Source organism: Channa argus, chromosome 14, assembly GCF_033026475.1.
Source record: "Channa argus isolate prfri chromosome 14, Channa argus male v1.0, whole genome shotgun sequence".
NCBI lineage: Eukaryota > Metazoa > Chordata > Actinopteri > Anabantiformes > Channidae > Channa > Channa argus.
The window spans coordinates 10273695-10417873 of record NC_090210.1 but is presented as its reverse complement, the minus strand read 5'-3'; the positions used below and the strand labels follow the sequence as shown (position 1 = coordinate 10417873).

Genomic DNA, 144179 nt, shown 5'->3' with positions numbered 1-144179 from the left:
GACATAACACTCCAACACTGTGCTGCCCTTTTTAAAAAACTATTAGAAATTGTATAAAATCTTCTGCTGGTGTCATTGCAATTTGCCATACAAGAATTGTGGCTTAGCACAGTCATTTAAAGAAGGTTGTGTTTTATTGCTTTGAATTCAGCTTTTGATTTGGAAGAGTGAGCGATTTCTTCTTTCAAAAGTTAAACGCTCTAGATATAAAACTAGGCACGTTTGTGTGTGCAAGTGATAATATTACAAAACTGACTAACTTTTTTCATGAACACTGTATGTCATGAGAAAAATAAATATCAATGAGCTGTGTAATATGCGGTCCAATCAGCAGCTGCCCTCCCTCTTTACAGTAAATGGATTAAAGGTTGATTGAAGGCCCACAGCCAGTTGTAATGGTTCTATTTGGTTTGGCTGTGGCGTTCAGTATGATTTAAGAGCTGCTAGAAATGAACAGATGTCTAACACAAAAGATTTAAAGTTTTAAGGTTTAATCAATAGATGGTTTGATTTAGGAGTCAATCAAAAGTCCTGTTGTTTTGACTGTGCTTCACGGCTCTTGAGCAGCTGTGCTTTGCCTTTCTACTTTGTCTTCATTCAACTTCTTTTGCCCTCCATCTTTAACTTTGATCAAATATTGACTGAACTCTTTACCCCTTCCTCCTCTTCTGAGTGTGAAAAATTTAAAAAATTCAGGTAAAAATTCAGGTAAAATACATTTCAAAAAACAATTGGCACTTGGTCAGAGTAAAGCGAGCCAGCAGGCTGTGCAGGCTGTATTGATGACACACTGCCCTCGACTATGAGAATCAATAGTGCTACTTGCAAACACGTTGCCTGAGTGGTGATTTGTACTCTGGCAAGGTGGAACCAAGACCTAAGAGTGTAAAGACAGAAAATGGTTAAATAATTATCTGTCAGATTTGCTGTTTTGTGAATCTGTGCTTTCTGATCATCGGACAAAAACACTGTTAAATGCTGATGCATTGTGATGTGTCTGTGAAGTCTTCTCACCGGTAACCTTATTCTGACAAGTATGGATTAGCATCCTGTGGGGATGCCAAATAACAGGCTTGCACAACATTAGTTTCCTAAAGCCAATTTGATTGCAAGGACCACTTAACGGGACAACAAATCACAATGCTGACCTGCTTCTGAAGCAGTCCCTGACCTTTGACCTGTCAGATTCAGTGTGAGCATGCAAAATGAAAGTTAATAAATGGGAGAAAGGCTTTAGGATACTTTTTAAAACTAAGAAAGAAAGAAAATGCACTGTGAATGCTTCAGCACTGAAAGGATTTTCCAAGCAAAGCTGAAAAAAGCTAAACTGTTTTTGTTGAAATAGCTGAAACAAAATTTCACTTCCTTACATACTGGCTCTTTGCAATACAGTGAGACAATTCGAAACCATTGTGTCAGTCGGTTAGGCACAAACACACACATTTGAATCAAATGTGATTTCAGGGAAAAAAAGGAGCAATTTAAGATGGAACGAGCCACATTTTTGTAATGATACAGTGATAATCAACTGAAGTTTGTACTCTTAATGACGGCTGAATGCTCAACTAAATTAAGTATTGATCTTCAGTGAGTTCAGAGCCTTGCAAAACAAATGTGCATGTGTGAATGGTGGTGATAAGGAAGAGGAATGGGTGCTTAGTTTTTTATTTATTTCAACAGTTCCCTAATGCCTCTGATTTTGTTTTCATATCACGTGATAAAGACAAACAATAAATAAGGAGCTTAACGTAAATTTTGTTGTTGTAGTTGTTCTTCTACGTCCGCTGGTTTTCCTCACGTAAAAGCAGTCTGGTTGCACAGGTGCAGGATTTACCCACCGAAGTTCCAAAAAACATACAAACCACAATGAGTTACAAATTGGCTAAGTAACCGGATTTGGACAAAATTGAAAAAGACGATTGTTTTTTTACATTTGTACATTTTTACACCTGAGGAGAAATACAGCTCATCTCCTGAACATCATGTTGCTGAAAAAAGAAAAAGGCCAACACTCAGAGAAATGAATTACTGTGTCTACGTTTCTACCTTTCTAATATGTCTCTACAGGTCCTCATTATAACTAATCCTGTTGCTGGCTCACTGTGGAAGACAATCCAATTTGTGTTTGACTTAAAGGGGCATTTCACTGCTGGTAAAGGGGCCATTTCTTCAAAGTAGGTCACTGTGTGCAGTTATTTATAAAATTGGTGCCTTTTGGCTAGAGAAAATGGAGGAAACGCTTGTATATTTCCCCATTACTTCGAAGCATGTAAAATCCTACAATAAGCAGCAGGTACAGCGCACAGTGCCTGCCAGGCCAGTCCTTCTGCAGGGGGTCTACACAGGGCATCCACCCACACACTAAGCTGATGGTGCTGTGTTTATGGATGTGATCACCAAGAGCTGCATACAAATCAGAAAATGTTGATAGTTCCTCAGTAGAAAGTGAAAAAGCGTGTGAGGCTGCAGATTCCATCTAAGCTTTGTTTGGGAGTTTATCAGGGTGTGAGAAACTAAAAACCTTCACTCTATATGTATGACAAAGAAACTGGACCTTCTTGTGGAGAACCTCAAAGCTGAATGCTGCACACAGATGAGATGTTGTCGTACTGCAATGGGCAAGTCACTCACCTCAGTCCCGTCCAGTCGAGCTGTGTTTCACTGGCTAAAGACAAAACAACCCACAACAAAAAGGAACATTTGAGTTCCAGACTTTGCTGACTGCAAAATACCTGTACTGTACTACTGTATTACTTAGTCCAAACACTTCTCAGCAACTAAACATTTGCATAAAATGCTTCAGAAAACAATCAAAGAAGAAACAGTACTAGTTTGGCTTTACGTACTGCTTGGAGCATATAACAGAGTTGTAACACCTATAATTTAGCAGTTTTGGCTTGTCAGAAAACAAGCAGACTGTCCACACTGCAAAGGCAAAGCAGTGTAGATTGACTCCATGGGCCGATTTGAAAAATCTGCAACTTAGAGAAAGAAAACCAATGTTTGATTCTGCCAAAATTCAGAAAGATGTCTTACAGATTTACCAGACTTAGACAAGGTCTAAAGGTTTGGAAACAGGGAACACATGGCAAACATGGCATGTATTTTGGCCTTGGGAATTATTGAAAAGATAAGGTTTTATTGTATGAATTAAGGTGAATTTCACCAGAGACTTTTCAGCCACCCAGTGCATGTCCCAGATTTCAGCCTGAACTGTCCCACATTTGAAAAAGCACACGATCTAGGACAATCTGGCTCACTGGATATTTATTATGATGTGGTATTTAGCCTCCAAGTGAGAGTTTTATTTTATTGATGTGACTAGAAAACACCTTGCTGCTGCAGTTATAATGTTAATTTCAGACTTTATGTCCATAGAGGCTGATTGCTGAAACCTATAGATTTTATACGTTTTTTTGTTTCCTGCACTTGGAGGGAATTTTGCTGCTGCCTGCTGTGTGGAAATGGTGAATATGATGAAACTGAATTATACAGTACATAAGCAAGCCAGGAAACTAAAACAATGGCCTAAAAGACGCTAACAAGGAGTGTCAGGTCATTACCTTTATCATAACTGGATGGGTTTGTTTTATTCTACAGTCTATGTGAGGCTTCCTTGGATATGATCACCAAGAGCTGCACACAAGCCAGAAAACGATGATCGTTCCTCAGTGCAGTTTCCATCTTCAGGCTTGGACGGGACAAAAAGCTAAAAACCTTCTCTTAAACGGCTGTGTAGAGCTGAGAGAAACGCCTGAGTCAGATAATAATCTGGTGTTGACATATTACTATGAGCACTACTTTATATACAGTAATTTGATATATTGGTGATTATTGATTAGAGCAGCTTTAATAGGTGTTATTCTATGAGTCCCAGCTGGCATCATTTTGTATGTTGAATTGTTCAATTGAACTGCAATTGACCCAGTTCATCATCGGATGAAATATAATCTGTAAAAAATAATGGACCCTAAAGCATTATCTATGTGATGACAAGTCAGTTTTTGTCTATGCCAGGTCCACTGGTTCATTTGACACCAGTCAAGCAAGACTAATGTATAGGAATCTGCAGGATGATCATGAAAATCAGTTTTGCAGACTATTAGTTGGTAATAAGTTATTTAGTTGTGTTAATCTTGTGTTTAACCTTTCACAAGGTTTGACAGTGCATCATGTCTTCTGCATAAACGATATAACACTATAAACAGGTTTATTGAACAGTGTTATTTTCAAATTTTCAATGTATTAATGAAAAGACTGTAACCTTGAAATGTTTTAGGTTTACAAGTTGACATGGAGAATTTAAAAACATTATTAGTTATTATGCTGGAGCCAGTGCAGCTTTGGCGTAGCTGAAAGTTCCACAGCCAGAAACAAGTAATAGAAAATAGTATCAGAAGTTGGAGGTGGAAAGATTTATCTTTGATTTTATTACTGAAGAAACCTGTTTGTGTACTCTGTACAGTGTGAAAAAAGGTAAATGTAGCACAGTTACGGATGAGAAAACACATGACAAAACAGGCCCCAGGGCAGAGGCCAGGCCTCCTTTCTTTTTGGTCATTTTGAGTTTGTAGTAATTATACATTTGTCTTTGTAGCTTGTGCAGGTTTTTTGTCAATGTATGTGTTCATGGTCATTTGATTTCTAATTTTTGTTTTCTAATTTCTCTTGGTGGTTTTTCATTTTGTCATTTTGACGGATAATGTTCAACCTCTTTTGTTCTATATGAAGGCCTTGTTGATCATTTTTTGAACGGTGACACTATTATGAATGTCTTTGTGCTCATTTATGTCTTGCAAATAAGCTCTGAAACAACAAATATGAACAGTAACTTCAGGGGCCTTGGCCCATGTGCTGGCTGACCTCTTGGACCAGCAGGCCAGTACAGTCCCCATTGCACATTCCTTTCACATTAGTTACATTAGTGACAGAACAATAATTGGTGTCATTCATATAAATAAGAAAAAAATATATATATCAAGCTAGTAGTGGACTTAAATAGACAGCAACTGCAGACACACAAAGTCAAAGCACTTTCTTGTCAATGTAAAATTATTCTCAGCTCAAGCTAAATTGAATACATTTGAACATAGGATAATACTATAATTACAATGATACTATACTATAATATTATAATAATAATTTTAAATTTCCCAAAGCAGCTACATCTCTTCACAGTCTGTCAACCAGTTTATTAAGGTCAACTTGAAGATGTTGCCACACATGCTGAGCACTTATTGGCCGATTTTCCTTCCGTCTTTAGTTCGACTTATTTAAACCCATCTTATTTGGCTCAGGTGAGCCGATTGTGGAGGCCAGGTCAACTGTTTTTTTTTTTTTCAGTTTTACATGCTAAAAAATGTGTTCATTGGTTGGTTCTCTTCAGTATCAACCTACAATGCAGTAAATTAGAGAAAAAACTGAATAAGAAGCCATGTCCAACGTTTTTGATTGGTGAATCATTCAAAAATGTATTATCACTGATAAATCAGTAGGTAGGTGTTATTCTAAGATCTAGTGTTGATTGAACTTAGTGGAAAACAGTGCATCAAAGATAAGTCCTGCATGTATTGCCTGTGGATGACTTAATGAATTACACACACTGAGCTGCAAACGTGGAAATTTAAACGAACTCACTTACATGTTTGCTTGGTGCCACCTATACCTATACTGTACTAAGAAAGGTAGCATGAAATAATGTCAGCAAATCAGTATCAGGTTCAGTGTCCTTATCGTAACTGATTGGGTTTGGTTTAATCAGTGCAGTTACACTTGACAGACCTCACCAATCCTCCTGCACATAACCAGTTAATAAATTAAGGCACAACGAGAATAAAATAACCGGAATGGATAACATGCAATAAAGAGAGTGCAGCGGGTGTTCCAGCCCCACTCCCCTTTGGACACAGGCACCTCATTTAATGGTTGCTTTAATTACACACTACCACCTTTGATTCCCACTTTTTTTCGATGGAATATTAATGCATTATCTCAAATAACTACAGCTAATACATACATACATACATTCTTTCTGCGTGTACGGCTTTTGTCATGTCAACAACAGCAACAAAGAAAAGCTTACTGTATACAAGGCCTCATTTGCTTTGGCTGCCTGAATATGATACAAGCCAAATTCTAAACTACCTTTTGAAAAATTATGCTGCATATTTATTTGCACATGAATGCATGGCTTGCTCCAATAATCAATTGTTTTTCCTGGCAGGATGCAGTCAAGTGATTTCGATGCCGGTGTGTAAACAATATTCTTTATTTTGATGAGGACTCATGAACTACCTTAATGGACCTGAGTGGAAATAGACGAGGAACATTACACCTGCCCCTTTGTGCCTTAGTTGGCTCATTGCGTACCCTCCAGTGTTCCAGTTGCACTACTATAATGTGCTGCTTGTGTTGTTCAGAGTATTAGTGTAGAAGGTGAATGGATCCTAACTAATGTTTTGTGGCCTAGAACCTGGCAGTGATGAATGGTGCTATAGGCTCATACTTTGGTTTTAGGGATATCATAGTTGTAGCTGGAGAAATGAGGGGCTGAGCAGAGCTGAGCTATACTTAAGAATATGCTTAGCCTTTAAACCCTGTGTAGTCCTTAAGGCCTTTTCTCATCTCAGTGTGATGTGCAGGTCAGCAGCAAGCCAAGTTATCCTCACATGACTTCCTGGTAGCAAGGCTGCTGCTCAGTGTCTGCTGAAGGCATCAAGGCTCAGAGTGTCTTATGATGTGAGATGTGACTGAACTAGGCGATGCCTCACGTAACTTTAATTGTCTCTGAATTGGTGAGGCAAGAAGAGCGCTTTACAGTTGAAAGTAAAACAGAGTGAAGGTCAAAAGGTGAGGGTGAATCTCTGCCAAGATGCTTCCCTGCCAATGACAAGGGGCCTTTTGTCCACTGCCAAGGAGTCACGATGTGACTAACTTTGCTTTGGCCCCTCTTTTTATTTGGGCTCATTAGCCTGACCCGTCCATCACAGGATTTGTAACCTTAAGAAGTCTAATTAGAGAAGAGCCTTTTGTTGCATTTCTTATCAACTTTAATTCCCCACAATGTCTTACACTTTTTCTCAGAGGGGAAAAAAAGTGCAGATCATAAATACCAAGGATACTAATGTCAAGCACAGGGATTGCTTAGAGCCATAAGTTAAATATAATTAACTATTTAACTATAATGAAATATTATAAGCCTGTGCTTAGACTTACTCTTTGCTGTCATGTTTTGTATATAAGGACCCAAGTAAGGAGACGGCTCCTATAAAGGGAGACAGAAAGGGAACACAATAACGCAGCAACTGACTAAACAAAAACAGTGATAATGGACCTAAATACTAAAGCTCAAACTAAAAAAAGCAATACAGACCTAGGGAACCTGGAAATATAAATAAACCTAAATACAGGAATGAGCAAAACCTATGGAAGCTAAACCAGAGCAAGAAACTACACAAGCTGCATGAACTAAATGCAGGGGAAACTAATCACAACAGTGCCAGGGGGGGGGGGAACAAAGATACAAAATACTACAGGACCAATCTGGGTTCATTAATGACAGACATCTAAAAGTACACTTGTAGAGAGACTAGTCAAAACCAGAGGTAATAAATCAAACAGTGAGTATATACAGGGGAAATAAACAGGGATAAATTAATGCTCTAACACTGAACAACCAAATACCTGAATAATGAACAGGGACCGACAGACAGGAAAGAAACAAAGCGCTAAACCTCAGACCAAAATAAGGGATCTGGCAGATCAGGTAAGTCGGTAGTCCACACAGGACAGGAGAATATCCAGGTGCATAGGGAATGTAAAGAGGGAGAGTGCAGGTCTAAGAATTATAAGGAGTGTTTGGGTAGGGACATTGGTGCAGGGAAGGCCAAAAAGTGAAGGTGAGCAGAGTCCGGTGTCATATCCACGACATTTTCCAGCCCTGGGAATTTTTCCAGGAAACCAGGGACCTTTTTAAACACCCAGGTTCTGGATTTTTCTGCATTAACCAGGTCGTATTTTATGTTTCTGGGCCATCGAGCCTTCAACAACAGGTTTTTGCTCTCAAGGTACTGCTTCCCAGTGACCCAGAAACACATTTGTAAGGCTACTACTGTCTGTGTACATAAAAAGCAAGTATCAGTATTATTTTTGGACAGTAGTTGTTATTGAATGTTATTGATACACTGCATGACAAATTTTGTTGATAATATTTTTGGATTTAGTGTTCTAATTTTATTTATTATCATTTTAGGTTTAGTATTAGTCATTTTACATAAAATATGTTAAATAAACATATAAATAAACATAGTCTACTGACCAAGACTAAGCTGTACGCCATTTCTTTGCAACTGAGTTGTGCTTTGCATTTTCAGGGCAGAGAACTGACGTGTGCAGCCTCCAGAATTTCGAATTATGGATCATGTCTGCAGCATTAAATTCTTTTAAAACGTGAGCGTCACTAAAGTATTGTTGTTGAATAGAGCAGTAACTGCATTTTATGACGTTAGTAATGGTGCTCTCACTATTTTCTCTGTATCTTTTTTCATAATACGTGTTCCCTTTACCAGTCCTTCAATCTTAATGTGCATACAGGTCATTTGTCCCTACATAAACCACAAAACTGTTTTTTGAAATGGTGCTGCCACATAAGGAGGCAGGCAACAAAATGGAGGATACTGTTGCTTACAATGGTGCCAAAAATAGCAAACGGTTTCACACAATATTATTGGTTTTAATGTTCAAATTCTCTTAGGGTTAGGCACTAATACATTCGGTTTAGATGTGGGCACTAAACCAGGTCAAGGCAAGCTAAGAAATTGTGGTTTGCCTTAAACATCACTAGGTCCCACTGAACTCAAACTCATGGTTTCTGGTCCTGTGTATTACAGTACTACGTATCTACGTGTTACGTGAAGTTTTTAGCAATGCTGCCAGGCTGGTCATGGAGTCCGAGTGTAATCTCACTCTTTCTGCATTTCCGGGCCCATAGAGCATGTCCACTGTTGACCTTCTTCACTAGTGGCCTTTGGCTCCATGCACACATAAATGGGGATATCATAAAAAATATAACCACAGCTCTTCTAGACTTTAGAAATGATATTGGACTAATTCAATCAAGTCAAGTCATAGGATTTGTGATGCTCAGAAAAATGTATTTACTGTTTTTACCTACTCATCTTCCAATGATTCTTTGGGCAAAGTAATCCCCCCTTTTAATAACCTCATATCACGTTTAATTTGTAGATAGAAAAAGCTGATATACTGCATAGTTTTGCTCTTATTTGATTTGTGGTATTGCTCTTGAATTCATTTGTGGAAGATTGAGTATTTTTTTCATGTACAGTAGCAGTAGATGTTTCCAGTAATTTATGCTGCTGCATACAGGTCAAAGAATGATTTATAACCAGATAAACAGTGAGATTAATTCATGTACGTTGCCTCACTTTTGTGACATTTATCTGGACATTGGTGCACATCTCCAGGTAGGACATAACTGTATAAACATAGTCTTATCTATGAAAAAAGAACAGACAAGGAATAATGCAGCCCACCACTTTTTATTCACCTGCGAAAAATTTATCATTATGCTGGTGATGTAAAACAATAAAATAGAAAACCTGATGATAGATGTGTCAGGGGGAGCGTGGACAACGAGCCCAATGCAGATTCCATAACTCTGATACGAAGATAAAGACGACCATCTTGGAAATGTGTGATGCTCTCCAGGATCCCAAACTAGCCAACAGTGTTACCAAAAAAGACGACTTTTTTTAATCTCTCTGGCTTGTTGTCCATCTGTCTGATGTGGTTATCCGGTTCAGTGTCCTGAATTAAAGCGAGACAGGCGGTGTGTTGAGAACCCAAGGGTTCCTCTGACATATTGTGTAAGTAGCTAAGGCCTTTGATGGATGACTCTTATTTTCTTGTCAACCTCAGAGTACTTTTATGTTTATCTTGATTTCTTCTTGATGGACTTTCATTTATCCAGTACAGAATGGAAAGGCCAGGGAGGGAGGGAGACAGTGAGAGAGAGAGAGAGAGAGAGAGAGAGAGAGTCCATCAAAGAGATGAGAAAAAAAGTGGTAGCATTGTGGACTGAGGCAGGTGGACAATGAGGAAGTGATCAGAGAGGAAATCCTGTAGTAATTAAACTGAACAAAAACAGTTTCATCTCAGAAAAAAGCTCTGAGTGCCATATGTATGGAGAAACATGTGAAGTAAATGCCATTTTCTCAAAAATATCTGCACTTGCTCGACCTTCAGTTGACTCAAACAGCATCTCATTCACCTTCAGAATTGGAGACCCTGCAGGCCAGAGGTTTGACAGCAGTTCACACTCACACTATCAGGGTCATATTTGGCAGGGTGAACAACTGGAAAAGCTTTCATTTTCACTGTGTAATTTAGTGGTATTCATGTGGGCCCTGTAGTTGTTAGTTACTCAATAGGCAGCACTCCCTGCACCACTCGTGGGAAATTTAACCACATTGATTTTCAAGGCCTTCCATCAGCTGATCTTAAAAATAACTTGAGCATCCTCATGAGAGCTCCCTACTCACTGAGAGTGTTTTTTTTATGTCTTTGTGTCTGTTTAATCAGAACAAATACTCTCAGTTATGATAATTGAGCCAGTTTAGCCCCTGATTTGTAGGGTCAAATTAATAAATAAAGAAAGAAATTAAGCTCAACATGACTTGGACATACATACACATTTCTTTTTTCAAACCTCTCTCAGATGTTGTGAATGTTTTATCATCTAGACTTGGAGCATCATCCAGTGGTGGAACAAACCTTTGTTTTCATTGCAACATTCATTGGAACTTCATGTCTACACATTGACATAAAGTGAGCTGCAAATTAGCAGAGCAGTTGATCTTTAGGTTTCTGTCTGCGCCTACACAGGCTGTGTTCAAGTAATGTCATAAATTGTGATTTGACAACACTCAGAGCCCCATCAACTATCCTTGTGGTTAATGGCAAACAAGTAGTCGTTCAGGTTGGGTTGGGAAGTCTAGCACAGACAAAAGATAAGCAGTTACAGTATGGGGCCTGTGTAGGAGCATATCTGTTTCATGACGTGTGAAGGAGGGCTCAGAAAAGTGGATGAAATGCTTTCTGTGGAAACCCACGTTTTATAAATATTACAAAAATTTGACATTTCATCAAATCATTGCATTCTGTTTTTATTTTTGGTTTACACATTCTCCCAACTTTTTTGCATTTGATTTTTTATAAAATTGGGGAACTGACAAGAGAAATGCTATTTACGTAAAGGGTCAAAATCAAAGCAGCAGAGGATATTCTGTGCTCAGGTCTTTAGAATCAAGCTCCTGAAAAGTTGGATTATATCATTTAGATGTTTTAGTTTTTAGTATGAGGCGTAGTACTTTTTTTTTTAGGGTCTAATGTTTAGACACTACTGTACCAATCCATTAAATGCCAACTTTTAACTTTTAAATCTCACACCTTATGTTTGTTGATATCATGGGGGTTGTTTTATTGTCTTTGGAAACCTCCCTGGCGAGCCAGAGAAGAACTGAACTTTGTGTAAAGTCTCTTAAATCCACTGTTATTGGTTTTGTTTAATGATCTATCGATGCTTCTGTTGCTAGTGTTTGATGCCTCTACAAGTACCATTAAGACATTAATTCCTATTAAACCAGACCAAAACTTTTAACTCATAACACCTCCCCAGAGTATGAGACATAATAAAAAGATCTGTATTAAGAAGCCTCAGAAAAAGGAACTAAATTGAGGAGTCATCTGTGAGTAGCATAGTGCACCTCTTTTCTTTGTTATTGATAAAGTAAAACTGATTGAGTTGCAAGGAAGAATACAATAGTGCACAACCTAAGGCTACTTTGTTCTCAGGCCAATGATCTGTATTGTGAATAAAGAGAGCGACCTATGTAACTGCCCTTCTGCCAACCTAAAAAACTGGCAAATGAAAACTCATTAAATATTCAAGCATGTATATGTCAAGCTGGTATTAATACCTAAACAAGTTTCATGCTTAATAGGATTAACAGTTTCCCACTGTGCTCGGCTTCTGGCGTTTAAATCAACATGTGATGTCAATCTGGCATCATATCTGAATCATCCAGTGAGCTCTTACGTCCTCCATCCAGGCAGAAGAACAATTAATGCATAATCTATGGCAGCACTGTGGTGGAGTGGTTAGTTCTGCCACCTCACAGCTAGAAAGCCCTCTGTTCAATGCTGCTTGCCAGACTTTCTGTTTGGAGTTTGTATGTTGTTGTTGTGCTTGGCTGGGATTTCTCCAGCTAGTCTCATTTTGTCCCACAGTGCAAAGACATCCAGTTAAGTTAATTACTGCCTCTAACTTGTGGTTGTCTGTGTTTATGTGTGGCACTGTCATAGGTTGCCTGCCCCTCCACCTTACAAGCTTTAAAAGGAGAAAGAGCTCAAATAGTGGATCAGTCTTACTGTGTCACAGCAAAGTATGTGTATATGATTTACAGTTGGGTGCAAAAGTTTGCATCCCCTTATTTTGACATAGCAAAAAGAGTAAAACAAAGATCTTTTAATGCACATTCTGCTCGTATTATTTCGCATTATTTCACTAGAAATTCTTTATACCCCTCTTGATCATTTTTGTTCCATTTAAAAGCACAGTGGTGGAATGGTTAGTGCTTCCACATAATTGGTAGAGGCAGCCTTTCTGTGCGGGGTTCGTATGTTCACCCCGAGCTTACAAGAGATCTGGTTTCCTCCCATAGTCCAAAGACATGTTAGGTTAATTGTGACTCTAAATTGCCTGTAGGTGTGAATGTGAGTGTGGATGATCGTTTGTCTGTGTATGTTCCTCTGTGTTGACCCTGAGATATACTGGCCACCTGTCAAGAGTGTATCCTGCCTCTCACCCAGTGGCGGCTTGGAAAGGTTCAAGGCCCCGACAACCCTGAACAGGATAAGCAGTTAAAGATAAAGGATGGAAGAAACCTGTGACAGAACCAGGCTCAGAGTGGGAGGCCATCTGCTTTGCCTGGTTGGGGTGAGTGGAAAGCAGAGAGAGAAAAGAAGAGCAACAAGAAGCAACAAACAACACACTGCGCTGGTTAGTAGGGCAAGTTGAAAACACAGCTCCAAAGGCAGGAATATCTGCAGAAAGTTACAGGGAGAAAGAGACAGAGAGGGCGAAGCACAACTACAGAAGGGAGAAGACACAAAGTTCATGCCATGCACTGGTCAGATGAAATTATGGGGAAATACTAAGTTAAGGTAGAAAGGCAGTAAGGACACTGTAGAGAAGCATGTAAGGATCTCTTATGGATCTCTGCATCCCATGCTCAACTCAGGGTTGCCATGCTTTAGGTTGTCTACTAAACTCTGCCATGTTTTTAAATAAGAGAGTCACACGGATGCTTTCTCTCCTAATCAGCTCTGTTTTCTCAAAAAAGATTTCCAAATGTTTAAATAGTCTACTTTGTTTGTTGTACACTATCTACACAGCCAGCGGTAGAAATATAATAATAAAAAAAAACCCAATACTTTCCTACGACAAAATAGCGAGCAGACAAGGTTAGGAAGTAGCAGGGGAATGTAGTTGAGCATTTAGGAGGTAACATGACAGATACTGAATTTCCTTCAGCTGTTGGTGAAGACCATAACGGAACTAAATGGACAGTAAATATTAGGTTTATATTTATCAGGTGACCAGAAATATGACTGATGTTATGTCTGCTAGATGTGTAAATAAGCAATTGTTTGATAAAACACTTTTCTCTAAGCTTGTCACAATGTGTGAATCCTCTCACGTAGCAAACAGAGTATTGAATCATTCTTAATATAAAAACTATTTCTCACACAGACTCTTGTCTTTGTTCTAAAAACCTAAGCCTTCAAATTTTAAAATGACCAGAAATAAAAGCCAGACAGCTTTGTGTTCTTTTATTTATCAAAGATTGAATGACTGTTTACATAGACCAGCCATTTTTGTGAGCAAATAAAATGTCATTAGATGTACTGTGTGACATAGATCAAGAATGAAGGTATTTTGTATAACAGTTCATTTAGACGAATTCTGATCATACACACTAATGACTGTGTGTCATTGTGTAATGGGTTTACAGTATAACACATAATGTGTTTCAGGTACAGTCAGGTCCTGTCTAGAAAGACCAGCGACAGAAAGCAACTGTGGAACAATCCTGTCACCCCCACACTGTGTGTCAGCTAGCTGTAGAAATTCTAGAAAACTGCCACCTCCTGATATCCCTGTGCTCATCAGCTGCAGGATCTATGAGTTTCACACATCCGGAGGAGACTTGATTAACAGCCATTTCCCTGGCATGAGCTGTGTTTCAAAGGCTGCGGGGAATCAGACGTCAGACTGCCTTTCAGCTCGTTTCAGCTCAGCTGGGCTTTGAAGGGCAAAGAGCATGTGTCTCCTCGAACAGCAGTGTGGAGTCTCATTGTGACGTACAGGGGCTATGCATGGGATTCTTCACTCCAACTCTGAACTGAGGCTGGTTTCTGGCAGCACTACATGTATCTTTCTACTGTAACGAGTTGCAACACAGCTTAAAGTTCTCTCAGGGTAGCTTATATTACTAACAATATGTAATTATTTTAATTAGTCTTGTCATGTGTTTGAGTGTGTGTGTGTGTGTGTGTGTGTGTGTGTGTGTGTGTGTGTGTTTAGAGACAGACAGTATAATAAAAGAGAGAGAACAACAGCCAGAGATACAATTCAACAATTCTAAATGAACAGCACTGGCTTTCAGAATTCAATTTTCAAGGCGGAGAAAATGGGTACAAACAGCAGAGCTTAATAACTTTTGATATTTTGGTGCTGCCCATCAGCAAATACCTACCTCAGACAAGGACGCTTCGGACTTTGACAAATTACTGTCCACACTGCCACAGTGTTTCATCCAGGCATTTTCTGTCATTTTCCCTTGATTTCACACAAGTTGCACATACAAAGCGCTGGGTATTAGTGACTTTTTTAAGGATATATGTACGTCTGACAATGTATTTATCTAATAAGAAGATCTGTCTATCCAGCCATCTATTTTGCTTGTCACTCTCTCTTCTTGTTGTGTTAACCCTTGTCTAAGGCTGAAAGTCTGCAAACGTACCTTGTAAACCACAATAAAACGTGGTTTCTTGAGAACATATAGATATCAAACTCTAAAATGAAAACTAACCTTTGATCCCTTTGTTGTCAACTTATTTCTCTTGAACAACAAGATATATAAGCACAGAGGAGGCAGGAAGCACAGAAAATTCCCCGAACAAGTCATGTGTCCATCTCATGTCTAATCCAGGTAGACAGACAATCACTCACACTCAGATTAATACCTATGGGCAATTTCAAAGCTGTCTATTCATCTTAAAAGCAAAAGGAAGCAAAGCACACAGAGGAATTTCTGAGCAGTAGGAAAAACATGGAAACTCCACTTAGTGGGGCACATGGTTACACTGCTCCCCCCTTTGTGTCTGTATCAATGTCAATTACTTTTGTACTGTCAGGTAAAAATAAACAACATGATGATATGATGGATTCTTTGTACTGTTTATAGGTGCTGACAGTAACTTTCTTGACCTCTAATGCATTTTCTGATATCTGCTGTAATGCCCATTTACAGTAGCTTACAGTTGGTCACAGTACACAGTTCAAAGTTGATTTACAATAGATTTATATTCCAGGCTTTATCTCACCTTTGACATTTACAGTAAAAGCTCTCCATCACCTTGATCTGGCTACCAATCCCCGTGGCCTTCAGTGACTTTGTTTGAGCATAAAAAGACACCATTAGTCTTATGTTTCACCTGTCAACGTCACAGGGGGTGTTTGTGATGCCTGCAACACGTGCTCTCGGTCCCCAAGGACACATATTGTCACTGCTGCAGCTCTGACTTGTCCCCTTGTATTAGTGAGTTTCCTAAATCCTGTGAGTTCCCTAAATTCCCCGTAGCAAGAACAGGTTTCAGAATCACAAAGGGTTTTAAGAGCAGTATTAACTTTGAAATGTTACTTTGGGGGCCAGGCTTGTTCCTCCAGAGTTAGATGTCGGAGGAAATAAAAGAATAGCTTGATTACACTGGGGTTCAGGCCCACCCGTCCTAAGGCATTAAACAAGGACTGAAGAGCTAACGTGATTATTTAGTTGAAGATTTTATCTATCCTTAGATGAACTAAGAACCTAGACTGAAATGTCAAGCAGACAAAGTCCCAGGGGCCTGTGATGGCCCCAGGTGCATTGTGTGACAAATGGACTATGAACATTCACTGCTGCACCTTTTCAGGTTACAGCTGAAATCACATTTATATCATTGTTATATGAGTGGGAGTGAGAGTTGGCCTCCACTAAGGGTTGTGCATTGTCACCGGTTGTATTTATAATTTGGTAGAAAAAAGCATTAGTCATATTTGAAACTAAGGCTCAGCATCGCAATTGTGCTTGTAGATAAAATGATTTCACTGTTCTTTTCAGACCACGCCCTCTACGGTGTCATGGGACCAGTTTGTTGTTCTATAGCACAAATCTCACCTGTGGTTGATTGCTTGGACAGTGACAGATGAATGAAACTGCAAATTCTGGTGAATGAAAGGAGTTTTAGTCGCAGGGAGTCTGTGCACAGGCATTCAAAAGGAGCTGTCATGAGGACACATGTACTCTTCCTGACCTTCATTCATACATAACCAACTTACTATGTAGTCCCGGGTCATTTTCACCTGTTCTTTGTGTCATACACCATCCATCAGGTCATGGAAAGCCAGACTGGAAGAGGCAGTGGAAAAAGTTTCATATTCCAAATAAATGCACTTAATCAACTTAGTATCAACTAATTAACTCACAGTAAACTTGGGGGCAGGTAGTCTGCAAGCTCAGGAGTAGTGGTCTGTGTCTTGAGGCAAAATATAATTAAGCTGCCATGTCTAGTCTGCTGTGTGAACCACATCTGATGGGTACTTGACATTGCACAGAGAGTAGGATAAATGTGGGGTCAACATGGGCTCACAACTCCTTTTTGCCCCAGGGCACCTCGGTGGGTTTCTTCTGCTCTTCGTGTTCAGAGTATGAGGGCAAGGCTCCAGACATGAACAGAGATATGTGTTTCTGGGCTTTGTAGTATTCCTGCAGACATTTGAACAGGTTCACCAAACAATGATATCCCTGTACACCTGTGATTACTGACTTCTGTGCTTACCTTTGTCTAAGCTACTGCTCAGCTTCTGCCTTTCAAACCCAGCACACAGGAATCCTTCGAGTTACTACTGCACACTTCTCTTTGAGCTTGAGGTCAAATCAATAGTATGCTGCATATAAAAGACATGGAGACAGATTAATCTAAAATTTATGTTGCATCTCTAAAATGTTTCACTCCTCGTGAAAGAAGCAGACATCCTCCACTCCCTGTTTCTAACAGAGGGTAAACTAAGGCCAAGGAAGGATTATTGTGGAACCTGCACATCCTGTTAACCACCTGTTCCAAACAGAAGATACAGGACCGAACCAGCTTGTTACCAAGAGCCATCATTCTACTTAAACACCTGCCCTGCAGCCCTCATGTATTTTCTGGTTCCCAAAAAAACCACAGCATCACTCTGATTCACAGCTGGCTGAAAAAAATCTCATTATTAATCTATGCATGTAAATACTGTATGTATGCTGTACTATACATTTGTATTTGCATTCTGGAGGCAGCAGTTGGTAGAAATCAGCATGCAGAACACATGATCACACTGTAGCAACCTCAAAGTTCTGGGATAAGCGAAAGAGAAAAAGATTATGTATGTATTCTGTGATTCTGTGTTACAGGTGATTGGTGCCTGTTTTGTGACTTAACCCCTCACCTCAGCTTCTACTAACAGCTTAACAGACTGCAAATTCATGAGTGATCAAACGTCTGTGAAGAAAGCAAGAGACAAATTCATTTTCTGTTTTGCCTAAACACACATAGAATTAGAGCTAGACACAATTGGAGGAGGAGCTGGGGCTGATGAAGCGCTTTGATACCGAGCAGCAGGTGTGTTTGAATACCAAACAGCTAAATAAAAGCAGAGCTAAACAGTGAGCAGTGGAACAGCAGCTTAAACAGGCCCTGTTTTTGGAACGAAGTGTAACAGCACAGCATGACTAACTGAACAGGACTGCAAACCTATCAACCCAGTAAAAAGAGAAACAGTTCCAGAGAAATTGAGTTTTGTATCATTTTATATACCTTTATTATTGACAGGAGACGGAAAACAACAAATGAACGACACGACATTCTCAACAGATTCTCAAACAGACTTGAAACACAGATGTTGTGCTTTATGGTTGATATCCTTGGGCCCATGAGGGCAAATCAGGGAGAGCTAAACTGAGAGAAAAGAAGGGCCACACACACATACACACACACCCAATAGCAAACACATATAAAAGCTCCAAATGGTCTTTAACCACAGCTTGCAGTGGGGGGGCCTCAAGGGCCAGAAGCCTCTCTAAGCAAATCACTTATCTAAACAGATGAGGAGAAGAGACAAATCACACAGATTAACACAAATGAAAACCATGAGCTGATGGGTTCAGAGTATTGAGTAGAAAGAAATCCAACCGGTCTCAACAGGCAACCAAGAAGAATAAAGAATACCAATGAAAGAACAAAAGTCTACAGTAAAAGAGCCAAAACTGAGAAGTCGGATAAACAGAAATAAAAGGAAGCAGGCAAAAGAAGAAACTGCAGGAGAGGGAGAGGAAACAGTAACACTATTCAGCACTACCAATCACAGTAACGCTCACTGAGCAATGTTGTTTAGCATCCTGCATTAGATTAGTGATAGAGACTAACATGTCAGCCCATTCATTAAACAATGAAGTTTTGTAATAACAGACATGACCTATAGTAAGTAAAGTACCAATTTTACCATCAGGATTCCATATAAAAGGCCACCGGATGAGGCAGAAGGAAGGAGACCAACACACTGACTGAGGGAGAAAGTAAAGGGAAAAATGTTCCCTGCAATACGTGAAATCACATTTTACAGTAATGAAAAGCAGTTTCCACAGAGATCTGAAAATTGCTGGAGCTACATCATTCCTCCCAATAGGATCCTTAATTTAGTCAACGTGAATGAAGACATACAATCAATCAAAACATTTCACTCCCCTGTGTTTTATTATTTAATGGCTTGAGACTTGAGTGGTTGTTAGATGTGATTAAGAGTCAGGACAGAAAATAAAAATGAAGGGAGCAGCTAACATTTTTGAAACTTCTCAGCTGAGGATAAATGAACAATTTTATTTCTTTGGGTTTTCAAAGAAGATGGCACATCTCAGCGCTGCACGGCGCTCGCTTTGGCTTTTAGGCAGCAATGCTTTTGTTGTTACCTATTTTGCTACACCTGGAAATAGGAGGAAATGCATGACACCCAAAAACTCCATTAATTACCTGTTTTTGCCTTTCACAACTTTAGGGAGTGGAAGGTCTGAATAAATGGAGCTCTAGTGTATAATGCGCGTTTCTTTCGGTTGGACACCTCATATTATGGTAAGCATTAGATTTTCATTACATGCTGCGTATTATAATTACAGTATTTCTCATTCTTTTCTATTCAGAGATACATGACCGAAAGAATCAAACAGTGGCTTTCAGATACTTGACAGAAAATTAAAAAAAAAAAAAAAAGAAAAGAAAAAAAACAGTTTGACCGAACAATTCTCATTATTCTTTTATTACTGTCTAAAGTTACTAAGTATGAGTAGTTGCAATTTATATTTCATTCTCTACTCTACTTTTACCTTGCCACTGTAGTTACTACTTTTTTTTAATATTCTGGTTTATTATACAAAATATAGTCAACATTTGAACAGTGACAGTTTAAGGTCAGATAAAAGTTTGGATGCCCAGAGGAAAATTACAAACTACTCATGAGAATATTAAGTCATTTAAACTAGCTCCACCTATAGCTGCAACACTTTTGTTACTTTTAAGCACGTTTTGCTAATAATACTTTTGTACTTTTACTTAGGTAACAGTTTGAATGCAATATTACTCTGAAGTTTCTTCTATGTGCTTTCTTCATTGTATACAATACAACTAAGCAAGCAACTGCTGCTGATTAATTGTATAATATCCATACAATTGTGTCAGTGGGCCTTGAGCTGGGATCATTTTGTCAAATTTGTTATGATTGTATGAATTCTGATAGCTACTGTGTATGTGGTAAATCATACACATAACACACATTATGCGCTTCACTGCTCGGCATGTTTTTATAGCTTTCCAGCGTACAATGTACTTTTCATTTAGATGATTGAGTTTGAACTGAACCACCATGACTTCAGTAATTAAAAGTGTGTCTCAAACACATTTGGCAGATCCCAATATATCCTCAGCACTTTTGATGGATGATTTAAGGGTATGACAAGCACAGAGATAATCATATATCTGCTATAATCATCTCTGTGCTTTACAGTTTTTCTTACAGCTTTCTATTCAGCCCTTTGGGTTTAGGGCGATCCAATAAACACATTTGTTTTGGACATCTGTGCAGATTTAGTTGCTAAAAAGTGAGCGAGGAACAGAGAAATTAAAAGGGAAGCAGCTTAAGGGAATTGTAGTCTATTGAGCTGATAAACGTGTTCCTTGGTTGTAGCCCACATCTGGGGAAAGGGTTTTTAGGGGAGATATGTAAAAAATAAAGAAAGGAAAGCCTGTGGGAGCTCTGGAGACTGGTGAAAAAGTGAATGAGCAAAGTCAGTAAGAGTTTGTGTCTCTTTTGCTAAACATTGCTGACATTGTTTGCACGGATGCGGGGCAGCGAGGCAAAACAAATGACATACTGGTTGGATAACTTCTTGAAAAAAAAGCCACACTGACAGGGGGGTTCGGGGGGAGCCATAGTTTGCTGACGCCTGGTAATTTTGCTGCTGAACCAGAGCCTCTGAGCCCACAGATAAGGATAAACCAACAAGGACCAATATGTCTTTCCAGTCATCACAGATGGAAGACACAATATAGCTCCCAGTTGATTCCTTGGCATAATAACAACAACACAGAACACACAGAGACTCCTGCTATAATCATCTCTGTGCTTTACAGTTTTTCTTACAGCTTTCTATTCAGCCCTTTCCTTCTTTTAGTGCAAGCATAATGCTGGGTGAGGGACCTCAAAATGGCCTATGGCAGACTGTCGTGTTATCAGAGTTTGCTCGTAAGTGCGTGTGTATGTCTTTAGTACATGTGGGTAAGTGACGCTCTTCCTCTCAAGGAAACATCATAAAGCTGTCACTGGCAGATGGATGGCATGGTGACTTATGTTGATCTAGCAGAAACCCATGTCACCTTACTGGCCTGCATTTAGGATGGGAAATTGAGGAGCTGAAGCAGGAGTGGGAAGAGGAGGTCCAATTAATAATATGACATAGGTCAAAAATTATCTATGAATACATTAGCTCAGGAGGTAGACAGTTTGCCTACCAATCCTGAAGTTGGCAGTTGGATCCCTGTCACCTTCTGCCCATATGTTGACAAGACAATGAACTCAGGGTGATTCCCAGTGGGTCATGGCAGCTGCTGCCATTGGTAGGAAATGGATGAACGAGAAGCAACTGCAAAGTGCTGTAATTACCACACACACAAAAAAAGATCATTTATATAAGTAAAGATCATTTACACCTTTAAGCTTATGTGGACTGTACTGTGACTGAGTAACCCTGTACTTAAAGTTGAGACTTGCTGACATTAATTTGTGGGTTACTTCTGGGTATTAAATTCAGGTGAGAAATATACATTAGAAAAACATTGAGTTTTTCAAATTCATGGCTGCAAAGTGAAGTAGCAGCCCTTTACCTAAAAAGCTTCTTATGTGAAGTGACGCACAACATGACTAATTTGCACTCATTCGAAGATGTTTGTTCTCATAACTTGCTTTTTTTCTTACATACCAGACACATTATCTTGGTGAAATCTAGTAAACTAAATTATAATATACTTCTGATTGACTATGGATACGTCAGATCACAGCCCTCTTGGCAGTTTATCTCATGTTCTGGGCCTTTGCCCTGCAGGATTGGGATCGTTTTCAAAGCAGTAGTGACTCCCAAGTGTTTCCACCTTAGTGAAAGAGCGCCCCTCTAGTTACCATGGTTGGTGAATGTCAGTCAGAGTGGTGGCCAAACAGGGTATTGCACCAAGCTATCGGGGCTGTCACGCTAACGAGACCCCGCTGAAATGATCCTCTGATTAACCAAATATTTCAGGTGTTGTGCAGGTGCTGCGTCCACTTCATTCTGCAGTCCAGTCGTCAAGTCAGGACTCTTCTGAAAGTAACGCTTTAGCCTCATTTAGTTAACAAGACTAAAGAGTTTGCAAACTCAGAGTGAAATCCCCAGAAGAGTTTGGTTCACTGAACCAGAGCACGCAGCACACAGGATCAGTATCTGTAGTTTTAAAGTCACCATGGACGACTAACATTACCTGGGCATTAACATTAACCGGATTTGGAAATTGAGTAAGAAGAGCAGAAACATTAATCCGAACCAGAACCAGTGAACAGGAGCTTAAGCGTGAGTGTATTTGACGTGGAAGTTGGAGAGTTTGGTCTACATCCGAGGGTCGTTGTCGTCTCCAGAAACCGGTAAGCGGCGACCCAATGACATTCTTGCTGTTCTTCTTCCTGTTTGCTCTGTGGCTTTGCTGGTTAAGTTACCAACATGGCGCCGTGGTTCCAGCTGTTGCGCTGTGTTGCTCAAATGTGCCGTATTTCATTGTAAAGGCCTGATTAGTGTATTTATTATGTATTTCTTCAAACATCCTAAGAATCCACTGGAGCCGGAGGAACGTTGAATCCTCCTAAATGTAAAGTTTTAGTAGCCTAATAATTTACTTGTTCTACCATGTGTTTGTTTTTAGCATTTGCTAAAGATATTGTTCCTTATCTTGTTTCTAAGATGCTCAATATTTTCAGAGCTTTGTAACCAAACCAGGTTACAAAATAATGGAAATAAGATATTGTCTTACAGACTGATTTGTGTGAGTGATGTAGTTGATACATGCAGTATTTGAGTTTGATGTAAATTGAGGACATTCCACCTGGAATTACTTTTGTATGGTTTAATATTACAGTTCTGTATAACAGCAGGGAGGATTCTGTTCCTGGATCCAACAGGTGCAGCATAACACACAGGCACACATTCTTGAGGTGCTCTAATCATCCAAAATGAACTAGTTAACGGCAAGGTTTTAGGAAGAGAATTTCAACAATGACTGACCAAATATCGAAAGCAAAACAGGTACCATGACTTGTTTTAGCGTTTGATATTTGCCAAGCAGTCGTTCCCTTTTCTTGCTATATTTTTCCTTGTTTTGTTTAGGAATAGTTTATGAATTCAGCTTCATGTGCCACCAGGCACAGAACACACTGGGAGGACATTGCTGACTGCCGTCCTAATGCACTGCATAGCACCATCTTTCTGTACAGCAATACATCTGCTGGTGTCCATCTTTTTACGCAGTGAAATGAGCAATGCGAACATAGGTGGTTTCGTTACCCAACAGGACAGCGTTCACATACCCATACAAAACAAAAAAAAAAGCGGCTAACATTGCAGGGCACTGGGATTGCGTTGATAAGTGCTCTGTTCAAGTGCTCTATGCAATGCTGGCTGGCAATACATAAATATAAAACTTTATTTTAAAAAAAGTATAATACACCAAAGAGCAGGGAAAAGCAGAATTTCATGACCAGAATTGAGGCTTTTGATAGGAAAAAGTAATTTCCCCTAAACAATTATTGCTGTCCCTGGTGGTTAATGTTAGGTGACAGGGTAAGGTTAGGTTAGAAAATCTGTTTTGCCAGTCCAGTTTTGGACTTGTTTGTGAACTGGCTAATATTGTGGTATCTGACACGCTAAAATCCAACCAAGAGGGAGAGATACCAGCTAAAGTTCTTTTTCTGGTCTTTTTTTGCCACTTCTGACAGCCCACACAGCCAAATAACAAAAACAAAAAAAAACAAGGTTAGGAGAAGTGCAGAAAATGGCAACAAGGATCTGTGAGGAAAGACTTCTGTTGGTTGACTGGTATGGTTTTTCAAAGTCGAGAGACTGAAGTTGAGAGGCATGAAGATATATGTGGAGCCAAGACTAAAGAGTAATCAACAGAGAGCAGTTAACTTGCTCATTTGCAAATTTAGGCTGTTGTTGGGACATTAGCTCAATCATATTGTAGGTTGTTGTTAGACAGTATTAGAGTCTACAGATGATGTGTCAATATATTTCTTGTGTAATGTTATTCCGTATTAGTGACTGTATTGAGACAATAGCAGAGTCTGGAGCACATATTACACATACATATAAAAAAGCAAAACAACCATAGTCCAGAGCGAAGCCATTATGCATAAAAGAACAGTTCGTTTGTAAGCAATCATTCCTGTTGGCTGTGATGTATGTCTTACTTTGCGTTATGACAAGAACAATAACAGAACATCATTTACAGTGGTCTGTGGTTGCAGAACCGGGCTTTCATAACTCTGATACTTTTCAATTCTTTAACTAGAAATGAGGAAGTTAAACGTGAAGTTACTATGGTGTTTGGAGTCGGGTCCATTTTGCTGTGCTTTACTAATGTAATAGCATCGTTGTGTAAGATAAAAAAAAAAAAAAAACTTTTTTGGCTGTCCTAAAATAAAATATCTGAGTTTGCTTCAGTAGTGTTTGAGTAGAGCATAGGGGGGCAGGAACAGTGCTTTGCTTTATTTGAAGGTAGAGGATGAAAATGAATGGAAAATATCAGGGCTTCCCTTCCTCACTCAGAAGTCTGACAAGAACCTTTCTCAGTTTATTCATTACTGCTGTGCCAGCCAGTGCCATCCTCACATGTTTATCAATAACCTCCATTCCTACAACACCCAGTTGTCAGTTCTGCTACAGGAAGGCATTCTGGTTTTTGCGTATTCAGCGAGTGCGCCTTGTTAATGAATAAATATAAATAAGATGCTGCATTTTAGCTACTTTTTCATGCATTCGCTGAGGAGACATTTCACTGAGAGCTCATCATAAGCTTCTCCTCGACTCCGCTTTCCACACCTCTGTTTATCCCGTTATCTTCAGTCCAGTCCCTCCACATACTGGATGAAAAATGGGAGAGAGTACATGAGGTGCAGATGAGGCGAAGCGTGTCCTCCCTCAGTCCGTCACTAATGCTTCATTAGATAGTTTGGCGAGGCCATTTATCGCTACTATCGCCTGATGACAATGTGTCCCTCCACCACTTGCTCCTCACACACTTACACATGCATGGACTTTTACATATTAATGCAGCGTACACAGTCATGTTCACCTCCACGCATGCATGAATGTCATGAATGAACAAAGTCACAATTACGCTTTTATTTCTTTAGTAGCAATTCAGCACTGCTGATACAGTACCACAACCTGCTCCACAAGTATTTTTCTAATTTCCATTTCTGAATTGGTGTCCTCTGTATTCCCTCCTAAGCGTAATTATTTAGTAATGAATCACTCATGGACTTGTAGAAGCACAGAAGTGGATGTTCACTCTTTTTTTTTCTAAGATTCACTACATAAATACACAATCACACATGCTAGTGATATCATTGTCATTTATTACTGACTCATGGGACCTTAGTGTTGATTAATCCCTATGCTAGCTGGACGGGAGAGGACTGTTCCATTACCTGATTTCAGTGGTCCAATACATTGATTTAGCCATTACTCAGAGTAGAAGATGAATTAAGTATAATTACAGTGCTTCTCTCTGCATCCATTAAATTCCTTCCAGGGCACTATATTGCTATAAATGATCAGCTCGCTGCATGGTAAACTTAAAGTTTAGTGGTAAACCAACTGATTGGTTAGCTGATTAATCAGGCTGATCTTTCACATTTTTAATCCGTCTGCGTTGGCCGATGTTAAAGCCTTCGCTAGTCAATCAATTAAAAATGTCTGCATTAATACTGTGAGCATTTCACTCACATACTGTATGTGACTGGAATTTGAAGTGTGCAGTGGTTTAAAATTATTTGAGCACAGCCGTGCTAGTGACCTAACAGGGTGCCTTTCATTGGCACTTGTAAAGAGAAGTAAGTAAGATTAGCAGACCTGTAGTTATGATGTTCATGTTTTCCCTCACTGTTCACTCTCTGTGGCCAAGGCAGTGGTGGATGAAGTACTCAAAAACTGTACTTAAGTACACAAACACAAATTTACGCTAGTAAAAGTACCCACTGACATTTCTACTTAAGTAAAAGTAAATACACGATTTATATTTTGCTCAATGTAGCTATAGTTAAATCTACTGAAGGAAAGAATGGATACGTGACAAATCTACTTAAGTAGATTTAGTTATGACTACTTTGACTGTTACTCCACTACATGTAACAGCAAATATCTGTACTTTCTATTCTGCTACATCGAAGTTGCATTATACATTACAGTCACGTTATTTTACACATTTTATAATTAACCACTTTTTCCGTTTTTTTTTTTTTTTTATATTAAAGTATGAGTCACAACTGACAAGAATCGATTTATTAAACCAGGCACAGGTAGGCTGTTAGTCCCTACATCCATAGACTTAATTTAAAGAAAAATGTACTTATGTACAGTACTTGTATTTCGTTACTTTCCACCAGAGGACCAAGGGCAGAGCTGAACTGCTCCCCATGGACAGAGCAGAGAGAGGATAGGAGGGAACCAATATATACATTTTTATTCAATTGTGAGTTTATTACCTTTTGTAGAGGTTGTCTTACTCGAATCTGATGCTTCAGCAAAAACTTAACTCCAGAGATCGTTGTTAGACGAACATTGAACATTTATTGTACTTGCTTCTCCACTTAGTCGATGACGGGTCAGTTGTAGGTACAGGTTTGAGTACAGCAATCTCACTAGCACGTTGGCAAACAGCTTCATCAAACAAGTTTCTCAAAGTATGGCTGAACTCACTGAACTCGATAAGAAACAGTGTGCCTCCACAGCTAGACACTGAACCTTTTTCTTCTACCTTGGTGCGGTCCACACCACCTAGTATCCAATTCCTCTGCTCCAGCCACCGTGTCACGTCAGCACCCCTCAGTAGCTGAGCTGAACTGCCTCTCTTGCCACAAACCCTTTGTGTTGCATTGTACCCTTGACAACCGCACAACAAACTTAAAAGGTAAACTACAAATGCAAACTATCAATACTATATGATGTCACTAATGACATCATCAGCACACATCAGACACACACACACACCTCTAAAAATCGGCATTGGCCATCAAAAGATGATATATAGTCACAGGGAATAAATTAACTGGATCAACTTGCAGTTTATTTTCTATAGGTGTATAGGTCATAAAGAAGTCCCTATTTGTAGGGACTACAGTGTTTTGGCACTGCACTTCCCAGAGTTCACTTTTAGATTAAAAAGTACTGAGACATCCTTTCTTGAGAGTTTCTGTAGTGGCAATCCCATCTTTCTTTGTTGAGCCATGGTGGCTGTTTATTCCAAGTTATGATTAAGGAACTGTTTTATGCAGACTGGGATAACAGCTTAGGCACATTAGACATAAGGCCATCTGTACCAATCTAGTCATTTCTCCACCACGCTCCCTGACTGGGTCACAGTGTCCTCTCTTGCTGCTATGTGCCTCTCTCTGACAGCTCCATATTTCAGCTCCACAGGCATCCACCCTCCACTCTGCGGGGTTACAGAGAAGAGCAAAGGCATACACACAGCTTTTATTTGCATCCAATTTCTTATTCCATTCATAACACTCATAATGCCAGCCATTCAGTCTTCTAGAGGAGAACAAGGCAGTCTCCCTAAATCTTGAATAAACAAGTGGATAACAGTGAAAACAAATAACCTATTATATATCATGCAGAATGGATTAAAACATGAATTCTTATAGAATACACTTAATAAAATTATACCTTTTTTAAAACAAATTGTAGCAGGCATGACTCTAAATATCTATGTTAGAAAAAACTATTTACTAACACAAATTTATTGTATTGTAAGTGTAAAGTATACAGACAAAGGTAAGAAGGAAATTAATTGTGAAGGGTAGGGATGCGTGCCAAAACTATGCACCCTCTGCATGTTGTGGCTGAGAGGAGAATGTTGTCCAAACTCCTCTCAATCCTGCACAGTCCCTCCCACCTAGTCCAATGTGTGCTGGCTGCACAGAAGGGGACCTTTAGCCAGAGACTGATAATAGACAGGTGCTCCACAGAACACTACAGGAGATCCTTTCTCCCAGTGACCATTAAACTGTTTAACTAATCCCCCTTCTGTAAAAAGGAGGGAGACTGAATGATCAAAATGGACAAATAGTATGGTTTTTATATAATTTATATATTTTTTTTCATTTGTGTTTACTCCTCTAGCTGGAGTTTTTTTACTTATTGACCAGTAGTTTGTACTTGTTTATTGTCTTGGTTTGGTTTTTCCTGTGTTGTTATTTTTTTTTTCCTACCTTTTACATGGAGAGCAGCTGTTCCAAAGCAACACACTTTCCCCATGGGATCAATAAAGTTGTTTGAATCTCTAACTATGGAAAAAAACTAGCCCTAATTATTATTGCTTCATAACAGTTATCTTCCACATTTTAATCAGAAACTGAGTTTGTGAGATAATCTCTAAACTCCTTACTAAAGTTGATGCTGACTATACTTGTCACCACAACAAGCAAGTAAGGGTTTCTGCCCTTACTTGTGCAATGTGCAATCTTTTGGGACATCTAGTGAAGGACCATAACCTACAGCTGGAGAAATGCACAGTTTCAGACTGTCTCGCTCATAGTTAGCTTTTTGTTATTGAACTACCAGCCTGGAACCCACACACTAAATGGTTAATTGGTTGAAAGCCCAGTACACAGTTGATATGAGTGCATTCATAAATCGTATTACAATTCCGCAATTTCAGTTTCAGAGCAGGGGTGGAGTTTTGGGCACTGCAGGCAAACTACCACCCGTTATGATTGCAGTCTGTATAAAAATAAAAAATAAAAAAAGTGCATCTATACATTTTTCTTAAAAATGAAGATTGAAAGAGACTAGGATGTACTTTCCTTAACATCTTGTTCATGATGGAATATAATGCTGTATTGAGTAATAATGCATCTTCATTTATTTGATACATTTTGAGTAAAATCTTTGAAACTGACCAGAGTGCTCTGATCTGAGCTCAGATTGTCAGTTTGAATTTATAAACACATAAAGGTCTTTATGTGCTACTTTTCTTGTTAAAGTTGCAGCTATACAATGAATCAACCCACTCCTTCCCCTACTAAACAGAAAAAAGCCTATATGTACTGCGATACATTGATCTGTGTGTAGATGGCTTATTGATTCACAGTCGCATCATGCATCTGTATTTTACTGTAGGCATTTTCTTCAGACTGCAACATACCTAATTAGCACACTTGTGTTCAATGTCTAATCAAAAAGACCAATTGGACAGGAGCATGAGTAATGTCGTTAGGAGAGACACAATAAGATGTGAAGGAATTGGGCTTTCTCGTTTCCTTTTATGGTTTCCCAGCATCCAGATTTTGGTTTTTCTCACAACAAGACATGAACATAAAATGTCGGGAACTGTTTAGTTCATCAGTTTAAATTTACTATTATAAGAAAACTGAACAATGATCACTGGTGAATCAGTTTTAATTTCCATATTCCCTTCAAAGAAAACTTACTAAGATTATACAAAACAATATCTATATATTAGTACCATGTACTGTATAAAATGTTTATTTAACAAGTGACATTGTGTGAACAAATAGTTTTTCTCATAAAATGAGACCTTGCACAAAGTTTAGCCATTGCTAAACTAAAAACCCATTGCTAATGTCCATCTGTATATTTAGATCTGAAGGAAAACTTTCAAAACACACTTATTTTATTCAAATTAACTAATTGTTAATTTTATGAGCTGCAAGATTTTCTCATTCTCTCGGACAGATTTTAAAAAGGTGTAAATATACTTGGGGAGTGTGGGAGACACTGAAATAATGCCAAATATTTAGCTAATATTTTGTAAATTGTAACTTTTTAAACAAATACTAAACATTTAACAGCTCCAGTTGTGACGGATGAACTTTCATTAAAATAATACTCGAATATTGTGTTCACCTTTTTGATCATTTTCACTTTAGTCCATGTGCTCTGCCTTTGAATCTTGCATCCTTCAGCCTTGGGGACCTGAGAAATTAATTAAAAATGACAAGCTCTCATTCTCCCAACTGTAGCAGCCATAGCCTCTGTTTTTTCCAGGATCTCAGAGACAGTACATTGATTTCCCTGCTGTCTTTTCATCTGTATTTTTCTGAAGTGGGAAGCGAAAGTGGAGACATTGATAAAGGATGGCACGAGAGACTGTAGAAATACCAGCTATGTTATGCTTGTGCGTGTGTGTGCGTTTGAGTGGATGCACACTCGTGTAGAATGTAAACTGTCAGCTAGCATAGCCATGATTGTGCATCCATCTATTCACAGTGGATTCATGTGTCTACTTCTACAAATGGTTCCTGTCAGTTTATGAAGGCTGTTCATTAACTTTCTGTTGGGATCCCTTGGTGCTACTTCCTTTTCCTGTTCTGTGTTTTGTTGGATGGGTTCAGTTCAGATTGGAAGGTCACTCTGTGAAACGAAGCATGCTTTCTCCTTAGCATAAAGTTATACTGTTTGGTGTAGTTTCTCCCTCGTCTACCATGGTCGTAATAAAAGCAAAATCAGGCGAGTTTATGTATTTCTCAACGTCCTTGAAGCCTATTGCAGTAGACTGAGTCATAGTGCTATATAGTGTTAATTATGTAATAAAGACAATATTAGGGCTTCAGGACATTTCAGTGATGCCATAAACCTGTACACAATCTTTAGATCCTGTTGCCAACAGCCATTCTACTATTGGGCGACTGTGGCACAGGAAGGTAGAGCGGCTGTCCACTAATCTCACAGTTGTTGGTTCAATCCCCGGCTCCTCCGGTCACATGTCGAAGTGTCCTTGAGCAAGACACTGAACCCCAACTTAGTTGCTCCCGGTGAGTGTTGGCCAGCTGCATAGCAGCTCCCCCATCGGTGTATGAATGTGTGTGTGAGTGTGAGTGTGAATGGGTAAATAAGAAGCAGTGTAAAGCGCTTTGAGTGCCAATAGGTAGAAAAGCGCTATATAAGTTCAGACCATTTACCATTTATTTCTCAAGATTTTTAAAAATATTTAATATTTACAACTGACAATGTCGACAACTGAGGGAGATCTAAACTAACTACAACTTTACTTAAGGTTTGCTTTGTTTTACAAAGTTATTTTACCCTGTGTTCCTCTGTAGACTCTACGAGTTATGTTGTACTGACTTCCTTTAGGATCTCACCTCATGTGTGCATCATTCTATCTATCTATCTATCTATCTATCTATCTATATATCTATATATATATATATATATATAATATAATATATACACACACACACACACACACACACATACACACATGTTTATGTATATGTTTGGGGCCAAACAGTTATTTAGAGACTGAAATTATCTACTTAATTTGAAAATATACTCAGGGTGTGGCGAGCGTGATTCACTTCTTAAGAATATGGAACTTTTACTTCAACAGACACCAAATTGTGAAGCTAATTGCTTCACACTTGTCAATGACTGTCTGACACAGACATCTGATGACTAAAGTAAAAAGACAAGCTGATGAGCATAAACAGTGCTGGCAGGAGCATCCAAGTATAACTCTGAGAAACCTTACACACACACACACACAAACACACACACACCTTGATCTTATTGTAGTTGTGAGGATAATATCCTTAAACGTCTCAACTAAATGCCCTAACTTAAATTTATTCTAAGTTAACCCTTAAACCAAGTCACTTAACAACCATTTAAACAGGGCTTGAAATTAACCTATTTTGCCATTGTCCCAAATTCTACTTTTAAATGTCCCAGACAACTATGGGCCTAAATTAATTTTTTTTTTTTTTTTTTTTTTTGGTTTAAGGATTTTTTTTTTCTAAATCACCACTAAATTAAAGCGTAAATTCAAACCTTCTGATTGACAAACTGTGATGGAAATTTAAGTAGACTCACATAGAAAACCGTTTACTTTACAGTAGTTTAAATATAATAGCTCAAACATCTATTTATGACTGTCACGACCTCGCTCAACAGCCATGACAAAAGAGAAGGCATATGCAAGGTGAAGACCTAAAGTAAGGAATTTATTATAGCAACAATATAATGAATAAAGCTTAAATGAGCAGAAAATAACAAAAAATTACTTTATCAGTACAGTACAGTGAAAAGTGTGTGCATGGATGAGTAAAATATAACATACAAAAGTTGCGAGAGAGAGCGCGATTCAGCAAGCAAGCCCTCAAGCCCCTCGTTTCTGAGGAAGGACAGGCATTTATAGGAAGCAGGCACTTAATTATTGGCACCTTGTCAAAATTGTAAGAAATATTTGCTTTTCAAGCATGTGATGCTCCTGTAATTTGTATTTAGACCCACTTGTGGCAAGTAACAGGGTTACGCAATATAGTAATAACACTTACAACCAGTTAAAATGGAGAAAAGTTGACTCCACCTTTTGTATTGTGTGTCACACTGAGTATGGAAAGAAGTGTAAAGAGATTTCTGTGGATTTGAGAGAAAAAAATGTGGAAATACATGGACAATCTCAAGGCTACAAGTCCATCTCCAGAGATCTTAATGTCCCTGTGTCCAATATCACCAATAGGTTTACAGCCCATAGCACTGTAGCTAACCTCCCTGGATGTAGACGAAAGAGCAATATTAATGAAAAATCCCAAAGAAAGATTTTTTGTTTTGGATAAAGAACCCAGACTACCTTCCAAACAAATTCAAGCTGATCTGCAGTTACGGTACAACAGTGTTAGCTCACACTATCTGTCGCCCTCTGAATGAAAAGGTACGCTACGGTAGGAGGACACCACTGCTGACACAGGGGCATACAAAAGAGATACTGGAGTTTGGTAAAACTTATTTGACAAAACCACAATCCTTCTGGGAGAACATGCTGTGGACAGAAGAGACAAAAGTAAAGCTTTTTGGTAAAGGACATCGTGGCACCGTTTACAGAAAAAGAAATGAAGCCTTTAAAGAAAAGAACACAGGCTCTACAGTCAAACATGGTGGAGGTTCAAAGATGATTTGGGCTTTGCTTGGCTGCTTCTGGCACTAGATGCTTTGACTGTGTGAATGGTATCATGAAATCTGATGATTACCAAAAAATGGCAGAGCGCATTGTAGTGGCCAGTGTCAGAAAGCTGCATCTCCACCAGAGGTCATGGGTCTTCCAGCAGGACAATGACCCGAAACACTTCAAAAAGCACTTGGGATTGGTTACAAACAAAGCACCAGAGAGTTTTGAAACGGCCAGCAATGAGTCCAGATCTGAATCCTATAGAACACGTGAGGTGAGATCTCAAAACAGCAGTTGGGAGATTCATCCTTCAAATCTGAATCTGAAGCAGTTTGCAAAAGAAGAGTGGTCCAACATTACAGTAGAGAGGTGTAAGAAACTCATTCGTGGTTACAGGAGGCCATTGATTTAAGTGATTTTTTAAAAAAATTATTTATTTATTTCTCTTCAAAGAAAGCGCTATCCAATATTAAGTTAAGGGTGTCAATAATGCTGTTCAGTGCATTTTTTGGGTTCTGTGTGGAATTGCATCAAGTATGACTTCTGTTTTTTGTGTGGTTCCAGTGCAAACAATAACGATCCCAAAACATTTGGAACTGAAAAAATTTGGTTTCAGGTTTTTTGTTTACAGCTGGGCATCAGAAAACTTTGTGACCGTTGCCTAATAAAATATCATCAACATGCCTATTTCCTTGTTTGAGATATTCCCGACGATTTGAGACAGAGCAGCCTACTCTATAAATACATAGGCTCATGCACGCAATCCGGACTTTGTCCAAAACTCAGTCAACTCCAGTCCATCTAACTCTGCCTACACCTCCTCTGGGTAAAGTCAGAAGCAGTATAACGACAAAGATTTAAAAAGATCCAATGCAAGATTTTACCCGTTATCACAGGAATTTCATGCTTTATTAGAGCAATTTTGAGGTAAACAGTGAAAATGTGCTATTCGTGTTATAGAATTATTAAGTAGTTAAATTGGATTCAAGATTTATTTGGTTATTTTCACACTGTAATTTTTTGCCTGGATATGGTATTACGTACAGCTATAGTTGGTTTTCTAATTAATTTAATGTATTCATTTATTTTTGGATACTGAATATTTCTTGGTAATCTCCATGCTCTTCTTCTCTGTGCTGCACCGAAAGTAGAAAATCAAAGACTAATTCAATAAATCACCCGTTAAAAAGTCATAAACTTGCTGAACAGCATTTAATGTAGTCTGACTGTGGTCTTTGATTCACTGATATAAAGCTTTTGTAAAGACATTCAATACAATAATACCAAATGTGGTGCAGTATATGATGTTCTTTCTTACTGAGTGTAGTGCTGCAGCAGCTGTCGGTGCTGGACTGTGGTAGTATGACAGGGGAGGACTGAGGCCATGTCTTTGTAAACATAATACAATGATTTATTCAGACATTCACATTTTCAAAAAATTTGTTCATCTGACATCTTTATTCAACAGTGTTCTCTTTTCTGACTCCAGGTTGGCACCCAATATGACCAGGATGTAAAAAAACAAAATTTTTTTCTTCATTTGTGTACACACAATATAAAATAGTGCTCTGACAATTTTAACATATTTAAAGGTAAAGATTTTAAGCTTGTCAGCAGCCCCAAAACACCCAAATGACTGAAGTTGTCATTTATTTCTGTTGTTTTTTTGCAAGTAAAACAAAGATTTCTGCTTCATTATTTCTTAAATTAGACCTCTGACATGCAATTCTTAGAATTAATGAAGCCAAAAATGTTTGTGCCTGCATGTGCAAATTAACAAGTCATCACGTTATAGTTCTTTTGATAATAATGAATTGCTGATGCTTATGTAGCATTTCACTTTGCTTTCAAAATGGGTCTAAATCTAAATGGTTTTATTAATATTTTGATTAATTGTGGTACCAATATATAAACTTGAGACACTAAACTGATTACATTGCTCTGTGAACCTACATTGTTTGTCAAATTGGATTAGATTGTAGATCTGTCTGTAGCCTGACGGATGTTACATCAAATGCTTGGCAGTTGGGTCCAGGGTTACGTACTTGTGAATGTGCTCCTAAAAAGAATCCTGAGGGAAAACACTGTAGTGTTATTTTGTACAAAGCCATTACTTTGCTATGACTCTAAGCCTAAATGGAGTACAGAGAAATTCCATAGGTCTGAAATGGACAGCGGATTTGGTTGAATGTAGTTCGACAACCAAGACAACCAATGCCAGTGGTTGTGGGAAGAAAATTGAGAAAAGTGTAGCTGAGGTAGGCAAAAGGTACAGTTGATGAAGACAGAGGAAGGTGTGTTAAAGAAAAAGACGGCAAAAAATGAAGAGGGAGGATGATGGCGCCCATATCAGTTTCCAATTTAGTCTAGCTGTCATCCTGGCTGGTGATTAATGAAGTATGGAATGCCGTCTGCTTTCACTGGGAATTTCTCCCCTTCAAGCTCAGAGATTGTCCCCTCATGATGCACTCTGAATTCGTACCTTGCCAAGCAGCTATAGTAATTTGGGCTAGCCCAATTTACCACGGATACTGGAGCACAATTGTGGTGGTTAATGAGGAATTTCAGGCGGATGGCAGTCAGGAAAAAGTGGGGGATTGCAGAAGAGTAGTGGATAAGGTGTTGAGGGATTGAGGGACAGTTGATGAAGCGTCATCACACAACTTTCAGGACTACAGAGTACAAGGGGGAAACCTGTAAGATTTCTAAATATTTATGCCTTTGCCATCCAGAGGGAATACTGGAGCAGTGAACTGTGATGAAGAATATGAAAACATTTTTTTTTACCAATGTAAAAGGCCATTTATGGCTTTTCAAGAGTGATGATGGTTCCTTTTTCAGTCGCTGCAGATTTTCATAGCCCTTTTTGTGATTGTTGCAGCCTAGAATGCCCGATTTTGTGACATCTTTTTGTGTCTATAATAAATTAAACTGGCCTCAGATAAAGTGCAAATCCATTTACTTTTATATCATGTAGTATGAAAGCAATTAAAAAACAAAATGCATTTATTACTTTCACTGGAAAAACTTATCAGAAACATTATTATATTACTAAAGTTGTTATGAATGTAACCACAGAGCATGATCTTGGCGTTACGTACAAAATGATCCAGATCCATAACCCTTATTTGAAAATAATCATTCCCCCTGGATACATGCTCCAGTTATAGGCAATTTATGTACTGACAATGTGATTGGATAGAAATTGGTGAGTATAATAATGCAGTAGAGTCACATTAGTGACTTTAAAAGCGTAAATCTGCTAATAAACAGAACAAAATAGGTATAAAGTAGGCCAGGTTTCTAAAGCTTTCCATTGTGTTATCTACATCTACCTTAGTTTTTGCCTCTATACAAAGTTTTCGCTTACAGACTGTAGGGCCAACAAAGAGAACTATAGTTATAATAACTTTAAAAAAGTATTCTAAAAGAAGAATAAAAAAAGCAGAACACATGGCATTTCCCTTCTTAGTTTTAGATTTACTAATGGATTTCTGTAATATAAGACCACCTAGTTAACATCGCTAGGCATAAAAACCTGCCATTTTTGTTGTTCTTTCTCAGGTTAATTACCATCACCCATGGTCTGAGTAATTAAATACCCTAACCAAGCTTGGCTTGTGCTTGTGGCTGATTACAGAGACAGTGCAAACTCAACATAAATCACTGACACCCACACAAAGAAAGCCGATTTATTTTCTTTTTACAGATTGAATTGATATGATTTCTAACCTTTTCTTTTTTTAATAGATTAAATTAATGTTATTATCATAACTGCTGAAGAGCTTTAGTATTTGTACACACTTGTTTATTCAGTGATTATAAATATGACATCCAATCGTCCAATTACAAGAACTGGATACTGGATTCAAATATGGACCCATTCATTCCAATGAAAGTTACTCCATGAAATGGTTAACATTTCCTGGATGAGCTTCATGCAATACTGTTGTTTGCCACTAGACCAAAAATTGGTTTACTGCCCTTTGTTAATCCCGGGGGCTTTGTTTCTTTAGGCAGCTTTCGCTGTTGTCTTTCTCTTGGTTTTCAAAAGGGTAAAGTGTTAGAAAAAATACTGTTTGTTCACCTTAAAACGTTGGTTATGTTTAAATGATCGGACAACAGCATAAGGAAATCTCAAAGCATAGTAATGTTATAGTAGTAACTTTTTAAAAACATGTATGCAACTACTAACATTATCACAACAATGGGGATAAAAGCCAAAAACATGATGCACCTATTACCAAACGGGCTCTACTGTTGTAAGCAATATATTCACATACTTCACATGCCTTCTCAGTATGGAGTGGTATCTCTATACTGAATACTGAGGACTCCACACAAACCTCTATTATGGTTCATGTATACATTTATATAGGTGTATAGGTTGTGTGTCAGAATAGGACACTTTTCTATAGCGTATGCCAAAGAAAGTAATAGCACACTATTCCTCAGTGAGATGCACAATCTGTAACAATTTGAAGGCAATTTGCTTTTGAGTTGAAAGGAGCAGAACCTTGATATTACAATAATAACTAGCCATATCTGTGTGATTGCTAGGAACTGCTGAATGCTATGGCAAATTGACAAAATTTGAGTCAAATTTGGCTGAGTATTGAACTCAGGGTTTCTGCTTGCTAAGCATAACCACTGCCTCTGATCTAAAGTGCCTCATAGCAAATGCCAGCTGTATGTTTAATCTGACCTATAGTACTGGCTGTAGGCTGGGGCTGTGGTGTCCTCACATATGGAGAAAATTATTTTGCACAGGAATTGTATAGATTTACCAGCCAACTAATCTTCTACTTGTAAATACTACAACTCCTATGGAATAGATGTCACAGTGTACATGGAGACAATGCCTATGGCTACACATTAAGGTGTTTTTTGTGCTTGTGAAGTAAAAAAGTAAACCATATCATTTGAAAGAGGCCACGTATTAGCCAAACAGTGCCATTCAAAATAAAATTCTGAAATTTAAGGCATCGACACATACATTTTTTTGGATGTCATAAAAACAGAATGATGCTGTTAGTTAGCAGGATAATGCTTTGCAACATGAGATACAGAAAATTGACACCTTCACTCATATTAAACCTGCTTCTTTTGGCTCCGGTTCGAGTAGATGTAAATGAATGCCATGTAAAATCCCTCTGACTTCCATATAATAAAATATCTCTCTGTTTCTAGTTGAAAAACTCCTCCAGATGATATCACTTGGAGGGCACTTCAGTTCACATTACTGTACGTCATCTTGTTGCTCACGCTATGGAGTTTGTAATCATGGTCAACCTGCTTTTCCAGAGCTCCTCCAAATTACATCGTCTGAACTCATGTTGATGAAAAACTTAAAATGCACTCAAAGGTCTACATTCAGCTAAATCCAAATGAAGAAGATGGGGCACAAATATCACATACTGACCAAACGCAATGATGCCTTGAAGGGGGAAAAAAGGAGGGGGATAGAATGGGGAAACATTCAGATTTTTAACAAGAACCTCAAAAATCTAAGCAATTCTAAGACAAATTGTAAGTTACTGAACTGAGAAAAATGTCTTGCCAACCATAATAAAATTCAGCATAAAGGCTTCAGGAGCTGGAGAAAAAAACTGTCAAAGTAACGCGCTGTAGAGGAAGAAAACATTGTGATAAGAGCAGAGAACAGTGACCTATGGACAGAAAATTGTGCCCTCCAAGATAAAATGGTCCTAAAACAAACTCCAGGGTAAATAAGGTTCAAATATGATTCATTGGGAAAGGAGAGAAATTACATGAGCCAACTTAATGACACAATTCGTAAACAAATCCAAGAGCTTAATAAAAATTGGACAAAGAACAAGCTTTTGGGCAAAAGTTTGCAATAAGGTTAAGATGAAAATGAGAAGTCAGCGGCTAAATTGAGTTTAATTTGTCATTTGTAAATCTTCAGCCCAGAGCAAATGGACTTATTCAATGTTCATTAATTAACAACAGTTTTATCAGCTATGTAAATAATAACGAATACTAAATTAAAACTTTTTGGGGGTGCCTTTTGTTGAAAGCCGCCATACACAAACATTATTTGTAAGAAATGGTATGTTATGCTTTAGATTACAGCCCATGACTTACAGGGTAAGCAGAGCAAACTTACTGTGTACTCATTAGTAACAACGGTGTACCTCCACTGTATCTATGGATATACATTTGTTGTTGCTTGATAACGACAAGCATACTGTGGGAATAATGGGGTAACAAGATGAGAATAACAAACATTCCTACAGTGTAATAATTTTTTTATTAGGGGTAGCACTTATCCAAAATGACATAATAGGTGAGAATACTTACCCAATTCTTACTACAGAGTAAGGGGCTCCAATTTAAAGTTGTTTGGAATATTAATGTTCAACAGATTTAAATTGGTTTTCCATACTTTAAGGCAATAAAAATAAAAGTATAATTAGTATTTGTTTTCTCAAAATCAATATATCTAAATCTCTTTGTTATTTGTTGTTATACAGAGGGCTTTAAAGCCTTATTTTTAACCCCCACAGGGCCAAAAAAATGCATACCCAAATTAAAATGGTTGAAATTCTTAAACAGTAATGGCTACACTAATGAGCTTGGTGCTAGTGGAAAGGGAACACTTTCAGATTCTTGTTAAGTGATACTGAAGTAAACTTAGAGTCACAAACTTGTTAAAAATATTGGGCTTATCCTTGCCTAAATGTGTAGTGAGCGAGATGGAAATGCCTGTGGACACATCATAAAAAGTAAGGAACAGCAAAACACAAATTATGACCTCGTTACATTTTGAAAAACTGCTATTGCTGTTTTTTTTTTTTTTTTTATCTTAAATTGTTTCATATCATTGGAATTGTGAGGTTTTCTGCTTTCTGGCAATTTATATCCTGACCAATTTAAATGGTTACAAAAATAGAAAATCAATATGGCAGCCAGTGTGTGGATATTGTGGTGGGGCGACACAAATACATTTTTGGGAACTGCAGACCATCACATAATTTTATTAATTGCAAGATTGGGCAACTGTGTGAGGCATTCCACTTGCCTGAACATAATTTACTTGCCCATGGCTAGCAGGCAAGCATGAATGCCCTGAGTATACCATCCTGGTTACAATTTCTGAGCAAGATGTCAAATTTCATATGGCACTATGCATGACAGGATTCACCATTTTAAACTTCGGCAGAAAACTTATGCCTAACATTAGCCCGTGCCTGAAGACGTTTTGGACATTGACTCAGAATATCATGCTAAGGCACATGTGTCTTAGGACACTGTTCCAAAACGTTATACGCTGAACCTTTCAGTTTTGGAGGCTATTCTTGACTTTGTCACCAGGATGAGGGACTTGATTTTTATCATACTTATTGGTTTTGCTGCCGTACTTGATGCTCACAGCTAGACTGAACAGGCAGTTTTTCCTGTCAAAGAAAACAAAAACAAAATATGAACAAGATGTTATTTAAGATGAAAGGACTGACTCATAAGCAAAATAAATGAATAAAATATAGACTTATTAAATACAGAGTAATTTGGCTGAAAAATAATTTTGAGTTTCATACAGACTTTCTTCTTGAGCCTTGTAACTACCTATTAAAGGAAACTGATCATTTCATACAGAGGTTAGACGTGTGACCATATTTGAAAAAATTGCGCTGCATAAAGCCACAACATAATCAAATGGAGAAATGGGCTGTAAGATTTCTACTGGGCTTGGACCGCTGGGGAGGGGAATGGGCTGTTAGGGGTTCAGTGTCTTGCCCAGAGACACTTGGACATATAGACAGGACCGGGGATTGAACCACTGACCCTGTGGTCCGTAGACGACTGCATTACCAACTGGTCTACAGCCCCCCCCCCCAAGATGATGGTGATGGTTATTTCACATAAAATGCTTGTGTCAAACAAAACTACAAAAGTCGTATTCTATGGTTGCTATAATTTAAGGCAAACGGATTCACATATTCTTCTAAGTCCAGGGATTTGGCTCGTCTAGACTCCACACTTGAGATACCCAATTTGCTCAATCTAGCATCATCCATGGTTGATCTCAGATGTGTTTTAATGAGCTTAAGTTCTTTGTCTGCCCCCCATTGCCGTACTTAGAAATACTTTAAATCAAGGCTGGGCTGTTCCTTCAGCTCAAGATTTGGAGATGTCTTAAACAAGAAAAATACTCAAGTCATTACAAACTTTTTGTACTCAATATATCTATATAATATGTATGCAAGTTTAGGACACTCAATGCAACACTCAATAAAATAAATGTTAATGTTGTTAAAGATTTAACACTTACCTGCAATTATACTTCCTTGACTGACATTTAATCCACAATTAAGGAACTCTCCAACACATCTTCAACTCCAGTCAAAACGCAACTAGTAAAATGAAATTCTAAACCAGGAAGTACACTCAACCGGATGTGCATGCTGTTTAAGTGTCCACTGCGGAACCGTGGAAGAACACTAGTTCTGCCGTGGGAACAACGATTGGGCTCTAAAATGGTTTGCGTATGGGGTGGCCAGAAATTTGTCTATGGTGGCCGTGGCCACCCCTGGCCCCCATGGATCTGCCACTTTGCCAGAGTCTAGTTAATTAAGTCTAGTTAACACTGCCTGATGAATACCAGAAGAACCAGTATACCAACCAATACTTGTGACAACCAAAAATTGTCAAAAGGAGTCACGTGTTGAACCTGATCATTTCTGGAAGAAAATCAGTAGTTTTCAATACATTTGAAATAGGGTACATCCTGTTTTGAACAGAGTTCAACTTCAATCTGCCGACTAAATTTAGGATCTTTGACGTTGTCCCCAGTTAAAAGTCTCACACTCTCACACACACACCTACACACACACACACACACACACACACACACACACACACACACACACACACACACGGGTGCTGAAAGTGTGATAGAAAAGGAAATTGATGTTGAAGCAGGCCCTTAGTGGGCAACTGTTCTTTAAGACAATCCACTGGCTCTTATTTTTTAAGAAAAGCAGAAAGGGTTGGTAATAAATGGTCATTTGAATTCTGCTCATTCCTGCACCAACTGTCTTGAGGCTATTTAACTGGTTAATCAGACCGTATGTCCATCTTACAACCACATTGATTATTGGGGCATCTCTTTCCTCCGTACAACAGGGGCTATATAGTACACAAAGGAGACCAAGGACTAAGCATTACACAAAAACAATTAGCAGAACATATGTAAAGGGGCACTGAACCCTGAAAAAACAAAGAATATAATCAGTTCTGAGAACACATTTGGTCCACCTGAAGCCCCACTACAAATTTTAAATGAGAACATATAAATCAGTTAATAAATTGTGATTAATCAATAACCAGAATACATTAATAAAATGATCAGGCTGTCAAGTATAAAGAGGAGCAGCCCTGCTCAGTGCCTTATCACACATTGTTGGGATATACTAAATATCTGCAGACTGGTACAGTAACATAATCTCCGTTTGTGAACCACCTTAAAAAATACCCCATTTTAATCATGTCCTTGTGCATAAGATAACATACCTTTATAGAGTCAGGTACTGTCAGTCAGCTTATATTATGTACTCTGTAATAGTGGTTAACGTAAATGGACGCTTATATAGCGCTTTTATCCAATGCGCTTTACAATGTTGCATCTCATTCACCCATTCTCTCACACACATCCACAAACACTCATACATTAATGGTGGTGGCTGCCATGCAAGGTGCTCACCTGATCCACCACATAGCCAGGAGGGACTGGGAATCGAACTACGGACCAGTCGCCCTTAAGTTGTGTAAGATAAGTTCATAGAACAGACTTTTTTACAGAAATAATTTCTGTTAAATTTAGATTAAATCAATGTTTTCAGCCAATGGTAACCAGTGGTAAAAGCTCCAAGCTGGATTTCTGCTTGGCTATACTCAATTGACTTGATGTGTAATATTTTGTTTACCCGAGCTCTAGCTACATGAAAAGGGTGTAGAACTGAACCTAGACAGACCAGGGTTAAAGGATTTAGGATCGAATGGAAGAGAATGAAATGAAAACAGTTGGACAGTTTAACTAATTTGGCAATTAGATGGTCATATGATTCCCTCTTTGATTCTGTGTGTGTGTGAATTTAAGACATGTGATGGCTAAAGTTCTTTGAGTTGGTTCCAATTTGACAGAGGATCTTCAGTGAAGAAAACAATCTTGTGATCTGTTTGATAATCCCCTTTAAAAAGCAATGCCTTTTACATTACCTCTGTTTATCTTGCCAACAGAAGAGTTATTGCATTTAAAAAAAAAACTGCATTCTGAGTGGTGATGCTCTGCACAAAACAGGCTTAAGTGCAATATCCTCACCAGTGGGTGGCCAATGTAAAGGACAAAAGGAAAAAGAATTGCCTCTTATAGCATTAGAGGGATGTCCCAAAACCATTTTTCCCCAGACTGAGTAAAAGTACTTACATTTGAATAATTGCCAATAGCAAGTACCATTGCGAGTACTAAACTATTCTAGTCTAAACTTCTAGTCTGACTTGCTGGGCAGTAAAACCCTTATCAATCCACTGCCCAGTTAAGCTGACGAACAGACACTGCTGGTCAATTTGCAGTAGGGACACACCTGCCAAAGATTTTCAAAGACTGAAAACAAACTGTCACAGATTTCTAGTCCTTCACAGTCTGGAAGTAGCACCCACCTGACAACCGCAAGTTGTGAGGTAGACGAACTTGCAAATCCCGTAAGAATGAAAATTCTCTGTGGGAATCTTCTGCCAACAAAAGACCTGTTTTATAAACTAAGCAAATTTTGCTGAAAAGATCAACAGCCGCAGATTTGACTGTAGAGCCTACAAAGGAATATGGAGGTCAAGAAATTTTGTGACACAAAGTCAACTTCAGGTAAAGTTCTTGTCTCCCTCAGTTGTCACCAATTTCACTCTTGAATAATAAAAATACTTTAAAACGTCTTTTATGACTATATGACAATACCAAAATATTTTTTGCTGATATTGATTCATAACTATAGTTTGATATAATTAAATGTAAAACAATTAATGAGGAAAGAAGCACAATAATAGGTTTTTTACGACTTTGTGTACGGGTATTGTAGCCTAAAGCTGCATGCATGAGTCTGTGTTTAAGGGGAATGTAAGTCCATGCAGATTCTCCGCTGAATCACCTACCTTGTTACGCCTCTAAAAAAACCTCCTCAGAATCCTCTTACAATGCTGGTTTGGATCTGCCAGGTGGGGCAGTGATTAGTGTTAGGGTAGGAGAGTGTGATTATCTGAACTTTCTGTCAAATCATAAACCGTCAGTGTAAGGGACGTACTTTTCTTTCTGTCAGTGATCTGCATTGTGAACATTAAGGCTGCATGAATCCAAGTTCAGGTCTGTGTAGCTGTTTAACTGCAGACTACACACACCATCAGAGCAGGGAGGGGGAGGGTGAGGTGTATAATTTAAACTGGTTTAAGATTCTTCACAATGGGTTGAGAACTGCTTCTGTAGGGGGGTGGTTTAAACATTATTCAGAATACGTCTCGCACCCCCAACACAGATAGTCCTGACTAAAAGTGCCAACAGCGTGATACTTAAAAATGGCGGAGGGCTGATGGTGGCAGCAGGGACCTGCTATTGTTCTGCTAATCTGTGCTAGTTATTGGAGGACGACAACCTATTGTGAAAATGTAAAAACGGACTGCATTGATTGAATCAAGAGAATTATTTTTTTGTCAGCTAACAGGACTAGTTTAACATTTATGTTACTCTGCAAGCCCCTGAATGATGGTTTCTTCATGAAAATATGCTGTTTGCAGGCATTTGTTCCCCATTTTCCAGTTCTTCAAGAAATTTGATAGTATGGCTCATGTAAGGCTCTACTGTACATCTGGTTCACGTCACTATTGGTGTTTTAGAAGAAAGAGGTCGACCCCTTTCAGTTTTCCCTCCATTCTAACTGGCACGATGTCCTTCTCAGTAAAAATGTGAAATTGAACTTGCAATAGCTTGCTTCTTTTTACTTGTGGAGTGGTACTTATTTATTTATTAGATTTTTTTTTTTTCCTGTTTTCGGACTGTTTTCTGCACGTTGCCTGCATAGTTTTGCACCAAATCTTCTATTGTTTATCCTGCTCCAGAAATTTAAACCATTTCCTAATTACCAATGTTGTGTAACCTCTCTGTGCCAAGGTTTCTGACTCTGCTGGTGGTTGCACATTTTACCTGTGATTTTTATCCCTTGTTTAGCTTAGTTGTTCATGTGATTGGTTGACCCAAACAATGCAGAACAGATACTTTAATCAATCAAACACTACTCAAGTCTAATTATCATTATTGATGGAAATGTTATGTAATGTTTTAAAATACAATAATAATTGAGTTTTTATTGTGTAGCCTTTCTGTTAGAAACCAGATTATACCAGTGCAGTAATTGCAGTTGTCTTCAATTTTATCATTGTTGGTTTCTAAACATAGGGCTGCTCCTTTAAGGCAAAAATCACAATGACGATTGCTTTCATCTGTTGTGATCAATATCATTTGACCGGATTACCTATTAACTTCAGAAACATTATGCATATACTGAGGTTTTTAAGTGTTCAAGTGTGTTTTTACAGTAGATTTGCATGAGGTTTAAATCTGTATAATTCAACCAAACAACAAACCCTGTAAATATGTAAATTAATATTACAGCATAAAAGAGACTGTGTAGGAGACTTGAAAGTTTTTCTTGGTTTTTGTGAAACATCTGATTGTGACTCTCCCACCGTCTGTCTCAACTGATGCAGATGCCAAGATGCCCATACTGGGACTCTTAAAGAATCTTGTTAAAATAATACTTAACATAAAACACCACACAGTCTGACAAGCCTCTTTGATGTCCAAAACCAGACCGGAGTCCACCATTGACAACTGGCTTAAAGAATCGTCATTAGTTCAAACTGTTGGCCGTTCTCCTGTTGTATTGAGCTTTTAGGGCAGGAGGACAAAATGGGCACAATAATGATTTATTTTTTTTCTATATCATTTTGATTTTATAATCCTGGAAAACCATATTATAATTGGAATCAAAACTTAAGTGATTTCACAGCCCTAAAGGGTACATTTTTCAATACAGTTTTTCTAAAACCTATTTTAACAAATAAAAATGACTGAAAATTAATTTCTACAACAGCAAAATAACAGACTCAACTGGACTCACTATCTTCCAAAACCCATAAAACCCGCACCACCAGGCTCACTTACAACATTGGAACTTTATTTATACAAGTTGATCTTTTTTCTGTGCCAATAACGTATATTGCATGATATATTTTAACACCTAGTAAATTATCAGGTAACCAAGACTATGGCAATTAGCTTTTCCGCTGTTTTAAAATTCAGGTATATCAAATATTAAATAGACTCTCTATGCAGGGATCCCAGATTTGCATAAATGTAAGCTTTTTTTTCAACTTCTCCCTGTTTCGTCTTCTTTTCTCAGTCTGACACAGCAATTCACAGGTGACAGCACGAGGTTTTCATTGACTATGAATGGGAGCTGTCGCTATATGTATGAGCACCCCATAAGAATTCTGTATTGTCTTTAAATTTGACTCCCTGCTTTCATCAAAAGAAATAATTAGACATGTTTAGATTACATTTTTTTTATTTAACAGCACCCTTATAAAAATATAAATGTACCTTTTCATACATAAATGTGTATGAGAGTGTCACAGCACATTACAAATTATTTCAGTGCTAAAAGTGAGTTATAAAAACATTCACACACTGTAATTGTATGCCGTATCAAAAAGTAACACCACTTTTATCTAAAGACATTTACTTACAACACAGCATAGATTTAATGGTTTCAGAAACCACCACCTTTTGTATTACAAGAAGAAAGGTGTGTCAAATCAGTTTGCAGGCAGTTCATTAGTGATACAAGTGAACAAGTTGCAGACCAGCACATGGCAAACATACCGAACAAACTCAGATCATCTAACTTTTTTTTTTAACCCGGCTAAAGTCCTTTTATGTTCTTGAAAACCTTGTGGAAACATTCTAGTTGTTTGTACATTTACAATTCCTGAGTTGACACCAAATGTATGTAGATTTTAAAATACATTAGTGACCCTTTAAAAGCGCGCGCGCACACACACACACACACACACACACACACATATATATATATATATATATATATATATATATATATATATATATATATATATATATATATATATATATATATATATATATATATATATTGTTATTGTTATATTGTTACTGTTACATTCTGGATAAGGCTCTTTAAAAAAAAAATAAACAAACAAACAAAAAAAAACACTGGTTGCTCTACACTTTTGTTGTGATTTCAGAGCTGAATGTCCATGTAGAAAACCAGAATATAAAAACCATGAAAAACTTTGGCTAGAGAGGTATCTGTTATGAAATATCCAATTGTCCTTATCTGTAATATCCACCAACTATTACCAGATATTTTGTGTCTACATGATCATTTGCATATTAAACTTCAGCATTGCACATGCACCACCATTATTGACACACCTATACAGCTAACAGTCATGCACAGATTTCTTCGACCTTAGTATTCCTGGAAAAAATTACCGATTTTATTAAAAAGGGCACACATTTCAAAATGACAAAAAAAAATGAATGATATCACTGACCGGGAACAAAGGTTAAAAACAATAAAAATAAAATACACAATAAAAACATAATGCTGTCAGCTCTCTTTTTATTTTTGTCTTATCTAAGCTAAGGATGGCTTTAAATCACTTTAGATGATGTTTTTTTTCAGCCTCACATTGTAAAAAAAAAAAAACATTATATTCCTTTTTTCACACTCTGCAGTTTTTTTTTTTTTTTTTGAGCGAAAAAACTTTACCAAACATTAAATCTTGCACCAAAAAATGATCCTTACAATTCTTCTTCTTTTATTACCGAGGCCACCTTGACAGTGTTTTCTCAAACAATCGTGATAAGAACATCAGTCAGGTTTATTGTCTTACCCAGTTTTTGCAAGACAGATGTATACAGTTTCTCTGGAGAGAAAGACTCCCAGCATCTGCAGGTTTACCATCTTTGATTTCTGTTCATATTGTCCAGAGGCAGTTACAATTTCTCTCCGATACCAGTCTGTCAGCTCTTTTATCCAGGACAGAGCTGATACAAGGGGCATGTTAAATCCAGCTTTACTGAGAGGCTGCTGCTCAACTCTAATGGCACCTATTTCATTATTAATGATTCCTTTGCCTGGATTTATTAGTTGTAGCCAATTGTTAGTCATCAATGTGGGCCACTATTGGTACTACAACAGGTTGTTGGGTGTCTGAAGAAGGGGGTTTGGTAATATCGATGGTGGTTTCAAAAGTGGGGCCCAGTTGAGGCACTGCGGCAGCTGGTTGACCCAGGGAGGCTACCATAATCAGGAAGTCATTGGTACGGCGGGGACCATTGACTGCTACACCTCTCACAGCAACCTTGGAAGAGCTCTTTAAGCTGGAGCCTCTTCGGGGGGCCTCACAACACAGCAGAGCTTGAAAACATCTGTTAAACTGGGTCAAGATACAAAGCGAAGAAATGTGAAATTTATTATGCAGCAAAATTATAGACCTCAAAAGAAAATGGGTTGAATCAGAAATGAGTAATTTTTTAATGACCTTGAGTGTGTTCAAGAAATAATAAATATTATAAACAAAAACACTGTGCTCAAATTCAGTTCAAGTTTCTGCTATTATGGGACGGAACATACTCGCATCTCTCTGTCTCTCTCTCTCGCTCAACCATTTAGGAAATTAAAGATTATTAGGACCAATTTTTACTTACAGAATTTTCATGCACAAAGCAGATCTGTCAATATTATAAAATCTAATTACCTCAAATCAATGTCATTTAATGTCAAGGTGAACTTTGATTTAGTGGGCTTTACCATCAGCCCCACCATCTGTCCTTAAATCCTCCAACTGAAAAGGTCTTCTTTTTTTCTGCAGTGCTATGCCTCAAGGGTCAGTGTGTCACCTGTGCTAATAAGATGTGTCAATCTGAACATTCTGTAAGTGACAGACTGCAGATGATAAGCTTTCTTAATAGTTCAATTTTATTAAAATGCTAAAATGCCTACAGCAGTAAATCCAGATGGCTAAAATAATGACAAAGCTTTAGGTAATACCAAAGGTCATTGTTAGGTTTCATTCAATTGTATCATTTTGTCTCCATTCTTTTATGACATCAAACTCTGTAAAAAAAACTCGAAACGAGTATGCAGGAAACAAGAGAAACACATTGGAAGTAAACTTATGATTAAAAACACGAATAGTGTCATATGTCAAAGTGTCCTTGAGCAAGACATTGATGTTAATTGCTCCCAGTGGGTCAAGTCAGCTGCAGCTCCCCCATGTAAGTTTGAATGAGAGGCAGTGGAAAGTCCTTTCTTTTTTCCTTAAGCCATTTTAAATTTATGTACTTTTTTGTGGAAATCCATTCCTTTCTGAGATGGATTTTTTCATAAAGTTTAGTGACGTCAGCCTACATGCAGTAAGTGTAGACTGCATGACTAATTAAAATAACTCATAGCTCATCAAGAATAAAACGAGAGGGGGGGGTGGCGTGGTTTTTGCAAAAGCCCCAAAGTTTCTCAAAATGTCTTCAACTGTGTCATATTCCCCGCAGTCCTTCTAACTGAGCTGGTAGAGTAATGGAGAAATGTTGTGGTTTTATTGCCGTGAAGTTAAAGTTGGATATTTTCTGTCAGTAATAGTAATTGGAAAGGATATGCCATTTACTTTTTTCATAACTACTAGGCTGCTGGCTGTTGTGTGTGTGGTGTTAGTTATTTATCGATTTGAACTTGGATCAGCAATCTTATTTTTTATTTTTTTAACGTACAAAGTCCAAATGTCCCTATAGTTTTAATTACCTCCCGCCCTCAATGTTTTTTTAAATGCTTATATCTTATTTGGTTGTGTCAAAAGTTAAACTCTTTGGCGGTACAAGGCAGCTTGCTTTCACAATGCAGATGCAGCATTGTAGCAATACAAACACACAGAAGATACTGAAGGTGATCAAAGATTGTGTTTTGCAAGTGAAGAAACAATAATCATCCATTCTTAGGGAAAGTTGTAGTTGCAGAGGTTATCCGTGATTCTAAAAATGTATTGCAAACTTTTTTTGAAAACTATCTTGCAACATAGCTAAGACAAGTTAAGAGGCAAAAGGCAGCTGACAAGTGATGTTTATGGTGAGTTTAATCAGCAAAAGGAGAAACAGCAGAGCAGTTCTTCACTCGGAGTGGGTAAATCAGATTGACAAGGCTTTACAGGTTGTTTGACCTTTTTACCACGCAGCCCACAGCTAAATTCACAAAGAAATACAAAGGAATGACTCAATGCAAATGAGTCTTGCAGAACATACGTACAATACGGAACTAATTAGCAAGTCCTTGTCACTTATACTTCTTTGTTGAGCCAGAGACAGGATATCTTGCTGGGAAAGAAAAGGTTAGTGCCCACTAAGGAAACTCTGGTGTAAGGGAATGCAAATACTGATCTGCCAAAAGTGTGAAAATAGAGCAGTAAAAGGTGACACTGGTGACTTTTAAGGTGGAATCTCTCTCCATTTTCCACTCACCCCAACCGGTCAAGGCAGATGGGAACCAACCCTGAGCCTGGTTCTGCTGGAGGTTCCTTCCATTAAAGGTTTTTCCTCTCCACTGTTGCCTAGATGACTTTTTTGAATTGGCACTATATAAATAAAGTTGAATTGAATTTGATTGAATCTTACTCAGTACACGAGTTCATGTAGTTAATGCAAGTAATACTAGTGATGTGTCATGAGCAAAAGATGCGGCTCTGAGAGCCGATGCTTTGTAGTGAATCAGAAGAGCCGGCTTGCATCGAGCGAGAGCCGGCTCCCAGTTTTTTTCCTTTTGCTGCTTACCTCAGTGCTCAGCCTGATCTCTGCTTAAGGCAGAACTTTGTTTTGATTGGTCAGCAATGGCATCGCAGCCAATCAGATGTGAGGATATGGGATCATACCATTATGTAAAAACAGAGAGTCGGGTGCCGAGAAGTGGAGCGGCGCTAACTGTCTGTCACATAGCGGTGAGGAGTGTGTGTACTGTTGGCGTAATTGAAACTATGAGTGACACCCAAAAGAGAAGCAGCATCTGCCTCCAGTTTAAAGATAATGGAAACAGCAAAGCAGAGTGAGTTCACTGCAAGATGAAAATTACTTTAGGAGCAGGTTCCACCACGAACCTGCATAGACATATGAGAACTGTCCATCAGTGCAGTTAGAGGAGAGAGGGCAAGCTAGCACACCATCTACAGATCCTGGTGTGTCTCATCCCAAAAAAACAGCAAGTGCAGCAGCATCTACAGGCTTCCCCACACATGCAGGTATAACCTCTCCTACTGTAACTCAAAGCAAAATAAGCCAGTTTATACCCAAAGTGATGACCCCATCCAAACAGCACAGTATTGGTGAAGAGTTGGCTAAAATGATAGCTACTGATTTCCAACCCTTTTCCATTGTGGAGGACAGAGGTTTTAAAAGTTTTGTCAAAACTTTAAATCCCACAACAACTTTAAATCCCACAATCTACCCAGTAGAAGAACATTGTCCCAAACAACAATACCTAAACTATATGACACAGAACGCGCATTATGGCAAGAAAGGGTGAAAAAAGCTCCATCAGTTTGCCTGACACCTTACTGCTGGACCTCCAAAACCACATGCTCTTTCATGGCTGTCACTTGCCATTTCACTGAAAATTACAAGATGACATCTCGCCTTCTGGACTGCTTTGAGTTCACAGACAGAGACTGCAGAAAAACCTGGCAGAGGAGCTAGTAAGAGTGTCAAGTAGAGGACAAAGTGGTGTGCTGTGTGAGCAACTGTGCTCTGTGGATTTATTTGCTGTTTTGTTGTTAATTTGTGCAATAAAATGTTTAATTAAAATATTAAACAAAAGAATGGTTTTGTAACAGAATAAATGCACAAAATTAGGCAATTATAAGGATTCTCATAAAAACACTGCACATGAAAGGGTTTTCAACAAACAAACCATGAGTTTTTGCAAAGTTATGGTAAAATAAAGGCCTATAAAAAATCCTAAATTAAGAGCCGTTCAGGAGTCGAAAGAGCCGGCTCTTCTTTGGGAGCTGAGCCAAAAGAGCCGGCTCTCTGAAAAGAGCCGAACTTCCCATCACTGAGTAATACAAATTTGACTATTCTGTGATTTTATTGCTTCTCTTGTATGACAAATGTTTGACAAACATAATGTAAATCAATTTTAAATGGAATGTTTGGAGAAGAAATGTGATGGAACCTGCGCTACAGTGCCAACAACAGACTAACCCTACTCTCACCTATTAAATAAACTGTACAGAGGTGATATTGGTATGAGAGCCACAAAACTATGCTGTAGATTTTGTCACATGGTTAACTGAAGGAGAAAAGTAATTATGTTTGTAAGTCCTCTTTTTTGTCCAAGTACACAGTTCTAATTGTAATAATAAATTGGCTTGTGTCAGAGTTTAGATCTAATGCACTATTAGTGCCATTATAGAGTGGGTAGTGAGGTGCAAAATAAATTGTTGAAGGTCGAGGTTGTGGAATGGGAGTCTAGTATACTTGTGCAAAAGTTAGTATCCCCTTATTTTGAAAAGACAAAAAGCAGTGGTGGCTGGTGCGAAAAAGTTGTTTGGGGCAGGGTGTGATGGCATACCAATACCATACCAACAATACTGCTTAGCTTAACAAAACAGACAATTAAGCACTGTCAAAGCAATAAGTAGGTTTATTAAGATAAATTCTAAAAATGAGTACACCAACAAACACATTTAGCTATTTAAAACCCCAATAACATATGAACGGAAAATGTATATATTTAAAGAACTGGATTAAGTGATAATAATCAACAGACATTTGAAGTCCTTACATTTCGCCTAATCAAACCTGTTACAACTAAGCAAACAAACAAACAAAATTTTTAATAAATCTAAAAACAAATCTACTCACTGCGATACTTGAACATATGTATGCCTCCTCACCTTCTGGTTGGCAAATCTCTGTGACTTTCTGGTTAAAGTTATTCTAAGTCACCAGTTCCATTGAAAGTATCACCATTTTATTCAATCTGTCCAGGATCCTGGTGCTTTCTTTAAAAATGTCTAATTATTTTAGGTAAAGAAGCAATTCTCAGCTTTACCTGTGGCCTTGGTGAGGTGATGAGGCTCTTTTAGTAGATTATGTATTGATCAAACCTATCCATTTGCAGCAGGGCGGGAATGAAAAATTGGTCTGTGAAGGAAGTGTTCCCTAATATGTCCCTGTCTGGTATTGCGGACAAAAAGGGTGTGATGACAACATGACTTACATCACTGATAAGTAGTATTTGTAAGTATATTTCAACAAATCATGTTTACAACCCCAGTTCCACTTTATGAAGTCATAAGATTTGAAACTAATTTCAAAGATCAGCTAACTGTTTGTTTACTGTACACAATGTGTACACCTCAGCATCCTGTTACCAGCCACAAATGGCAAAAAGAGTAAAACAAAGGTTTTTTTTCATATTATAAAACGCATATCTAGCTATTGCAAATCTTTCATTAGAAATTAAAGTACAATTTAATTTGTATGAATTGAGTATAACTTTTTTATATACACCTCTTAACCATTTGTTCCTTCTTGTTATAGGTGAATGTGCAATATGCATTATTTAGTTACTGTAGGTTTAGGGTTAAGTTTGGACCCCCTTACACTGAAACTGAAATCATAGATTAAAAACTGGACAGTGCGCATATTCCATGAATCGCAAAGTGCAAACATTTCTGTGCGCTCGTCGGTAATTTAGGCCTATTGAGAATGACACGTTTTGTCTCACTTACTATATCACAGAGTAAGTGTAGCAAAATATCTTTTAGGATAGGATTTCACTGGTTCTGTATGCGTAGGCCACAACAATAGGTGCAGCGGTAACCACCACCATTTTATGAGGAAGCAACTGTAGTTCAATGTCCACCAAGTTAGTAAACCAAGAATTAAGTTTTGATTATTTTGTTGTAACAATACCAGAGATACAATATTCTCTAGCACATGATGATGAATACCCATAAAGGAAAGTATTTTCCTTTACACATAAACACTTCACTCCACAAATACTCTATTTCATTCACCACAGAAAGTTAGAACACTTCAAAATATTTGGTTGAAGGAAAGTCGATGCTGTTTTCACTGTATAGACCGAAAGCATCAACATGTATGTCAATAAATGATTAATAGTAAACAGACCCAGATTTTTACAATTGAGAAACAAGTCTAGAACCCTCAGGATTAGGATTTCATGTAGATCTGTTTTGACAACCTCTGCAGCAGGCAGAGCTATACTTTAATTTTAGGCAAAGACATATTCATGAGACAAAGAGAAGCATTAGACCACAATTCACACCATTAGGCAGTCTTCTTTCTGAACTACTAATAAGGTGAACTCTGAGAATGCCACTCGTGAGTAAACGTAGTATACTTAGTATACTTTCTAAGTTTCACGTATACTTATAGTCTACTACATTTTCTCATGAGATGCAAAATATGATGAACCTCTTTCACAGGATCTTGTTAGAGTGGAAATGCTACAAAGCCATTGGGGGAATTTCAACTATGAACAATATTTTATCAGACACTTGGTGAGAGAAAATGTTACACTATAACAGTACATACAGTACATATTTGATACCCACATAAAGTGAAGAAGAGTAACACAAGGATTCCTTGTGTTATAAAACTGAAAATATGTTGATCTGTGATGATGATATATAGTGCCAAAACTGTGCTCATTTTAATTTCTACTATGTTATAAAGTTTTATATTATGAATTTATTTCTTTATCCGTTGTGAAATGTGGCACCTGCAGCATTTCTTCCTCACATGGCTAAAAGAAATGTAGCTCTCTCCCTTTCCGGCTCAATAATCTAAAGCATGAATACATAAAGACTTTAAAATCTTCATTTTTCATTGACTACCCATTAAAACGCAAAATACAGTTTTAGAATATTGATGTCAGTTGTTGAGTTGGTCAGCATAGTTTTTTTAATATAGAGTATTGACTGAAAATACTGGACAGACACCCACATGTTGGTGTCATAGAGGAGCTACTACCTGCATCCCGTGATCCCATGTGTGAACGTTGCGTAGCGATCTGTGTGAATGAGATCATGTTCCAGTAAAAGACAGGGGGGTGTCTCAGTAACACTACCCTGAATAAATAAAGGTTGGAATTAATTATTTTATTACAAAAACATATGCAGTAAATGTATTGGATAAATATTAATCTTGTGATTTAAATCATTTCACTCAGCCCTATTCTACGCTTGTTTAATTGTTCCATTCCAAAGACAGTTTGAAAAAAAGATTTATGAACTAATTTTAAAATTTAAACTAAATCACCATTTAAAGACTAAAATAAAACTGAACCAAATGTCTTGTTTTGATATTCTAGAAGAATGAGAAGACAGATTTACATTGCAAAAGATTTAATAATAAATAAAATAATCAAATGACTTAATAATTTAGGCCCTTGAGATATATGGTTTTAAACCAATCTGACCCTAGATACTAACTGCCTGCCTTTAAATATGTTTGAGTTAAACACCTCTTCGTAAATTGCGTGCTGCATGTCACCAAATACTGTTGCATAAACTACAAACATTTTACCAATAGCATCTATTTATCATGATTGACTGAATCTTTAAAAATATCCATCCATTATTTTTAATTGCTTATCCTGTTCAGGGTCAGAGGGGGGCTGGAGTGGGACTGTGGGAGAAAATTGGAGTACCCGGAGGAAACCCACACGAGCACAGGGAGAACATGCACTTCACAGAAAGACTCCATCTGGCAGGTAGATTTGATCTGGAGATCTTCTAACTGTGAGCAGGCAGTGCTACGCTGCCCTGTCTGTCTTTTTGTGAATATACCGTACCCTTTCTATTGAGTATTATTTGCAAAAACATCTTGTTTTATTATATAAAAAATTTGTATATACTTGAAAATTGGTTTTAAATTTTTTTAGTAAGAAACGATGAGCTTGGGACTGAACGGCTGGGGAAAGCTGAAGCATTCATAGAAAAACTTAACACATTATTGGTTTTATTTTGTTTCGGCTTCACCCTCTAAGAGCTGTCACTATTAATGTTTAGAGGGCTACACCCATACTCAGAATCTGGGGTTAAAATACGTAACAAACGTTCTATTTTGAATAGACCTTCATAGTCATTTGACCTGACATTGAACTTTGCTTGAACATTACTGTCTGTCAAATATTTGCTGTGTAGAGATGCACTTGGAGATCAAGAGACAAATGCAACAGGACATAAGTATATACAAGCTCTCTGACAGTTTGACCTTGACCTATCGGTCATCTAAGAGTGAGGGCTAGTAAGAAGATGTAAAGAAACAAGAAAAACGGAACAGCACCTCCCTGTAGTGCTGATGTACACTCCCTGCTGCCTTCAGCTGACAAAACCACACACTGAAAGATCTAGAAAGATGGATCAGAGTGAGAAGGAGGAAACAGACAAATGCTTAATGATGAGTTTGGTTAGGACACTGAGGCATCAAGAACAAGGTAAATGCAATGACGGATAAATAATTAATGTATGACACGTAGAGGGAAGAAGCAAGATGCACTTTCGAAAGTGTTTTTGAAAGACAAGGTTGGAGATAAGTCACAAAGTGTCATCTCAGTCCGGTCACATCAAATTTGCATGATACTTTCTATGATCTGGCCTAATACTGTGTGAGTAGAGATGACATCAAGAGGATTAAATGTCAAGCATTGATGCCGACATTAAGGACTTTGCCTATTTTTCAAAAGGGCTCCACATCCTCTACATCCTAAATATTTAAAAATTGTATACATAATAAAAAAACATTTTTATTATTATCTTTATTAGCAGTCCATACACATTGGCTTTGCCACAAGAGGTATCACTTTTGCCTACTGTATAGGAATCCAACTTAATGCAGAAATATAGAGTAGGCAATCTTTCATATTCACTAACCAGGCTGGAAATCCAATAGAAAAAAAAAAATAGATCATACTAATTGTGTTTTTATTTTGTGACACCAGTATACAAACCTTTACAATGTTAAACTACAGCTTGGGAAGACTTCTGTTTTCCACTTCATCACATTACATTTGATGCACGGTAGGAAGAATTAAGCCTCTTTTACAGGCATCAGCAGATAACCTGCTGCTTCATTTTGACAATTGCCTGACTTAATTTGATCCGGTAAACTCCCTGAAGTATCCTGCAAACCGTGGAATGTAATAAAAAATTGATCTGAAGGCTTTAGCTAGAAAAATGACTGTCACACAGGAACTTGTGAACAGAATGACAATCATCTAATTTTCTCTCTGTATATACTGTTCACATTCTCAACTCAGCAAAGGGCTGCACAATGTTTAGTCAATCAATGAGTCTCTAAAACTTTTAAGTCCCACATTTCAGATTTCTTGCTACTGTACATCTCATTTCCATGGTTAGAGAGCCACTGGTGTAACGCTTCCTAACAGATCAGTTGCTTGCCTCAAATATTATGATTTAATATGTTTTAATATTAAATATTATGTTGTAATATTAAGTAGTTGGCCTGACTAGTGAGATGGTTTTAATATGGTCAAATGAGCAGCTCCCTGGAAACCAAACAAAAAAACAAACATTTGGTTCCTGACAAAGCAGGAATCCACATGTATTGAGAATCATGGTTTACTTTTTTAAACTATTTCAGATTCACTGTGCTTATGTGCATAAACCAAAAACTGTCAAAGACTTCCAACATCATTGAGTACTCCCTTTGATATTTCAGTTTAATTTCATCAGACAAAATGTCACACTGCCAGCCAAAATTGACTCTGACAGTGGTTCTTGTTTTTAATATCTTTGTACCTGGTGAGGAGCCAATTTGGACTTAAAACTTTTTTCTATTTCTCAGTTAAAAATATATATTTTAATAGAGCATCCAATAGTGTAGCTTAATGCTTGGAGGCAAGCAATAAGGCCATAACACTGAGCTTAATATTGTCTTCCATGCTGTGACAGGTTTCAGAGATTAATCATAAGTTATTATTTGTTTATGAGATTTGAGCATGATGTAAAATTGACCCAAAAAAAATGTTGCACTCTTAAAGTTAAAATAGTAGTTACTAAGTTTGATTACCGACACTTATTGAACACATTAGGCTATTTCTTTTTAGTTTAATAAAAATGAACCAGGATCATTAAAAATAGAACATGGTAGTAGTGTAACAACACAGAAAATACTGCACACACATTATTATATTTAATGCCCAGGGATAAATTAGTGTGTGATGCTATTTAAATGTTTCAATTAAAAAGACGATCTTATAAAGAGAATATAAGTTGGTACAACTATAAGTCAGCCTAAAGGCTCCTAAAATCATGTCACAAAAGTACTGCGCATTGAGGTCACACTGTGAAGTTCTGAAAACTAGTTTAAAAACTGCAATAATATATATATATATATATATATATATATATATATATATATATATATATATATATTTCCTGAATATGTTTTTAGCATAAAAAACATTGTAATTACAATAATGTTAAAATTTGTTTATTGCCCCTTGGAGGTGTTCACTGTTCAGATCTGATCTTCCTGCTGAGAAAAAGGCATTACAGAAAATGCCTTGTAATTCATCCTCCTGATTCACATGAGCAAGAGAACCAGATCTGGATAGTCCCTGATTTTATCTTATTTTATTGTATTAGGTCATTGTTTGGAAATTTCCTTGTTAGCACCAAAAAATCTATTTCAATTTAAACGCAAACCAACTTCTGCCCCAAACCCCAATGAGAGAAAGCCTGCTATTGTAACGAGACCACATAAAAATACATCTTATATTTATACACAGTTTTTCTATATTTATATAATATAGAAAAAAACAACCCTGCTATTTAAGGAACAGTGGAGGAGATCACTCAGAAAATCACAGGGCTTGTCAAAATGTCAGTCATGATAAATTAATTCACAAAAGTAGTATAAAAGGAAGATACTGAAATTGTACTACCTTTCACTTTCTTTGACATGTAATTTAATTGCTTGAGTCTGTATCATTTGACAATAAGTCGTTATTTTGTTGTGGAATGATGCATCTGCAATTTGTTGACAGGTCAATTGGTCTTTTGAAAAACTGCTCTTGTTTCCTTGAGAATTACTGCTGATGTTTGCAGTAGTGTGTGTAATAATGATTAGGCTAAATGAATAATTTGGTATTTTGGAAAATGTGATTACTTTCCTTTTTGCTGAGTTACATAAAAAAAAACATTAAGTCTAATATCTGTCTACTAATCATGAAGCAACAGCCAGTTAGCATAGCTGAGACTACAGGGAGTTTTTACACTCAGTTTGATTGGTTTAAACAGACAAAATATATTGTGTTAATCTGTCAAAGTGCTCCCTTCAAACTTAATCAAGCTAGCAGATGTCCCCTGTCACCTCTTGGTTAAGCTACTGTATGTTAACCATCATGGGTGTCGCTGCATGTTCATAGCTGCATTGATTTTGAAATCTCTCGGCAAGAAAACAACAAATCCTCCAAAAAGTTGGACTGTCTATTCACTAGCCCTGAGGTGTGTTTTACTAAGAAGTAGGAAGATGTACAGAAACTGTAAATGGACGAAGTTTGAAGAGCAGCATGGTTCTCTGTCCTGTCAATGTATTTTAAAAGTTTTTGCAGTAGTTTTTAAGAGAAAGCTATGGTGTTTTTACAACAGACATAAGATGTCTGTCACAATCACTACATGTTGGCATGACAGAAAAAAATGTGTAAACTTACTCCCAATTATTGGGTTTTTCAATGCAGGTCCTTGGTGTCCACTTTAGGTCGCTTGGGTGCGATGTCCTCTGATTGTTGATGGGAGAACACACCAGCTGCTACTTGTATCTGTACAGCATTTTTAGTCTTCAACTCGCCTCAACTCACAGTTTCCATAGTAACGGGCTGGGAGGAATTGAAGACTGAAAATGACATACAGGACATCTGGTGCCCCTGTCTCCCTCTTTCATTTCTTCTCTTGCTGTCATGTCAATGTGTGAACTAAAATATCTCGAAGGTCAGTTGAGTTTGAAGTTAGTAGTTTGATTTGGAAAGGCTTGTGACCTATGAAATGCACAAGGCATGAAATGCAGGCTCTTGTACCACCTGATCAGATGGCAGCATCAGAGACAGGATGTTGTTTTGTCTAGATTTCCAGCTTTACAATAAAACAATTCTAGACTATGACTCTAAGTAACGTTCAAACTTCAGGGCAGTGTTACGCATCTAGGGCTTTGGAAATCCACTCCACTGGATTTCCACTCCACGGTATACAAAACTGTTTAGACTCCATATACATAATTATAAGGGAAACTTTTTAAAACCTTACACAGAGTTTTATACTTTGTTTAATAGGCCAGAAAAAGATTCTAAAGATTACATTGATGGGGAAAAAGGTTCATCAGCCTGCCACAGGAGAAGTGGAGGAAAATCTTATTTTGTCTCTCTATGATAAAATGTATTTGAGAAAATATCAAACACTACGTCCTGTATTGTTTTGTAGAAGAGACATTCTCTGTAGAGAGAAACTTGAGAAGGAAGTAAAAAAAATCTAATAAGAATAAAAAAAAAGAATTAAATGTCTTCAATGATAAAGCAGTCTGTCAAAGTAGTACAGTATCTGTCAACAAAGGAAAAAAATATCTGCAGTACTTTTCTTTAGATGTAAAGGATTAAGCATTATAATGGGTCCTGAATTCTTCAAATTTAATTTAAAAAGCTCATATATCTCATCTGATGACCTTTACTGAAAAGTTACTAAAAAATTTGCATGTCAGATGAAAAGTTGAATAGGCCCACATAGGGTAGGGTGATTATAGTTAATTTGGGAACTGTAAGATGCTGTGAAAGGGACACTCTTGAAAAGAAACAAAAAGTTTTAAAATGGCTGTTTTCCTAGTCTCCTTGTTATATCATTGCATTCTGTTCAAACTTCTGTCCCATATTTCCTTGTAGAGCTTCATGCACACTATCTGTGTTTTAGCAGCACTGCTGCTCAACTAAGAGTGCCAGGACAGTCTCCAACAATTGGTGCTCAATCCAATTTCTGATTATTCTTTTCTGAAATTGTTACTGTAAGCTGCAGCTGACAAGTACTGTAGACTGTAAGTATGCTTCATATAGAAGCATGCATTCTACATGTATCATGTAGAATGGTCTGTAAATACAATCTGTTGAAAGGGAAAAATGTTTGTCAACTTCTATGAGGAAATTACAAGTAGGATCTGTGGACATTTTTGCAGCTGTGATCACACACCTTGGCTACATAGTAACTTTGTTCATGTTGTCAACAGGTAACATAAATAAAAGAATTACTGTTCATAATTGTAAATAAACACAGTGAACATAGGGTGGGCATCTGTACTCTGGACTCCACTCCCTTACAGGTTGTTTGGGTGTGGTCTTTAAAGTGTGTACAGTAAACAAATTAAAACACATTTACTGTTGATCAAATTATTAGAAATTAATTTCCACAAACTAAACCTGAAGTCTTCAGGCTCCTCAGAATAATGTCAACTCAAGTCCACCACAGGTTATGGTGTAGGGCCCAGGGGCAGTTGGTAATCCACCATCAGTAAGCAATAAATATAAAGTACTGAAAAAGAGGAAATGTTGTAATAGTTATTTGGAGTTACTGACATATTAATTAAAATATATTATGCCAGAGAAAGTTTACAGACTCAACTGTGTAAATTATCCAGTGGGAAATATAATAATTGTTTAAAGCTCTATAGTGAAGCAAGTGATTTCAACACAAGTCACAGCCTATGAAAACACCAGAAAATGAAGGAATTATCCCTTAAATAATACCTGCCCTTTGAGTGTATTCTTTTGCAGCAGTATTCCTAGTGGTTAGCCAGTGTGCCTCATTAAATCTGATTTAAATTCACAGACGACCTTTACTAGAAATAGCCTTATCTAATTTTTAAGGAGGATGATCTCTGGTCCATTTCAAACATTGTTTTGGAATCCAAGCTCTGTCTTGGCTGGAATTGAAATTTCTAAATGAAAAGGCTACAACTAAATGATTCAACAAAAACAAGCTTGCATCATTCAAAATAATACAAACAAGTGGGAGTTACATGATAAAAATATGCTACTTTTGAAGTCTATTGGGATTAATTATTTGTGTCCAAAGGCTTTGTGTGTCCCCTCTAAAGCCATAATCAAGAGTGCTTCTCCACATTCTAGCAACTAGAGGCAAAAGATGAAACATGCCTAATGTTAAAGTTCATTTCCTGCCCCTTGCTGTCTTTTGCCTTTTTTTTTCCTGGATCACTGGCCATCTAGTTAGAAATGCATGAATGATACCTGCACAATCTAGCAATCTAGTTTAGTAGTTGATAGTCAAACTCTTTTCCTACTACTTGTGACGATACAGTGATGTTTGCAGTATTTCTTCTCCTGCATTTGCATGTAGGGGGATGCAAACTTAACCCTAAACATTAAAAAAATATGTATGCACATTTATCCACTACAGTTGTTCTTTTAACATATGATATAACAAAAATGGTTAAGGAGTGTATAATAAATTATAGTAAAATATTGAAAATAATAGTTTCAAGGTTCACAGCCCCGAAATAAATACATTAAAAACAAGCTTTAATTTCTGATAAAGAAACATTTGTAATAAATAATTTAATATTATGTTGAGCAAAAAACCCTTGATAAATAAAAAAGTGGGCCAAGGTTAATTGAGACCTACTGTGAGTTTAATTATCAACACCTCAGACAGAGTGCCTCCATGACATTGCAATTACCCAGTCTTGTTTGACAAGCAATCAATAAGTACCATGAACTGGTTAGAAGGAAATGAAAGGCTTAGGTTAGCCAATTACGAAACATATTAGATTTGTTCAACATAGCCTGAGAAATGGAAACCTGAGGAAGATTAGACGATGATTAAGGCAATGACTTCTCTCTCCTTACTGAATTAATTCATTAGATGGTAGAATGTTAAGTATGTATTGTCCCTGTGCAGATGGAGGTATATAGATAAAGACATTTAATATACAGCTTCTTTATCCACAAACAAGTTTAGATTATTCAATGTCAACAAAGCACTGGAATAACCCTTTTTATGAATATAAAACACTGACTAATTTCCATTATATCAAACCACCTTGAAAACAAATCAAGATTATTGGCCTCAGTAAGCTTGATGCCCTCTACCTGCTGCTTTGTGACAGCGAAAGATAAAAGGCACTGACCCCAGCTACAGCCCTTTTACCTGTTTATTCATGAAGACATAGATGACTGGGTTGATGACTGTGCTAGTCTTGGCCAGGACTGAGGGAATAATGCTCGCTTCAGGCGTAACCAGGCCTGGGGGTCCAAAGGCGGCCAATAGGGCCATAATCCCATATGGCAGCCAGCATAAGAGGTAGCAAATGACCATAATCACCACCATGAATAAGACGCGCTGCTCACGTTTCCTGCTCATTGATGCATTGATCCCACTCACCTAAAGGAGAAAAGAAAAATAGCAGACTTAGTGGCGAGGAGAGGAGAAGAGCATGGGAAATAAAATAAAGAAGTAACATAACAGAGTGTGGGTCAGGAGATCAAAAGGTGTTTGAAGAGATGGAGAGAGCAGGAAACAGACCTACGTGAAGCAAGAGAAACACATCAGTGTTACCACTATAAGCATTGCAATGCTGATAAAATGTTATTTTATTAATATTCACAGCACAATGTACAGTAATCCCTGGATCTTTCTGCATTGTGCTTCCTCTAAAGCGCTGAAAAAAATGTTAATGTTCTAGCCTCCTGGTCTTGGTCTCATCTAAAAATTCTTTGTTTCTAACATTATATTCCTTCGTCATGACTTTTACATTACAACACAGAGCGACTATCAGTGCACCACCCAATTGTACTTTGTAGGAGAAGAAGAATACAACCATTGTCCTAAAATTATAACTGTAAACACTGTAGGCTCCCCTGTCATGGAGCAGAGTGAGTTCAGAGGATATATATGTATATATAGAACAAAATTCAGATCTAGACGTGGCAGTACAAATTTTGCCGTGGTTTTAGCATTTGACTATGAACTCAATCATACACTACGTGATGAGGCATTCTTTTCATTTTTTTATGTTCCGCCAGTCATGTAGGTGTGTGTTTAACATACTAATTGTAATGTTAATATGTTTTTGAAGTCTGGAGAAGTTTTAAGTAGCGGAATTTTGCTCCCCAGGTTTCACTTGCTTAATAAACCACTGTGGTACGTGTTTACTTTTCATGGTACTAATATTGAAGCTGGTCATTCTGCTCTTCAAAATGCCAGAAGATTGACAGGAGAAATTATAGAAAAGTGAAATTATAACACCCATTACATTCTCTATTGTGGTTAAGAGAAATAGCCAACCTTTCCTGTATGTTACAACTAGATATATAGACTAAATTATATAATTCATGGCTGTAATGACTTTTACAGTAAATGCAGTGCTTAAATCTGTGCCAACATAGGTCTTATGTCTTTTTCCGGTACGTGCTCAGTTTCCTCAAAGCCATGCTTACAGAATATAGTTCATTAAACCTTTTTAGAGATACTCTTGCCATAAGAGTAGATGAGATTTTACCGTATATTGATCCACTGTAAATAATAATTTTTTCAAGTTCAGATATGGTAAACACTGAGATTGAATTTAGATGTCTCAGTATAAACAAAATACCTTTTTTAATCAGCTATCTAAATTATAGCTTGTTTATTATACCTTGTTCATGGTTGCATTTATGTACTTGATCTAAAATTCTTTCTGCATAAGGTGGTACTGTACTTCAAGAGCTTTATCAAGGTTGCCAGGGCTAAAACTAGTGAGTTATGAGTCCTTTGAAAAATCGGAAGTACATTGACTCATCTGTGTTTTTCCCATTCAGTTAACCACATTGCTACTTTAAATTATCCTTTCAAGTTACCTTAAAAAACTTGACATTTCCTAAACTGTATCTACACCACATTTAGTGGCTAAACCATAGCTACTTTAAATAACCTTGCATGTTTAATATTATACGATATAATTTTATTATTAGTTTTTACTCAGATTGGTAATGCACCACTTTTCCCTATTAAAACACATCACATAACAATCATAAAACAAACATACAAAGAAAAAACAAGTTCACACTGACATTGATCACATGTAGCAGAACAGCTAACACATCTTATATAATCACTCCCTGATTAATTTTAATAATATTAATATTGATTAAGTAGAAATATAGACTCATGTACAATTGAGTATTGCTTGGTGTAAGTGCATTCTTATGAGAGAGGTGTTTTTATATTTTATATAGAGAGAGAGACAGAGAGAGACAGTCTGGATCCTCTATTAAAGGGGTAGGATAGTAAAGAAGGCAGAGGAATGAATGTTTAGGTCAAACTTAAAAAATCCTAATCTAAATACAACCAAATTCAATGATAGATATTTGAAACAGGAACAATACTATCCATATACCCATCTATTCATTAAAGCCAGCAACAAGTTAGGTTAGAACCACAAATGGTGGAAATAGCTACCGTAACAGCACTATTCAAAAGGTAACACTACAATACCACCATCAAGAAAACTCAGTTATAACGGTTATAAGCATTTTTATTGTTCAAATTGGAATATAAAAGCAACAATTTATTAGGAAGGGTTTTGTGCTGCACTCTTTCTTAGCCCGAGGCAGTGACTTCATGAAGTCACAGCTGGGAAAAAAAATCAATTCAATTCAACTTTATTTATATACTACCAATTCAAATCAAAGTCATCTCAAGGCACTTCACAAAATAGTCAGGACTATAAAAATGTATAGAGAAAACTCAACAAATCCTATTGAGCAAGCCCTAGGTAACAGTGGAGAGGAAAAACTCTCTTTTAACAGAAGAAACCTCCAGCAGAACCAGGCTCAGGGTGGGCGGCCATCTGCCTTGACCAATTGGGATGAGTGGAAACTGGGGGTAAAGAACAGAAAAGGGCAACAAAAAGCAACAACACAAAATCGGGCAGGTTGGTAGGACCAGTGGCTGTGCACTGGAAAATGCACAGCTGCAGGGGACATCTGCAGAAAGGGACAGAGAGAGGGAGACAGAGAGGGAAAAAGACAACTGTGGGTGAAAGTTGATGTCATATAGTGGTGACAAATGTAGGGGGAGAGGAGAGAGGGACAAGAGGAGGAAAGGAGAAAAGTGCATCGGGGGGTTGGTCCCGCAGCAGTCTAAGCCTAAAGCAGCATGACTACGACTAACTATAAGCTCTATCAAAGAGGAAGGTTTTAAGCTTAGACTTAAAAGTAGATAGGGTGTCTGCTTCCTGAATCTAAACTGGGAGCTGGGTTCCACAGGAGAGGAGCTTGATAGCTAAAAGCTCTACCTCCCATTCTACCGTTTATGGAAAGCGAATAGAGAGAAGCTAGTGAAAGCAAAACATCATCTCTCTTGCTAATTCCAGTCAGAACTCTTGCTACAGCAAATTTTGATTAATTGCAAGCTTTTTAGGGAGTAACTGAGGCATCCTGAAAGTAGGGAATTACAGTAGTCCAACCTAATAGCAACAAATGGACTAGCTTTTCGCCATGACTTTGAGACAGGATGCTCCTAATTTTGGCAATGTTCCCATAGGTGGAAGAAGGCTGTGATAGAGAGTTGTTTTGTATGTGAGGTAAAGGAGAAATCCTGTTCCAAAATAACTAATAACTCCAAGGTTCCTTGCAGTAGTACTGTAAAGTAAAAAGTACTAACACAGCCTTGTGGAACTCCATAGCTAACCTTTTGTGTGCATGGGGGATTCATCATGAACATGAACACATTGGCATCTATGAGAGAGACATATTTAGACCAACGTACTGCAGTTCCTTTAATCCACATTTCATGTTCCAGTCTCTGTAATAAAATGTTGGTATCAAATGCAACTCTAAGATCTAACAGAACAAGTATAGAGACTAGCCCAGTATCTGAATCCAAGTGAAGATTGTTGGTGACTTTTACCAGTGCTGTTCCTGTACTATGATGAACTCTACATCCTGACTGAAAGTCTTCAAATGAATCATTCTGTGGCAGATGGTGGCAAAAGTACTTTTTCAAGGATTTTAGAAACAAAGGGGAGATTGGATATTGCTCTGTAACTGGCTAAAATACCTGGTTAAAGACAGGGTTTTTAAGTAGTGTTTACATAATATTATTGTGTCTATTAGGGGTAAAGCTTTCTTGAGCAATCTAGTTGGAATAGGGTCTAGCAGACAGGTTGTTAGTTTAGATGAGGTAACAGTGAAGTTAGCTCAGCGAGATCTATTGGTAAAAAGCAGTCTAAGAGGGATTTGGGCCTTATTGATGATTCTAGCACTGTTACATGAAGATCTATCTGTAATATTTGTGGAAGGAATCTGGTAAATTCTTTGTCTAATAGCTACAATTTTATTCAAAAAGAAAGTCTTGAAGTCATTGCTTGTTCTCAACAGAACTATGGCTCTTAGTCAGCCTGGCTACAATGCTAAACAGAAACCAGGGGTTGTTCTTATTGTCCTCTATTAGTTATGAATAATATGCTGGTCTGGTGCTACAAAGGACTTTTTTGTACATTCTTATACTTTTTTTCCAGGCTAAATGGGATTCCTCTAAATTAGTGGAACACCACTTCCTTTCTAACTTTTGTGTTGCCTGCTTCAAGTTGCAAGTTAGTCAACTATACCTTGGAGATCACCTCTTCTGGTTTAATGCCTTCTTTTTCAGAAGGGTAGCAGTATCGAATATTGTATGTATTGAGGCTGTAGAATTATCAACAAGATAATCAACTTGTACAGGAGTAAAGTTAAGGTGGCTGCTCTCCATTATATTGACACATGGTGAAGCAAATGATGAAAAAATTATTTCCTTAAATTTGTTCACAGAGTTTTGCTTAAGCAAAGTGTGTTAAGCAGTGAGCTCTCGAGCCTTTATGCTGAATGGGGGATGTCCAGCTGCATATTTACTTCTAAAAGTAATCATGTAAAAAAAAAAAAAAAAAAAAAAAAAATTCCCCAAAAGTCAAGCTATTCTATTAAGAGGCAACATCTGGAAACAGTGCAAGATTATCTACTAAATCCTTTGTAATTCAGAACCCATTTTAGGTACACTTATTACACAAACACGCCTTCTTTAGGCCTTCTGAAATGATGGCTAACAGTATCTGGTCAGCTGTTATGTCTATGACAGTTTGTAGCTGTGTTCTCAGGAACTGATTTGGTTAATAGCAGTTTTGGTTTTGTATGTTTTGTGTAACACTACAAAAAAAATATAACCTAAGCTGTAATACAAAAAATAAAACCATAGATATTGGCAAGTTCATGAACATACTCCATCACATATGATACACATGGACATGGACAGAAACGGGCTAAACAGGCACGTTTACCTCCACTCAATGCACTCATACACACTGACAAAGTCCTTCACTCCACCAACTTCAGCATTCTTCATGTGTTTCTCTGCCTGATGGCCACATGTCAGCTGCTGTCACTGGCTTTCATTGCCAAGGAGAAATACACTGACAGGAAGCCAGTTTTAAAAAAAGTGCCCCCACAGTGAGGTTTTTTTTTTTCTTAAGGGAATGGGGAGGTGAAGTGAAGAACTTTGCACATACTGTAGCTGCACACATACAAGTAAAACACTTAATGACTAAGTCATGTTTTTCTGCTTATAGAAAAATGTATGGGAACAGTGTTATGACTCTCATTACAGTTAATCATGCAGAAAATATTCTTTGCTCTTTTTCCCTGTTGCTGTGAGTGTTTAAGTGTTTATGAAGGTTCGAATTATACCACTGACACATGTTTATGCACAACATAGAGATTTTCAAAATATGGTATTTGTGATTTTCTTTTGTTACTTTTAACAGTTCACGTTATACCAAACCATGGTGTAAACTCTTACAGTGCTGTTAGTCACTCCAGAACTTTCATCTATATACACATTAATATAGCACTCAGCTCTAGCAGACAGACACAGTGTATTATTATCACAATATGAATAAATGTGTTTCTGTTGTGACAGCCTAATCCACCCAAGCCAGTAATAGACAGCCTATTTTTCTTTATCCCCAAGAGGTTTCCACAGCTCTGCAAATGGGTATTCATGTATTCATTTTTCAAATTTCTTTAGTTCTTCAAATTCTGAAGTTTTAGGCAAAACATTTCATAATTTGTCAGGAACTACTGGTTTAGCAATTTGGATGGGAGCATCTTGTTTTTGGCCAACTGGCATTTTATCAGCTAAAGCAACCTAGATAATTAAGCTAAGGTTAGGGTCCATGAATTATTCTGTAGGTGTCGGATTTTTGTCTTTGCGCCTGCAACAGCCATGGCCAGAGGCATTATTTTTGAGCTGTGCATCCATCTGTCCTATTCTTGTAAATATGATATTTTAGGAATGCCTTGAGCAGATTTCTTCACATTTTGCATAGGATTTCACAAGGATAAACTGATTACATTTTAGTGGTTAAAGTTCAATGTCATTATGACCACACATCTGTTCCATACTTGTAGAAGTTGCTGGTGTTTCCCTATTCTCAACAAAGACAAGGCCACTAAGGTTAACGTGAACTGAGGCAGTGGTATTCATGACTGTCTTCCTTATACATTTGCTGTTGTTTCTTCCGTTACACAATGCCTCAAAATACACTACTCACAAAAACTTCTGGATATTTGACTCGTGGGTGAAATTTTAGCTAAATTGCACTGTAGGCTTTTACAGCTTAACTTAATTTGAACTTCTCTAAACTTTTGAATGCACATGTCCAACTGTTTCAGTACTTATTGCATAACATGCTATTCTCTAGAAAGCTTATTAATTGCAAAGGTCAAGTGATTTATGAATCATGTCTGATCCATGAATTGACCCTAAATGCTCTGTTTCAATAAAAATGTGTATGTAAACAGTGCTCTCTCATCATGCTGTTCACATTTTGACATCATGAGACCAAGACGACACCTAACAATTGCCAGGTTATGGAGAGACTGGCATTTTTTTGTTGTAGTACACCCACCACTGTTGTTAGCTTTTGTTTCAATACATTGTTTCAGATAAAGGAATAACCATTGCACCCTTCTAATTAAATGATATAATATCACTGTAGCATGAACATTTTACATTTTCAATTAATTTTACCCAGAAGTTGAATATACCTAACTTTTTGTGAGTAGTTCCACTTGCTGGGTTATGATTGGACAATTACTGTTTAGGGTAAAGGTCTTAATAAAACCAATGCCAAGTGAATCACACTGAAGCCACTGGGGCTAACTAAACCCATTTAGATTCCCTCTGACATCAAATAATGACTCGGGAGGACAACAGCAGGATAAAAAGTTCCAACAAAATCTTCAGCAGATGATTAGATTTTCTCTTAGGAAGGATAAACGCTTATAAGGTACATACACTTTACACTTTAGATTAAGTCCAATGTTTATATAAATTGGTCAGAAAATTTAAAATTACTTCCAGTTTGATATTGTTCTTAACCTGTATACTTTTTTACGTTGTCAGCTTTAAAGAACAGGTAACTAATAGTCTCAATCTTGGCTCTCATTAAAAAAGTGAAGTGGCAGAGATTACAGTCAAATTGAAGAAAGTGGAGAGCAAGTGCAGAGTGATTGCAATCAAAGCTGTAGTGACTGTTGAAAGGAGCCTGCTTACTAATTGACCGGCCTTACAGAGAAACTGCTTCATATGCTAAACAGCAATCCCCATAGCTGCATAATGAATGTGTTGTGGCAGTGTGACGGCACAAATCTGTTCCAGTCTTTTGTCAAAATTTTGAAGACTACAAGCTTGGTAATACGCATCAAAATAACAGCAGGTCATGATGGACAACATGATGCTGCACTAAACAGGAAGTCAAGTGAGAGCAGCAGCCTCTTTTTTTTGAGATCAGCATTATGACAGTTGGAAATAGAGTTGTAGATTATGGGCAGCAGTCCAGTATGGCGCTGATTTTAACAGAGTGTAGCTAGATGGGTGAGAAATTATTTGTCAGAAACTGTTTGATGGGAAATGTTTTGTCAAGAGGGAACATCTTCACAGCTTTCACTGACTTAATTGGATATCCGATAACTAATTTTCCTCTGCAACGACAGAAGGAGCATTGTCTCCTCTTGAATGCCTGGCAGGCTGTCATTTGTTTAGACAGATCATCTGGCTGGTGTGCTGCAATGTTAATATTAGTTTTGTTCTCGAGTAAAGGAAATTACTAGGAAAAAGAATAGAAATTAAGGTTTCTGTACATCTGTCTTTATGCTTTCATCACACTGTATGTGTCTGTGCATGCTTTTACTCTATGTCTATGTTTTTAGTTTGTTTGTCTTGTTTTTGTCATACACACAATAAATGAATAAATCCCCAGTCCCTAGTAAAAAAATAAAAAAAGAACCTTGGTCGTATACGCTATGAACAGCCGTGTTTTCCTGACAAGTGACCTTTTGTGACTGTGAATAACCCAAAATGCCCAAATGTAGCTCAAACTGACACAACCAAAGAGAATTAGAATCCAACACAGCAGACCTTATCCACTCTTAAGCTTTAAAGCATATTTTAACAAAAGCTGTTGTAACCCAGTACCTCCTGGACATAGTCCATTTAGCACTTACAATGCTCAGATCAGGCCCTCAAACAAACCCAAGCATACAGTATTTACCTAGGTAGTTTTAACTTTACCAATTTTAAAAAGATCACAGATGACGATCTTTTTACATGTATTTTTAAAAATCTACTGTAGTAGAGTGAAGCAGAATTTTTTTTTCTATCCTTGGAAAACCATAATACTGAAACAGGAACATGAGATCAGTGTTTCTGATTTAAAAAATCTGTGGTGTGATTGGGACTGACACTGCACTAGACTCATAATATGGAGGATTTTCCAATACACCTTAATTCTGAATGATTGTTCCATTAAAGGTTAACTTAAGCAATTTCTAATTTATTTGTATTTAAAGAAATCTACATATAGCGAGTTAAACTAATGAATTACCTCAACTCACAACTACAGAAATGTCAGACACGTGGATTAGCTTTTGTGTCTCTGCTATAGACTTCCATTAACCTCTTAAAATCTTTCCTAAATAAATGTGTTCAATAAATTAAGTGAAAACCGTGGAGGTCTATGGCACAGCTGTTACAGACTGATGGACATTTGAGTAGACGCAATTCATTGTTTTTAGCGTCATAATGGCGGTTGCTATAAATGACCAGCGTTATCCTTACATTATTATTTACCAATCTACATGTAGTAGTAACAGTAGTAGTCCCTTGTGCACTGAAGATGCAGGAGTTACATATTGACAGACTGTAGGACCAACAAACAAAAAATGTAAAAGAAATGTGAAAGGCAATACCTTCAGAAACCAGAAACAAAAAAGGGATGCAGGTCTTTAACACTCTCTCTGCTCTCTAGTGAAAAACCTTGAATATCAGTAAGTGGACAAAATAATGCAGAAAGAATGTTCTTGCTCCTTGCACATTTTAATGCTTTTTGCCACACAGACATTTTGCATCTCCGGATGACACTGAAGTTGACATTAAGAACTTGCTTTTAATATGTTTCAGTCCTTCTGTGCCGTCACACTGATGTGTGCTGTTATAATTTCCTGTCTCTAGGCCTAACCCATCCTAATGGTGAGTAAGGAGAGGGAGACAGATGCACAACCTTGTATATTGTGACATTTTAGACATTAGATGTGACAACTGCATGTTACTGCAGGCATTCCGCTGTTACTTCATGTTCATGTTCAAGATGATCTTGAAGAGGAAATGGTAGAAACAAGCATTGGGTAGTTATGCAAGGGGCTGGGCACGAAGTGTGCACACAGTGAGGTGCACAGTGTACTTAAAGAAAGTTCAGAAACAAATGTTATTTTGTTGTAACAAATGTAGAGAGGTCATACCAAGACAAGGGGCAGAGCCAAAATAAATGAGAAGGACATCTCATGGAGGAGATTGTAGCAGGAAGTGGCAAAACTTGGAGCTGGTGAGACTGCAGCAGCACTTACTAACCTTGTTCAGAGGGGAAATATTCGAAGGACAAGTAGGAATTGGAATCATTGATGAGTTTTACTTTAAAAGAATATCTCATCGGCCCGACTTTATTTTGTGCTGCAGTGGTCAAGGCAGGGGGAGCAGAGAGTTTTGATGGATTTTTCAGAAAGAGAACCCCCATGCTTGGGTTGTGGCTGCACTTTGGGTTTGTATGACAGCTCCTTGTCTAGATTCATGTCAGATCTCCTGCTGGTTTTGGACAAGAGCTGTTCTAGTGTTCTCAGCTTTGATTGAAAGGTGTAGTCGAGGGGGAAAGTGGTGTAGAGTCCTAAAATCCTCCTTATCAATTTTTTTGTATTGTTGGCTTTCAAGGAAAATATGGCTCATTGTTTGTGTATATTCTGTATCCTATGGGTACAACAAATCACAGAAGTGTTGGATCAGATCACTTCATGGTTCTTGGGTCCCAGATTGGATAATTTGTGGATTTTAGAATAAAATATTAAAGTATACATTTTGAAATATTAAATATTTGGTGCTAAATTTTAGTGCAATATGCTGCAGGATGGTATTTTTCTGTGTATTTGGTTTGAACAGGTGATTAATGCGTTATCTACAAAACAGACATGCAGAAATCATCTTTGTGAAACTGTCCCCTCCCCCTGTAACTTCACCTTTCAGCACATACTAATAATTTAAAATACTTTCTAAATGCCATCATATATAGTACCTTTATACTAAATTATAAAAACTATAGCAGACTAAAATATCTTAGTAATCTCTGTTTCTTTGACACTTTTGTTCTGGTTCAAGAAATTATTTTTCAGCTTTGAACTTCAGATAATCCTGTTCTGTTTTTCATTCAGTTTACCTCCGAGCATGCGTGAAAAACTCAAATGACTGGTTTGGGTGTAATAAGCAGTGTGGAACATCAGGCCAAGTATGCATTTATGTGTTCTAGGGCTTGTCATCTGTACAGCTGGTGGCATCAGTTCAATCAAGTAGTTTCATCAGCTTATAATTGGACAATAGAGCTGCAAGCAGCTTTTGAAAATTAAATAGACTATAAATTAGTATATAGTCTATGATCTTAAATATGGATTAAAGGTTGCAATTGTACTATATATTACTAACTAAATTATGCCTAATTTTAACGAGTAGAATGAAGATTAAATTACTTTATGCAAATTGTAAAAACATGATAAACTAAATTATGAATACATTGGCTGAGATGGTACGTATCTTTCATTTCAGTTTGCACTTGGTTGATTTTGAATGAGGTTCGGGCAAGATGTAAATCAGTGTTTGAAACAACCTGGAGGTGACGTTTCTTGCACACTGGGAACCTCACAATACTTACTAGCTTGGTATCAAACACATACATTGTGAGAATGCAGGGGGAGACGGAATGACAGCCATGTTGATGCAGCGCTCAAGCAAGGCTGAAATAAATCAACACACAACTCTGACTGTTTCCAATTTCCGAAACTCTGTTGACAAGAACTGAGAGTCATTACATACTTCACTTCCTCTGCTATACTCTCTCAGTACAGGTATCTTAGTCCAGGTTCTTTCTCCCATTTGCTACTGTAAAAGTCTCTTTCTCAGCTTATCAAAACATTTCTTTCCATCTGCACCTCTTTTCTTACTCCATTAGCCTTTGCACAAATGTAACTATTTTCATGCTTTGATGTCTATAATTGTGTAATTAAGAAGACAAAAAATATTAACCTTCAACACTAAATTGCTCACTAGGCAATGAGTTGCTCAAAGATAACAGGTTAAAACATGACTCCTACGTCACAATCACATTGGACTGAAAGACCCTCCAAACCCATCTTCCACACACACAACCATTTTAGTGCACTCTGAGTGTTTTTAATTAATCCAGGTAATCGATTCATTTGGAGTCTTAAGTTTAGTTAACTGCATTACACAGATACAGTATGCGGCTGCCAGACAGGCTGTTGAAAATCAACTCCACTCTCGAAGGCTGGAGGTACCCGGCACACCTCCTGCGCCTTCTCTGCAGCTGCTTCCTGCCCTCCTCCCTGCCCACAGCAACAACAGAAACTGGCTATTAGACTGTAAGATTAGTGGTGGTGGCGATGCGACAGAAAGCAGGTGGTATGAAACACAGATGGCAGTGAGAACAGACAGGGGAAGACAGAGAAGGAGTGCAGAGACTGAGATGTAGCAGAGAGAGGTTGTTTGAGAGGTTAAAGAGCACAGGAGGAAGGAGAGGGGTCGATGTAGCTGTGAAAAACAAGTGGCAGAGTGAATGTTCCAGAAGGTGAAAATAAACATGTAAGGAGAAGATGCATATCAGTAGATTTATGCTTGTTTTGTGTTCACAGAGAATCCTGTAAATCTATAGTTAGTGACAAATTAGCAGAGAGACTAAAAGTTCCCCCTCTCCTACTCTTTTCTTTCTGTCCTGTAAGGTGAGGCTTCCTGCTTGGCCAGCGTTTATGTGGCTACAGAGAAGAGTGTGGCAGCTGCACGCATGTTTGCCTTGCCAGTTACACAAATGTGTGTTCAACCTTCAGAGAAGGCTGTCAGCTAAATGCACTCTCAATACAAATAACCATCTCCGACTGGCCCCTTTAAACACATGCACCCTTTAGAGACTCCTGAAAACATAAACTCAAGCTAAATCATTTGAAGCAATTAGTGTCGACCAAGTCAGGTAAATGTTTTGCGAGAACGCAGCGTCAACACTCATGAAACACCTGGGACAGGTGAGCAAAAAAAGCTCCACTCAGCCTAGAAAGGATTAAAAGCATTTCTCAGTGTTAATGTAAGTTCTCCCTCCATATCGCCTGTTTTTTACAGAAATGCCTATCCCCATTTTCAATTCTGTACATCAGCTGCATCAAACTTTGACAAGTTTACAGCCAAAAATCTGATTGTCACTGACTGTTTAATGAGGAGCAAACTTCTAAACTTCTAATGACTCAGCTCTTGACTCTCCCTGCACCTCATTAGAAATCTGTGATTCCTTAGAATGACGGCTTAAAATACTTTATTTGATCATTTATCAAACACAAGGATATTGTGACGTTGTAAAAAAAGATCCCCGTCTTCTGGTTTCCGATGGAAAGCCTGGACTTTACTACAGTGCAGTTTCAGGTTGTAAATGTAACATCAGAGTCTTGCTTTATTTGTTTTTGGTGTTGCTGTAATAGCTAAAATTAAACACCTATTGGTGGTGTTCATTTAGAAAATCCCTCTGTATAGTGTTTAGTGACAGTCAAATAAAAGTTAAATTCTGGCACCAGAACACTAGTGCTTTAGAAAGTTACATCCTCCCCAATCTGATGTACCTTTTTGCCTTCCATCATTTACCCCCTACCCCCAACATTGAACTAATGCTGAGAGTCACGTGAATAGAAAGTAGCAATAGTCCAAGTGACACCTCTCCTCTGAATTTAGTTACTGGGGAGAGAGTTGGTAAATGACTCTTGAAGCTACAGTTATCTTGTAAACAACTCCAGTCTCATGCTAACTGTGCTTTAGGGCCTGCACACAAACAGACTGTACAAATACATACACTCAGATATGTACATCCACTTTGCATGCAAATGTAGCCTGAATACTGTCCTTATGCTTTTAAATTTGCATGTCTATTTTAATATAAGCGTAAGGCGCTGGGACAAACACTAAGACAGTACATACAGAAATATACTGTATCGCCCAGAAGGGGAAAAGATATAGACACAGCACTTTGAAGCAGTATGTTTTGCCTCAGCATTCCAGCTTTTGAGTCGGCTCGGGTGTTCTGCCAGTGCAGTTGTTGGTTGCTAAACATGATTGATTGCAGGGTTTGTGTCTGCTGCATTAATCCCATACACCAGCAGCCTCCTGAAGCCTGCCAAACACTGTGCCTCCTTGTCCCCCGTCAAAGGGCCTCTCTCTCTCAGCTAGAATCCACTGAGTTATTTTACACACACTCTCTGTTCCCCTTCTTCCTGCCTTTCTGTAACCACTGGTTCTCTCCTTTTACCTGCACCATCTCTTCCACCTCCTCTTCACACTGGTGAGTCTGCAAGTTTGCACATAAAAATGGGAGAATTCTAACTTATTGAATGAGTTAGAGTCTGTCGAGTGTTCGAAAATAACCATCAGCAGCTTCTTTCTACAGACAAACAACTTCTAAGGAAAAGGAATCAGGAGTCAAATTGAGTCCTATCGGCCCTCTGGGTGAATTCAGGGAAAGATGTAGTGAATGGAAGGCTGGTCCAGGTTCGTGTGTGTGAACTCTGAGATGGAGCATCAGGGCATTTCTTTTCATTTGGAGTAACAACACTTAATAGGGAAGCACTCTAAAAGCCATGTGGAAATCGCCTGGAGGTCATTGTCCTGCTTCTTGCTGCTCTAAAGGGACTCCAATGTCTGATGTCTTTATAGAGATGACCAAAATACAGGAGAAAATGAATCATGTCCTCTGGCTGTGAGCAGGGTGTCAGATTAGTCCTCACACATGCTTGCATTTGGCAAAGAGCAGTGGCACCTTTGACGTCAAATTCTGATTCTAAAATATTTAGTATAAACCTCTACCTCTAAGACATGGAAGAATTGCTAGGAAAAAATAAATTGAGCAGAAGTTTGAAATCTACAGGGACACTGTCACTTCAGTAGAGCAAATATAGCCCTTGAAGGTATTTATTTGTCTGATAGGCTTTGTTAAAAGAGTGGTTGTTTTATTCTAACTCATTTGGTGGGGTTGTCCTGAGTCACAGTCAATAGCCAGATGGCTCAATCCAACTCAATGACAACAAGTAATGACACACAGACACATGAACTCATACAAAGGAACATCTAAAATAATGTAGTCATTAATGTAATTTCTGTGGTGACATTTGTGATACTAAAGTGATTAAACACACATCAGTGAGGAATTAATGAGGTGGGAAGATGTTTGATTTTTTTACACAGTAGGGGCTTCTTGCAATGATTTGTTAAATCTGGTATATTCACATACAAACTGCAAAACATGAATAATAGAGATGTTTGGCAGCAAAATACAAACAGAAGAGATGTAATGACCTTAAGGAGCTTTTAAAAATTGTGCTTGCGTGGTGAAGTGGCTTTTCCATAATTGTGCGTTGCGTTGTCATAGATGGGTTTTCGAGCAATGTCACCAGTAACCTGTGAACACAACTTAGGTAGAAAGCATCCAAAAATAAATGGGAGCTAATGAGAAGGTCAATATTAAAAATTGCTTTATATGGCTAATAAGGATGTAATTATTACCAGTTTCATGGTATTTCTAATGGGCAGTGTTACCACTTCAAATTTGAATATTAAAAGCATGGTCGATTAGCACACTTCCCCTCTGAGGGGTTAAATAGCATACTGTCCAGCATCGAGTTGGTCTCCCAGACACAGTGACTCTCTCTCCCCCTCCCTCCCTCCCTCCCTTACCATAACTCTACATGCTGAGCTGAACATTCTGGCTGCAAACTCAAACAAACTCATCTTAGATGATGCTGGTAGAATCTCTCCTATGGACTCATGCTGCCTCAACAATTCCTGTATATAATGAGTTGCAGCTGTACTGCATTTCTTTATTTATCTGAGAAATGTGTTGAAAAGTGCTTGTTAGCCTGTGGATATTACAAAAAGAGAGTTTGTGTCTGCACCTTTTGACCATTTAAATCACATTTTAACAATACTGTGATAAAACAGTAAAGTAATGAAACTAGACATCCACTGCCAAACCCCAGCTGTTGCACTAGCCAGTGCACATCTGTGTGCCAGTCCCAAGCTTGGCTAAAGATGAAGAGGGTCGCATGAGGAAGGGCATGCAGTTTAAAGCCTGAGCCTCTGCCTGAACACCTCTCATAGACTTGTTTTCACAGATGACCTTCACTTTATAGTGTAAAAGTAGAATTCATGGCAGAGCCACTGTATTGGATTATAATAAATTGTACATGTGGTTATAATGTTATGTATTGCTATAACTTAGCAATGAAACAAAGCTGGAACTTTTCCGTTTTATGGATCAGTGGTATGTCTTAATGAAGAAGAATTTAGCATACGCTGAAACATTACATGATTCCAGTAATCTTACTCATATACAAACAATGAAAATGATTATATATTTATGACATCATAATATTCTGGAATGTATGTGCAAGTACATTTTAAATTTTATGAAAACAGGAAGCACATCTATTATTCTGGGAGACAAGAGTTATAGAATAATTAAATCTGCCAAGATATTCTAACTTTTAGTTCCTTATGTACCTCCAAATACACTGAATATCTAACGAGTCCCTCACAAAACACTGTCTTTTATTAGACCCTAAAAATATCAAGGATACTCTCACGGAGTGTAGAAAGCTTAGCACATAGCCACAGAACACTTTTTACAAGTGAATACACACAGACAGTTATGTCCTTATGTTTCATCAGTCAGCTGCAGGGGAGTAACATCTCATCTCTCAGTGAGCCCTGGAACTGCCTCAAACCCCATAGCAAGACGATTGTTCTCCTTGTGGTTTCAAACACATTCAAGATTAATATTATTGACTGTCACAGTATGGGTCCAGTTTTAATGCATCAGGGAAACATAAATTCCAACAGCAAAGTAATTATCTACATGAATATTTAATCTGCTATAACTGAAGAAAAAAGCAATTAGTTTAAGTGGAACACTACTATACACTACTCTAACCCCAGGGTTACAAAAGATTTATATATTGGTACTATCAGGTTGTATTTTTTTTAATTTTACAGATAAATCGTCAGTCTCACTGAATTATGCCAACCCTTGCTCCTAAACCACTTATCATGTCATCATCAATCTTGTGGTACAACTTGCCAAAAGTGAGCAAATGTGAAAAATTGCTCTAAAGGTGAATCATTTATACACCAAGTGTTAAGTACAGTCAAATCAGAGAATTATTAAATACTAGGGGAGGTACTATACAGTACGTTTCTTGCATTTTCCTCTTAAGACCTTCAATACATGTACTTAAAAGCTCAGGAGAGCAATTTTAACTTATTGAACTGCAACTTCACCCATTAAATCCATTATAGTGAATTGTTGCTAACTAGAGGAAAATGAATGGTTTCTTAATGTAACAGCTGCGTCTAACCATTTAAAATAAATTAGTTGAATTCTCAAAGACTGTAGGCTTAAACTGACAAAAGTTTTCAAGCAGCTCTCGGATCTCAGCAGCAGAGGACAGGAGGATGCATCAGATGTCCCATGTGGCCACAGACCCATAGCTTCTTTGAGAAAGGGGGAAAAAAAAGAGCAACAAACCCTGATGAGAGGTAATATTCTGGCAAGATAGTATAAAGCTCCAAGGGATCTCACTGAGATGCCTGACTATACAGGGGTCTGGAAGTAATCACAAGGATTTAATTCTGAACTTGATGTTCCTCTGCTCTCGCTAGACCAGGCTTTTCATACTCTCTTCTAAAACACAGCAGTCAGAATAAGGTCAGATTCATCATTGCAAATTGATGTAACATGGCCTCCTAAGTTTTCTTTTCTTTTTTTTTGTTTTACTGCAGGTGGTCTAGTCAGGGTATTGTCAGGGTGTTTATGTATCCATTCAGTTGGCAGGATTCAGAGTGTCTTTAAAAAAAAATCATTAGGAGCAACACAGAACACTTCTTTGTAACACTGTAAGAAAGTGACTGTTTTATATTTGGTGATCATCCTGATATAAACCTCTAATTCTGTGCCTTTACATGCCTGGGATTGGCCAACGCAGTGCCTTGCTGGATGATCTCATATCACATTTTCTCTGCATGCCACTTCACTGTTGTACCATGGCCGTATGTGCTGTAGGTCCTAGCTGTGCTAAAAGCACTAACACTAGGACATAAATGAGACGGGCTCCAATAAACTGTACAGGGAGCCTAAACAAGGTTGTATATATGTAGAGAAGATGGTTTTAAGATGGATTATAAATTGTTCACTGCAGTACTCGAAATTCCACAAACTGTGCAATATAAACTGACTTAATGTATTTCAAATTACCTTCTGAAACAAGGCATGGACGTTTGACGGGCTGAGAGGAGCGGACAGAAATCAAACAAGATCCCTAATGATGCAGGTCCCTTAAAGCAAGCGCTTCTCTTCAGCTACATGCTACATTTTTCCTGTTCAGCATTCAGATGTGAAACTTTGGTAACCAGCTGGAGTAAAGCTCAAGGATTTGCTACAAATCTTGTAGGAGCCGCTTGAAGACAAGTAAAAAAAATATATAAAATAAAAAATGCAAGAGAAATAGAAATGTTAAAGCAAAAACAGAAATGTGGCTCAGATGAACAAAACTGGTTACAAGAAACTACCAAAACAAGAGAGAAAGTTATATAGCTTTTAATTAGCCTTAAACATTCAAAAGAAATATAATTTCAGAGCAATACTGGCCTGACGCTGTAGAACTGTTGGGCACAACCCAAATGCTTCTGGGGTTTGCCCAACCTAGAATTGTTTAAAGCTGTAACTGTATGTGTGATCTTGCCAAATTTTTGTATTGATTTTATGACAACCAGGTATGCTGCATTGAAAACAGCCCTGCAATTATCCCTGTTTGTAAAAAGGCTGAGTGAGTGTTTTTGCCCGGTGGATTTTTATTCCGTGGTGAGCTTGACGCCTGCTCTTTGGTTTCCTCTTTGGGAATGCAACATGAGAGCATATCAGTGAAAAACTTAAAAAATTGGGGTTGGTATTTTCAGATGTTTCTGTCCCAGTTTGGGTTGGAAGGAAATGTGATGGAATCACAGGATGAAAATTTACTGTATATGACATCTTGATGACAGCCATCAAAACTTTAGTCCCTAACAGAGGGCTTTAGCTCAAGTGTCAATAATTAATATAGTAATAATAAAAAATTCATCATTTTTGCCCATGAGCTAAATGTAATTTGAGTTACTAGGTCAGTATTGAACCACGTGAAGCTTTTGTTTCAAATATTTGTGGGTCAATAAAGTAACTTTCTCTTTTAGAACTTTAAAGTTTAGGAAAGTTACTGATCAAACTTGCAGTATATGCTCCATTTATGTTAAATGAGTAAATGTGAAATGATGTCACTTACATTTCTGGTAAATTATTTAGCATTTCTTTTAAATACTGGTTACAGTTTTCCTGTTGCAGTTTCCTTATTATTACCTGTGTGGTTAATTTTCCTGTGTTTACTTGTTCCCTGGCCCTTCCTTATAAAAGCCACATGCTTATGGAAACATTGACATCTGCTTTCTGCAAGAAAATTATATTTCTGCACGCTGTAGGGTTTTAGCAGTGGGTCAAATAAAATAGACTACCTTTGGCAGTGGACATAAATGTTATACTACTGCTACCCTAAGACCACCCACCCTAAAAATGACTTTCAATCTACAATCTAGATTTTTTTAATATGCATTGTTTCTCTGACAGCCATAAAACAGTAGCTCTTTAAAATCTATGATAGCATAATCAGCTTTAATAAGAGAAGCAAAATAAATGGCCCCCTGGCTGCCATCAGATGAGCACATCTCAATTAAGAATTAGACTAATGATCCATCTTCCTGCCGTCTGTGGGTGTAACAGTAAAGAGGTTTGATACTGCAGCATCTACACTCACTTCCAAAGTAATGAACCAGTGAGGCCAATTCCTTTATGTTTAGTGTAGAAACATTTGGGTTTGAAATGAAAAGATGAATGCTATCTTCTAAGTTGTGTTCCAGATCCAGATGTAAATACCTGGAAATAAAACAAAAGCTGAAATGTTGATCTATTGTCTCATACCTTGATGTCAAACCCAAATGTTTTCAGTCTACAGCAAAAATAAAGGAATTTGCCTCACAATACTTTTGGAGGGGAGTTACAGAACAGTGTATGAAAAACAACTAATAAATGTACTGTTTATTTATACAAAGTATTTGCAGGACAAATGTTAAAAAAACAAAAGCATGTAATTGAACAGGAGCTGCAAAACTGGTCATGTTTATGTGATCTGAAGATTGAGTTGAATTTTTATGTTAAATTTGTCAGTATAATAGGAAAACAGGTGTGCAAGAAAGTGTCATATATTGTTAGTAAACAAACAGATGCTGGTATACTGTTAAATAAGAGTAAGAGTAAGAAATCAAACAACTGTATTTTCAGAATGTTCTTAATAATCTTGTAAAAAGGGAGTAGTCAGCTTGGATTCAATGCATTTCGTCAGAGTCCCAATGCCATACACATGAGCAGATTGTAATTATGACCTCCAGTTCTTGAGCAATCTCCATTTGCTAAATGCTCAAGCAACAGTTATCATTGATACCTGTCTAAATATTTTAAAACTCTTGAATTTACAATACATTTTTCATCTGTCCAAGACTTGTCTAGGATATGAATTTAATATAGTGGATGATGCCAAATGCCAAGTTAATAAGTTCAGTAGTAATTTGGACTTGGTTCACTGCTACTCAGGTTGATAAAAATCAATCCTATTTGGCAGATTGTCCTGTCTAATTAAAATCCAAAAACAAACCCCTAAACCCTGATCACACCTGAGATGTTCTGTACTAAATAGTAAAGTAGATTTGTTGCTCTAAATGACACAACACATAGCCTGATACCACAAGGCTGAATACCCTGTTTCTCACAGGGTAATTAAGAGTTGTGCACTTCACAACCATTTTATTGGTTTTACCACTAAAGCCAGATTACACTTCCCTCTTAACAGAGGTCCGTTGTCTGTTTTGATATTGTAGGTTAGCTGAACCTTTGAGCATAATTGAAGGAAGTGTTCCTAAGTGAGTTCAATTATTGTGGGTGTATCAAGTGGGGCACATGACCAAACAGAGTCTTTATGCACATGAAAACAAAGGCTTCTTCACTCATATTGTTTTTTTTTTTTTTTTGTTTAGTATGCACAGGCAACTACTTGCTATCAGATGTCAACATCTGTCTTATTGTTTTACAAAAACAGAACATCACGCTTTGCTTTCTGGAGAGGTGATGAGGGGAGGAGATGGGATGGAAGTGATTATGGCAACTGAGACAACCAAGGTGAAGAAGATGGATGATAATGGCAGGGAAATGGAAGGAATATGTGATGAGGGCCCACATAGAGCTGGGAGACTAAGAGCATAGAAAAGAGAGAGCAAGTGCAGGGATTGAAGCAATCACTGAAGAGAATGAAATGTGTGTGTGTGTGTGTGTGTGAGAGAGTGTGTGAAAGTCCTACTGGCAGGGACAATCTGTGTGAATATATATAGAGGTGTGATAATAAAGAACACATGCACAGTCAGCCACAACATTAACCCCACCTAGTGGTTTTCATGTTGTGATGAAAAGGGTCAGCATGGGCACACTGACTGGTCTGTGGTTACACATACGCGAGTGGACAAACGAAATGCAGGGAAGAAAGAACCAGCTCAGCGAGACAATACACAGCTTATGTAGGGTATATGTAGTATATATGTATATGTAGGGTGTAGGGTATGACAGGAAACCGTGCGAAAAACACAGCGTCAACATTATTAAAACAGGTTGTATGGTCAGGTTACCTAACATATCATCGGTGTGGAAATAAATGTTCCTCAATTAGGTGCAGTACAGCACATGAACAATGTGTGACATATCATGGAGTACTGTATGCTGCTGATGGAGAATTTTGATGAATAGCAATTGTTTCCATTTACTAATGCACATTTATATAATTTTTTTATTGACACTTTGCTGTTATTAACCATTATAAGGCTTCAAATAATTTAATATTTATTATGGAATAACCTGGTCATTATTTCAATAATTCATTCTCTTTCAGTAGTCATAAAACCAGATTTTAAATCAGATTTGTTTAAATTCAGTTTTAGTGTGGTTATGTTCAGATTTAGGTTTAGGCACAATTTGGCTGTTATGTGCCTTCTAGTGAACGATCTTTTCAATTCTCTAGCATTAGAGAATTCTAAGCTTCTCAACATCATACTGTGCCCACTTTGCAAGGTAGCAGCAAAAGCACTTATCCTTCTATGAAATAGGCAAAGAAAACTGTGGATATCAGCGAAGTCCCATTAGGTAGAGCTCCAATTTCTTAATTCAAACTGCACCACCTAATTTATATTGAAATTCCCCTTTATTGGACTCCCTGGCTTTTTGTACAATATGATAGCAGGTCATGAAATTACCAAATGAGCACAGCCAGGAAAAATCTGCTTGTGGCCAATGAAATTACCACATGGCACACATGATGACTGCAAGGTCACTGTGTAGGCCAGCACAAAATTAGGACTCCAGCAGTCACAGTCTGTCACACCACTCCTTTTCCCTTTCATCTCTCTGCCTCCCTCTGACTCCTCCACTTGATATCTTCATCCCCCCTCCCCCTTTATCTCCACCTCTGTGCCACATAGCCTAAAGAATGCTGGAGAAATATTGTAGCTCTTGAGAGAATTACTCGATATCCTTATCCTCAGACCGCATGAGTAACATAAGGAATTCAGACCAAGGTATTGGTATATTATAGATATTGAGACATAGGACTTTCTTATGCGTGTGACTTTGTCGTGTGTGTGCATGTACATATTTAGTGTTTTGATCGAAGTGATGTAGATGTTTCCTAATCAGAAATTATATGTCTTTTTTGATTTATCAAGGAGGGTGCAAACTTTTGCACTCTTATAATTTTTAGTATTTTACTTTCTTTCTACACAGTTTTTTTACATTTATACACTTCTTGACCATTTATTTCTGATGATAAAAGAAAATTTTTACTAGCTGAATGTTCATTATTATTATGTTAGGTTTAGGGTTTGAATTCCCCTACATGCAGTTTACTGTAAGGGGATGCAAACTTCACCCTAAACCTAACATAGAAATAGTGCACATTTATTTAGTATTAATCTTTTATTATCAGAAGTGACAAAAATGGTCTAGGACAGTATAAAACAAAGTTATAGTAAAATACTAATGCAAAAATTTGCATCTCTCTTGAAAAATTAATTTAAAAAAGGTTTAATTTGTAAATAAATTATTTATATTATTTATTTATTTAAATTTATATGGATAATAGTAATATGGATATTGTCTTAACTTCATGTTTAGTCAAGGCACAAATCAAGTTTAGTAAAACTGTAAGTTATTTCTAATGGCCATATTGCCATGTAATTGCATAGCTCATAATACCTATCACATTATGCTTTTGCTTCACCATCATCCATTAAGTATCTTGTGACCTGAATGTCACAAAGTCTGAAGACAAGCACAGTAGTCAGTCCAGCCGAGCTCTGCATTTCTGCTGTAAAATAACCAGTTCACTGACCCCATAGTTTAAGGTATGTCTGTTTGTGCAATTTGTGAAATTTTGAGTGGGGGTATTGCACCTAGTTAGACCTTCTTATAATCACACGGAGTATGATTAGTCATGAAGTATTGTACTTTTTCAACAATCAGTCAGCCTAAGTAATTAGCCCTAGCATTAGTTATAGGACTGAATTACACACAGTTAACACACAAAGCACTGCAGCTTTTGTGGAGACATTTAATCATTGTTAAAATGTATAAGATTATACTGTATACTTTTTAAAAATCATATTTCAGAATTACATCAAAGTGCAGTGGGCATAAGATACAGATTCTGCTTATTCCCTGGCAAATTGAAATGGCACAGTGACCTGAACTTGGTGCATAGAGCTCTCATTTTAATGGGGAAAGAGGACATGCATTTTTTCCCCCTAATCCCAGCCCAGCCCATTACCAGCTAAACCAGGACATGCTGTCCCTTTCACCATGGAAAATTATTATTGTTGATAAAACCAGATGACATGTAGAGTGTTGTGTTGATTGATAAGAATTTAAATCTGTTTGGTTTTTTGGTTGATAGACACAGGCTAGCAAATAGCTAGTTAGGTAACATTAAGTAGTAGTTTACCATATATATAGAATAGAATACCAAAGCTAAAAAGAATAAACCAAAGCTTTAAAACGTTCACCTGTTTAATGATCTTGCCTGACTAACATACGTCTGAAAAGACAAACTTGTGTCTGTCCTGTGTACTGAGAAGGACATTAGTTTCCTATTACGGAGAAGGAGCAATAGAAAGAGATGACAACACTGACAGACACTTACAAGGAAGCTGAGAGTGTGATTGTATGCCTGTTTCTTTTCCTAAAATCTTAGCAATCCTTTGATGTAGCACAGTTTAACTGAACAAGAAGCACATCTGTTTGTTTCCATATAGATACCTTATTTACTGTTTGTTTATCCCTAGTTGTTATTTTCTGTCTTAGCGTTTGTCTCTGGTTTGTCCGTGTTAGGCTGTTTCTGTTATTTTTCCCATTCTGTCTGTTGTAACTATTTAGTTCCTATTCACTGTCTGCCTAGTCTATGTCTCCTTATGCTTTATGCATTGTGCATTTTCCCTTCCTACCTTTTTGTGTTCATTAATAAATCCTTTTTTCATTTCTATGCTCTTTAGTTCAAATTCAAACAGTCAATAGGTCTGAATACTAAAGATACTGTATACTATAATGTGCCACACAATACTGTCCTGTGATACATAGTCTCACAATGGATGGGATGAGGCAATGTGGACTGCTCCAGTGATCTTCATATTACTACAGAGGGGAGGTTAAACTCTTAACTTTAAACTTGGCTTTAAACTCCTTTTATCTTTCCCAGCAGTATGCAACATGACCTGAATGGAGAACTATAGCCTTTACAAGTAAAACAAGCAAAGATAGAATGCACATGTTATACGGCACATAGAAGAGCCAAGGGGTGAGAGAATGGGAAAAAGAAATTAAAACTGACTTACAAGATAGATATGTAAGAGATAGAAAGAGGGGGGCAAAGATAAAGACAGAGCGGGAACTAAACGCCAAACTAAACTTTATACAAAGGGAGGACCCTTTTCATCTGTATAAAGAACTGCAGGAAAGATGGCAAACAGTACAGTAGATGAATTGTAGAAAGGAACAAAAGAAAAAGAACTTTGTGTAAAATCCAGCAGAGAGAGAGAAATTTTTACAAAAGACCTTATCAAAGAAAAGGGGTTATCATATTGATTATTATTTATCTTTTGCTCTGAGTTGTGTTAGTGTTACACCCCTGGCTGCTAAGCAGTTTATCAAAGAAGACAGCACAATCATACACACATGCACACTCATTGGTTATCTGAGAGGACATGATGCTCACAGGATCTGAGTGAGTTGTAATCCTGGAAAAAAGGCTGGGGGACCTGTTCTCACAGATTCTGGGACTGTGTGTTTGTGTGTGTTTGTGTGTGCTTGTGTGTGCTTGTGTGTGCACTTTCCACATTCTCCTCAAACATTGGTTACCTCATGGCTCAGTCCACAGACATGGAGATGAAGCAGGAGCACAGGCTTGTGACAAGTGAGGTTTCAGTCTAAACAGTGGTAATATTCAACATGCAGACAATTGTACCACATTGTGCACATACAAATACTATAGGTATCTGAGTTGTTTAGCTTATATATTTGAAATGACAGTGCCATAATCAATCAATATAAATGTTATCATATTTACCAGTGGCCAGTTGTAACCAGCAGAATGCAAAGATTCATTTGTGGCCTAAATAAATGTGTATCAATTTTAGAATGTTATATAGTTAAATTTAGTTGAGAGCAGTTAACCTCATTCAATCAGCTGTAATTCACAAAAAAGGTTGTGAGAACGTCATTTTATGCAGAAAGGGCTGGCGTTCCCCATTGGAGCCGAGGTCTCTTAAGCAATTATGCAATTTCTGCAGAGTAATGATATTTATTTCCTTATGGACCACAGTGCAACATAAAACAGACATCAAAATGTGTGAAGACCAGTATAAAGGTACTCAAATACTTAAACTGTACACTAAAAACTATCAAAACAGTAAACTCAGAACTCCTATCACAGCAGCAACAACTCCGATGCATAAGTTTCTCCTCCTGTAGCAGAAGTTACACATGGTGGCAGAATAGTCTTAAAATTGCATGATTTAAGTCACCAGCTATGATAAAAATGTGATGAGTTGTGTTGTTGATTGCTGATGCTAGTTTAAAGTTTAAGCTAACGTGGCAAATTCCTTAATCAGGGTAATGTCATTATTTGATACCTTTGTACAGTGGGTACTAGCATGGTACAGTAGCTTTTATTGCAAAGTTTAAAGTTACATGGGTTTACAGAGCCTGTTCTAATACCGCTGTCTCTTGTGATGTTTAAATTGTAGGAGTCAATATTGAAGGATTTTACTTCTTATTTTACTGTAGTTATTTCATTTACAGCTGTATCCACAATCCAGAGACAAATAGAATTTAGTTTTACTTACACTGTTGCTTCTACTTCAGTGTTTCAAGTTCAGATGTGTTTACTAAGCCTTAACAAACGTACGAGGCAAGTTAATAAATATGAATCTGCCACTTTCTTGATTTAAAGTTGCAGTTTTTAGCACATTTGTTGCAATAAATAACTTTCCATTTGATGTTAAGACCTTTTAGATGTCCTTACTATAAACAATAACCCAATTGATCACACTGTGTTCGACTGAGCTGCATTTTGTAGGAAATCTGCCGACTTCCTTTAGGTTTGTTTTTCTTTGTTAGTGTGGTGGTTGTGGATATATGACCCCAATTCCATAAAAGTTGGGAAGGTGTGAAAACGTAAATAAAAACCAAATGCAATGATTTGCAAATCTCATCAACCCAAACAACATATCAGATATTAAAACTAAGATAATTAATTTGATGGAAAGTCCTTTTAAGTTTGATTAACTTTTAAAAGGCAGATGTCTTGGATTGGACCCCTGTGTTAAAGGTTCAGTGGCAATCTTCCTCATCCCCACACAGCCTTACCTGTTTGATGGCGCACAGCAGCTTCCCGTAGCAGAACACAATCACCAGGAACGGCACAACAAGGCAGAAAACAAACAGGCAGATGATGTAAGAGATGTTATTTGCTGTCTTTGATGTCCAGTTGACTGAGCAGGTGGTCCCAGGGCCTTCAGGGCCATAGTGGCTCCAGCCAAAGAGTGGCGGCAATGTCCAGACAAGGGAATAGACCCAGGACAGGGTAATGCCCAGGGAAATTTTACGGTAGTTGGAGGAGTCTGCCTCGGTGGGGGCTATCATGGTGCTGTAGCGCTCATAGGAAAGGACAGCAAGGGAGATCAAGGACACAATGCCTGCAGCAAGGTAGACAGGAAATATGCAGACAAAAGGTTAAAATGAATCCTACTGTACCTATTGTGTTTGTGTGTGTGTGCTTGTGTATTATACAGTAAATGTGTGTATCATAAATATAGATAAAGGCCTCACACCCCTGTGTCCAGCAAAGTGCAGCAAAAGTAACCTGCATGGTGTATGGCTTCAATGAGAAAAAGGGTTGTGATTTTAAGAAATTGCCTGAGCAAACTGTGCAACAAAATAAAAATATAGCAGACGTGTTGGTGGAATCATCTAATGTATTACTTCATGTGCCAGTGTCTACAGCAGAAGCTCACCGCTGTAAATCATAAAAGGTAACATTACATGGAGTGTCTCTGCATGACAGAAGCAATGCCGTGAAACACAACACAGTCTTTATCGAGCACTTGCAGAAAGATAAGAAAGCTTCTTGAAATTTTCTTTCACTGTGTCTCAATATCTCCCTCTTTAGTTCTAAGTATTAGAGAAGTATTTGAGCAGCAGGAGCTGAAGCTTGGTGTTCACGCTGATCCCTCAGCCTTTTTATCTTGTGAGTTATTTGTTTTGAAGCCATTACAATCCACAAGGCCATGCTTCATGCCCATTGATTTTCAGCGGCAACCTGAACTGGACACTCTCTAAAAAAGCGCTCCAGGCCTTTCTCTGAGGTGCCAAAGCCACGACTACTCAGCACGATGAATGAATAAATAAAAATAGGGAGGGGCAGTAGAACAAGTTTGAAACTTATTTTTTAGATCTGTCATTGACTATTATGGTTTTGGACATTTTTGATCTACAGTATCATTGTACAGATACAATGACTTCACACTTTGGCACAGTTTGCCAGGCCTGTCTGTTTCTCCCAAATATTGCACACATGTTGCTGTTATGTCACACAATGCTTAGCTCTGGCCTTCAATCAATAACATTACTGCAATGGTATAAAATAAATACAGTTTTATTGAAAACCCTCTTGCTGGTCTGTTTGATCTGGTCTGTCTGTTGTTTGCTATGAGCCAAACATATTTCCTGTGCATTTAGACAAAAGATGCTTCTAACTGTACTCAGATCAGCTCTGTCTCATTTAGTCTGCCAATTTCTTTTGGTATTTCCTGTCTGTACTCTGACGTGGTTGAATTGAAATGAAAGATGAACTGGCTGATGTCGTTTTAAAGCTAAAACTTTGTGATCTTGTGATTAAGGGTGTAAATCTACAGCCCAATCACAACATCATCACAAATTCAAAACGTCTTTAAATATGTGAGCATTTGTGATTGTTCAGTGATTAATGCTGACTTTATACCATTACAAAGAAAAGATTTGATGTCCTGGCCGGGTAGTTTGCAAGGACACCTGACTAGGGTTATAGTTAATGGTTCCATCAACAATTTGTTTTGCTCAGTACTTGCTAACATTAAAGTTGGCAAGTAGAGCGCATCACACCATGTGGTAAATGCACTGTACTGTTACATTTGTTGTCGGTTGCAAGATTTTGAGAACTGCAACTCTCATCAGAGTAGCGTAGAGGCACAAGTGTGTAAAATAATAACATTTTTAAAACCTGCACAAATATCTGTCTGTCTTTCACTAATGTCTGTATTATAGTATATTACAATCATTGTCCATTCTATAGTATACAGAATATAGAATAGCTATGGGGCAGAGGTGAAAATAGTACAAAATTATTTTTACTCTAGCAGAAATACTGTTACTGTGTTGAAATTGTACTTAAGTGACTTTTTTAAGAAGTACATTTTAGTTCACAAAACAATGAATCTTCAGGGCATTTTCTATCAGGTCTGAGATCAATAACTTAACTGAACCAGAATGGTTTCCAGATGTAGCTTTTAGCTTTTAAAAAAAACTAGTGAGCTAACGTTTGCTCGACCACATGCTCTATCCATCCATCTGTTCGTTATCTGTAACCTGCTTATCCTGTTTAGGTTCATGAGGGGGGACTGGAGCCTGTCCGAGCTGACATACACAGACAGACAACCATCCACACCCACATTCCCACAGACGAGCACTTTAGAGCCACCAGTTAAACTAACATGCACGTCTTTGGACTTTGGGCGGAAACTGTACCTGGAAGCAAAGCGAGAACATGAAAACTCCACACAGAAAGGCCGAGCCAGCTGGCCAACATCTGCAAAGCTACTAACTATTACCTCTAACTATTAACCCTGGTTATGTTCGTCATCGTTGCATCTTTTCGAGCCACACAATGGCAATTTTCATATCTTTAAAATGGGGAGCATTACATGTGGGATTGTTAGCTGAAAGTAGTACATGTGCCATGTTCTCTACTTTTTTGTTCCATTGTGCGAAACTTTGTGTGCTCTATACAGTGAAAGGAGTTACACACTCAACTTTTGGACACTATAATTAGATGTCGAACACACTACTGTACTACTATAGTGCAATATATAGTGAGTAGGGGATTATTTCGGACACAGTCTTGGATAACTTGGCTGCACGGGCTGGTGGAGAGTGGCTGCATAATATACGTAAGCTCCAGATTTGTGGATATACAAAGTTTACGCTCTTGTTTAGACCATTGGTCATCAACTCAGTTCCTTGAGAGCCCATCGTGCTTGTTTTCCAGCTACCCTTCCCCAACCCAGTGCTCATTATCTAGATCTGGTGCGTTCAATCATCCAGAAGCTGTCTCCTTTTATTGCACCATTCATTAACAGAGAGAGTTCCAAAAAAGAGGAGGGGGGGAGGAGGGTGGGTACAGGACTGATTCCAATCAAAAACATTATCATGAAGTGCAAACACACCAACCCATGTAACACACCTGTGGAAGGTGATGTGAAGACTAGGAGAGCTGTAGCTTACCCTCAGAGGAAGCAGACTCACTGAGAATGGGTTTGATAACCTTCTCCTAATGTTTCACTTCTAAACAGAACGATCTAGTCTAAAATATCCGATGGTGAAGAAGTTCGACATGATGGAAGTGTGGTGTTATACAACTGAGCAATGCTTTGTTTTGTAAAACTCCCAGGTCGGTCCTTTTAATAGGGATGTGCAGGAAAACAAAGGGTCATTTCATGATGCAAAACACAGTGCTGTACATTTACTACTTTTGTATACAAGTACCTCTAGACTAGAAGAGATTTTACAGCACTATGCTTGTCCATATTTGGGATTTTGGTGGTGTTTCTATGTATAAATGAGCCTGTACATGAAGCAGCAGTTACATGTAAAACGGGTGAGATTTATCCTTGGTCACTGTGTGCAGCTGTGCTTGCACAGCTTGATAAATGCCTCTTTTGTTGTTTATACAGTTCCTCCACATCTTACACACAAACAAAACACACAAACAGAATATATAATTTGCTCTGAACATGCTGTGAGAAATGAGGCCCCAGGTCAGGTTGGAAACATGTGCTGTAGTAAGTCTTTCTGATGACAGACTGTTAATCGTCTCCAGTGCTCATTATCCAGCCTCAAATCAAAACACACGTTCTCAGACTTTAATAAAGCGAAATAACAGCTATATTCCATTAAACCAACAATCATCATGACAGCAAGATGAGTCAACATTAACCAAGTGACAGCAACCCCTTGTCTTCTGCCCTCCTGTAAATTGTTGTACTTGATTGTGATTTGTCACTTTCATTGTGGAAACTTAATTATACCAACTCGGGTCCTGCTCACCCTATAGTTAGGCACTAGCTGAGGTTCATGAACATTTTTATCCAAAGCCATGTAATGGCATAGTGAAAAACTTTAAATGTAAGTTCAGAGCATTTGAAATCAAACGCAACCCTCCTTCCATCCTCTAGTCCTCTGGCAGGATCAAAAGCAGTTGAATCTAATATTCTAAAATAAAACATCTTATGATCAGATAATGTCTGAAATTACAAAAAAGGAGCATCTTTGTTCTCCTGTCTTTCTGAAACTAACCCACCTTGTGTCTCATTAGTCTGTTAGAAAGCTTCAGGTTTTGAATTAAATGATTGAATGAAACTGTGTTTGTTCTATGAATCCCTGTATCATAACAGGTGCACAGACATACAGGAAGCTTAAGTATTAAAAAAAACTTTTTCTAGGTTGCAAATAACTAGCTAACATTAAGGATCACTACATTGGCCAGTAAGTCTGAATGTACAGAGATCATTTTTCACACTAATATCTGATTCAAACCAGACACATGTTTACCACAACACATGTTTGTCTCTGCTTTAATTCACTATGAGTGGCTTATTAGCTGGCTCACTCTTTCTGACATTTATGCAGGAGTTGCATTGTTCTGCTTTCTCACAGCTGAGACTTTTTTCTTTCCATTATTCTATAAAATCACTCAGGCCAGGTGTTGGATGTGCCTGCGTGATGCACATGTATATGCATTTTTTCCCCTCTGTACATGTTCATCCATTTCTGTGCCCATATCTTTGCTGGGTTGTATGTGTGAGTGTGTGCGCATGCAGGAGGGCAATCTAACTTCAGTATGCAGCATGTAGTCTCAGCAGCACAAGGTTAATCCAGTGACTGTGTGCAGAGTCCACTTATGTAGAAGGAGGCAGCCAACAGTATGCAGGGACACGCAGATCTGTTGTCTCCCCCCCCTCAAAAAAAACCTCTCCTCTTTCCCCACGTTATAATGGACGTAATAATTTGGCAGCCTTGTAACTCAGGATGCAGAAGTTGTGGGATCAAATCCCACTAGGTGTGTCCCTGAGTGAGACACTCAGCGCTAGCTCCACAGGCAGGGCGATGGCTTAAATGCAGCAATATGTATATGTGCACAATGACAATAAAGGTTGTTCTAGAGACAATAAAAAAAGGATAGGAAAAGGGAAAGAGGTAGGCAGGAGAGGTGAAGCAGCTAAATAGTTGGCAGGAGGCTGATGGCAAATGGGAAAAAAGTAAGAGTGTGTAGACTTGGGCATGCACACACATGTCAGTTTGTGCTCTTGGCACACATTCAAAACACAGGATTTTCAGTTGTTCAGAAATCTTAGACAATATTAGCAAAAGTAGAAATCATAGAGAGATGGAGCTGAGTTACTAAGAATACTGTCCCTGCCCTCTAATTTAAAGGAACATTGATCATTGGGAAAAAAGCTTTACAGTCACTTTGTAAACATGCAGTACATGCAGAATTATCAATCTAAACAATCAATTTTCACTTTTCCTTTCTCTAACCGTCCCTAACTCTTTATTTCACTCTGCTTTTATGAGCCCATTTAGGAATTACTCATCCATAAACTGTGGACGCTCAGCAATGATGTCTCCAAGCTACCTCTTGCTGAAAAACACACACGCACACACACACACACGTGTTGCAATGATTTAGCATGGAGAAACCAAATTTGTACTTTCAAACACACTTTTATACATTAGCTCCTTGTAAATGTCAGTGTTACACATTTCCAGATGGCACTTCAATTTGGCATATAACTCAAGTTAACAAGACACTATATTCAATCAGAGTATATTGAGATATTAAGAAACATCAGGTCACAATATGGAGGATATTGTATGCCTGAAATGAAGTAATCCTATTTTGGAAATTCCCAACTTATTCCAGAGGAAATGGAAATAGTGCTCAGGTGTGTTTTCAGTTTTAAAGTTTGACAGATTCAAGTGAGCACTGTTTAGTTAAACTCAGTTTAAGTTGAATGTACTGTGTGAAAACTGTAGTTGTAGATCAAGACAAGCAGCAGCAGAGCCTGTTAACAAAGGCTAGGAAGGTAAAGTCTGCTGGACAAGTCTGCTTGAATCTGAATCCCTCAATATAATGTGTGTAAATCATAAGTTCCATCCTTTTGCTGCAGGAATGAATTGTAATGGCCAGAGGCCCGAAAGAGCTTTACCCAAGGGGGTAAACTGTCACTAAAAGTGACAAATTTCCACACAGAGATGAAAACTGACCTAACACATGCAAATTGACAAAGATGGAAAAACAAAGTCTGCAAACCATCTGCAAAGTTGTGACAACTACAAAGGCAAGAATGACTTAAGAGGTTCAAAAGCATAAGGAAATCTAAAACATGACAAAGAGATGCCAATGGCCATGAAGAAGCTTTCTCTGTCTTTCAGTTTGGGTGCTTTGTCACCAAGGTGATGACAGGTTTTTTTGTTTGTTTTTTTTTTGTGCAAGATGTGGGGACCTGTTACATGTCTTTTCACAGAGGCCCATTGTCTCACAATCTGTCCATGCTCTTCTGTGAGTGTACAAAAACACATTCCCATAAGTCAGTGTTGCAGAGGTGGAGACAGGCAATGACCACAACTTCAGCATCTATCTCTAGTCTCTCAGGCTTTTTACCTGACCTTTTCCCAGTTATTATAATCAGTGCACTCTCAAGTTGGTCGCTAAGCTAATCCAATTTTAGGTAACGGCACATGCCTGAATTCTTTGGGTACAGTACAACAGGTATCAGAAGCCAGTATGTATTAGATTGTGGGTGGTTACCAATCACTCTTCCGCTTTAAACATTAGGAGATTAGATGCAGTGATGTGAGTGAGGTGGAATCCTTTATGCAAGATTTATGAGCCTTTATACAAACCTCATCAAAGAAAAGTTATGGTCGCTGACTACAGATGTCCAGCATGCTGCCAGTGTGCTGTTATAGAGGGAGCTGGAGGTCTCTGTTTGGTAAAATCTCTAAATATTTCATCAAACGTTATATATTTTTTGCCTCACTGCATAGCCAATCACAAAGTTGGAATGTTTTATTCGAATAGCCAATGAACTTAGGAATTAGTTTTTAGTAGCAGCTGACCATGAAATTCATTTTGACTTATTGGTGTGGGTGGTTTGCTGGACACAAGTACCATTAGAAAGACAATTATTTGAGATGCAGATAGACTGAATGTTATATCAGACTTGTATACAATACACTATATATACCAACTGCATCCCTATTCCTGAATTTTGCAACAATTAAATGAAGAGATTAAAACATTGAGCAGACAGCAAGAGATTGTGCAATATACAACACTGTGCTAATGTCTAAGACTAAAGAAATTAGTATTTTGAAATCTCAATATCTCAGGCAGCCTGAACCTCAAATGTTGTTTGGCAGCTTTCAAAGCAATTACCGCACTGATGGCAATAAACCCTCTTCATTAAAGAACGTTATTTCAGGCACCAGGCCAGGGATTACTGACCATAGAAGACTTTTATGTTTAATGAGTTTGATATATTTTTAAAACATGGTTAGAAGTTCTGATTGATGCATAGCTTGGTGGAAAGTTGATTTCTTTTAAAGGTTTATGTTCCTTATGAACACAAACCGTTTTTGGCCCAGAATCCCAGTCCAGGTAAGTGAGTGTCTTCTTCCCAATTGCATCATTGTGCCCCATTTGCATGAAAATCAGCAGTCCTGAGCAAAAGGTAGTGCAGCGTCTCGCTTTCATTATAGATTTCCCGTGGGTGACTTTATTTTGCAACAAATGCTGCTGATGCATGCCATGGTCTGCTCACGGAACATACTGTGTCCCCACGGCCCACCACAGACCTGCAGGGGCATCTAAAGAAACAGAGATGAGGCTTTCCCAGCCTCAGGCACAGTCTCTTAACTGTAATAGCATTTATGAAGCCATTAAGCAAACTGCACACTGCTATATGTGTGTGTGTGTGTGTATATATATGTATATATATGTATATATATATATATATATATATATATATATATATATATATATATATGTATGTATATATATATATATATATGTATGTATGTATATATATATATATATATATATATGTATGTATGTATATATATATATATATATATATATATATGTATGTATGTATGTATGTATATATATATATATATATATATATATGTATATGTATATATATATATATATATATATATATATATATAAAAACAAATATAGTGATTCAAATGTCTGTCATGTAGCCCAAGCCAGAGATAATGAACAACATGAGGACCAAGACTGTTGTATGTAAGTCATTACCTGGACCAGGCATTATCGGCACCGTGATTGTGGATGCGCACCGTATAAGTATGACCCGCAACATCGCATCACGGCTCCCGAATTGTTTGCTCTTACTGTTTTTGCAGCTAGTGATATGATGTGCACTTTTATTAGAGGCTGCAGCATGATCACACCCAGAATGAAGAAAGAGAGCGGCAGAGAAATAAGATCTTGTTACGTGGAAATCCAGTCATTTGGTCGATTAATAACTTTGATGTTTTCGTGCGTTATCATATCATTATCATATTCTTATTTAAGTCGAATCATACATGAGCGACCAGGATTTTCAGGCTTTTCTATGTAAGTTTGCTATGACCATAAAGATGCACCGTGCACACGAATTTTCTAAATGCTTAGTTTCCCCTCAGCCCCTACAAACGACAGCCTAACATGTCAACATTTTTACAGTTATTTGGAAACAATCCATCCTCACAGCGCACCATCACCAACACACCAGTATCCTCTAAATGTAACACAAACAAAATGTCTATCTAAAAATACCCCCCACAGAATTCACGTTCATACTCACCAAAGAGGGAGTTGGCGAAGCCGTACCACACGCACCCCCCGTCTCCTATGAGCCACCTGCCCTGCGTGCTGGCTGCGAAGCTGAACGGAGTGCCCAGTATGCACACCAGCAGATCGCTGATGGAAATGTTCATCAGGAGCAGGTTGATGGGAGACCGCAGCATCTTGTAGCGGCAGAAGAGCACGAGCACCAGCAGGTTGTTCATAAGTCCGAAAGTGCCGATAAAGCCCAGGCACACAGCCACGATAAGGTTCCCTGTCGGGGTTAGGGTTGTCCGGTATGAGCCGCCCCCCAGGTGTCCTTCCGCAGGTCCAGCACACAGAGCGCTGTTGACTCCCGCGCAGCCGCTCAGGCTCACGTTGGACACGATCATCGCAGTCCGGTGTCACAATGGGAACCAGAGTGTCCGAAGAGCAGCTAAAACACCCTGAACATGTCTCTGTTGTGTCTGTGGAACGAGGGGATAACGATGAACGACTGCAGCTCAGTCTGCAACACCTTCTGCTTTAAACAAATGCCAAGTAGAAAAAGTAGAGTCAAACAGAAATATGGAATATTAGTTTGGGTGTTGGAAATGTTTAAACTTTGGATCTCATTTGAGGGGAGGGCGGGGGGCATTTGAAAATGTCAAGAAAGTTTGCGTCGGCTTTGCTCCACAGTGTGGCAGTCTGTAAAACAACGTCTTGTCGTGTCCAGACACGCTGCTGTCTCTCACACAACTCTGTCCGTATTTAAACCACTGTTGTCCGCTCTCCAGCAGCCGGAGGAGGGGTGGGGGGTGCAGCGCGGACGTTTAGCAGGAGACCAATCACCCACCACGCTGTCATAAGTACATGTAAGAATGTAAAAGTCCACCTCAAATCTCGAGGATCTGTCCGCTCGTATTGTTGCGCGGCGCTGTCCGTGGTGCTGAACCCTGACAGCTCAACAGCTGTTTATTTGTTCCTCACACTGTTTGCTCTGTCGCGCATTTGAATCGCGGTTTAGACACTATTAAGGAGTTTTAAGGCTTCGGACATTCATTTGCTATATTCAGACCGTTAATGCAGCACACAGGACCATTTACTACACAACTATGTCAACTATTATAACACTGAGGTGAAATAATTATGCTCACATGTGAAATTAGAAATTGCGATATTTGAGAAAAATCTTTCACTGCTGTCTTTAGTGTAAATTTAGTTGTGGTTTGTTCTGTAGTATTTTCTAAGATGGGCACAAGGAAACAAGCCACTGTCTAGACAGCCACATACACAGCCTGAATCGTTCCCATGTAAAAGATGGGATTTTAGTGCTGCCGAAGATGGTGATAAGGTCACTTTTGAGGCGGTGTGTAGCCCTCAGCAGAGGGGAACTCTGTAAAGACACCAGCCTGATATCCACATGTTTCTCTGCAGAGGAAATCGATTTAAGTTTATTTCTGATTATCTGATTGCTTTTTTCTTTTGTGTCTTGGTCGATTCCACCTGTGAAATTTAACAGTCAGTTTTTTTCCATCTGTCAGCACGGAAAACATATACTCCAGAGATGGCAGTTTCAGACTGGAATAATGAGCAGGAGCAAAATGCTAAAACATGATGAGTGTCAGGAATCTACCACTATGGTGTTCATATATTCAACAGACCGAGAGAAGCAGCAAGCCTTGTGTGTGGAAAGCACACTCTACACTGTATTTCAGAATTTTGAGTCAAAAAGCATAATGTGGACTAAATACCTTGTCCACTGTAGTTCTTAACCTCTGGTCTCCAATTTACATGCCTGGCAGGTAATGTGCTTTCAAATGAAGAAACTTTTAATAATACAAGGGAAATAAACAGTCGGTTCTAATTCTAATTAGGTTTTTAGTTTCAAAATATGTTAAATTAAAAGTAACAGAATGTCTGGATACAAATGTACTCTAATGCCTACCTAAGAGAACAATTTGTATCTGGAAGCAGGTAGCACAGAATGTCTTGTATGGATGCTTTTGGTGTATGTGTCTGCAGCTGCAGTGCTTCTAGAAGACAGCACAGACAACGACTATATGATGCACAAAAAAAAAAAAAAATAGTCAAGCACAAGTTTAAAGTACTAGGATTTAGGGGGTTTAAAAACGAATTGTTTTTTTGTAAATCCTGGTGTTAGGGTTTAATTGTTTCCAACATTAAATGTAATGTTTTCCTGTGTGTGTAACATAATTGTTTATGTAATGTATGTTTGTGATGTACTGATGATGTTATTAGTAACACCATATAGCTTTGATAGTTTGCCTTTGATGGTTGCCTTTGTAGTTTACCTTTAAAGTTTGTTGACCAGTGGTCAAGGAAACAATGCAACGCTATATTATCATTATGTGATGAAATGCATTTCACATTGGCTTATACTTATAAGGAGTTGTTTTTCTGCATTGAACTCTCTATCTGCTTTGATCTCTGTTTCCAATAAACAGTGTGAACAAGGAAGAGCCTGGTGGAGTTGGCTGAGTACGGGTGGAGTGTTAAGTCACAAAGACCCCACCGGGCTCCCCTTGTGCAAGTAAAAGACAAAAGTCGACTCTTGTGTGTTATTTCACTGTTGTTGAACTGTATTTCCAGGTGTAATCAGCGCTGTTGTGGTTGTCGGAACCTAACACCTGGCATTTTGTGTTGAGCACTATTTTCAATTATGTGTGACTGAGTAAAAATTGCCCTCTGCATTTTTTGATGTAAAGTTATAGAATCAGATGGGGAAAGTTATTCTTCTTTTTCATGCTGTGTTCTCTTCCCTTCCCCCAGAATAACCCCTTTGTCACTCTGGAGCAAGGTAATTGCCTGTGAAAACTGTACAGCGACATTTACTCTGACATCTTCCCCATATACAGTCCTAATTGGCTTGAATTAAGTCACTTGGGTTTTATTGTGAATATCACCCCCATTTAATCATTGCAGTTGCACTGGGCAGTTGGTATTTTAGTTGGATTTCTAGGTCAGAGTGTTCACCACACCAAACGGAGATGTCCAGGAAGATGAAGTGTAAGTGGGGTTAGAAGGTCAAAGAATCTGTGCTTTATGTGAATGAGAGGAACAGGTGCATGTCCTGTGCATGTTTTTGTTTTTTCATGTTCACGTTTCACGTCATTGCATGTTGTCTTTTAATTCCAATCCAAGAAAGATACAAACCAAATTGCTACATTTGGAACAACATAAAGAAGTTTGAGCACACGGTTTCATTATTCTATCCTTTCTAAATTGATAGTTATAGTGATAACAGAGGGTCGAATAGAGTATTTTGTATCTGTAACAGAACGAGAAGCGCAGACATAAGCCTGAATTCGTGGAATAGAAGCTCTGACGGGAAGGACGGCACTTTGTTTTGTAGCTGAAGTTTATGGAAGTCAGACATGCGAGCAAAGAGCTGCAGTGATTTTTATTGCTAACTTAATGAGCATTTCAATTCAGTTCTAGTGTGGGAACATTGCTTCCTACCAAACAACAAACATCTGAGGCTGACAGGACTGTCATTAGTTTTGCTGGTATTTAGTTAGAAAGCATGTGTGTCATCGAGCATTAAAGGCAGCAGAAGTTGTTTGGTTTTGAAAAATTATGGAGATCATGGAGATTTTCATATGACTGTAATAAATTAATGTTAGTAAAGGGGAGAATAAAATGTAACACACACTTCTGAACAATCTGAAAAAAGGTTTTCTTACAACTCAGAACCACACATGTCGACCTCATAGTGGCACCACAGGGCTCATCATCTCGGAAACGTGTCTGAATTAAAATTGATGAGGGAAATTTAGGTCAAATGATGATTTGGTCAAAAGAATCAAATGTAACCAATTTGACCATTTGTCCATCAATATGGGTTCTTAAAGTCAGACTTAATCATATTTCAAAGGGTCGTTCTTAGTGGCTTGCTAAGAAGATATTCCTAACAAGAACTGGTTAAAAAAATCCATGTCTGTGGTGAAAATTTTGCTGTAATCAAATAAATAAGGTAGATGTATTGATATATTGACTGTACTTGTGAGTAAAAGGAAACGGTACAAATTTGTGTTGATTTGTGTAGACAAACCACACTAACAAAACAGGACTGGTGTGCTGCAGAGGAGATGGGCCTGCTGTCGTGGGTTAGGTACAGTAGCAGGTCAGACAGAAAGGAGAAGACTATCTGTGCTTTTAGCTGATGTCAGTTTCTACTGGGAGAATTTCTTTGGCCAATAAGGAAACTAACTTCATTAGTACGAGTTTTGATCATTAAAGAAAGATGCCATATAATTTTGGCAGAGTTGTGTGAGAATAAAAAATGTGAGGGTTAGGAGGATGGTGCTCAGTCCAGGTCTGCATTGTGTCGGTCAATGTGCAAGCTCTGTACTATCATGCCATTAGTCCACCTTCTCATGACCTACATCACACCAGGGGTCATGTTGTAAAAAACAGTCCTGACAGGGAAGCTTTGGAATGTAAAGAATAATTTGGATTACGGAAGTGGACACATCTTTGGCCACTTCCATAATGTCTGATCCTACATGTAAGTATCAGAAGTTATATGAAAGATTTGGTGTTTTAGGAGATGCCTCTTATCAGACTGAAACAATATTCTAAAAAGTCATAGCTCAGCACAGAATGTACTGGTGATAGCTGCGTGCGGCTATACAGTAATTCCTCGTAACGAATTTGCAGCACATCTTTCTGGTTTGTTGTCAGGATGCAAAACAAAGTAAAAAGTTAACCATCCTAAGGTCCATCCCTTAGCACCCACATCACATTTGTTTTTATCCTGGAAAAAAAATATTTTAGGTCAAGTGAAGCCCATATTTATTCAAGTTCACAGAAAATGCTAAACTGTGTAAACAGAATGCTTGTTTTAGGAATTAGGCACAAACTGTCACAGTTGGGTGTACAAACTAAACAAAGATGAAAAAATAAAGTTATATTTAGTTATTCATATTTAGTTATTTACATCATTTGTTCTTCCCAAAGTTTCACTGTTTTACTTTCAGGCTTGGATTCAGTACTTTTGAGTTCTTTACCCTGCCTTCGTGGAAAGATTATGGAGGCCTTGGTGCTTTGTTTGAGTCGACATTATGCTGCCCCAAAGGGTGCACACCTCAAGATAAAAGTGTCACTAATATTGCTGCTCTGCATTCAAATATTACACAAGTAAATTAATTACAGTGGTGGTATGTAAGCAGGATGTCCAGCCACTGGCATATTGACAGTGCTGGAAAACACGACACCTCACAGTCAAGGAGAGCAAATAGTTGAAGAAAATGAGAACCAGGAAGAGCGGATGTAGATAGAGGAAGGTCAGTAAACATGAGGGGGTTTGCAGCTGTGTCAAAGAGTGTGCTACAGTGTGTAACAGATGTTTTTGTTACACAATATTAGGCAGCAGGACTGTTTTAAACCCTGATCACATTTTGTTCTTCCTCTCCTCCACCCTTGCCTTCTCACTCCCTTTCACTCCTCCTCATAACTGCTTCCTTTTCCTCTGACACTGACCTTGGGAGAGTGGCCGCTGATGCTCTGCAACTTAATATGCCTGAGGCTTTAAGGAAAGCTCAGATGACATATGGTGCTATGGATCCTATACCGTAGATTTTCTGTCCAGGTGTATTACACAAGTCCAGCACAGCGCCTGGTTTTTCTGAACACGTGTCACTAGAGGCCCATTCTTTAAAAGCTTGACACTCTGCCTGTCATAACATGATTCAGGCGATGAGTGTATATCTTGCATGATGGCTGTGCAGGAAACAATGTCTGAATACATTGTGAGGGCAATTCATGTTGCAACACAGCACCTTGTGACATAGTGACAAATGTCAAATCAAGTTCATGTCCCTGCATGTCTGTCCCTGACTCCATGTTTAGATCATTCAACTAGATGTTTATCAACTTTTTGCTTGAGTTTCACAGTAAAGCCATAGTTTGACAGTCATGTGTGGCATTTCATTTTTGACCTTGGCAACAGTAATTTGATGAGGAGGACTGGAGACAACTGTGCTAACTTCACTTGCTAAGGAAGAACATCTATTTGAAGCTTCACAAAATGCTAATTAGTGGGCCTAAAGTACATATGTTAAATGCTATTTTTATTACATACAGGCTTAAGAGAGTTCTGTCTTGTATCCAACATGCATGCACAAAAGCAAAGGGTCAAATGAAAAAATGCACAGATTACAGAAAAGACAAATGTAGCTATAGGCTTTTTTCACACAGTACACAAACAAGCTGTGAATGCAACACTTATTGAGCAACATTAGTTTTCATTTTGTTTCCGTTATTGTTTCGGTTCCACCAGTTCCTCCAGTATCAAGGAAAAGACTCGGTCTCATTAGCTTCGATTCATAAACTTTGTCTCTGACATGTGGTCCTCTGCAAGTAGTCGACATACATTTTACAGCTACTTTGCTCACAACTACATTGGTCTTTAGAGCTCGACATGCTGTACTATTTTGAAAATACAAACAAAAGGCAAATAAAAAAAAAAGCAGCAGTGGACAGCTGAGGGACACCCTACATGTACATGCTCTTATTCAGAGTGCCGGCCAAGTCCTTCTGATTCTGCACACCCAAATTGAAGAGCTCAATTTTTATTTTGATCGAGACATACCTGTATAGAGTTGCAATATACATAAAACAATGTGCTGTTGAATTCTACATTTATATATAGTTTTCTTTTGTATTTTCTTTCTTCTGAAGCTGAAACCGCTTTGAATGGTTTATTATCATAATTACACAGGATAATGCAACAGTGATTACTATCTTGATTAACGGAGCTTAAAGTCCTTTGGATGTTTCACTCTGTAACATATAATCAGAATCAGAAACTACAGCCTGTAATGAAATTAGATCTTTGCAAGTAAACAGTGTCAGAGTTTGAGTTGGTGGAATGAGCTGTGGTAAGATGGAGAGTTAACACAGGGATATAAAGCACTGAGAGTGAAGTGAGTGCTGCATTGGTGAAAACATCCACTGTTTGACTTTGGCCAGAGTCTTTGTAACATTTTGTTCCACTCTTTCTCCTCGTCCCCTGTCTATCTCTACACTCTCAGCAATGTTTCATTGTATTTTAACATTTGCTATACAGCTGAAATGCCATATGACATTGGTTGTCTCCAAGTTTGAGTTTTTCTTGGAATACATTAAATGCTGCTTTTGGAATTAGACCATAATTTGGGGAGATTGATGGTATGTGAACACTTGTAGATTCATTGCATTTAGACACGGGCTCTTGTCTAGTGCTCTCGCTGGTGTGACTGGAGTTTTTTTTTAAACATTTCCAAAACTAACCAAAGCACCTAGTGGACTTTTTTTCTCCCAGTGGGAATTGGTTGCCTTCATCCATTTAGTTGTTCATTGATCACTGTCAGACTGACTAATTTCTTCTGTGCATTCACTCTTGTTGACAGAAGTGCGGAAGTTGTGGAAGAGTGTTGGGAATAGAGTGAAAATTTGAATTTTAGAAGGCCAGTGCTAAATATTCTGTACAAAATCTGTACAGAATCTTGGTTTCTGAAAATTTATTGCAAGTGCTTATGTTTTCTTGTTTTAATGTAATGTAACGTAACACTGGTTGATTTTCTGGGGGTGGCTGGAGCTCATTTGGTAAGGCAGTCGTCCACGGACCACAGGGTCAGTGGTTCAATCCCTAGTCCCAGCTATACTGTATGTTGAAGTTTCTTTGGGCAAGACACTGAATCCCTAACAGCCCTTTCAATCCCCAGCTGTGCAGTGCCGGTTCAAGCCCGGTAGAAATTGGTTGAGTCAGGAAGGGCATCTGGACAATTATTTGCTGTGGCGAGCCTGAACTCACGGAATAAGCTGAAAGGACAAAAAAATAAATTGGTTGATTTTCAATATGTGTACCCTCGATAGGTTGAAGCTGTTGTTCTGACTACTAACTACTGTAGAACAACGGTTTTAATTTCATTTACCAAACATGAATCAACACATTGTATCACATTTAGACACATTTCCAATATGACACTTTTTCAGTTACTTCAGTAAAAACATTATCTTTATACCCAGGGCCTGAATTTTGGTACAGGATTGCGGAAATTAAGCACAATTTTAAGGATTCTCGCAAATCTACAGTGCTAGCACCAATCTTCCATAATGCCTGCACAAATTTACTGCAGTATTAAACAAAGACAAGACTCTTGGCACAGTTTCTCTCCCTCCCTCTACTTCTCACTCTGCTGTTGCAGTGTCTCTCACTGAATATATCAGGTTTTAATAATATGAACATAAAAAAGTCTAAACATGGGCCACACGGCAAATAGATATTGACTTAGGTGGAAATCACTATAAAAAAACATCATCACCCAGAAAAGAGCAGGACAAACATTAGTAATGTGACTCCTGAGGATCCACAGATAGAGACAAGATAAGTTTAGTTTTGACTGATGTTACAAAAATGCTTTTAGGTTAAAATATAGTGAGAACAGAGTCTGCTGCAGATTGTGCTTTGTCTTTTTTAATACACAATAGCAATTTGTAGAGTCTGAGAGAGAAAGAGTGCCTATATGTACGTAGTTGTTGTTGACAGTTTGCAAGTTGGATATTGTTTTCCTTACCTCTAGATGACTCCACAGAAAAGTGACAGGAGTAACTCATTACAGGACAACAAGAGAGGAGAAATAGAAAGAGACACAAATAACGGCAGTTGTATAGAGAAGTTGGAGGATAGTGATGAAATGCAGTCTGCTGTAAGATTAAACTCACAAATGTTATCCATCCCCAAAATAGAGAAAAGTTACATTTTTAAAATAAATAATAAACGAAAACACTGATTTGTGTAATGTGGACTAATAAAAAACAAAGAAATCATTTCCAGTGTTTCACTGACCAACATAATTGTATTTTGTAAATATCAGCAAATTCTGCAAAATACCCAGAAATAGTTTTGACGAATGGCATGTTTACCACTGTTACATCACCTTTCCTTTTAAAATCACTCTTAATCCTTAGGGACTGAAGATTGTTGCAATTTTAGTTACAAGTAAACTATAAGTGTATTCTTGCTGGACTTTAGCTGCCTAACAGTCTAGTTGTCGTTGTCTAATTGTCCTCTTCATGATGCACCATACATTTTACTAGGAGACACGGTACACAACTCTAAATTGCCCGTAGGTGTGAATGTGAGTGCGTATGTTTCTCTGTGTTGGCTCTGAGGTAGAATGGAGACCAGTCCATGGTCTCTGCATCTCACCCTATGACAACTGGGATAAACTCCAGCCCCTGTGCAAACATGGCCACACACTGCGTAATTATTTTTGTACAATTGTCAGATGTGAATTCACAACTCACACATTTTAGTTTTTGCCCCATTTCCACTTTTTGGAATTAAAAAAATTACAAAAAACAAAAAAAAAACAGGCAAATTGTTAGTTGTTCATAGTTATAGTCGTCCAACCTTAACACCAGTATACTTTGACCGACAGAACTTCTTGTTGAATTAGCACCCTGGTAGGGAGGCTGGCATCTGTTGAAATATAAACATTGATAGAGTCTCTAACAATGGCACCAGAACGGCAGCTCTGGTCTCCTGTTGGGAACTTCCCAACCTCTTTCTGTCAAACCTATGAAAACAGTCTTATGAACACTATAGCAGCTAGATGTCACCAAACAATAATACATATATATTTACTGTTTTTGGCTGCTGGTACAAATAACCTAAAGTATATAGTCCTATTTCACAGGACAGTCTTGACTCACCATTGTTCCTACAGATGTAACAAAACAAATACAAGGCAGCATAGCTGGAGTAGCATGGATGTATGCAAGGACTCACTAACCTCATATTATACGGCATTAAAATCAAACACTGAAATAAGAATGTGTCTGTGAACATTATTTGTAAAGTGACACATTGTTGATTGTTTTTTTTTTTAAGCTTGTTTCACTTCCCATAAAGGTCAAATGTTGGAGTGACTGTGGAAAAAGAAATCTTGGAAGTGAATTGGACTTATAGGCTTTGTACAGTATCACTCCTGTATCCAATTTGTCAGTAATGTACTCTTAGTAGTTCACTCATAATAAAGGGGGTAGATTTACATGCTCATCATCATTCAGATGAAAGGGTAGAAAGTGCAAGTGATGCACTATATAGTAAATAGGGGCGATTTCAGATGTGGCCATTGTCTTGCCAAATTACCCTATATTTATCACTCATGTCCTGACAGGGTGGAGACACTACAGGGACATAATCCGTCAGACAAGGTTCAGTGATTATGCAGTGAATCATCCATATCATTATTTTCCCTAAATTATAACCCATGTCCAACTGAAGCTCAAATGGCTTTAATGACATAAATTATTATACTAAAGTACTTCTGCAGTGTCAGGAGACCTCCAGATTCAGTCAGCTTTCATTCATAATGCAATAGTGTGACTTGAGCTTTTCAACATCACACATTTTTTTAATCACAGCAATTATAAAATAAAGTATAAGTTTAGTTTTTTCAGTTTCATACATTTTTGCTTTTAGTTGTCTTAATTATTGCTTTCTCCCCTTTTACCCCAGGAAGCAGCACATTGTACTTTCTGTCAGTCCACTGATCATTAAAAGATTGACCTTATGTTGTGTTTCATAAGTCTTTATCAGCCAAGTCTTTTTTCCACTCAGCAGCAACCAAATGAAGAAAGGCTGTTCACCGTGTGCTCCGAGAGAGACCAAGTGCTAAAAGCATCGAGCACTGAGAAGTGCCTCTTTGGGTGGTAATTGCAGGGGAACTTTTTTCATGCTACATCAAAATATTTTATTCACTGTTTTCCATTACATCACATTATGGTGCCACATCAATTTCTTTATGCATGTGTAGCTTACAAGTTAGACAGAAAGAGTTGTCACTTTAGTGTGGTCACATTTAGTTCCAAAGGTATCTTAAGACTTCACCTCCATCCATTCATAACAGCATCTGGAGCTTTCACAGTTTTCATCACGGTCAAACCATGATAAATGCTGTCTTTGAATCTCTCTTGTAGCACAGTCTGCAGTGTGTAATTTATATAGTGCATAACCAGGTAACAATGGCCAATGCTCCTCCATGAATGGGGCAGCCTGTAGCCCAGGAGGCACAGTCATTGTCCACAAATCGCAGGCTCGGCAGCTCAATCCCCTGCCCTCTGGTCCACATGTACTAGTGTCACTGGGCAAGATACTGAACCCCAAGCTGCTCCCTGGTGTGTGTTCTTCACTTGTAAGTCTGCCAAATAGCTAAATTTAAAATTGTAATTATAGCCTGATCTTTTTGTCAGGCATTAAAATGTAACGCAGCATTTCTGGCAGGTTGACTGTATCTTTTTAAATGCATTGATAACAACTGACAACTTTATTAAAAGGACCAAAAACTTTAAGTCATAGAAAGCATAGAACACTTCAAATAGATGCCTGTAAATCTTACACACTGCACCTTTAAGCAGTAGCACTACTGCTTAATTTTACTGCATGTGACTTCAGTGTCTCATTTGTCACGAAAGATTTTCTTCTCTAACTTTACAATGTATATACAAACATGAGGTGAAATACTGGGAAAATTCCGAATAAGATGTAACTGAGTTAGCTGACCATCCTCATTTTCTTGCCTCTTTATGGAAATTAAAGAGGGTCTAGCACAATTTCTGTTTTTGCCAAATCAGTAGAATCAAAGCAGGCTTGCATTCTGTCCACGGCCTTATCGGCCCATTGATGAGGCCTATTATGAAGCCTCTTGACAACTTAAGAGTCTGTCTGGGGGAGAAGAAAATATAATGTCAGCACACTCATGTCAATAAGACAGCACTGAGGGTCTTTCTCTGCTGTGCAATTTAACAATTTAACTGTACATGTACAAAACAATAGCTCCTACCCTGTAATGTGTCTGTAATTACCAAGTTGTGGTATGCATGTAAAGCTGTACTAAGACCAGGTTAATATCACCTTAGAATACATGCATTATGAATTCCTGGATAAATTGTGTGATGATTGCTGAGAGGCTAAACAAGATTTGGTTATAATGTTCTCTGCAATGTCGTCTGTTTTCCTTAATTTAATCCTTTGTTAATCCATTTTAATTTTTGCTCTATCTTGTCTTATTAGTCTTGGCTGTTATATAAAGTGTTAAAATGGTGAGGCTGGCGATTTCCTTTGTTTTTGTTCTAGTCAACAAATCCCTTAGTCAGACTAAATCCAAAAATGAATTGCATTTACTAACGGTAACATCTGAATTGAGAATTTGATTTATTCAGCTGTGCTGTAGAGTCATCCGTACTGTTTCACTGGCTGATTTGTTTCTTTGTCATGAAAAACACGGGCACTAGTTCATGTCCAAACAGTTTCACACACTAATCAAGGCCAATAGTTTTCAGACAACAATGGAGTCATGTGGCTTAGACAAAGGAGATAAATCGGTACCATTAAAGAAGTTGTTCTGGGGTTGTTATGCACTTGCTTGTATGTGGAGCTACTCCAGTCCTGGAGTTTCTTGATCCCTGGCTCCTCCTGTCCATATGTTGACATGTCTCTGGGCAAGACACTGACCCCAATTTGCTCCTGGTGTCTCAGGTGAGTGCTATTCATCACAGCTGCCCCCATCACTGTGAGAGTGTGTAAATGTGTTAATGTAACCATGTAAATAATGTATAATACATTCTGTTATTTCTCTTAAGGCAGACACAACATAGTGCAAGTTGTCTGTTTTGCCTCAGAACTGAGACTGGTAGAGTAGTTGAGGTATAATTCTGAGTAAAAGGTGATCTGCTGATTTATTGACCAAACAGTTACCCAACAAAGTAAGGAAAACTGAAGATATAGCTAAAAGCGTTTTTCAGATACAAGCTAAGAATATAACTAGGAGAACTTCATTGGTGCGTGACATTATGTGAGCTACAGAGGATCTTAAGTTATATCTAATATATGGTATAAAATGAAAAAAGGGGGCTCCTTTTTCTTTCGTGTGCATTTTGGCCCTTAAAGGAACAATGTCCCGTTCTGGAGCGTCACCTTCTCATTTGACAGACTCTTAATCATTGTCTCTGCTGATATGAGACATAGATTGAGTGGAAAAAATAAATGTGTTGAGGCAGGAGTTTCCAGAGGGAAAAGCTTAGGAAGCAAAGATCTTGAATGTATCAATGTCTTACATTTATTCATCGTTTTAACTAGGGGTGGCAAATATCTGGAATATTCTTGATGTATCATGGTTTGTTCTCTGTGGGATGTTGTAAATTAGTAGTTCATAAACATCAAGTAAAAATTGTCAGTTTGTTTAAACTGCTGGCATGAGACTTGCTTGGGTCTGGCAGACTCCTGCTCTTCAAATTCCGGGAGCACTCAATTGTTACCTTTTTCTGTTGTTAACACTGCAATATCTTAAGTGAGTCTAAAGTCATTTTAAATAGCATTGATTTAAATTTACAATGGGTCAGGCTCTTGCTGCTTTATACTCTAGTTAGCCTGACTGTAATCTGCAGCTGAAAACCAGCATTCTCGCTGCAGGTTTGAGCAATGTTACTGATCGACGCATTTTCTGACTGTTTTATATTTCAGAGGGAATAGATGGAGGAGACAGAAGAGGGAGAGAAAGCCAGTGTTAAAGAAGGCAAACGTGAAAAAGTTATATCATTTAAACATTTTTAAACAGTTATAAAATTAAAACTGTTAAATAATTTTCTTATGCTATTAAAGAATTTCTTGCAGTAGAAAAACTGTAAACTCAGATCTCAGATAGTTTCAATTTAAAACAGCCAAGCACCAGGCTACATTGTTGTAGGTCTAAGACAATAATTCTATTTATTTTCCTAAATATATAGGCCATATTGCCCAGCCCGAATTTTACCTGAGGGAGCTTGATTGCCATTTAATAAACACAATGTGGGGGACTCTGAAATCACAAAGTACTATTCTGTTATTTGACAATGAACGATGAAACGATTTGTCAGGGGAGGTTTGAATGCAGCATATAGAGTAGTCTGCACAGCTTTTCTGTTAAAGGCCAGAAATAGAGGCTGTGAAAGGGGCCATTTTAATGAACAAAAGCATGATCTGCAACACTGTGTATGCTTTGCCCACAACAAACCATATCACTGAAATATGAACATGAACGAGTTTGTTTTCTCTAGAAGTGAAAACATGATCATATAGAGAAGTACTGACACTTTTGATTCCTTTTTTTGTTTTTGTATAAAAACATAATGAAAATCATCATAACTGATGAACAAAGACAACCTCAGAAGAACAACAAAAATGAAGGAAAACATATGGACAATACTAAGCACCCACCATGATTCAATATCTTATAGATCCACCAGCAGTAATAACTTGAATCAACCGTGTCCTGTATGACTTAGGCAATGCTCTCTTGAGGTCCTACCACTGCATTTCATTTAGGTTCAGGTTTATAGTCCATGGAGATTCCTGTCTAACCTCATCTGTCAGCCTGTCAATCACCAGAGCAAACAAGAAGGGCACTCAGAGCCGATCCTTGATGCAGACCCACCTGCACCTTGAACTCCTCTGTCACACCTACAGCACACCTCACCACGGTCTTACAGCTCTCATACATGTCCTGCACCACTCTAACATAATTCTCTGCCTCTCCAGACTTCCTCATACAATACCACAGCTCCTCTTTCAGCACCCTACAAAGACACAATGCAACTCCCTAAGACCCTCTCTGTACTTCTCCATCAGGCTTTGACATAGCCACTTTGCATGGTCCTATTTTTTTAAGGTGGGGGTGTGTAACAAGAGATGATAAAAGCACACAAACTCAATATTCAAGTAAAAGTAACAAAATGGATTTACTCCAATAAAGTATATAAAAATTGTACTTAAGTATATACTCGGGTGCAACTGCAAAGGGGTGTGAGGCATTATGGATGAGCATCACACCCCAAACCCACTCATGTTTAAAACAAGCAGTCCTCTAACCTTAACCCCCATGTAGGTTTGTCCCAGTCCTCCCAAATGTCTAACAGAGCAGTTTGCTGAAACAGTGCTCTCACATATGTCAAGACACAAAATGTCATCTGCCACCTCTTACGATGGCACATAAACAGCGGCTACATTTTTTTACCTCTCACAGTCAAACATACTTGAATATTAAAACTCATGGCCTTCTTAATGTCACACGATGAGTGTTCTAGTATGACTGGTAAAAATAAAAGCAATAACAGTAGTTTCACAGTGGACTTGAGCAGTTTGTGGATCTAAACAATATGTAATGCAATTATTTTAACTACACCCCATAGATGTCACCCAACAGTATTTCATACTGTATCTTTTGGGTGTTTTTAGCTTCTGGTATAAACAACCAATCGTATTTTACAGGACAAAATGAAGAACTCATTGCTCAAAAATGACTAAGAATGGACTTGTAAATCTCCCAATTATAGCTGTAAAGTAATTTTTAAGCTCTCCTCTATTTCATCCTCTACATCTTCTTTTGTTATCTTTTTGCCTTTCCTCCATTTGCTTTTCAATTTCCACATTCCTCCAGTCCTCGCTCCCTGTTGACTGTAAACCTCTTTTCATACATCTGCCTCTTGTTAACCCTCCCTTCACTGTTCTTTTTTGTCTGTCTTCCTGTCCTTGTCATTGTTCATCTCTGACTGGGTCAGCTCTGTAGAGTAATTTAGCTGCTAGTAAGACATACCAGCAGCAACATGAGTGATTTCCCATCGGGACCACAGACGCTTATAATCACATCCTCAGGGACACAAGGAGATAGAGGGGATAGGGAGAAGAAAAACAGACAGGTGGTCGGGAAAAAAAAAAAAGAGAGAGGAATCCCATTAGGTAAACTGGCAGGGACACAACCCCTAATAGAGTATGATATCATTCCAGCAAATTAATTAGGTGCAGTAGTTAGACAAGCAGAAGGTGCAATAACATCAGAAGGGGGGCTTCCATATTGTTGACGCCTGGTTGGTTCAAAGGGTTTCTTTAGATTTGTATACATTTCTAACTTTAGTATAGTCTCACACACAGAAAATAAAAGGACTGCACGTGGGATAAATTAACAAATGTTTTTAAAGTTGGTTAAATTCTAGGATAATGATACTGGCTGACAGCTCACTGCATCCCACCACAATATATAGTAATGATGATCATATGTTGTGGCCTACTGCATGAATGATTTATATATACAGTGTGAACTGAATGCTGAACAGGAAATCTCACCTTCCCACGGAGACCTCTCAGAAGAAGTGTCTCTAACTTATTTGGCAGAAAATTTAAAAAGCCAAAGCTGTGCCATGACAGATAACATACTAGCATGAATGGGTTTTCTCATATGTTTGCACATTTGCATAAATATAAGCTGTTGCGAAGGAGGATGATGCTGGAGAATGTGTGTGTGTCTGCATGCACATGCGTCGATGTGTCCCATGTGGATGTCGACTTCCTGTGATTGAAGAGAAAGGTGACCTCCCTTGTCAACTTGTGTGGTTAGAAAAAGACTTATGTCTACATTACGCCTCTATAGGTTGCTTCCTGATTAAGAGATGGCAGATGGAGAGATGGACGGAGATGTGACAGAATGGACCCTGTGTTCATTAGATATCTGGATGTGGTGCTGACAGCTGTGATGACTGATGCGTAGAGACTGTGGAGAGGTGAGGAGCTGGGTAAACTTTGTGACCACTGGGGCCTTTTTCACACTGACTGTGTAAATATTGTGCTCATTCACAAGATGGAAAGATGAAAAAGCCCCTTTTCTCCAGCACAATAAATATTAATGTATCAGTCTAGGAGTAAGTCCAAAATAGTGATTCATCCAAAAATGTTGGTAACATTTAATGTTAATAACAAGTAAAGCCTATAACATTATTACCCAATGGACCATATCAGCAATACAGCCTTCAGCCCATTAACTACAAATTCAAATACTCAAAACATACAATTGTAATACCCCTTGCAAAGACTGTATGCAGTTAAGATTTCAATGTGCACTTAGCTCACTTTACTGGATCAGGTGCTGCTCTATTTAAAAACACCTGCTACTGGTCCTTCAGGAGCTATGTGGAGAAAACGCTTTGGTTTGCCATTGCCACTCTGGTTGAATGCTCTGGAGATTTCTGGAGGTGGACCAACTCGAGGATGTATCACATTCTCTTCAGGGAAGTGCTTCACAAAAAGGTAAGAAAGCTGCTTGTGCTATAAACCTGCTCTGTTTATTGAGTTAGATTGACTGTTAAATGTCCTGCAGATGTGTTTGTGCAGTAGTCCATGGCATAATCTTTGCTTGATGTTAGTTTGGGCTCTTCTGATGCTGCTTTCTGTCTAGCCATGCACAGTATTTGCTGAGAAATAAATTATATTAACTACTTAGTGTTAGATAGCTCATTTTTTAATTCATTTTTTATTATTTTGGTATTTGAGCTTACATGCTATGATGTTGTTACTATAAGTTAATTTATGTAGTGGGAGGACATAAATGGTAATTGCGACAACCCTTCTAGGCTCTTAGATACGCACAGCAAGTAGCCCCAAGCATCTTGTTATGATCTGTACTGTACTTGCATTTTTGTTTCATATGAGACAATCATCGTTTTTTTCAACAGTCAATTTCTCTGCAGCATATGTCCTGTCAATGCAGTATTTTCAGAAACCATTCTTATTAGATGCATCAGTGGTAAGGTGCAAATTATTTATATAGTTTTTTAGGTTGGATGGCTTGGTGCAATAAGCTATGAGGGTACCAACACAGGTACTAATTGTGTTCCTATATATGCGTTTATTTATGTATAGTAACTGTTTTGTCGGGAACCCAACTGAGCTTCTGACACAATTGTATGTAATCACAGCTACAGTATTATAATACCTCAGTCCACCTCATGTCACAATATAATCTGATCCATGTGCATTAGATGACTGAAATGTAGATCTTTATGTACAACGTCCATCTCTGCCTACTAAAGCCACACATTTTAAAGAGACAATTGTTGCCCATGCGTTCTACCAAAATAAAAACTACTGGGTGTAAACATGCACTTTACTGAATCTGCAACAAAACACCTTTAGATGCCATAGTACGATAGGACTCTGTTGACACAGTGCAGTATTCTAATTTTAGGCTGCAAAATGATCAAAGACAAGCACAAAAATGTTGAAATCCAGACGATTTAGCTGGGAATCAACAAGTGTAATTGCAGGACAGGATAAAAGAAACTTTGATTGTTTCATTCCTGAGCAGTGCTCATCTCTACAATCTTTCCTCACCCTTGAGAAAATACCTTCTGGTTTGTGGAAGTTAGATTTGTCAGTTTAAAATATTATTATATATTTTGAATAACCAAATGTAACACCATTATACTAAGCACCTCTCCAGGTCTGAAGGTTACCATAGTGACTGCATTGCTCACATCCTCGTGAGTGGTGCTGGTGGGTAATTGCTGCAGATTTAAGTAAATTTTTATATATATATATATATATATATATATATATATATATATATATATATATATATATATATATATATATATATATATATATATATATATATATATATATATATATATATATATATATATATATATATATATATATATATATATATATATATATATATATATATATATATATATATATATATATATATATATATATAATACTATATCAGTCATCTATATATATATATATATATATATATATATATATATATATATATATATATATATATATATATATATATATTCTTGTTTTATTAAAAAAAATCTCTGCTGCTAAAAACCAAGTTCCCTAACGTATACTAGTCTAGTTTTGTTCTTCTAAAAATATTCAAATTAAGTCACATTACATGATTCTGCCAACAGCTAATTAATGCACTGTAACACAAAGTGAGGTTACAGTAATGAGTTCCAGAATCTTGTCAGCAGTGTGGTATGTGTCTTTACATAGGAGCATCTGTTTATGTGTAAGTACCTCTGTGCAACTGTGTGATTTTGTCAGCTGTGACTCCGTTCAGCATGTATATTGTGTTGGAAGATTGTGGCGAATGTAGACAAGAAAATAAGTAGTAGAGTCTCCGGAAGGCCAACGGCCAGAGGTGGGGCTGACAACCAGCACAGGAGAGGCATCATTACAAGGATGTGGTGCAACAGGGGAAGAATAAATATGCATATAGTATAACATAAACACTGATCATATTACTCCACTCATTCTTACCTGAACAGGCCTGCCAGTGATGATGAAACGCAGAGGAGCAGTACTGTATGTATTGTGTTTTTTTTTTTTTCAGATCATGTATCTAAATTCATGTTAAGCAATCCAAATATAGATACATACAGGTCTGTAGCCAGGATAAACTAGAAATGAATTCCAAATTCCCCCCAGAATATTATTTGGAACTGCATTATTGTTATTTTTATTCCCAAGAAATGTGCAAATCTTTAAAAGACCACACCATGTGTGTTCAAGTGTAAGATGTGAATCAAAGAACATTAGCGCTGTATCATCAATAATAGCTAAGGCTCTTGCCTTGAATTAAACATTCATGGATGACTTCTAGCATTGTGCGAGACTATAGTTTATTTTATTGTATGATAATTTTAATATATAATCTGTTTTTAATGAAAAAAACCAAGAAGGATCTTCTGAGACAAAAATGTTGTGCATGGACAATGCATGTAATCATGGTTAAATTAGATATAGAACAGAACAGTTTTTTTTACAATCTTCACTCAGTTGCTTTTAAATTAAACTAGCCAAATTATACTGCTGAGTTTATATCAAGGAGTCCTGACTTTTTGTTGTCAATGTCTAATAATATGCTGTAGAACTGCAGTAAATGGCCCCCAAACATTTTCAGTTTCACTTTTAATATAAAACTCATTCTTTCTAAAGAAAAAGTTATTAACATTTGTCTAACCCAGTGTTCAATAGCTGAATACATAAATAAATGTTTCCAGAACATCATGATCAATCTCTTGGCATGCAGGAAACAAATATCTATGATAAAATGTATACAATTTGGGTTATAAAGCCTTTCTGCTCATTTTCCCAAAAAGTTTTTTATTTCACTCACATTGCCAAACATAGTGAAAATGAGTTCCCTTTGTTTTTGTTGCATTGTGTGTGATGATGTTAATACTAGCACTGCTCTAACACGATGAAATTACATTACTCTCATCAATACAGTACAGTCTACTGTATGAGTCTCTTCACCTAATTACCTAATATACCTATTATATACCTATATTACCTATTAGCTACCTTTGTCTGTTGGATATTCCTATTGCTGTACTAGTTGCTTACGAGCTGGGAGCCTGGATTTCTGAAATGTTCTGAGATGTCCCTGAGTTGCTGTCCTCTTGGTTGCAGTTCACTTCTCTCTGTGTTTGTATTGACCCGTTCATAATTCATTGCATCCAGAAACCATTCACTTTTTCCACATTTTATTATGTTACAGCCTTTTCCCAAAATGGATTAAATTCATTATGTCCTTCAAAATTCTTCAAATAATACCCCATAAGGACAATGTGAAAGATGTTTGTATAAAATCTTTGCAAGTGTATTACAAAATACAAAACTAAAAAGTAGTCATAGCCTTTGTCATGACCCGTCAAAATTGAACTCTGGTTCAACCTACTTTCCGATGTTTCTACAACTTGATTGGAGTCCACCTTAGGGAAATTCAGTTGAGCACAAACCAAGCCATGATGTCAAAAGAATTGACTGTAGGCCTTTGAGACAAGATTGTATCAAGGCACAGATCTAGGGAAGGGTACAGAAACATTTCTGTAGCATAGAAGGTCACAATGAGCAGTTTGAAACCACCAGGACTCCTCCTAGAGCATGCATCCAAGAGAGAGGGGCCTTAGTCAGGGAGGTGGACCAAGAACCCAATGGTCACTCTGAAAGAGCTCCAGCATTTCTCTGTGGAGAGAGGAGAACCTTCCAGAAGAACAACCATCTCTGCAGCACTCCACCAATCAGGCCTATATGGTCGAGTGGCCAGAAACCACTCCTCAATAACCTTTTTTTTTTTTCTTTTTTTAAAGATGATTGTGTAATAGATTATTGTTGTTGTTTTTTTCTGCAGGTATAACCCAATACAAATTCATGAGTAAAAGCTTAGACTTTAAGAGGTTGAACAACATAAACAATAAAAGTCGTTTTTTTAAATGTATGAAATAAAAAAGTATAGATTTTCATTGGTTTGGTAGGTATTCTAGACATGAATACCATTTTCTTGTTATGTACAGTACATTTTGGCACCAATAATATCACTATGGAACAGAGTAGTGGACATGTGAACTCATTAAACAAACCATTCGACATCAATGAAAGTTGGGCAACAGTTAATGAAGTTCATAGCAGGTTGTCTCTCAGAAACCTCTCAGGCACATGACAGGTTTCTGGCCCTTCATTTTTATCTGACTTGACCTGCTAAAAGAAGATGGTCTTCACCCACCTTGTAACCTTATTGTCTCTTGGACTATAGATTATTTCACAGAGTGTGATATGGCAAACAACTGCTGAGCATGGCAGGCACCAATTTTATTTCATTCAAAATAGAGTGAGTGTCCTGTTAACTGAATGGATACATTGAGTTCCACATAAGCACAGCATCCCTGTTTTGTTTTTGGCTGACGACCTTTGCTGCATGTCATGAAAAGAGCTGACCAAATTATGCTATGAATTCACTCTTGAGTGGAAAGCAACCAGTAATTGTGGGCATCAAGCGAGGTACAGGAGCTAAACTCTTTTTCTTCGATGTTTGTGCTGAGGTTTGGTTGCAGGCACAATAATATGTTAATTAAATTCATCAAACTTGCAGTGAACCAGTGTTGCAGAATATCTCACTAGATTTATTTGACTGCCTCTTTAAAATGTGCATCTCTATTATTATATGATATTACAGCATGACCGGCATGATAACACAGCAACTATGACCTTAGCTTTTCTTACTGCTGAATAATAAGTTTAACAGCAAATCAGTAATGTTCATGGCTGGAGCAGTAAAATGAGCACAAAGATACTCATGCTATGTTTGGTTACAGTTGGTGTTTGCTGATGTTCGCACTTGTTCCTTTTTTTCCACCAGCCTTCAGCTAACTGTCAGCGACTTCTCCTCCTCTGCCTGTTGTTTTTCTTTACAGCCTAATGGTCCCTAAGATCATGAGGTTGTTAGGAATGTGAAACTGGATGGTTCAAAACAAAATAAACATTGTTTTAATTTTGTTCAAACACATTACTGTCAGTGTATATTTCAGTCAGTAAGAATGAGTATAAACATCAGTTAAATAATCAGGTCATAATCAGTAATCTACATGAGCAAAACTCTTATTTATCTAAAATCACCACGACACCAAGCAGCTTGATAATATCTGACAAATATGACAGAAACCACCTTTAAAAAAAATGGCTAGTGGCTTCAGTTTTGGAGAGCTGTCACATCATCCATCTGTACATACAGTCTATGTGTAGTACCAACACTGCACTCACAATGAGGCTACTGGCAATCGCTGAGCTGCATTGCTTCAGTTGGGTGTTTGTGGTCTGATGAAAAAGACATATTTCAAAAACGTTTCACAACAGACTGACTCATAAGCTGTGTTTTATGTTACTCTAGCACTTAGTTTTTACAGTGTATGTCTGTTTGCATGAATGGGTGTGAGTCAATAGTTGATTGAGAGCAGCTAGAAGTACTTCTACCGAAACACAAGTCTCGTTGCACTCTGTCTGGCACTGCTCCTTGTGCTCGGAGTAAACGTTTGGTTGACTTGGCCATGATGTTCTCTCAGATATGACTCCAGCAAACTGCCATTTCACCTGTAACCGAAGAAACCAGAGACAGGGAGGAAGAGGAGTTTAAAGGCGAGGGGGTTGTTGCTGCAACAAGGGATGAGAAAAGTGTTACCAAGAGAGATTGACTACGGATTATCTTTCCTTACATCTGCAGTAACAAGACCAGCTACACATCCACATCCACAGTTGTTCCTAGAATATAACTCATCCCGATCGTGAGCAAAGGGGTGCAGGATGATAGCCTGCCATCATCCCCTCTCACAATGGGCTGAAGCAGTAAAGAAAATTACATTTGAGATTATGGTAAATGACATATGTCTGTCAATGCCTCAACCCGGTGTGTGTGTGTGTATGCGTGTGTGTGTGTGTGCGCGCCATAGTTAGGTAAATGGAGAAAGCTTACAAAAACACCTTGGCTTGGACATTTCCCTGAGATATTTGATTTCACAATGTTGGATCATATGTACAGAACAGTAAGCACACTTACGGTATTGACACATGTTTGCGGTGGCGTTCAGAATAGCCAGTCCTACTGTTGTTACAAATAACCATGGACCAACATGTTGATGAAGCTTCGGATTAGAGAAGATACACTATCCATGTGCTTCTCTCTCACATTTATGGGTCCTGTTTGTGTCTTACAGACACAGGGGACATTAGGGGCATTCAAACTGAACAGTGTGTGTTCGTAAAGCAGGGAGGATCTAATGACAAGTGATGCACTTTGCGACTGTAAGATGCATAGTTTCAGAGATGACTGATTAAGGTTTCTATTAACTTAGTTATTTCTGTTTTTAAATAAAGAGTTAGGTTTCACTGTAAGTTTTAAGAGTTGAATCCAGGTGGTCAAACAGAGCACTGGTTAGTTGTGTCATAGAGCAGCCTGAGCCTAAGAGGCACTAAGGTGAACACTTAAAACAGCTGTTGTACAACCAGTGTGATATTACCACATTAATTTGCTTAAGGAATCACTTCATCTAACTCACTCCAGAATTTCTCCTTCTCTTCTAACTCACATCCTACCTGTGGGGCCTAACCACTAACAACATTGAACATCACATCTTCAATTTCCAGCTTCAGACTCATCAACCTGTCTGACACTCTTTTCACCTCTAGAACATTCCTCACAAACTCCTCTTTCAGGATAACTCCTACTCCATTTCTCCTCCTATGTGACCCATGGTAGAACATCTTGAACCCTGCTCCTAAGCTTCTAGCCTTGCTACCTTTCCACCTGGTCTCCTGGACACACAGTATGTCCACCTTCCTTCTCTGCATCATGTCAACCATCTCTCTAGCCTTCCTTTAGTTCCAACATTCAAAGTCCCTACTGTGAGTCCTACATTCTTAGCTTTCCTCTTCTCTCTCTGCCTACAAACAAACCTTCCTTTTCTCCCACTATGGGTGATTGTCAAATCTTATTGTATAAATATTTTAATACATAGAAAAGATTATGAAATAGGACTTATTTATTGTTTATAATTCTATCACTGTCATAATTTCAATATGTAAAGCAAATTTAAGTTTGCAAATGCAACCGATGTTGTGTATATGTGGGATGTAATTTCACAACAGCAGTTGAGGTAAAGAATAACTTTACCTTATCTACAGGATTTAGTATTCTGTCACTGTATTGATAAAAAAACTCAGGCTCTTTGCAGGCTAATGTGCGCTGAGGAGTCTTTTGGTATAAAGAACTGTAGTGTCATCTCCACAGGGATCTTGGAGAATTAAAGAGAATTTACCAGGGCAAAGGTGCTTACGTTATTGGATTTTGGCACCACTATCTACACAGATCAAGAAGAGATTTTAGATGTACTTTAGAGAAAAATATTATCTCCCCAGTAAGTAATTGGTATGCTAAACAACATTTGTCCTATCCCATTCTGGGACAAAACTTCCCAAAAAGTCTCAAAGTCAAAGAAGAGAAATAGAAATTTAACTGAGCTTAGTCCACACACACACTGACCACCTCTCCATCTTTTTTGTGTATTTCTCCTAAATTCCCTATGTGAAGGCATTAAGGACATACCCAATGACCTTTTTGCAATTTTTGGGACCAGCGGCGTAGGCGCAGTGCCTTGACAAAGGACACTTTGACATGTGGCCAGGAGGGACCAAGAAGTCAAAACTGACTCTGACTACTGTTTGGGATGAGCGATTATTATCCTTTCTTCTTACTTTCCTTTCGCTTGTTCCCTTTCAGGAGTCACCACAGCGAATCATTTGGCTCCACCATCCCTGTCCTCTGCATCCTCTCCTCTCACACCAACTAACTTTGCCAGCTCTGCCATTTACCATTTTACCACAGCTCCTCTCTCTGCACCCTGTCATATGCTTTCTCTAAACCTACAAAGACAAAATGCAACTCCCTCTGACCTTCTCTGTTCTTCTCCATCAGCATCCTCAAAGCAAATACTGCATCTGTCGTACTCTTTCTAGGCATGAAACCATATTTCTAGGAATATAACCATATTGCTGATGAGCCACACCACTTCATTGTTTGGCTCCTCAGCTTTATTCCTCTGTAGCTGCCACAGCTCTGGACATCTCCCTTGTTCTTAAAAATGGGCACCAGTACACTTCTCTTCAAGTCCTCTGGCATCTTCTCACTGTCAAAGATCTTGTTAAACAAATTAGTCAGAAACTCTACTGCCACCTCTCCTAGACACTTCCATACCTCCACAGGTATGTCATCAGGACCAACTGCCTTTCCACTCTTCATCCTCTTCAACGTCCTCCTCACTTCACTCTTACTAATCTTTGCTACTTCCTGCTCCACACCAGTCACCTCTTCTACTCTTCGTTCCCTTGGATTTTCCTCATTCATCAACTCTTCAAAGTTCTCCTTCCATCTTCCCATCACACTCCTGGCACTTGGCAATAAATTTCCTCATCCTCATCTTTTATCACCCTAACCTGCTGCACATCCTTCCCATGTCTATCTCTCTGCCTCGCCAACCTGTCAACCTCTCCCTCCATACTGTCCAACCTAGCATACAAGTCCTCATATGCTCTTTGTTTGGCCTTTGCCACCTCTACCTTTACCTTACACTGCATCTCACATCTGCATGTACTCCTGTCTACTCAGTGTCCGACTTCTTCTTAGCTAACATCTTTCCCTGCATACACTTCTGAACTTCCTCTCCTGCCACTTTCCTGTTTTTCGATGACACACCGAGTACCCTCCTACCTGTCTCGCTGATCACATTAGCTGTACTGGTCCAATCTGGAAGCATCCGATTTCCTGACCACCCAGAACCTGCGTCATCTGCTCCCTGAGAGCTACACAGCATTCTTCCCTTGTCCTCTACATCTTCCTCACCACCAGAGTCATTTTACACACCACCATCCTGTGTTGTCTGGCTACACTCTCCCCTACCAACACTTTACAGTCAGTGATCTCTTTCAGATTACAACGTCTACACAAGATGTAGTCCACCTGAGTGCTTCTACCTCCACTCTTATATGTCACCCTATGATCCTGCCTCTTCTGGAAGAAAGTGTTCACTACAGCCATTTCCATCCTCTTTAAAAACTCTACCACCATCTGTCTTTCTGCGTTCCTGTCCTGAAGACCAAACCTACCCATCACATTCTCATCACCTCTGTTCCCTTCACATTCATGTCCATTAAAATCTGCACCAATCACCACTCTCTCACCTCTGGGGATGCTCTGCATAACTTCATCTAACTCACTCCAGAATTTCTCCTTCTTTTCTAACTCACATCCTACCTGTGGGGCATAACCACTAACAACATTGAACATCACATCTTCAATTTCCAGCTTCAGACTCATCAACCTGTCTGATACTCTTTTCACCTCTAGAACATTCCTCACAAACTCCTCTTTCAGGATAACTCCTACTCCATTTCTCTTCCTATCTGATCCATGGTAGAAAAACTTGAACCCTGGTCCTAAGCTTCTAGCCTTGATACCTTTTGACCCGGTCTCCTGGACATACAGTATATCCACCTTCCTTCTCTGCATCATGTCAATCAACTATCTAGCCTTCCTTTAGTCCCAACCTTCAAAGTCCCTACTGTCACTTCTACACTGGCTTTCCTCTTCTCTCTCTGCCTACAAACACACCTTCCTCCTCTCCTTCTTCAACCAACAGTAGCCCAGTTTTCAACGACACCCTGTAGGTCAGCAGCACCTGTGTTAAGAAACACAGTATGTATTTCTGGACATATTAACAGTCCTAGTATAAAAGGGAACAGGAAGTTGAATGAAACCAGGGATCTCAAGTAAATTGACACAAGCAGGTTACGTATTGATAACTACTGCATGCTTGGAGAAAAACAAGTATTTACACAACAATTTAGACTTCAGAGCTTTAGGAACAGTTCGTACAACCATTCCCTTCAATTTTGCACAATAATCTTTGTCTTAGAAGGCACATTTTCTAACTCTATATTCTGAGACAAATGCTCTGAGACATTTCGGAAGCAGAGGAGGGAAAGATTATCCTCAAAAATCATATAATACTTGAAATTTCTCAGCTGGATTTACACTGTGTGTGAACAGGTGACATATTCTTGAGAAAGGGACACTCACTGTTGTTTTGGATTGAATGCGGGTTAAGAAAAGACTTTCTAACTTATACAAATTTTAATGTAATTCATAAAACAAATGTGCAATAAAGCTTAAATACATATTTAGGCAATCAGTACTATTTCAGAACAAGCTCTTCACACAAAAGCTGGATGAACATTTCTTGTTCTTTTTCTTCACAAGCTTTTTCATAACCTCATTGAACATGACTGGAGTAATTTCTTTTTTTTTTTTTTTTAAAGGCCAAATTAAAAAGGTGAAAGCTTCCAAGTATGTATACTTATTGTAGGCACTTATTGTAGGTACTGTATTAACAAGTTTACAACTAGGTGAGTCAGTCACACATAACAGTCAAATCCAGACCATATTGTGTGAGGAATTGTGTGCACCCCATTGAGAACACCACAAACGTATAAATTGGATTTTTTTTCCACCCATTATTTTTAATGAGAAGAAACTAAAAGGCCCCAAATTTGTGACAAAACGAGAGAAAATAAAAAAAGCTACTACTGCCTGTGTTGAAATGATTATTTTTCAGCAAGTGCACAACTAATATTATATTAAATATTATATTGTTATATTTTGAGGCACCAATCTCCAATAATTAGTTGAAGCTGAGAGAAGCATTTGTACAGCACTGATGAGTACAGTATGTACAATGCATAAGTACTGCATCCGGCTATGTGCACAAACTTTTTAGTTTATACTGTAACAATACAAGAGTTTTCTACAGCAGTTCAAAATATGTTTCTGTCAACATGTGTTAGTTTGTATGTTTCAGTATGTTGTTGATTATTGCCGTATATAGGTCAGTATCAAACAAGGGTTTCAACCTGGTTGGAATTATAGCGAAAGATTCAGTCTGTCAGTGATAATGGATAGTCACACTAACATTTGACCCAAATTCCACCGGATTCGGCACACAGATGTCTTCTAACAAAAATGCTTGAAAAGAAACTGTTGCCTTTCTACTTTGTATGGAGCATAGACAAAGATGACAGAACAAGCAGATCACCTTCAAAGTGTCTGTTTTTGGGTCACAGTCAACTTATTCCAAACAATGCACCCACCTTCTTCAGAAATCGGGTCTCTTGAGTCTCCTTTCCGAAATATGGTTGACAGGCAGGGATCGATGAGAGGCAGGGATCGATGAGACTCAGTATCATCTTCAGTGCAGGTACTGTACCTGCTATGTATAAATGCACTGCAGCATATCAATGTTTTTATACAGGAGTAAAAACTATGGAGATCTCATAATTGGTACTTACTGTATGTACTTGAATGACTGGCCATACTTTAAATGACAGGTCACCACTGTAATTGAGTGTTTAACAACTGCAACTGTACACTCATCAAATTCATTATTTCGCTCATACAGGCTGATGCTCTACATGCACCTGCCCCTGCTCCTCTCCATCTCCATATTTCCAGGTTCCCCTCTCACCTAGCTCCCTTGTCTCCTTGCTTCTGAACTCCTCATCTCTCCCTCGTGCTCTCATTTATGTGTGTGTGTGTGTGTGTGTGTGTGTGTGTATAGATAGAGAGATAGATATAGATATATAAAAATTACACACACACCTATAGATAGAGATAAATGTATAGAAATGAAGGAGAGCACGAGGGAGAGATGAGGTGTTCAGAAACAAGCAGACGGGACATGTCACTCTCCCTATGGAGGAAGAACCAAATAATTAGGTAATATTCCTGGTTTATTTTACGATTTAACACCTGGGAGCAAAATACATGGTCAATTTAAAAGCATCCACACTTGAATTACTGGAAATGGTGTGAATCTAGAATGCTACGGGTTAGTCAGGCAGGTTATTGCTGCAAAGGTTGTTGTTTGATCAAGTGTAACATTAAACATGCAAAATTGATATGATCAATATTCTGTACTCAGATATGTTTAAAAAGTAACTGCTTGATACATATAAAACAATTTCATTGAATAAAACAAACAACATAAACAAACTTTCTTTGCCACACGATCACTGATTGCTTCTATAGGTACATCTTTACAAACTAATACAACCCAATACAGCAACTCTGGCATCAATTCTACTTGCACAAGGTTATAATTTCTCTGTGTTAAGTTGAAACTTTCTATATTTTTCATTTTATGGTGGTCGGTGGTGTTGTACTCAAATGCATTATTCATTTTATGCCTTTAACATGTATAAAATGATATGTATAACATTGAAGAGGTCTTACTTGGTGACTCTAAATTGCCTGTAGGTGTGAATGAGACAGACTGGGTGACCTGTCTATGGTGTACCAAGCCTCTCACCCAATGACAGCTGGGATAGGCTTTAGCCCCTGCAACCCTGAACAAAACATGTTGTTTAGAGGGATTGATGGACTAGAGGACTTTGAAACAAGAATGTAATTGCATAGACTGTCATTATATATTTTATCTGAAAGCAGCTGCCAATGGTTCAAAAGTGCCAGATCTGGAAAATAGACTAAGGGAGAACACAATTTACAGCTCTGCTTTCCCCAGGTCTAGCTTTTGCTTTGAATCCTTCACATTCAGCAATGTCAGAGTGTTTAGAAATGTTAAAACTAAGCAGCAAAAAGCACAAGTCTATAGAAACCTACAGTACACGTACTATTTTTCCAGCCTGCTTCACAGTCCAAAATTGTCAATTTTCCCGAGATATTCCGCTTCTGCACTACTCTGAATTATAAAAAAGCCTAGGCCAACTGTATGAAAAGCAATGATCAAGTCGTTCATAAAGCAGAAGCCTGTAGTTGAAACAACAGGTTAAAACCTCACAGGACAAAACAGAACATATCAATATTTCTTTCCTTTTTTTCCTCCAGTTAACAGAAATTCACCTAGTTTTATCACCAGCCTCTTCAGAGTAATTCTCCAAAGATAAGAGTTGCTAAAGGTTGTTTAGGAAAGAAAAGTGTACATACAAGTCAAAATTGAAGTAGCTAATGAAGTGGCTAGAGAATTTCCAATGGTGGCCGTGGCCGTGATGCAGACGAGTAAGAAAGGCTTTCCAGAGCTCTTCTCCAAACCATTGTGAAGCTATGGGGTTGAGACTTGCAGATAGTGGGTCAGGACTATGTGAATGCTTCTCAGTGTGACACATTAACAAGGCTGAATTCAACCCCAGGGTTCCATTCTGAGCAGAGAACAAAAAGAACACACTGGGTTGTCTATGTTCACTTGGTGGGTCACTAAGCACAAGCTAGACCCAAATATACTGTATGTGTACCAACCTGTAAGCCAACACTATATGCTGGCTGCAGTATATGGAGGGACATACAATATCAGTGATGTGTCTCTCAAAATGTCCTCATCCTATGAAATCAAATGAACCATTCCAAAAAAACATTGATAGAATGGCATTGCCATTTAGACAATTTGATTTTCTTATGTTTTTGTTTGCCCCTTTATCCAGAGCAAGACAGTGCATTCATCAGGCTGTCAGTAAACAAGCAGTGTTTCTGGTAAATTATGGTCATAAAAGAATGAAATTCAAATTCTGTTCAGTGCCGCCTAACAATATTAGATTGTTATTTCATACAAATTGTTTCAAAAGCCTTTTATCTTGTTTATTTTCTGGTTCATATTTTGCATGGGCCAGGTATTCACTGCAGCTGTCACTTGCTTTATGAAGATACTAGAACTATTTCACTGCTAAAAGTATATGGTATACACTGTAGAGTTACAGTATATAGCATACGTATTACCAACATTTTAATTGCACTATTACTCTTATTTTTTATTAGACTAATGCTAAACATTAACCAAATATCATTCTAGCCTAGGATTCCTCGGAGGGATGCGAGTGTCACTTCATTTAGATTTGCTCCACCCCCTTTGGAAATCGGTAAGTTTTTCTTAAATTTCTCTCTGCTACGGGTAAACTAGCTACTGTCTACCGTTCTGAAACATCCTGATGAACTCTGTCCAACAGCAGGTTATTTTCCTTCCCACTCAGAATCAGACTTGGCTTTACAGAAAGGTATATACGTGTTGTCTTACATCTTCATCTGCAGCCGTTGTATTGCTGTATTCATGTATATGTAGAGTAATGTACTGTATGTGAACAATACAAATTGTTTGCAACTAAACTTCCAAAAGAGCTGCTGGAAGAGAATCTGAACTGTTAGAAAAAGTAAACTTGGAGAAATCAAAACAACGTTTGATGAATAAAATGTCACCGTTAAGTTTTAAATAGGATTTATTAAAAAAACTTTTCAAAGTGGCCAAAATACCACTCCTATATTAGTATTTGGCCCCATTCATCAACCGTTCAGACATTTCTTAGGACTTTTGTTAAGAAACCAGTCTCAGAAAAAATATTGGTGAATGAGGCTCATTGCTCTTGTGGTTTTGATATTGAAAAGGCTCTAAAAAAGATATGACCTTTTAAAAACTTCAAATACTAATTACTGTGCCCTTTTACTACACCCCCGAGCACACTGCTTCCAAATGTTACCAATCATAAAAAAGCATGGTTGGCTTACAGTGCTGCCCTGCTTTTTTATGATTGGTAAGCTATAATTGTTTGAAGGAGGGATTTAGCAAATATTACTTGGGGAAACAACTTATGTTTGAGTAATGTTTGCATTAAAAACAAGCGTGTAGCCTCCAGTCAAAAAGAAAACCTACATGTACAGTAGACACAGACATGGATAAAGCCAGTAAAAGTTATTGCTTGTATAGAACCATTAACTTTAACTTACTGTAACGTGTCTGTCCACTAAATCAGATGCAGAGGTGAGTGAAGCTCATTACTCACTGTCACAGTGTGAGTGACAGGTACATCAGCCCTGTAAGTGCTCACAGCAAAGTGTTTATTAATAACAGTGACAAGACCTTGAAGTCAACGTCCCATTTCATGTTTTTTCCACCCCCTGTTCTCAGCATGCTTCTTTTCTCTGAACAGCTGGCACAGCTGTAGCAAAATATCCCCCGTGCAAACACTCAGACACAGTAACCTCTTTCTTTATAGCTCTTATCAATCAAAACACACGCACAGAGTAAAGTGAAGCCCAACATGGCACCCTTGTCCACCTGTCATGGACGGGCAAGTACTCCTCCTTGAGAACACTTTCCATTCAGGGTTTCTTTAATTGGTTGCAGTCCTCCCCTGGGTGGGAGCTGTGTCTAACAGCAGGCGCAGTAATGGTTTATCAGGGGAGCTGTGCATTAAACATACAGTTTAGCAGAACCGCCAAGGAACACTTCAGCATCTACTCTACAGTATGCTGCCTGTGCTGCTGTTCCTTATGGACTCCCATTGTGGAAGCATCATTGAGTAATCACACCATATATAACAGTTGGTGGTCAAGATGATGAATCTATGCTATGTTGACATTTTTTTCATAATTCCTGAGCTACTGTCAGGCATGTGAATTAATGAAGTAATCTTATGTTGGGCTCCAAGGCACAAGTTCAAAATCACTTTCCATTATGAATTTCCTGATTTGCAGTAATTAACTTTTTAGACTTTGCAAGGGGCAGAGAGAGCAAGACTACAGGTAGAGACACATTTGAAGCTAATACAGAAATGAAGAAAATCACTCACAATGTGTGACCATGTTACAGGCAGTTTGAAGTAGGACAACTCTTGAAAAACTTCTAATGCACACTGGAACAATGTGACAGACTTCACGGCTAAACCCATTGTGAGCACATCCAGTGGACATGACCAGCTTTTCATGTGCATCGGACTGAACAGATGTGCTTCAGATTATGAAAGTACAGCTGTCTACACCAGCAGCACAGCAACAAAAACCTTATGCCACCCAAAGCATTATTTAGTGTTCACATGTAGGTTTCTAAATCAAAATTTTTGTTTTTTGTTATTGATACAGTGCTAAGCTCTGTGCACCCAGTGACTGGCGTGTTGGTTTCAGTATAAATAAGATGCAAGCTTGATTTTTTTAAACTTAAACAAGAAAAAGCATAAATGTATATAAAATAAACAGACTAAACCACTCTAAGCAAAGCAGGCACTATACAGGTGCAAAAAAGTTCCTTATATTTAAAAAGTGAAACTCTCTAGATTGATTAGACTTTTGTGTTTTAATTTTAATGATTAGAGCTTACAGCTCATTTCTTTTTTTCTTTTTTTTGTTTTTGTCCTTTCAGCTTAGTTCAGGTGACCCTGAACTCATGGGATCATTGTCATTGTCCGCATGTTGATTTGGCACAGTTTTTTTCACCGGATGCCCTTCCTGACGCAACCCTCCCCAATTTCTACCGGGCTTGGACTGGCATTGCAAAGCTGGGGAGGGGAATGGGCTGTTAGGGGTTCAGTGTCTTGCCCAGAGACACTTTAACGTATATCCAGGGCCGGGGATCGTGCCCCTGACCCTGTGGTCCGTGGATGACTGCCTTTACCAACTGAGCTACAGCTGCCCCCTAGAGCTTACAGCTCATAAATATCAAAAATCCAGTATCTCAAAATATTAGAATACTTCCTGAAATCAATCAAAAAGCGATTTACAACAACTTCCGAAACCCTAACTTCTATAAGTATGTGTGTTTTTGCACTCAGTACTTGTTTGGCGTCCCTTCTGCATGAAGGACTATGTCAATGTGGCGAGGCATAGAGATGATCAGGCGTTTTTGAAGACCAAGTTGCTCTGATAGCAGCTCAGCTCGTCTGTGTTGTTGTTGAGGTTTTTCTCATCTTCCTGTTGACAATCCACCAAAGACCCAGTAAAATCATGGTCAGCAAACCAGTTACTGGTAGGTTGGGCACTCTGGGCAGGTGCTAAGTCCTCCGGGGAAATAAAGTCAGCAAATCTAATCTAAAATCTAATGGTAGATGGCTACATTAACTATAGATTTAATAAAACTCAGTGGGCCAATACAAGCTGACCCGTGGAAACTTCACATTGGACTTAAGGCAACTCGGAGTCTGTGCTGTTATATTCCTCCTCCAGACTGTGGGACATTCATTTCCATATGATATGCAACATTTACGTTAATCTGCCCCAATGACGTTCTTTTCCTACTTGGTCTAGTAGTAGGTAGTGGGTAAGATGCATCTGACATTGCCTCGGGTTCAGGAGTGGCATCCAGCAGTTTGAGCCCATTGCCTGAAGACGTCTGTACATCTGGGTCTTGATGCACTGATTCCAGCTTCACTCCACTCTTGATGAAACGTTCCCATCTTCTTAAACTGGCTTTGCTTGGCAATCTTTTTAAGCCAGCGGTCAACCCTGTTGCTTTTGCTTATTTTTTTCTTTTCAGTCAGCCTTCCATTAATATGGCACTCTGTGAACCGCCGGCTGTTTCAGAGACAATCTTCTGTGGCTCACCCTCCTTGTCAAGGAGGGTCTCAATCATTGTCTTCTGAAAAACTGTATGCAGTCTTCCACATGATTGTGGATTAAATGTACTGAACTGAGACAGAGAGATGCACAGTGTTTGTATTCTGATTGGGTCACATTCAAAGTAAAATATTCTAACATTTTGAGATACTGAATTTTAATTTTCATTAATTGTAAGACATAATCATGACACTAACATCAAACATTATATTTCTTTTATGTGATGGATTTCAAATGAGATTCATTTTTATAATGAATTACAAAAAAAAAATCCCTTCACAATCGTGAGTCACAGAATATTACGGTGTTTATAGACAAGAATTGGTTAGTGTCCAAAATTCTTTGCTGACACACCAAGTGCAGCACAGACCTACACACACATAAAGTAACATAAGTGTGTGACTTGACTTCATTACCCTATTCTATTAAGTGGGAGCATGGCCCTGAATGTACCATACTTGGCAGAATCCAAACTAAGCCTCCCTCTTTTTTTCTTTCTTCTCAAGTTTCATCTGAGACAAACAAGTAACTAAATAATTGTATGGCTGCTCTTCAAAACTAAGTTTAATTATCCACCGGCAGTGTAATGGGAGCAGGGTGCTGGGAGAGGTGTTTATTCCACAGGGTGACAACCTCTGGGCCTTGAAGCTGGCTACACACACATAGACAAACACATCTAGCAAACACAAAGCCATTCATCATGGTGTCAGTGGGAACCCTGTGGGGAGGACTCCTGGGTAAAAACCTCTCAAATTAGAATTCAATTTCACGTGTACTCATCTCTTGCTTGTCTGTGAGTTCTGGTACTGTTGGGTTACATGTAAGTGTGAGAGATGTAGAGGCCCTTTATGTTGCGGGAGGCAGTGCATTAACATGATAGGAAACAGTTTCAGCAACATACTGCTTTCACAGTAAACTCCAAGCTTCATTGTTTTCTGCAGAAGCTCTGATGCAATAGATTTTCCCAGCAGAATCATATCTGCATTATAAAATGCATATGGATCATTAATGATGTACATTTCTTCCACAGTGAAGCTGAGCCCTCAAGAATGACTTCTGATTTGAAATTACATTTCATATGTTGTGGATATATTGAATAATACATCATTTATCCAATGCATAGCCAAGGAGTGTCAGAGCACATGCGATACTGTGGAAATAATAATCCAGTGAACATTTGTGTGAAAATTACTTCGAGATTGAATGTGATGTAACAATTTAAGTTACAAAATGAAAAAGCAAAATCAGATTATACTCTCACAGCCTCGAGACGGAATAAAATTACTTCTTTATTTTCATGGATATCGTTGACAATACAAAGCGGATTTTCCACAAAGAAAAGCAATTTTCAAAACTACCGCTTTAGTGTATTTTTATTACACCACCCCTTGCTTTTACTCCACGAGCACAGTTCTTCAGTATCAAATGAAAACCTTTGTGTCATTTGTGTAAAATTGCAAAAACATTTTTCATGTACTGCCTGTCGCAGCATTTCTGATTCCCTCTGATTCCTGAGCCAGATTTTAACCCTGATCTGGTCACTCCCAGTCGGTGTTAGAATCGGGCAAAATTTTCTCCCAACCGGTTGCCGTTTAAGGTGCTCTAGGAACAGGGAGCAGTGAATAAAAGAGTATTCACAACACTGATTTCATTTTATGTCTTTAAGCCTACATGCTGAATTGTCAAAATTTCTCCCTTGAAGAGGAAACCAGTGTCATTATAGACCAGCTTATCCAGGTCTATTGTAGAAGTATGAGCTTTCTTTTCTGTCTTTAAAACCAACTATGCAATCTAACCAGGAACATTATGTCTTTCGGTGGAGTCTAAAGCTGGATTTTATGTGCATTAACTTTATTCTAATTATTAAACAGAATATGTTCCATTGTATTTTAACATCACTTAAGCATCAGATAAACAAATCACCTGTGGCCATTTAAAGTAGGCGCTTATGTATTTTGTTCTTTTAAAGTCAGGCAGGGTAAAAACTTAATGCTGGACATGATTGAAAAATGTCAGAACAGTGTATCCCAGCATGCTGTGAATGATGCTGTGTAGCCACAGACCAATTACAGTGCCCATGCTAAACACTGTAAACCACAACTTTAACACCACAAGGTGATTTTAATAGTGTGACTGATTGTGTATTTTAAAACAAAATATGTTTTCATGTTTTTGTACACGGCACTCTGATGCATGGATGCTCACAATACTCCGCTACAGTAATTTTGCAGTAGGGACTGATGTCAAATACAAGCATCACATATGACCACTGTTTACAGTGGTCCAGAAAATGAAAATTATGTCAGAACAGCAGAAATATATTTCTTTGTTCAGTCATGATTGAAAAGCAGTTTGCTGTTTTTTAGGAATGGATTAAACAAGCACTCTATTATTAATACAGAAAATCCAAACTTAATAGACTAAATATGGATTTATTTAGCTGGAGTGTGAAATCCTCTCTCAGCTATCTAACAGATAACTACAATCGTTATGTACAAACTGAGAATGGACTTTTTTTTTTTTAGTCAAAGAGCAACCGCTTGTTACTTCAGGTGTCGCCACAGCGGAACGTGTTCTGCACGTTGATTTGGAAGGTGTTTTTACGCCTGAAGCCCTTCCTGCCGCAACCCTCTCATTTTATCCGGCTCAGGACTGGCACCAAGGTGGCCCCCGGTGGCCCTTGGTGGATTCAAACCGGCAGCTTTCTGCATCCCAACTCAATGCTAAGTAAATCTAACTTAATGATAAACACATCCCTTTTTCTTAGGTTATTTCAATTTAATCATACTATAAATATGATTTCTTATATTTATTTATACTGCTTTATATATTCACATCAGGGTATGGATTTTTATATCTGTGGAGCTTCTCTGTCAATCAACCAGGTCATGGTATTTTCAAAAGTATTATTTGGTGGAAACGTAACTTGTTTGTCCAAGCAATGTAATAAATCCAATCTCAACATGACTGATAGGTGAAGTCTAAGTTATGTGAACTCTTGAAACTGACAAATGTTACCAGTTCAGGATTATTATTATTATTTTTATTTTTACTTTTTTGTCATTTTGGCTTATGCTGTGAGCTCAGGGTGGCCACAATTCAGAAATATTTTTACTGTGAACTAATTTTGTTTAAATATACATGTCATGTATACGTCCTGACAAGATTAAATTCTCTTTATGTGAAACCAAAACAATTGTATTAGAGATATACAACCTCTCCGAATAGTAGGCGAAGTTGCTGTATGTATTACTGTCGGATCAGAGTACAGATTTGATGTCAGTGGAGACTTAAATGTAAACATTTCATGCTATTTCAACAAACTTTTAGTGAAACCAGACTTGCCCGTCCAAACAATAATCAGCATCACTACACAACGTTGTTTTTACATTAGATGAGGAGGATTAAAAAAAGCTTTGTGTATCAAATAAAACCTCAGCCTGACTGCTGGCCTATTCTCTAGGGTCAAATTCAGTATATGAACTGTTTAACCTCTCGATCTCTTGTGCAAAGGGTACCTGATATATATTTGAGGTGTCATGCAAAAAAAAATTATTATTAAATAATTTTATTATGAAGTTAAAATTATTTTACACTTTATTTGAAATCCAGTTTCGTTTGTTAGGTTACTGTCCAATTTGCTAAACTCATTCTTCTGCCAAAATACAGTATTAAAAAAGTTCTCAGTAGTAATTGTTGTATAAAAGGTCCAATTTTCAAACACATCAGAACTTGATCAACCACATAATTTCAGCTCCTGCCTAATTCTCTAAAATACTATGTGAAAAATAGCATAATGTTATAGTATAATGTCTTCTAAGGTTAATGTGAAACATGCAGTTGTGCGTATTTCTGCTCTCTGTCAGTCAGTGGGGAAACAGAACTGTTGTCTCTAAGCCCATTGATTGTGTACTATATGGGGCGGGAAGATTTCTTTGTAACACTGGAGAAAAGTCTTTCTGTAGGTTACACTCAAAGTGAAATAGCAGTTGTAAAACTATCAGTTGATTTTTACATCACCCAGTTAAAGTTTTATTCCTATGACTAAAAAATCAATTAGATCAATCTTTCTACAGAACAGAACCATCACTGTTTGGAATATGGAGCGTATGAAAATTAAGATGTGCCAAAGTCAATGGTCCGTTAATAAATAGATACATCTTTGGCACAAACATTACCTTGAGGATGTTCACTGTTACAGCTGCAGATTGTTTCCATTAATTAGGCTGAAACTAAAAATGATCTCTCTGATCAGCCCAACATGATGTGGTGTGGAAGAAACAACCACACATGGAAGAGATTTCCCTCAGTGAATATATGAATAAATTCAGATACTGAGTGAGAAGTTTGTCCAGGTTGGATGGTGTTAGTCTATAAAGTGTTTTATAAATTATAAGTTGCGGCTTGTTTTCTGACTTGAATGAAAGAGAAACCGCAATGTGAGGCTGAGGACAGAGTTGGTGTTATGCAGCATGAATTTCAGGCTTTTTTTCTGATAGTAGGAGAAATCACAAAACAAAATCACCAAAAATTGTGCACCATTACACTCACAGTCTGGAAGTTTTACATAACTAAATGAAATGGATGTTTGGTCAGCATGTTTGTGGAGGTTCAGAGTCGTTTGAGTACAGAAATAGCTTCAAAAATGTTGAGCTCCTAGAAAAAAGCTTGATTACATTATGTCACAGCCTTGTATCCTAAATATGGTGATATTTTGATGCACATGATTTTTAGCCTTTTTGCTAGAGTTTTAAGTTGACCTTTATTGTACATACAGGTAAAGGCATTTTAAGCAACATTTTAATAGTTGCTCCTTCTATATGTAGATTACTAAACAGATCTTTAGTCTGAGCACCTGCCTGGGGCTGCAAGCCACCAAAAGTGAGTACGGGTATGAAAAAAGATGAGTGACGGGATGTGAAATCTTCAGGCCGCAGAAAAACTGCTGAGAATGGACTTGAACACATGAACACACCCCTTCAGGTCCCCTCTTGGCAAAATGAAAATACCTTCGCCAGGTGTCTATACACTCGATTTTAGCACGATTTAAAACATGACCAACAGGGGACCTAAAGGGTCCCCTGCTGGCTTGTCAGTCCCCTGTTGTTGACATGCTTGTGTTTCTCTGCAGGACAAAGGGCCGGAATAGTCCCATGGTGTGTGTTGCTGTGTGATAGAATTCCCAACCTAACACACACCAGAAACACAACTAACAGTGGAAACAGGGACACAAACATGCTTCTCCAACACTCATCCCAAGAATCTTGGACTCAATGGACTAGGACAAATAAGTAACTGTTACATTGTGTGTTTGTGTCTTTCCCCAATATAAAGTGCAGTAATTTCCACTGTTAATTGACACTTAATGCAGTTTATACTGCAAAGCTGCAAAAACACACCATGTGGCAATTTTTGTGCTATACTCTACAAACCATTGACACCAGAGCACAAACACACTAACAGGTACTTCATTACCATGTACTGCATTTACACACAAACAACATGTAACACGTACTGTATTATGAGTTGCTTAAAGACACACAGAGACGTATACTACTACTACTACTACTACTACTACTACTACTAAGTGGTGTTCTCAGGGAATTACAATGATTGCAGTATAGTTTTGTATTTCTGTACAGTCCACTTTCTTTGACAATCAAACAGAGGTGTCCTTCAGTTACATATCAGTTTCTCCATTGATAACGTTCCATCCAGATACTGATGGACAGTTGGTGCTTCTGTTTTCTTTATTGCAGAACAATACAGTATTGTGCCTGCAGCATACAAAGACAGGCCAATTTTAATTTACATTTTATTAGTTTTGAATCTGAGCTGCATCCCTGTAAACTTGGTGACAGTCGCCAATTAACCACCACCTACAGTCGACACTGTGCAAAATTGCAAAATATCCACACACGTGAAGTTTTCAAATTCAACCACTTCAAGTGATAAAAGTAATCTATAAATGGCATCTTCATTAAATGTGAAATAGATTTGTTTTGTCATTCTTATAACTCAATGAAGTGTTTAAGACCAAAATCTTGTTTTCTGTAAATACAGGCATTAAGTCAGAATGAAAAAAGAAACTGAAAATCCATATTGTCCAAACTCAGACTTCCCTAAGTACAATATAGTCGTCATCAGAGGTTTTTTCCTTCTACGTTATCTCTGTTGCCTTCTTCATTCCTCATCTTTGGTTTATTTTTTCGTTATATATCTTCTTATGCATCCTGGACACCATGTGGCCTCTGTGTAACCGCAAGACATGATCATTCTATCGTAGCAAGGACTAACGATTTAGAGCAGGAGACACAGTATTTAGAGCTCTATCACTTGCTTAAGCTCTGTAGGAATGGGTTAGTCCTCTGGTCATACAATCGTTCATACACAAACATTTACATGAGTGCACAGCATGTCTGACACATGTCAAATGCATTCATGGTTATGTGACATAATGTATACTTATGAACATAAAAAATGTCCCTATGCACCATATCAACCATATATTGACTGTTCTGTAAATGGCTAAGAACACGATTTTGTCCCTGTCAGCATGGCAAACACAACTTGTTTGTTAACCCTGATAACACACACCTAGAATCAGAGTGAGCCATGAGCCGTTTGTGTTTAGCATCACAGGTGTATTATCAGTCTCTACCTGTTTATGCTGCAGACAGATTTGTTTCTCGTCATGCAGCACATCATCTAAGTGCTGAGAGAGTTCAGTCTCTGAAAGTCTTTGCTATGTGTGCAAACTCATTACTGGCCAGATGTTTGTCAAAGGTAAATATGTGCTTCGACCCTCCTCTTCCTCTTTGATGGGAAAGGTGAGCTGTCTGCAAAGAATGTTGAACTACGTAATGGAAAATGAGTAGGGTATCTCTTTCAAATTGTTGATCTTTCATGGGTGAAATGAAAGTCTTTCATGTTGGAAGAACTTAAAGGCCAAAGAGGGAGAAGAAACCTGCCCTGTGAAAATTATCGTGGTTCTTTAATTATTTTCTATTCTAGTCTTGTTTTCTTAGACCTGAAAGTCACTAAATGGTAAAACTGACATTTCCATTTGAAGCTGTATCATTAAAAAAAGGATTAAAATTCAAACGTAAAAGTTGAATCAAGTGATTTCACATCAAATACACAAAACATATGTATAGACATGTACATGCACATGAAAACAGAGTCAAGTATTAATACATAGTGTTGCTTGAATGCTGAGGTGTCATTTTCTCTTCCAGAAATACTTTTTTCACCTCTTCTTAAAGACCCAGTACCAGTGTTGATTCAAGTAAATCTGTAAACAAATGTCAACTTCTAATTTCCACTGACCAGCTATGATAGTTGATGGCAGAAGTTCATCATTTGCATATGTCTGTGAATATTGTCCAATTAGCAAATAAATTAAGGCAACAGGAATTATAAATAGAAAACTAGTTCAATCTTGTTGGAACCAAGTTTACTTCTCCATTTTAATATCCCCTAATCATATAATCCATCCAGCAGAGAGAATTAAAAATAAATTAGGGTGGCTTGGCTGCTGGGAGCATGCTAGCAAGTTGTCTGTTGGCTTGGCATCCTCTGTAGTCCACTGACTTAATGTTGTAGTGGACAGGGGACATCGTGGGAAAAACGCAACGCTGGGCTTAATCGACCGGCGTCTCAGTCACATGGGGCTGGAGAGCCCGGACTATGTAATGTTGAGGCTGATCGCCCTCTATAGTAGTCTTTGGATTAAATGGCATAGTTATTTACATCTTTCAAATGAGCACAACGTTAACAACATAAGGCTCATGATTCCTTTGGAGTCTTTTATCTCTAATTACATGATTAGACAGAGAGATAGTTTCCTGTTTTCTGTTTAATCAAGTCGGTGCTTACAATCATTCATCTCAGAAAGTCTTCAAAATAGCCCGATGCATTTTTAGTTTGTTCATTTTTAATTAACAGATTTATATTACTTCAGTCTTTCAGTGGTCTCAACAATCCTGATCTGCTGCCTGTAGGACATGGCTAACAATATCTTTAAACCTGGAGCTGAGAGCCACGTTGAATCAAAAGACTAAGTAAATTTTCAGGTGAAGGGAGGATGTAGCGTGAGATTTTACGGGAGATTGTGCTTCGGACTAGATTTGGTCCACTGACATCACTTTTAACACAGAAACATAATATACAGTTAAATACCATTGAGCTGGAAGGACAAATTTGACTTTATAAAGGGGAAAGGAGAGGAGAGGTACAGTATTCCCTTAAGAGCTGAGAGGATTGTGCCAAGCCCCATTGTTTTAGAGCCAGACGTATTAGTCTAATCTCTGCTGCAGCTGCACAGATGGTATATGGACAGTACACACACAGAAATACACACCAAGCTCCTATTTAAATAGGTTTTGATTTAAAAAATGTTTCATTTTTGTTTTATAATGTACATTATGTATTATGTCCAAGGTAATATAGTACCTGTGTGCACAGTATATACTGTGTATCGTAGGTTAAGCTTCCCTTTGCACTTGGGATGGACTACCTGATTTTTTTTTTATACACAAAATACAAATTTTGACTGATGATAGAAATAAAGATGTGAAGTAAATATGGATAAAGTTGGTTATGTAAGAATTCTCCTTTTTGTCCAAACCCACACACACATATAATGGTGTTAGCGTTCTCACACAGAACAGACAAAAATAGAGAAAATATATTGTACTAATTTGCAACACTGTCTGCTACAATATCTGTTGGTGTCTATCCACTGCTTAGCTGCTGTGTCAAATATGATTTTCAGGAAGAGTTCTAGCATGTGTAGTTGTACATGGGTAGTTTTACTGCTTTAATGCTGCCAAGATAATTTACTAGCAATCTTGTTTTCAGTGAGGGGAATTTCATATTCAAAAAGAAATATAAAAAAGTAAAAAGTAAAAACATGTTGTAAATTACGAATCATATAGGATTTTTTTGGTATTAGACACTACATCTTTCACTGTGCCATCTGACATGTTCTGTTGTTGACCTTGAAAAGCAACTCTCTCATGCACACTGAACACTGAACACTGAACCCAAATGCAGCTACAGTATATATGCCAAACTGGCCCAAATTCAATGGTAAATCATTGGTAATCCAATGCCAGAACCCGACTCAGTACCTGGCTTGTAATGGTTACAGTGAGGAGAAGGCAAAAGAGAAAGAGGAGGAGTTAATTCAGAGTTTGAAAATACAATTCATAAGTAGAGGAAAATAGATGAAGCAGTGAAACAGAAAATAAGAACATTTGTCTTACAAAAGAACACCCACGTTGACAAACTCCTTCTAACAAACCTGTTACGTGAATTTAAAAAACTCTGAGAGCTACATTTTGAAAAAAAAAAGTGGAGTCCTAGGTAAAAAAAAGAAATAGAAAATGCAGTGATAGTACATTCAGATCTCTAAACTTTCCCAGAGAGCTTGACCTCTACCTATAGATACACTACATCTCCTAGTGTTTATGTTTGCTATACATTTTTTCACCATTTCCAACCTCCTTATGGCAGGAAGCCTCGCTCTGCTCTTATCACTCTGGTACATTTCTTCTCTGGCCCTCTCCTGTCAGCTCCGTTCAGTGTTTCACCCAGCAGCCTCGGGCTTCCCTGACGGCTGTTCACAGCACTAATGGGGCATTGAGAGAAAGGGGGGAGCACGTATAGGAAGAGAGAGACGATGAGGTCGGTTGTGTGGCTAAAAAGAGAAAAGTTGATCAATACGAAAGCCCCAAGTGCCTGGGAGCATGCTGGGCACACAGCAGGTGATATAGTATCTGTTAGCTCTAGTTTTTCCTGTAAGTGTGTCAAGAATCTGATAAACGCAGTGATTGAGGCAGTGAATTCAAACTTTCATTAACTCAGCACATTGATCTGAAGCTTTTATTTCAGTTTTATGGTGGAATTTAATATTCTAATGTACAGTGTACATCCTCATAACACCAGGTGGAGGAGAGACAGTTATAGAAAGTGCACAAAATAGGAGCCATAAATACAGAAATAATTAAACTTGGAGTTCACACCAACATCTTTTTTGCTCGTTTAAAAAAAGAACACTTCAACAGAGCAATTTCAAACTAAAATCGATGACCTCGCGCTGAAGGCCAGTATTTGAGTCTGACATCTGATTTTTGTGCATGAGCTGCAGGCAACCAAACTGAAACACCACTGCAACAATGTGATGTAATTTCTGATAAGGCATGGTGTAGATAAACACAAAACTGCTGCATCAATCCCCGAGGTCTGTTTTACCCATTGTAGAAGTTCCCCAGGGTGTTATTGTTTGAGAAAGTTAAATTATGTTTTCTTTTCAGTGGAGTAAGGGATGGTGTGGAAACTAGTAATTGCAGATATGACTGATCTGATCTGCTCTGCCTAAATTAGTTGGACAGCTTCATGGGATTTCATTTGTTGTTACTAAAATTCTACTGTGTAAGGTACTGTATCTGACAAAGCAATATACTTAACAATCACCATCTGCTTCGTTCTGCACAATCTCCAATATTCAGCAGAAAATGTGCTGAAGTTAACACCACGACACTTTGTGGGTTTAAATTTCTCACCATGAAATCTTGGCAGAAGCAGTCATCTGAAGACAAACATCAGCTTGCATCCCGTCTTTTGTGTGTGACTCTTTAACTAATTTCCATTTCTTTGTCACTATAAAACAAATATCTAATATGTAAATGTGGCATTTTTTTATCAATTTCTGTCTTGTTCTGTCACTAAAGCAAACCTGGATGTCTGTGCTTACCCCTTTCTT

General features: G+C 38.0%; 1 protein-coding gene across 3 annotated transcripts; it reads right to left on the bottom strand.

Moving 5' to 3' along the window:
- Positions 1-47404: 47404 nt before the first annotated feature.
- LOC137098846 (opsin-3-like) lies at positions 47405-99590 on the bottom strand. 3 transcript variants are annotated; one of them, XM_067475509.1, is made up of 4 exons: positions 98851-99590; positions 90029-90357; positions 63493-63726; positions 47405-48690 (listed from the first exon to the last, which is right to left on the bottom strand). In XM_067475509.1, the coding sequence occupies exons 1-4, from the start codon at positions 99221-99223 to the stop codon at positions 48415-48417; spliced, it is 1212 nt and encodes a 403-aa protein (XP_067331610.1). In that variant the 5' UTR covers positions 99224-99590; the 3' UTR covers positions 47405-48414. The 3 variants fall into 3 exon arrangements, with proteins under 3 accessions (XP_067331610.1, XP_067331611.1, XP_067331612.1); XM_067475511.1 differs by lacking the exon at positions 47405-48690 and adding an exon at positions 60633-61857; XM_067475510.1 differs by lacking the exon at positions 63493-63726.
- Between the last annotated feature and the right edge of the window lie 44589 nt (positions 99591-144179).

What these genes read in the sequence shown, in the direction of transcription:
- LOC137098846 (XM_067475509.1), bottom strand. Translation starts at nt 99,223, where the DNA reads ATGATCGTGTCCAACGTGAGCCTGAGCGGCTGCGCGGGAGTCAACAGC. An exon ending in TGCTGTGCGCCATCAAACAG is followed by an intron (nt 63,727 to 90,028) that starts GTAAGGCTGTGT and finishes TTTCTCCTTTAG; the next exon opens with GTGAGTGGGATCAATGCATC. An exon ending in ATGTCTTCATGAATAAACAG is followed by an intron (nt 48,691 to 63,492) that starts GTAAAAGGGCTG and finishes ATCTTGACCCAG; the next exon opens with TTTAACAGATGTTTTCAAGC.